The sequence below is a fragment of the Manacus candei genome, unplaced genomic scaffold, assembly GCF_025592945.1.
Source record: "Manacus candei isolate 608988 ecotype Guabito, Panama unplaced genomic scaffold, ASM2559294v1 h1tg000182l, whole genome shotgun sequence".
In the NCBI taxonomy this organism is placed as follows: Eukaryota; Metazoa; Chordata; class Aves; order Passeriformes; family Pipridae; genus Manacus; species Manacus candei.
Window position 1 is genome coordinate 142,817 of NW_026138230.1, and position 136,778 is coordinate 279,594.

The following is a 136,778-nucleotide window of genomic DNA, read 5'->3' on the forward strand; positions in this document are numbered from 1 at the left end:
TCTTTCTTCTGCAAGAAAAATGCCAGACTGTAAAGGCTCATGGGCCCTAGATTTAACACTGACTAAAATTCAAAGTGGTTAGAACAAAACTACAAACAGGAGGTGTATCTCCCCAAAGATTCTGAATAACTGCCATGTGAAAAGGGGAGATTTCCCAAACCCCCAATGTCTGATTGGTCTGTTGGTGCCCCAGGAAAGCCGAGCCCCTTGTGCCCGACCCGTCAGTCAGTGTCCCGTTATGGGGACCCTTCACCGAGCAGTTCACTAGGCCTGGTACTAAATTATAACTAAACCTGAGAGTTAGGGGGGGTTTGACTGACTTGTTTAGGGTCACATGCCAAACACAGAAACCCCCTCTTGGGTCTCCACACCTTCACCCACTTCTGGGGGCTGCCAGCCCCCATGAAGGACTCACATGAAGGGTTGAGAGAATAACCCTCTATTAATAAACTCACATGAATGGTTGACAGAATAACCCTCTTTATTAATAAATTGTAAGGCTTGAAAATTGCCGGTGACAGTATCTAACTTCAAAAATGTAATCAAAGCAATGCTCAGACAAGCTCTAATCCCTAAGAAAAGCTGCCCTGAGCTACTGATTCAGCAGGCACAGGGTGCAGTTCTTACCCAATGGGCCCACATGGCACAGAGACAGGTTCAGCCCTGACTGATCCCAAAGTTACAATGGAGTCTTCCCCCACTTCTTCTGAACTCCCTTCAATAATTTTTATTTATGCTTAGGTGGAGCCTGAGTGACTTTAGTCATCCATCTCACTCAGTGAGGGGTGGTCATACCTTGGGGATGGGCACCTCTGCCCAGTACCTGAGACAACCTTGAGATGGGACACGGGCAGTCGAGGAGAGGGATTTGACCGTGGTTGCCAATTGCACAGCAGGACTTTATCTTCCTTTATCTGCCTTGGCTTCCAGCTGCTGTGCAGCTGATCAGCTACAAGGTACCACCGAGTTCCCTCCTCTGCAAGGTTCTGACAGAGCCACGGGGTCTCCACTCTGCTCCACCCTCCATTTAGTCCCCGTTGGATTGTGCTGTGTGGGAGGTCAGGAATACTGACTGTGTTCCATCCAGAGTTAGCAACTGTATTTCCCCCTATAATTTAGTATCGTTATCTTTTTACCCTCAGGCATCTTCCTACAAACTACTTCAACAAATTACAGAGCAGAAAAATGAAACTTTCATTTATTGAGGTATTCGAATAAAGTCAGGTGCCTTTCTGGAATGGATGGAAATAAACATATGTAAAAGGAGAATGTAGTGAACTAGCAGTGCACTACTGTTTTACAGCAAGGCTCACAACATTTAAAATATTCACGCAGGGTGGGAAGAAGGGCATGACAGGCTGAGAGAGTTGGGGCTGGTCAGCCTGGAGAAGACTCCATGGAGAACTTAGAGCCCCTTCCAGTACCTAAGGGGGGCTTAAAAGAAGGCCAGAGAGGAACTTTGGACAAGAGCATGTAGTGACAGGACAAGGGGGAAATGGCCTTAAGCAGAAGGAGTGCAAATTTAGATCAGATGTTAGGAAGGAATTCTTGGCTGGGAGGGTGGGCAGGCCCTGGCCCAGGTTGCCCAGAGAAGCTGTGGCTGCCCCTGGATCCCTGGAAGTGTCCAAGGCCAGGCTGGACAGGGCTTGGAGCAACCTGGGCCAGTGGAAGGTGTCCCTGCCCATGGCAGGGGTGGCACTGGGTGGTTGTTAAAGTCTCTTCCCACCCAAACCATTCCCTGGCTCTGTGACTCGGTGTCCCTCCCTGCCATGCCCAGCACACGGAACCGGCCCCTCTGTGACATCAGCCCCGGGCCGGGGGCACTGTGGGTGCTGTGGGCACAACGCTGGTGGCTGTGCTGGAGGTGACCCCGGGTCCTGGCACTGCCACGTGTGCTGGCACCGATGGCTTGGCTGTGGCTCCTGGTCCTGCTGGCCCTGGCCGGGCCCGTGGGTGGCACCTGGGATACCTGCGAGTCAGTGCCCCGGGGACGTGGGAGGGAGCTCGGGAACACTGGGGGGGTTCCCAGCAGAACGGGGGCACAGACGTGCCCTCGGGGGTCCCTGGCCCTGCTGCCCCTCAGTGCAGTGTGGGGGGACAACAGGGGACCTGAGCGGCCTCTGGGCAGGGCAGTGATGGCTTTGTGCTTCCAGAGGGACCTGCGGGCTCCGGCCCATGGCTTCCGACCACAACTCCCTGCTGCCCGACTACGATCCTGTGGCTTTGGCCGACGGCACGTCCCGCGTCGTGGGTGGCACCGGTGTCCAGCCGGGGGCCTGGCCCGGCATCGTCAGCATCCAGGCCACCTGGAAGAATGGCACGTGGCACATGTGCTCGGGTGTCCTCCTCAGCTTCCAGTGGGTCCTCACGGTCGCCCACTGCTTCATCAGGGCCGGGTGAGGAGGGGCAGGGACAGGGGTGTCCCCACAGCTCGGCGGGTGCCCAGGTCACAGCACCACGTGCTGCTCCCGTCCGGCTCTTTCCTCTCTGCTTCCCTCTCTCCCTTGGGAAGCAGAAGGCTGGGAAGCTGCCACAGTCCGTGGCTCTGCTCCCTCTCACCCCTCTCTCCATCAGGGACGTCTACCGGTGGGACGTGGTGATCGGGGCCACGGATCTGACTCAGCCGGGCCCCGAGGCCGAGGTGAGGCACATCCAGAGGATCCTGGTGCACCAGCACTATGTGGCTGCCACGGCAAGGAACGACATTGCCCTGCTGGAGCTGGACCGGCCCGTGGAGTGCAATGACTACATCCAGCTGGGCTGTGTGCCCGACACCTCGGTGAGGGTCTCTGAGCTGAAATCCTGCTACATCGCGGGATGGAGTTTCGCCACACCAGGAGGTGAGGCCCTACAAGGACCTGCCCTGAGGGTGCAATGGGCACCCCATGGACATGGGCTGGGCATCCCATGGACACGGGCTGGGCACCCCGGGGACATGGGCTGGACACCCCGGGGACATGGGCTGGACACCCCATGGACATGGGCTGGGCACAACCACAGTCCAGCTGTGGCTGCAGGACATCAGCAGGGCCAGGTCTCGGAGCAGCCTGGGCTGGGGGAAGGGGTCCCTGCCCAGAGTGGGGGGTGGCACTGGATGAGCTTTAAGGTCCCTTCCACCCAAACCATTCTGGGACTCCCTGAAGACTGTGGAGAGATGGGCCTGGCCCCTTCCCCAGAGCCAACAGCAGGGACACAGGGGGACAGTGTTGCTCCAGGGGCAAAGCCAGTTCTGGGGAAGGGGTTCATCACAAGGCAGGGGAGGGGATGGGTGCTGTGGAATGAGCTGCTGGAGGCTCATTGGCCCTCATCTGGAGGCTCATTCCCGTCTGTTCCTACAACTCCTGGACCAGACGTGGTGCTGCAGGAGGCCAAGGTTCACCTCATGGACACAGAGCTCTGTAACAGCAGCCGCTGGTACGGGGGGGCCGTGCACCCCGAAAACCTGTGTGCTGGGTACCCGCAGGGCGGCATCGACACCTGCCAGGTGGGAGCGTGGCACCAGTCCCTCAGCCCCGACAGCACAGGGACCCCTGACCCCAAACATGGCACGGGCTGGGCCTGGGTCCCCTCGGGTCCCCATCACTGCCAGGGCTGCCCTGTCCCATGTCCTCTATCCCAGGGCTGCCCTGTCCCATGTCCCCTATCCCAGGGCTGCCCTGTCCCATGTCCCATATCCCAGGGCTGCCCTGTCCCCTATCCCAGGGCTGCCCTGTCCCCTATCCCAGGGCTGCCCTCCCCTTCCCCATCCATGGGTCCCTGTCCCCTATCCCAGGGCTGTCCTTTCCCATATCCCAGGGCTGCCCTCCCCTTCCCCATCCACAGGCCCCCGCCCTGTGTCCCCTTGTCCCCAAGGCCTGGCTCTGCCCACAAAGCCCATCCAGTGCTCCTGGCAGCCCCGAGCTGCAGATGTGACCCTGGATCATCCATCCTCTGCACATCTGGGACCACTGTGCAGAGATGGGACAGCCCCCAGCCTGCTCCCAGCCGAGGTTCTGGAGGCTCCAGCCCCCAGGCAGAGCCTCCCCATCTGGGAATGTGGCTCTGGCAGGGGCTGGGAGAGAGGAGCCAGCCCTGCTGCTGCAGCAGCCCCCACAAACCCTGAGCCCTCTCTCCTGCCACAGGGGGACAGTGGGGGTCCCCTCATCTGCAAGGACAAGAGAGCTGACTACTTCTGGCTGGTGGGGCTGAGCAGCTGGGGAAGAGGCTGTGACAAAGCCAGGCACCCCGGGATCTACACCTCCACTCAGCACTTCCACAACTGGATCCTGGTCCAGACGGGCCTGAGCCCAGCAGAAAGAGCCGGTCCAGAACCAGAGCCAGCCATCACCTCGACCCCCGAGCAGTATCTGAGGCCAGTGACAGAGCCAGACATCAGCCTGACCCCTGAGCAGCATCTGAGGCCAGCGCCAGAGCCAGACATCAGCCTGACCCCCAAGCACAGCCAGAGACCAGCACCGAGCTCCTCGGCCTCGTTAATGCCCACGGCATTCCCACTCCTCATCCTGGTGCAATTCCTGAACCTGCTGCAGGACTTCCTGCCTTTCCTGAAGGACAAAAAGGCTTAAGCAGCGGGATGAGCGGGATCCAGGGCTACAGTGGGCCACGGCCATTTCCTGCTGGGCCAAAGGTAGCCTTGGGGCCAGAGGCTGCTCTGTCCTGCCCATGCTGCTCCGCTGCACCCACACCGATGCTGACGTGACCGGGGTGTTGAAATAAAGTTTCTGTGCTCCTCATTAACTGTGTTTTCAGCCCTGCTCAGTGCACCCATGGGCTGGGAAAGTCCCTGCTCTGTCAGTCTGCTGGGCTGTTCACATTTGTTCTTTGGCTTGAGTGAGATGTGCAGTGGTGAGGGCCAAGCCAAGGGAGATCCTGCCCAGAAGGGCTCCCACAAGAAGGGAGAGGCCCAGCTGCCCATCATCACAGCTCCAGGGCACAAGAAACATCACTGTTCTCTGTGCAGGTCCCAGAAATGCAATGCCAAGGGAAACCGGACTCAGGGTCCAGTGGCAAAGGAAAACCAGGCTCAGGGTCCAGGCTTAGGCAGATGGGGTTTCCTCTTCAGGGCAGCTCTTCTCTTTATCTGATGAATCCTCGTTCATCTTCTGCAGGTCAAAGCTCTGGAAAAGAGCAGGACAAGGATTTGCTGAGAAGTGACAGAGACTGCAACAGCTTCATCTGCTGTGGCTCTTTCAGACTCGGCCTAGTGCAGCAAGGGCTCCTCTGAGGTCCCAGCCTCGCCCCTCCCAGCCCAGCCCAGCACACCCCCCCGGGGTCACTGGCACGGGGCAAAGCTTCCCGTGCTGCACAGTTCCACCCTCTGCCACGGGGAAAAAGGGCAGAGCTGCTCCTTCCTCAGGCAATGGGGAGAAACAGAGCCTTCCCTACCTCCAGCTCCTGCAGGAAAGAGGGAGCAGGGACAGAGCCTTCCCTACCTCCAGCTCCTGCAGGACCTGGTCCATGAAGTCTCCCGAGTGCTGTTTGTAAGCCACGGCCAGTCTGATGGCATCGTTGAAGAGCTGGGGGAAAGGACAAGGCCCATCACTCCCAGGATGGGGCACATGGGCACCGGGCTTCTGTAGAAGATGGAGACTGTTCCCAAATCCCAAGGGAACCTCTGCAAACTCGGTAGCCACAGCAGCCCCCATGTCCCTGGGCTGCTGAGGGGCCCCAGGGACACCGAGCCCAGCAGTCAACCAGCCCATCTCACCTTCACCACGTTGGTGCCGTCGGCAGCAGACACAAAGTAAAAGGGCAAACTGAACTTCCGGGCAAAGTTGAAGCTTTTCTGGGTCACCTTCATATCCGCTGGGGCAGACAAAGGAGACAGGGTCAGTCAGACAGGGCAGGAGATCCCGAGGGTGGGTGTCCCCTGGGTGCCACACCAGGCACTGCCACAGGACCCAGAGAGCCACAGCCCCAGCAATCTCGAAGGACTGGCTGGCATTCCCAACGGGAGAGAACCTTCCAGCCACCTGCAGAGCCAGGTGAACAGTTGTGCCAGCAGGTACATTGAGGCACTTCAGCACAGAGGAGCCTGTGCAGGCTGAAGGAGGAGCACCAAGGCCATCCCTGAGTGATCTGGGGAAGCCATAAAACAGCTTTTTCTCCTTTTCCTGCCATTTTTGACCAGGTGCTGCTCCAATCACCTTTGGGTTCTTTCTGGTGGTAAGGAAGGAATTGAAAGGACATCACTGGGATAAACCTCGAATGGATCCAATCTGCATTTTTAACTGCTGGTGACATAGGAAAACCACCTGTGAGACAGCAGGTGAGATCAGCAGAGGATCCAGCCCAGGGGACTCAGGAGATCCTCTGGACCCAACAGACATAAGAGTGAATCCCACCACAGCCCTGGGAGGTTGGGTGCAGAAGGTACACTCACCATCAATCTTGTTGGCCACCACAATGCAGGGAATCTCCGGGCGGAACTCCCTCAGCTCCCTGTACCAGCTGTTCAGGTTCTTGTAGGTGACCTTCCGCTGCACATCGAACACCTTCCAAAAGAGAACCAAGCCAGGGCAGCTGTGACTGACCCTGGACAGCTCTGAGCAGCCTGGGACATCTCTGAGCAACACAAGGACAGGATCCAGAATGTTCCCAGGAGCACATGACAAAGGAAACTGGGTGTTGTTAGAAAGGATGGAAGAGAAAGGGAGAGTATACACAAGCCCTAGTATATGCAGCCAGCAGGAAACAGCCCCTCGATGTCCTTTACACTGTGACTGTGTCCTGTGACAAGTTCCTGCCACCAACACAGGGAGCCAGCACCGGGAACAGTCGGTGCCCAGCAGGGTAAGATGTGGCATCCTCTGTTCTCTGTTCATCTCTGTTTAGTTCCTCTGACAACTAAAGCACCAGTGAAGGTGACTCATGCTCCCAGGTGGTGAGGTACAGTGGAAAGTGGGAGTAACAGAAACCAGGAGACATGAGCAGGTGAGGAGCAATGAAACTGGGAACAGGGACAAATGTGAGGACATTGAGAAGACAGCAGAGCCGGGAGATGGAGGACAGTACTGCCAGGAGAGACAGACCAGAGCTAAGCAAGCCCAGCTACAGGGGCTTTATCTGGTGAGAGAACAAAGAACAATCTAGGAAAATTGTTTGAACCACTGGAAGAGACAAGGAATAAATGGTAGCATAACCATAAAAGCAACACAAAGGCCAAGTGTCCCCGGGACCGTTCCGAGCCCAAATCCCACCAGCTCCCGGGCCAGACTCCCTCACCATGATGCAGGCGTGGGCTTGGTGGTAGTAGGAGGCGTGCATGCTCTGGAACCGCTCCTGGCCTGCTGTGTCCCAGAAGTCTGTAACACAGAAACAGTTCAGAGCGACACAGGTCACTCTGTTTTCCTCACAACTCACCCCCCGGAGGCAGAGCCCAGCCCACCTGCTCCGGGTCACAAACTGGGTTTCACCTCACCAATCCAAAACACTCGAGGGGTATGAGATCGTGCCCAATTGGGAACTTTCCTTAGCTGGGCTCAGCTGAGGGCTGTGCTGGCACTGGCCACGAGCAAAGGAGAAGACACCAGTGACACGAGTTGTATGGGACAGCAGGATGAAACCAGGCAGAAGTGCAAAGAACAGCAGCAATGCCTGGCCCTCTGTCACTAGGGATGACAATGGGAAACCAACTAAACCTCCCAAAGCTGCTGGAAACTGCTGATTTCTGACCCAGTGATGGTCAGCCAGGGCCCTGCCAAAGCAATGCTCCATCTCCTCTCGCAGATATCCAGCTCTGCCTCCCCGGGGCAGGACTTGCTCTGAAGTGCTGGAGGTAAGTCAGCCTGAGGCAGACAGGTCCCAGTCCATGAACCTCTGTGCACACCTGGATCCTGCAATGCCTTCTGCAGGTTTGTAGGCTCACATCTGGGTCTAGTTTGCTGTATAAATCTGCACAGCTTCAGCTAAGCACCCCAACGTGGTCACACCTCTGTCAGCTGGACCCAAGCATGCTGCTGCACCCAAATCCAAGTAGGCTGTAAGCCACTTTTCTTAGGGATTCCTCTGCTCTAACATTGGTGTCTGACTGGACACTGGGCCAGACCTGCAGGATGGTGACTTCTTAAAACGCCTAAATACAGACAGGTCCCCATCAGACCACATTTGCATTCACTGTCCCTGTCACAACAAAGATGTTGAACAGTGTTGGCCCCAACCCCGACAGACCCCCGAGGGACCCTCCTCCTCCTGGTCTCCACATGGACAATGAGCCATGACCACGACTCTGCATGCAGCCATCCAGCCCGTTCCTCATCCCCCGAGTGTCCATCCATCCACCCACCCACCTATCCCCCTGTCTCTCCAGCTCAGAGCCCCGGATATCGTGGAGACAGTGCCCAAAGCTTTGCCAAGCCCAGGGGGATGATGGCAGTCGCTTTGCCCCATCCATCACGCTGCAGTCCCGTCACAGAAGGCCACCGGATTCATCAGGATACTGTAGTCTATCTAAAAGCCTAACCAAGATCCAGAGCGAGGAGATCTCCCCCCTCCCCAGCCGTTCCCTCCGCCACGTCCCCGGGCGCACCGCGGGCTGTCCCCACTCACCCACGCGGACCTCCTGCCCGCCCACGCGGGCGCGGTGCTGGTACAGCGTCAGCGCGAACGTGGAGAGCTGCTGCGGGCGGCTGCGGCGCGTTAAGGAGCCGATGGAGAGGCGCCGACCCCGCTCCGCCGCCACCACCGGCGTCGCTCCGCCGGGCCCCCCCTCCGCCGGCCCCGTCCCCCGTCCCCCCGCTCCCAAGGATACAAGCCGTCGAGCAGGAACCGCTCCAGCAGCCTGCGGAGAGAGCGCGCGCCCCGTGAGCCCGCGGGCCCCGCCGCTGACCCCGCGCGCCCCCCGCGCCCCCACGCACTTGGACTTGCCCACGGCGCTGTCGCCCAGGCAGATGATCTTCACCGTCTCCTCAGCGCCGGCCGCGGCCTCGTCCCGCGCCCCGTCCCGGGCTTCCTCCCGCTCCCGCTCCCGCTCCCGCTCCCGCTCCCGCAGCCGCGGCCCCTCCGCCGCCGCCATGGCCGCGCCTGCGCGTCCCCGCTGCCACGCAACGCGCGGGGACCGTTCCTGGCCCCGACCCCGCCCCGACCCCGACCCCGCCCCCCGCGGGCCCCGCCCCCCGCCCGTGCGGCGCGGCCATGGCGGCCCCGCGGCTGCAGCTGACGCTGGCGCTGCTCAAGCCGGACGCGGTCGCGCACCCGCTGGTGCGGGAGGTGAGGGCAGGGCGGGGCAGGGCGGGGCAGGGCGACACCGCACCGGGCACCGCGCCGGGCACCGCGCCGGGCACCGCGCCGGGCACCGCGCCGGCCCGCCCGCCCAGCAACACCCCTGTTTCCTCAGGCCGTGCACGCCGCCATCCTCCGCCACCGATTCCTCATCGTGCGCGCCAAGGAGCTGCGGTGCGGCCCCGAGCAGAGCCGCCGCTTCTACCGGGAGCACGCGGGTACGGGCGGGACTGCGGGGCTGCGGGAGCGGGGCGCTGCCTCGGCCCGGCGCTGACTCGGCCCGTGTCTCCCCGCAGGGCAGTTCTTCTACCAGCGGCTCGTGGAGTTCATGGCCAGGTACCTGCCGCAGGTGTGCGGGGCGGCCCCGCGCTGCAGGTGACCCGCGTGGCAGAGCTGTGCCCCTTCCCGGGGTCCCGGCAGAGCAGCCCTTGGCAGCCGCACTGTGCAGGTTTCCAAGGACGAACGAGCTGTTCCCTTCCTGACCTTTTCTTCTGCTTCTCCTGGGCCCTTCCCGCAGTGGCCCCATGTGGGCTTACATCCTGGCCCATGAGAACGCTGTCCCTCGCTGGAGATCCCTGATGGGACCCACCAAAGTGTTCCGAGCCCGACACAGTGACCCGGACTCCATCCGAGGAGCCTACGGCCTTACGGACACCAGGAACACCACCCATGGCTCAGGTAGGCCTGTCCTGCTTGGCTGGTGCTCAGGGAGGCAGGAACGATGGTGCTTTGTCTGCCTTTGCTTTAGTTCTGGGGCTCCAAGTGGACGATGTGTTCCCTGGTGCAGACTCTGCGCACCAGGTGCCTTTGGAGCCCAGCACGTGTTCGCGGTGCCAGACAGGCATCTCCCATCACCTTTTCCTCTTTTCTGACAGACTCACCCGCCTCAGCCAGCAGAGAAATTGCCTTTTTCTTCCCCGAGTTCGATGAGCAGCGCTGGTACGAGCAGGACGAGCCGCGGCTGCGCCGGGGGCAGGTGTTCTACAGCCCCGAGGAGCGCGTGCACCGCGTGCTCCGGGCAGACGAGGCACAGGGGACCTGAGTTACCTGCGGTAGGGCTTGCTTTGCTGAGCTGGCAGCACCTGTGGGTGCTCTGTTGGGGCACCAGACGGAGAGCTGTGCCACGCTTCAGGGACTGTGGGAGAGGGAGAGCCTCGTGTGCGTGATGTCGTGCTCCCCAGGGTCACGTTGTGGGGCAGCAGGCGGGTGCTGGGGTGCTGTAGGAAGAGCTCCTCCAGCAATGCTCCCGCTGACAGTCCGGCCATGCAGCTCACTGGCCCTCCAGTTTGGTTGGGTGGGAATAACACAGGTGAGTTGGTCCAGGGCCAGGTGGATCAGAGGTTGCTTGTTCCAGTTGGATTGCAACTGCTTTTGCTGGTGGTAGGCCTCAGGTTCTCTGTTGGCTGTTCCCGCTGTGCTTTAGGCTGAAAGCAGGAAAAAGAGCCCAAAAAAGGCATCAGCAGGGCAAGATGAACCGTGCTGTCCTCACTCATGTGCAGCCAGGTTGGAAAGCGAGGCTGTCCTGGGGTTTGTGTCCTGACTTGTGTCAGGTGGAGGCACAGTTGGAGCTGCTCCCGGCAGGAATGCAGCACATCCCATGAGCTCCACTGAGCCTGGGCTGACCTGCTGCAGCACAAAGGTTTGGAAGCACCTGGCAGGAAGGTGTGGAGAAGCCCAGTGCCTTTGAGGATCCTCTCGTTTGTGCTTTTGGTTTGCCTGGGGCACAAGAGCTGCAGATTTGGTGGAATTCAGTAGTGGCTGTGGAGCTCTGGATTTCCTGGATTGACAGTCCAGGGCTGGATAATGAATTTGACTGCAGGTGGCAGGGGCTGAGAAGCTTTGCCAGGGGCTCCTCACGTGAGGCCTCGTGACAAAACACCTGAAGGCAGCTCGGAGCCCTCGGTGTCTGTGGCCTCACTGGGCAGTTCTGTGTCCTTGGGAAAAGGGATGGACAAAGCCATTTAGTTGTCTGGATAAGTGATGGAATGATGACATGGTGGTGCAGGAGGGCTGGGTGTGGAGGTACAGAGCCAGGTCCTGGCAGGCTGATCTATGTTCCCCTGGTCTGTGAGGTCAGTTCCTGTACAGGGGTTTAGTGCATTTACACTGTTCCCCCACAGGCCTTTACGGTGCTGCTGCTCCAGTTCCAGTGCCGTGTTGTAGAGGGAATTCCTTCTGGTAATCCCAAATACACAGGCTGGGGAAGGTGTGATGTGCTGTGCTTGGGGCAGGAAGGCTGAGCCCAACTCCCCTTCCTGCAGGGAGGAGGGACAGGTGTGGATGGTGCTGGTCACTGCAGCTGGTGACAGTCTGAGGTTCACCAGTGCCCTGGTGTGTCACAGACCAAGGCAGGGACTCTGTGTGCTCCCAGAACTCTGTGAGGGGTTGGGCAGTGACTGACAATGCTCTGTTGTGGGAAGTGCTGCCCAGAGCTATCATGGTTGAACACATCTGCAGTGTGTTTCCTCTTCCTCCTGTCTGGGATCAAATGGTCGTTGTTCTGTTCCAGGTACAGATCCAGGGATCTGCGGGACATTGCTGCTGTCCCTGTCCCCAGCAGTGTCCAGGGTGGATCTGCTCAGGATCCTGTGTGCCTTCACACAGGTCTGAGAGCTGCTGTCCTCGATGCTGCTGATACTTTACTGGTATTTTGTAAATTGGTGGTGATTCCTGGAGGATTTACTCAGTTTTGTGTGTTTTTCTTGTAGTTATTAAACTTGACTGTTTTTACCTTTTATGTTGTGCTTCCCTTTTTGGATATTCCTTTGGCACGTCACTGACTGATGATTCCTGGCTCACACTTCTCATTGTTGATGTTCTGGGGTTTTCTCCTACGCACTTGCAGTTATTCCATTTGGGGAAATGGCCCTTTTGAACATGCCTGCACAGACCTCCCATGGTGATGGTGCACTTGGATGCAACTGATTCCAGCAGTGTGAACAAAGTGGCTGCCTTGAACTTTTGACAGCCCACAACTTTTGACAGCCCACAACTTTTGACAGCCCACAACTTTTGACAGCCCACAACTTTTAACAGCTCACAACTTTTGACAGCTCACAACTTTTGACAGCCCACAACTTTTGACAGCTCACAACTTTTGACAGCTCACAACTTTTACAGCTCACAACTTTTACAGCTCACAACTTTTAACAGCCCGCTCTGGGCCTTGTTTGCACATCTCACAGACGTGCCAGATGAGCAGGGGAAGTGCTCTGGGCTTTTGTAATTGGCACTGGCACCCCTGTGAGCTGTTCCCTGCAGAAGAGAGTCTGTGGGGAATGGGACTAAGTGGGCTGAGTGGGAACACAAACTTCTCTCCAACCTCCTGCTTAAAGTGCACTAATTGGCCTCGGGGGCAGAGCTGGTGCTCACACCTGGGTGAGGAGCCTTGGGACTGGCTCCAAGCTAGCCATGGACAGATGGAGGAAGGGATGAGACTGGCAGAAGGTGCCACAGCTGCCCAGGAAGGACCATGAGCAACCATGAAGCAGAAGTGCTACCTGCTGGTGACAGGAGAGACTTTCCTTGCTGCTTTCTGAACACAAGTTGGCCAGGAAGAACCAGTGACTCAGGGCTGGTGCTGGGACCCCACTTTCCATTTCCAGGCTTCTGTAGATGTTGAACCTGCCCCAAACTGCTCTGCAGGAGGAATGGCTTTGGGGACAACAAACAGATGCTTCTCTGCCAGTCCCTATGAGGGGGCTATCCTGAAACCAGTGCCAGGCTCATCACAGTGGGACATGGAGGAAGAGGCAGCAGACAAAATTCAGACAAAATCCACCATTTTCCTTGTCCCTGTCCCCAAAGGAAGTCAAAAAGACTGGGGAAGTCACCTCACAGAAAAAAATAAATAAAAAAACTTCAGCCAAACAAAAAAGTCCAAAGCCAACCAACCAAAAACCCAAATCAGACACCTCCAGAAAACTTACATTAAAACTGACAATTTTTAATCTGAGTCCCAATGAGCCTTTCCTATGATGGGCAGACACACCCTGTGGGTTTTCCCAGGATCAACACTGAACAGGAATGCTGCACTCCCACCCAGGTAGTACAGGCTTGTCAACTGCTGGGTGGTCCAGAACCCGTCCGTGAGCCACTGAACTCTGAAGCTTTAGAGTCACAGTGGGACCCACTGCTGGCAGGTGTGTTCCCACAGCCTCTCAGGTGTTCTCCCACAACCCCCCAGGTGCTGTCCTGCTCAGCTATCCCCAGTTTATTCCTGCTGTGAGGGTACCTGCATCCCCTACAGGAACAACAGCAACTCCCATGGCTGAGCATCCACTTGGGATGTACTGGTTCAGGGGAGGGCTTTGCTTTGCATTCCTGAAAGCTGTCTTAAACGTTAAAAATGAGATGTTTCCTCCTGTCCTGCTTCCCACCTGCTCAGCCTTTTCCCCACACCTGTGATGAAGAGTCAGGGGGCCTTTTCAGGAGCCTCCAAGAGGCACAGGGACACGAGCCATCACAGAAACACCAGGATACAACTTGAGCCAGGCCAGAGCAGAAGCTGTTTATTGCTGCAGCTGTGAGGGAGGGCACAGCCCCCAAGGACAGACACACTGACACATCTGTGCCCAAAAGGGAGAGCACAGCCCTCAAGGACAGACACCCCACTGCTCAAAAGGGGCACACAGACTAAGTTCACGTTCCTCTGCTCCGTCCTGCAAATGTGGGTCATCCTGCAAATGGAAACCCTTCCTGGGAACAAAGGCCAATTTGGCTTTCCCAGTGCTCTTTTCCTTGAACCGTGGTTAGGATGAGATCCAGAGCTACAGCAACTGAAAAAGGTTCCACAGCTCACGTCCCTTCTGCCTTGCTTGGACAAGAGTCAGTGTCTCTGCTTTGCAAATTGCCCCACTGGGAACAGGACACGCTCCTGCAGGTTTGCTAGCTGACAGGTGTGGCAGCCTGGGTAGAAGAGACACCTTACATCACACTCATATGCTCTTAAACCATCCCACCTTTCCCACCTGGAAGTGGACGGGAACCAAAATCCTCTCGGGCACAAGACAAAACATTCCCTCAGACAGTGTCAGTTTGCTCCTTGATATTTCTCTGAACGTGGACACACCAGGCTGAGCCAAATGAAGCTGATAACATGGCAGAGGCTGAAGCAGAGAGAGGCAGCAGTTTGGAAGGGAGCAGCTTGCACAGTGCCTGTTTCACTGTAGAAGTTTGACGTAATTTGCTGGGAAGAGGCCGACCCTGCCGTGGCACTGCCCCCGCCACCAGCCTTCGTCCACCATCTCGATGTGTGTGATTGTGTCGGCTGGGTCAAAGGAAATCTCATCATCTCCCTCTGCAAACATTGTCCAGAAAAGACAGACAGTCACAGTGCAAAGAGAACCCCAGGCATAGCTGGTTCACATCCCTCCTCCCACCTCCCCTGGGCAGGAGAAGATAGAACAAGATAACCCCCAAGAGTTCAACCTCACCCAAACCCCATCAAGCAGCACAGACAAGGCAGATGAGCAAGACCTTGCAGGTGACAGATGAAGTTTCTCTGTTCCTGTCCTGGTTCTGGCCAGGACAGGGTTAATTTTTTGCAGTAGCCTGGTGGGGGCATGGCCAGTACACTGAAGTTATTCTGTACCACATCATTGCTGGGGTGGGATAAGGACTGTCTTCTGGGGAAGAGGGGGTTCCTTCCACTTGAGAAATGGTGGAGGGAGCCCTCCAGTACTGTCTTAGTCCACTACTGTCTATTAGTCCAGTGAGTGTTTTTCCACGTGAATCATTTCTTTTCTTAAACCTTTAGTTACTAATATTGTTGCTGTCACTGTTTGTTTTCTTCTCTCATGGCTGTTTGAAGTAAATTGTTCTTATCTCAGTCCATGATCTTTGCCCTATGGGCCTCCAGTTGGAGGGGGATGGTGTGTGGGTTTTTTAGTGGGACTACAAAATTGGACAATACCATTCCTAAACTACCACAGTTCCCAAATCAGGTCTCATTCTGCTTCCTATGAGGAAGAAATTTAAACCCCCAAGCCACAGTCTTTTCCCCACTGCTGAGGGTGTGACCCCCCACACCCCCTGGCCCCTGCCCTCCCCCAGCCCTGGTGGCAGACCCACCTCCTTGGTAGTCGTAGAGAGCCACTGCGCAGGTCCCGGGGCCCTGCCCCGCACAGACCCCCCCCGTGTTCGCTGCAGAACAAGGATGGACAGGTGAGACAGACACTGAGGCAGCCACACAGCCCGGGCAGTGCCACCCTCCAGCCCAGCTTCGGGGAGCACATCCAAACCCTGCCAGCAGGGAGAGGTGCAGCACAGCCCAAAGCAAGGTGTGACTTCCTTCCCCTCCCACAAAGAGGGAGTGGAGTCCTGATACTTTGTGTTCCTCTCCCAAGAAAAAGTCTGTGCATAACTCCAGCCTCCCCCCTTGCCATCTCCAGTACCAGCAAAGCTGCGACAGAAGCGCTGACAGCAGCCCATGCACTTTGCTCCTGTGCTTGGAGGAAGGTTCCCCACACTCCTCACACCAGGACACCCCACAGCAGGTCTTGGGAACACCAGCCATGTGAGCAATGGGCTGAGCCACAACCCCCAGGCCCCAGCACACCACTGGCAGCCACTTGCCAGGAAACCACGGCAAGAGCACCAGTACACATCCAGCTTCTCCTGAGCCACAGCAACCCCCCCTCCTGCCAGGCACTGCTCCAGCAGTTCAGCAGGTTCAGCAGACATCTGCTGCCTGCCCCAGCACTCTGTGCAGCTCATCTGCACCTTGGGGATGGACAGGGGAGTGGAGACCACCGAGTCTCCATCATCAGGAGCCGTTACCCTGACCACAGGAGACTTCAGGACACAAATTCCCTCTCAACTCTGTGCCATACATCCACTGAACTGAGTGGATGGGTACAAGCTCCCCAAGACATGGGCTATTCTATCAGTACTCACCCAGGTGGGGCTGGCTCTGGCTGTGCTCCTGAGGAAGGATCACCTCATAGTCTTCTCCTCCATCTTCCCCAAGGTCATAGATAGCATCTGGCTTTCCCAGTGGGGCTGGCAGCTCCTCATAGTCAGCACCTCCACTGGTACTGTCACAGTAGTCAGAGGGCTCTGGCAGCTCCTCATAGTCTCCACCAACATCCAAACTTTCACTGTAGATAGGCTGATCCTGGCTGGGGACCTTGCACAGCTCTGTGCCCAGATCTGCTGGCCTTGGTGGCAAAGTGGGTGGTGCTTCCTCATCCTCCCTTTTGGCCTCCTGCCACGAGGTGAGAAGGTGACAAGAGAGTCACTTGTGAAGCACCCAGCACTCTCCCAACTCCCAGCATCTGGCATAAGGCAGCCCCTTCCTGGAGCACCATCCCCTGCACACCAGGGAAACAGCTCAGCCCCTCGGGCCGTGCTGAACTGGCACCTGGCATTGCTCTGGAGACCCTCAGGGCACATGTGTTTGAACCTCTGTTCATACTTCTCTCCAGCCCACGGTGCTACCACTGCACCTCCCACTCCCAGAGCCTGTCCCAAGGGGTGCTGTGCAGTCCCATCCCCATCCCAACACTCCCCCTCGTCCTTCCAAAGCCTCTCACACAAGGGCCCAGCCCCTCTCAGGTGCAATCCCCTCTGCCTGCTCCCCTTCCCGGCTCTCCCACACTGCCTTGGCACCTGCTCTCCTGGTGACACGGGTTGGTCTCCATGGGCACTCCTGGGCACCTGTGCTGGCACAGCAGCAGGGGCTGCCCCAGTGTGCCCCTTCCCTCTCGGTGGGATTTCCTGCTGGAGAAGAGCCATCAGATCCCTCAGTCCCTCTGAATGAGTACAGAGCAATGCCTGTTCACATTCCCAATAGAGCAACTCAGAACATTTTCCTCCACCTAGAATCTGTTCCAGCTCCTACAAACCTGCCCTGGGCCTGGGCACTGGCAGGCTGGTGACAAGGGTGGGGCACCCCTGAAGAGGAACATGTTGGAGGGGCTTCACTGTGAATCCCACTCTGCCCTCTGAGTGCAGGAACAGCAGCAGGTGGGAAGGCAGGTAAGCATTGGGGCTGGGTGCCATCTCCAGTTTGGTGGGGTGCATCCCACATGCAGACTGCTGGGATGGCAGTGCTGGGGAGGGGTGACTGCACTCTTTGACAAGCACCAGAGGCAAAAGGAGCTGAGGCCAAAGCACTGGGGCCACGGCTGGGTGCAGGTACACCCTGATCTCTGTGCTGAAAAGGAAAGTCCGGTGACAACTGTGGAGCTCAGTGGCCATTCGTGGCAGATGCAGGGAGGCAGTTTAGGCAAAAGGTTACTCTAAAGAGATCATCTGGAAGGACGTGGAGCTGCATGGCCATGAGGAAAAGTCTCCTCCACGAGCCTCAGAGGACACAGCAGGACAGGCAGGGCTCACCTGTCCCCGAGGTGCCGGGCACTGCCGGGGCTGTCGCCGCAGCCGCTCCTCCTCCGCCTGCCTCCTGCTCTCCTCCTCCCTGGCCGTGTGTTCAAACTGCCACCGCAGGCTGCTGGTGCTGCTGGAAGCTCCTGCGAGGAGACAGCCAACTGAGCCAGGCCCCAGCTCCCTCCCACCACCCCAAGCATCCGGGAGAAACCCAGACCTCCACCTCTTCAGAGAGACTTGCAGTTCAGCCACCTTTGTCCTGCCCCCAGCACAGGCTGAACCCCCATCCCATCTACCAGCATGCTGACACAGAGGGACCATGAGGCCCACAGCTTCCCAGGTCCAGGGCTGGGACTCATATGTCTCACCTGCCTCCAGGGGTCTTGGTTTCTCGTAGGAGGAGGTGGGAGCTGCCATCTCATCAAAGCCAGCAGCACTCTGCAAGAGGAAGTGAAAGAATTGTCCAGCTTCTTGGGCAAGGCCAGTGCTGGGTTTGGCTACTGGTGATGGCAAGCACTGTTCCTAGGTGTGTCTGTCCTCACCTGTACAGTTACCCTGACCCAGGGGAGGCTGCTGGCTGCAGTCCCCTCTCCTGACACCTCCCTTCCTCTCTGCATCCTGCTTCCCAAAGGACCCACAGCCCTGACTTTTACCAGGTGCTCATCTGATTTCACACGTGATTTTCTGCCATGTACAGGATGCACCTTTCTTTGTCAATGCCCCTCTGCTTGCTGTTGTTAAATTCACAGGTAGTGCTAATGTCTTCTGAGGGCAGGACACCATTCCCTCTCCAGCCCAGCCCAGACATGCAGCATGGACAGGAACATGTGTTTATATCCTCCCCAGCTTCCTCCAGCTCCTGAGTTCGGTGATGTTGGTGCTGTACCAGGCACAACACTGTGCCCCTGCACTGTGCCCCACAACAGGGAATGGAGGGTTCAGGGAAGGCCCCCTCACTGCCTCCTCCAAATGCCCCAAAGCCACAGGATTCCCACCTCTTAGTTTAGCCACATCCATGAGGTTCATCTCCAACTGGCAGGACCAAGACTGCAGGGCAGCCTGACACACAGAGAATTAACTCCAGTGCTTGAATCTGAGTTGTGACTGTAGGTGAGGCTTTGTGGGGTGTCAGCCCAAACAGAAAACCTGAACCAGCCAACTGGGTGACCTTTTCTCATGCACAGCAGATTGAGCTGTGCTAATCCCACCCCTGCCAGGGTTTGTCAAAGTGTGCAGGCAGATTTAGCTACCTGAACAGACCACAAGGCACTCCTTGGTAGGAGAGAAAAACCTGCAGAAGTTAAGAAACAGCAGAGGAGTTACAGACAGTGCCATGAGGAATTCCCTGCATTACAGTCTCCTCTGGCTGCATCCCTCTGCATCCCTCTGCATCCTCTGGTATTTTACACTGAGCCAGTTCCCTCTTGCCACCTCTGTGCCCTGAGCACTCTGAATCTCACCTCCACCTGGGAAATCTCTTCTCTTGCAGGGCAAGGAGTGGTGATTAGTAGGAAGCAATTGAAGGCTGCAGCAGTCTTACCTTATCCACTCTATCCTTCTGGACCCCATACCGGCCTCCAAACCCCTTGGCATAGTCTGTATGGGGAAAAAAAGGAGGCTATTTTACAATATTTTATATTCTGTGTGCACATCTGGCTTCAGTATGCTGTGACCAGTGACATGAGATGAGTTAGCTTTGTCTGCATCTTATCACATATGGAAGTAACTAGAGATAACACATGCAAAGTCCTCTGGACAGTGGCTTTTAGGACTAATTATCCCTCCTTTCAGCCAAGGGCACAGGAATGCAGGGCTGTAGCTGAGTGGAGTGTGGCCTTGTTCACTGAAGTCAACTGTGCAGTAGCCCCCAGATTCCTGGGATCTGTTCTGCCTCATTCCTCTGTGCTTGCCTTTGCAATGAACTTGTGGTCAGGAAGGTCCCTCACAGAGACAGCACAGCAGAGTTTGAGCAGGCTGACTGAGGGACTCTCATCCCATGTCCCCCACTGGTCCAAGCAGCCATCTACCCTGGCAGTTTGCCCTTGTGTTTTGGGGCTCACCACACCCCAGCTGCTCCAGAACATGCTGGACACATTCCATTTTCAGCAGCTGGATCTCTGACTATGAACCACAGGCTCCGGGTCTGTGTGTGCTCCAAGGAAACTGCCACCACCTCTGGCAGCGCTGCCTGACCTGTTTGGGATGCGTGGGGTTGCACTTCCTCCTGATGATCCCAGCCAAGGGCATTCTTGTCCTGACGATCCCTCTGGACCCCAAACTTCCCACCAAAGCCCACAGAATAGTCTTCAGCCACAGGGATCCAGATCACAGCATGGAAGAGAACAGGCAAGGGAGGGAAGGAGACAAGTGGCAGCAGTGTGAGCTCAGGCTGTTCTCACAGGTTTTCCTTGCCCAGGACTTAGAGAAAGACATGGAGCAAGGCCAGATTTCCCCACTGGTGGCTGCAGCAACAGCCTTCCCTCCTCCCTGGGACATGTCACCTGCTATTAGCACCTGCCTGGGCTTCCCCAGCGCCCTTCCTTTGGTGATGTGCTTCCCAGGAGATCCCTGTGCCCACAGAACTCTGCTGAACTCTTTCCAGCAGCCATGCCATGGCTTTCCTCACCTGACCTGTTCCCTTGCTGCAAGCTCCCCATAGCTATTCCACCATTCAAGCAGCAGATTGAAGAAGTGCTGCACAGTGCCCCACAGTCCCAGTGGGCACAGCCCCAGCTCCAGCCCTGGCAGTGCCTGTTCCCTCAGCTGCCCCAGCTCCCCCAGCTCCCCTGGCTGCCCCAGCTCACCTCTCTGAGAGTCGTGCTTCTCTGCCTGGCTCTTGTAGTCAAATCCCACAGCCGCCTTGTCCACCTTGTCCCTCTCCACTCCGTAACGGCCACCAAAGCCCTTGGAGTAATCTGAGGTGGTGCATGGAGTGAAACCCTGCCCCCTGCACGGGGCTGGTGAGGAGAGGACAGGAAGCAGCACTGGGAAGGAGCAGGGGGGAGGAAGGAGAGCAGTGGGGCTGATGGAAAACCCCCTAAAAAGCAAGAGGTTGAAGGGGACAGAGTGGATGGCAGGGAGCATCATGGATGAGAGCCCATGGGAATGGGGCACAGGGCAAGCGTGGGCCAGGGCAATGGCAGGCACAGCCAGCTGGGAGGGAAGGAAGGAAGAACATGGACGTGTCAAGGACAGCGGGGAGGCAGTGGGAGCACAGTCACCCACGAAGGCAAAGCCAAGCAGGATTTGGGCACTGATAGCCAGGGGATCACCCATTCACCCAACTCCAGAGCCAGGATTTCAGTCTGTGGTCTGCCAGCCTCGGGAAAGGGCTGTGAGTAAGGACACTGAGCCTTGGGAGTACAGGAATGGCAGAGGAGCTCATGTTTGCTATAGTGGAACCTCAGCTTCTACAAACACCTGACCCTGGAGCTGCAGCAAAGGCTGAACCCCATTTCTGCAGACACACTCCTGCTCTCCCCACTTGGCCATCGTGTGACAGATGCCTTGTGTCTCTGTTTTCCAGCTCCAAACTAGTGATCCTTTAACAACTTCAGCCATGTTCAGCTGTTCCCTAAGGATCACCTGGTTAATACTGGCTCATTCCTGAGACATTCCAGCCTCCCTCCTGGCTGCTGGCTGTACAGACTCCTCCTTTCAGACACCTGCCAGCTCGGTCTCCAAATCCTGCCCTTAAGGGGTAAATCACAGTCACCTCTCCCTGTTCCCTGATGCTTTTCTACAGGTCTGCATTTCACACTTCAGCTATACCAATCCATGGAGACTGTGTTGTAGAGAAAGCTGCATCAGGATATTTTTTATTCCAGAATGGATCTCTGTTTCACAGAAGCTCAGTCACCTAACCTGTAAGTATGAACAATTCTTAAACTTACCTTGACTAAACTATTATCTATCTATTAGGCTGTTATGAAATGGATCTTTAATGGAGCTGTTTTCAGCAAATGCAGATTTTATGACTGTTATCTTGCTGCTGAAGCTTCTAGTATAGACACATTTTTATGAAAAGCAACCCAAACACCCTACTTCTTACAGTTCCATTTTGTCCTTAGCAACTTCTGTAGTTTCACACAGCCTGATGAATTTCTATGTCTACAAGAATATGTTAATGTAGCATAACTGCATGGAATTAATTATTTTAAGATCAACCAAGAATGCCTCAAACTATGTTCCTTCTTTTATAGATTCCTCTTAAATGAATCCCATTCAGTTATTTCCTTGGTAATGCAGTATTCCTCACATTTACCTGAAACAGCAACAGACCTTGCCCTTTCATCTTCTTTTGGGTGCAGAATACTTAAAATATCTTTAGTTTCACTTCTTGCACTATTTGTTGAATCTGCAGAATTCTGCAGCAGTTTGAGTGCTCTACAGGCTTGTGTTTCCATACCCATTGCTGTGCCTTTTCCTACAAGTTGTTCCTCCAGCAGTCACTCCATGTCCTGAATGGCTCTTCTGGAGCTGTTCTCAGAAGGGCTTTGGGAGGACAGGGAGCACAAGCCATCCACTGGAGGGGGGTGGCAGTGTCTCCTCTACTCAGCCAGGACGTGGCTTTCACCAAAGCAAAGCACAGAGACAGGGGGATGTACACCAGAAGGATGGTGACAGGACAGCATGGAATGGGGCCATGAGGGTGACAGACTGGGAACAGGAATCTGAAACAAGTGACAGGAGGGGGATAATGAAGGAGATTGTGCCACAGCCAACAGCATGGGATAGTGGGAGCAAAAGAGCAGCTGGGCAAAGTGTCAAGGGGTCACACATGCCCAAGGACTTGCCTGTCTGGGACGAGTGTTTCTCCACCTCACCCTTGTATTCAAAGCCCACTGCTGACTGGAACAAGAAGGGGAGGGCTCACAGTCAGCCAGGTTTCAGCCACCCTCCTCTGGGGCCAGGCTGGAAGCCTGCTCTCTGCCTTGTGCCACAGAATGCTGGGCAAAGAGCACAGCCCCTGGATGGACAGCACAGCCCCAGGATGGACAGCACAGCCCCTGGACAAACAGCACAGCCCCTGGATGGACAGCACAGCCCCTGGATGGACAGCACAGCCCCTGGACAAACAGCACAGCCCCTGGATGGACAGCACAGCCCCAGGATGGACAGCACAGCCCCAGGATGGACAGCACAGCCCCTGGACAAACAGCACAGCCCCTGGACAAACAGCACAGCCCCTGGACAAATAGCACAGCCCCTGGACGGACAGCACAGCCCCTGGACAAACAGCACAGCCCCTGGACAAACAGCACAGCCCCTGGACAAACAGCACAGCCCCTGGATGGACAGCACAGTCCCTGGACGGACAGCACAGCCCCAGCATGAACAGAACAGCCCCAGGATGGACAGCACAGCCCCTGGACAAACAGCACAGCCCCAGGATGAACAGAACAGCCCCTGGACAAACAGCACAGCCCCAGGATGAACAGCACAGCCCCAGGATGGACAGCACAGCCCCTGGATGGACAGCATAGCCCCTGGACGGACAACACAGCCCCAGGATGAACAGCACAGCCCCAGGATGGACAGCACAGCCCCTGGATGGACAGCACAGCCCCTGGACAAACAGCACAGCCCCAGGATGAACAGCACAGCCCCAGGATGAACAGCACAGCCCCTGGATGGACAGCACAGCCCCTGGACGGACAACACAGCCCCAGGATGAACAGCACAGCCCCTGGACGGACAGCACAGCCCCTGGATGGACAGCACAGCCCCTGGATGGACAGCACAGCCCCTGGACAAACAGCACAGCCCCTGGACAAACAGCACAGCCCCAGGATGAACACCACAGCCCCAGGATGAACAGCACAGCCCCTGGACAAACAGCACAGCCCTTGAACAAACAGTACAGCTCCAAGATGAACAGCACAGCCTCAGGACAAACACCACAGCCCCCAGGACGAGCAGCACAGCCCCTTGGCAAACTGTGCTGCCTGGATGGGACACGCCCAGCAGAGTTACCTCCACAGTGCCCCACAGTGTGTCACTGGCCACTGCCCTGCACACAGGCGAGCTGTGCTTCAGTGAGACTATGGTACATGGCACACCTCCACCGGCACCCCGAGCCTGGAGAACTGAGCCACAATCCGGCGGCAGCAGTGTTTTAGGGGCAGCACAGGCAGCAGTGTTTCAGGGGCAGCACAGGCAGCAGTGTTTTAGGGGCAGCACAGGCAGCAGTGTTTCAGGGGCAGCACAGGCAGCAGCGTTTCAGGGGCAGCACAGGCAGCAGTGTTTCAGGGGCAGCACAGGCAGCAGTGTTTCAGGGGCAGCACAGGCAGCAGTGTTTTAGGGGCAGCACAGGCAGCAGCGTTTCAGGGGCAGCACAGGCAGCAGTGTTTCAGGGGCAGCACAGGCAGCAGTGTTTCAGGGGCAGCACCAGCCACAGTGACACATTTTAACTGCACTGTCCAACACACCTTGTCGGCTCGGTCCCGCTGGACTCCAAACTTTCCCCCAAAGCCCTGGGCTGCATCCGTCTGCGAGGAGTGCTTCCCAACATCAGCAATGTACTCGTGTCCCACTGCACACTGGAGGAGAGACAGCGTGACATGAACACCCCCAGCCAGGCTGGGGCAGGCACAGCCACCGTGGCTGCACCAACGTGCTGCTGGGACACTCGCAGACACGAGTGACGGTCCAAGCTGACCGTGCGGTGGTGGCCATGCCCTCCACATGGCCTTTGCCAGCACCAGCTCTGCTCTGAGGCCTGGGAGTGGCCTGAAGGGCTGCTATGCCACAAACTGGCCTCCCTGCCAGCTCACCAGAAAAAGTGTGGGATGCCAAATACCGGCTGCTCCCAAGTCCAGTGGAGTAGTGTGGTGGATAATCACATGGGACGTACAGCTGAGAACTCCAGGCAGCAGGTCTGGCAGCACTCCCTATTTGTGTATCTGAGAGTGAGGGTGAGCAGACCTGGCTGGGATCACCCTTCCTGCCTGCCACAGGCCAGGCCAGGGTCCTGCTCTCCCTGCCAGAGGTGCTGTGGCCAGGAACCATACACACTCCACACCAACATGGAGCAGCTGTGGTCAGACTCTGCCAGAGCAGAGTGAGGGTGGTTCTGTTGAGCAACTTCTTGGCCTTTGTCTAGTTTTACCAGGATGCTGCAAGCATTCAGCCTCTGGCCCTTCTCCTGAGGAGAGCATGTGGTTCCTGACCACAGCACCTCTGGCAGGGAGAGCAGGGAGTTTGTCAGGGCAGCCTGTTTCTCACTCTGCCATCCTGATATCCTGCAATCCCACAGTGACCACACCTACTGAACATTACTGCAATTTAACACTCTCACTTCTGAAAAAAGAAGTATTAAATGCTGAAAGGTGAAGGAAGAAGTGTGATTATGATTGTCACAAAACATAAACCAGATCTGGTGTGAGAACAGAGAATACAAAATAGGGATTCATACCAGGGAGCTACGAGGTCTGTAATGCAAAATATAAGAGAATCATTATTTATTAGTTGTCCAAGCACAAGTAGGGAGGCACCTGATTTAACTGTTATGCAGCAGGTTTGAACAGCCACAGAATTTCCTTCTTCACAGCTAAAGGGAGAATTGCCAGGAAGTTGTAGAGAGGAGTTACACAAATGGAATCAAACAGATCCTGGAGACAGAGTATGGTCTAGCTGGACATGTGTGAATCTCTGCAGTTATGCCAGCTCTCCATTCTCTCCCTTCAGGGTCCAGCCAGAAAACATGGATAGCCCTTTCTTTATGAGAAAACCCTTTTCCACTGGGGCTCCAAGAAACCCTCCACAGCTGTTACCTTATCCATTCGGTCCCGCTCTGTTCCAAATTTGCCTCCATAGCCATAGGAAGCCTTGGGGCCAGTCTCCATCTCCTTCTTCTTGATGACCTCATGTTCCTCTGACACCTTGTTCCTCAGCTGATGGATACTGGTGAGACAGAGACAGGGCAGGTCAGTGTGGGATGGAGCAGAGCTGTGCAGCCAGCTGGAGCATCCCTGTGCCCCTGCCCCAGCCAGAGGCCAGCACAGAGCAGGACATACACCCACTGCCAGCTGCCATCGTGGGCCCGCTCTGGGTTCCCCGGGGTGCCAGCCACACACGCAGCCACTGTGCTGTGGCAGAGAGGGTGGTACCCCGGGGCTGCCGAGGGACCAGAGCAGTGGCCTCTGGGGGACAACCAGCCCCCCTCCTGCAGCCCTGTTCAGGGTCACACCCCGGCTTCCTCAGGATCCCGCACCTCCCTTTCTCTGTGTGCTGCACTGGCCGCACTGCAGGGCAGCGCGGGGCTGTCCCCGGGGTCACTGTGGCCGCACTGCAGGGCAGCGCGGGGCTGTCCCCGGGGTCACTGTGGCCGCACTGCGGGGCAGCGCTGGGCTGTCCCCGGGGTCACTGTGGCCGCACTGCGGGGCAGCGCTGGGCTGTCCCCGGGGTCACTGTGGCCGCACTGCGGGGCAGCGCTGGGCTGTCCCCGGGGTCACTGTGGCCGCACTGCGGGGCAGCGCTGGGCTGTCCCCGGGGTCACTCTGGCCGCACTGCAGGGCAGCGCGGGGCTGTCCCGAGGGAGCTGCTGCCGCGGGTCAGTCCCGGGCAGGGAAGGAGCGGGAAGCCTTTGCCCCGGGACTCGCCCGCCGACGCCCCGCAGCAGCAGGGGTGGCGTGGATCGCACTCCGCAGACCAGCCCCTACGTGGCTGGTTCGAGCGGCCGCCGCCGCCCCCCGCGATGTGCCCGCGGTCCCGCCCCGGTCCCGTCCCGCACCCCCGGCAGGGCCGTTCTCCGCCCGCCCGGGCCCGGGCCCCCCGCACTCACTCGATGTGCCCGGCGCGGCCGGAGCCCTCGATGGTTTTGGCTCCCCAGCGCTGCTCCCGCTCGGAGATGTCGTTCTGCGGGCGAGCCGTGGCCGTCAGTCCCGGCCCCGCACCGGGCTCGGGGCCGCCGGGCCGGGCACGGACCGGGCAGGGAGCGGGGGTCCCAGCGCCCCATCCTCGCCCCAGCCCCGCCGGCCCCCAGCTCCGCAGGGCCAGGAGCAACAGGAATGCTGAGGAATCCACTGTCGGGAAAACACTGGAGAAGCCGCAGTGACCGCAGCCCGTGGGCCGTTCGCCCAAGCTTGGCTGTCACAGCCTTGTTTTGTGGCTTTGTGGAAGGTCTGAGCGTGCATTCGATAAAATGAAGCATGAACAAAGTCTTTCCTAATATACAGCAAAGTTGAAAATATGTATATATAAAAGAATTAAAAAATACATAAAAAGTCTCATCCCATTCAGGCTTAGTTTGAAGGCTTCCACAAATAGAAGAGATGAAGTAAAAACAAGCAAAAAAATTGACAGCATAGATTTTTCCTAAGACATTAATAATTTGGAACTTTGAGGAAGGGAATTGCTTTTCTGTCCCAAACTAGGATTTCTAACTGGAAATAACTAGGCAAGACTGGACCTCAAAAACACAGGGCTCTTGTGTAACAGGAGAGACTTATTGGGAAGGGCATAGAGAACCAAAAGGAAAATGAAAATCGTGACCCTGTAAGAATGCAGGGAGTTCCCCAGGCTGAGCCCTTCTGCTCTCTCACCAGCTCACCCAGAGCTAGACTAGATAGAAAATAAACATATGAGAGGCACAGAGCTGCACCTGCACAAGCTGACTACATACAACAGGATTTTCCATCTGGAAAAAAAGACAAATGAGGGAAATACTGGATCCTCTACAGTTACAAACACTGTGGGACAGAGAAAATATAAGTGTTCACTATGTCTTGTAACATAGGTTGTGGGGAGGACAAGGGAAGCTACCAAGGAGCAGGTTTAAAAAAAAAACAATATTCTGTACTCCTCAAGTGCCTTACTTGTGGTCAGACACAGAGTGCACTGATGTAGGAAGTTCTGGAGACTAAACATGGAGATGGGGCAGAAGTGGCCCAGAGAGGTGACTGACGGTTCCCCGTGCTGAGCCCCGAGCCCTGGCCCCGCTGAGCAGCAAGTGCCCAGGGCCAGGAACCCTTCACACCACCAGTATAACAGTTACCATGCCAGACACTCACCACAAAATCAGGGTCTGTGTCCCAGTCGTCTCCCTGAGGCTCCACCTTCACTGACACGTCATGTCCCACAACCGCCTTCCACATCTGCACAGCGAGGACACGGTGTCACCAGCTGTCACCCAGGGCCCAGCACGTGGGCAGAGCTGGCTCACAGCCAACTACCGGATTCTGCTTTTCCAACACCATTAATTTTCTGTGCTGTGAGATGCTGTTCCCCACGTTACCCCCCCCAGTAGCACGGTCACACCACTGCCACACGCTCCAATGTGCTGCTGGACCTGAGGTGGACTCTTCAAGCCTCTTGTCTGTTTTCCAACCTTTTAACCCCTGCCCAGTAGCCTATAGAAGGGTCGGGGCAGGACTGGACACTGGAGTGACAGGGCTGGTGCCGTGTGGTGTTTGTCTGTCATATGGAGAAAACGGGAAGGGACTAAAAGCCCCGAGGCTGCAGGGCTGGATGGGCTGAGGCTGTGGTGGAACAGCTCCCACAGGCCTGGAGGAAGTGATGGGCCCAGGAAGAGGAAGTTAAAAGTAACGTGAAATCTAAAACTCCTATGTGTCATTTTCAAGGTGACTGTGAAAAAAGATGATGAAAAAGCCCCTCCCAAAAGTTTTCACAAAACGAGAGAGAGGGAAGATGACATGAGCTGCCTACACCCCAGAGCAATCATTCTCAGCAGAGCTCTCATATTCCAGCCCTTTACTGTCTGCAGTGTTGAGGAGCCCCGAATTGTTCTCAGTGTTGCCCAAAGCAGCTTTTCCCTGGGGCAGAGAGAAAGACAGAACAGAATGTGCAGGAAAGACTGAGCTGAGCCCTGTTCCCCATCACACCAGACTGTGACCAGAGCAATGGGAGGGAGGAGACCTCCTGTGTGCTGGACCCTCAGTTAACAGCAGCTTTTACCGTGTGCTGCTCAAGGGCACTAACCCCTCCCTCCAGGGCGTGTGGGAGCCTCAGGCAGCCCTGAGTGCTCGGGGACTTGCCCTCCGTGCATGCTGAGTAACTACATAATTCTCTATTTATGCTAAGTAATTAACTGTACCACATCAAAGCTGTTTAGGTGAATAACCTTCCAGTTTAGTGCAGCACACTGCTTGCTTTCAAGCTGTCCTTTCCAGTTGTCTAGAGAACCAGCACTGTAAAGCCAGGGAGCAAAGAGAACAGAAACTAAACCAGCAGGGACGAGGCTTTCTTTTGTTAAGCAAAAGCCAGGTGGTCAGCTAAGGGAGAGGATGTAGGGTCAAGGCAGATTCACAGTTTTAAGCCTTCTGCAGGTGCCTCGGGACCATGGAATTTCTGTGCCATTCCCCACTCACAGCAATCCTGGGCCCAGCTGAATCCAGCCAATTGCACTTAGAAGCAGGGAAAGCAGGAAGGCTCACGTGGGCTACACAGCACAATCTAGCAACACCTTTCATCTCTCACATCAAAGATTTTTAAAGGTTCTTGCTCATTTTTGTAAAGGATAAACCAGCAGCAATAACCAGCTAGCACAGGGCTTTTCATCAGGGCAGCTGATCTGAGCTCAAATAAAGTGGTTCAGGGTTTTAAATGCTGCTGTAAGTGGTTCTTGAGCACTCATTCTCCAGTCACCTGCCCTGCATGGTGGGAACCATGACAAACCACAGACTGTAATTGCACTATGATGCTCCAGACACCCCCATAGTGAGAAATATCAGCCAGCATCTCAACCCCTTAGTTTGTCTTATTTTCCCCCGTGAAAACATCCACTACAGCACAAATATAGGGCTACCACACAGCACAGTCATGCTGGTAGATTTGGAAATGTGGTTCTTTAGAGGCTCAGACACAAGAGCAACAACAATGACAGGACAACAGCCCGAGAAGCAAATGCCGAGCATTATCCACTCAAACATGCTGGGTCAGGAAAGAGTTCTCTGCCCACCAAACCCCACTTTTTTGGTAGTCATTTCTCACTTTCCACTCCCAAAACACACTCAAGCTTTCTTACCTTTAAAGGCTCCTGCTGGCAAACTTGCTGCTCTTTGCTCAGAAACCTGCTGCCTGCAACAGCTTTGGGCCTGTCTGCTCCGAGTTCCTGTTTTAACTTCAGCTCTCTTCACTTCCTGCACCCCAGCCCCCAGCTCTGCTCAAGTCATGAGTCCCCAGACGTGCCCCAGTGCTGCAGTTCCCTCGCTGCCTGTGCTCCAAGATGCTGACACAGCACACAGCCAGCGCTTCCCCATCGGCACAGAGGATCCCATCAGGTCCCAGCACACCTTGTGTTCAAAAGAAGACTCTCCCATGGTTATAAAAAACAGTTCTGGTGGAGACAGCAGTCCTGGAGCCAGCATTCATGTCTTGGGCATGCCTGTTTCTTCTGGTATCTCTCCCCATTGCTGGGAGGATTGAGGAAAACACTAACTGTCCTCCTGAACCTTTTCCTGTTCTTCCCAGCGCCTTGAAAACCCCTTTGATCAACCTTGGGCTTCTTGTTGCAACATCACCAGTACCCACATGAAAGAACCACAGTCTGAAGGCTGCACTGAGCTCAGTCAGTCGTCTGGTGACATCCCTGATTCAGGCCCCAGGGAGGCAGCAAACTGCCCTGAAATTAGGGTCTGGTCTGCACATGGGGGCCTCTGTTCTGCTCAGGAGTGACTGTGACCATCCCTCCCTGTTTCTGCTAAGCACTGGCCTTAATGCAGCTCTTTTGAGAGGGGGTTATCTGACCTCAGTGAGGGCACCTGCAGAGGTTCCTCCTCTGCTACCTCATCATGTGCACTGTCTGCCATTCCCAGAGCCTCACATCTGTCCTGGAACAGGAGCAGAGGGTTGGGAGCTTCCCTTTACAGCTCCATGCAGTAACCTGCAGCCACTCCTCCCTATCCCGTGACACCACCTTTCTCCTGGCACAGGACCAGACCCTGGCCCAGCTCCAGCAGTGGTGCTGAACTGGCCTGTGGGTCTCAGGGATGGCAGAACACAGCTCTGTTGGTCGACCTCCTTCTCAGGCTCTCTTGCAGATCAAAACCAAGGCAGGACAGGTCTACCAGAGAAGAAACAAAATGTTGAAATGTTTGAGACAGGAAACATCAGCAAAAAGGCCCAGTCTTTCATCAGGTCAAACCACAAAGCTGTTCAGTCAGACTATGATTATCAGACCATGATTATCAGACCAGGAGTTTCTTCTGAGGTTTTGTTTTACTTCTGTATTTAATCTAAGCGGCAATTGTTCTATCTCCAGGAATAAAACATTTAAATGTTTCTAATCCTGCAGAATTGTGCCTTTCTTCAGTTCAGGAAAACCTGCATGGGCTTTAAGGAAACATTGCTTATAATCCTTACTCCCGTTAAACACAGTGGAAACATTACCTACAGCCCTATAACCCCCCAGTGCTGGCTTTTGTTCCAGCAGTGTGGGGGACTGTAGCAGTGACTGTGAACAAGGGTACCCACCTTTGGCTACACAAAGTTGAAAGGGGACAGTTTAACTGTCCCATCTGAGTTAGGAGCACATTCCAGCTCCCTGGTGCCAACTCCTGTGTCTGGCCCGGGGTTGCACAACTCTGACTGGGTGCAGTGTTTAGGCAAATGTGGAAAAGTAAACCCAAGCAGATCTTGTTTTACTGGAATTGCTTTCACTGTTCATAAAATGGCTTGGGTTGGAAGGGACCTTAAAACCATTAGTTCCACCCCTCACCCTGCCACAGGACATTGCCTGTTCCTTCTTTTGTTATCTGAAAAAGGCTGAGCAAGAGGTGAGATGAGGAAAAAGGCATCCCATAGGTGTTCACACTGTATGAAAAAACAATGCTTTTACAACCATCACACAAGGCAGCACACACCGAGGGGACCTGAAGTCCCAGTGTCCCCTACAAGGTGTGATACAGCAGCACTACACCCTCAAGAAACCTTTGACAGTTACATGACATGACCCAAATTCCATCTGAAAAATAAACTTTATTATATATACAGGAGCTCATGCCCCAGGAAGTCACAGGCAAAATATTTGGTCACTGAATTTCATGTAGTTGGAGGAAGTCCACACTGATAACCATGGGCAGTGCACAAGTGGGTATGTAGTGCCAGTGCTCTGGACCTGCCAGAGATCCAGCTGCTTGAGCTACTGATGAAATCAATCCATCCTCAAAAAGGCTTTGTGCACTGGCTAGAGCAGCTTAGTTTACCAGCAATATCAAAAGAACTACCTCTTTCCCATGGGAAAAACATGATTGTTAATACTCTACTAAGAGGCAGATATGACCCTCCTGGCCAGAACTGGGAATGGAACAACCACTCGGTCTCCGACAGGGAATGTGACTGGAGCTTCCTTTGCATTTGGCATTCTGCTCTTGGAAGAGGGCAGTCTCAAATTCAGGAGGTCTTTAGAAAACACAGCTTTCCATACATCCTGAAAGATCCAGTCCATTTGCATCATTTGCTTTGGGTCCAAACATGCCCAGTGACCAGCACCAGCTATCTACACCAGAAGGTTTCAGAACTCTGGTTCCTTCCTCAGCACAGGGGAGACACTTTATTTTTGGAGCTTCTGCCTTTGATTTGGGCCCACACAGCACATCAGGGACCCCTTCAACACACCAGGGACCCCTTCAACACACCAGGGACCCCTTCAACACATCAGGGACCCCTTCAACACATCAGGGACCCCTTCAACACATCAGGGACCCCTTCAACACATCAGGGACCCCTTCAACACAGCCTGTGCGGGGTCAGTCTCCTGACAAGGGGCCAGTGGATGAGAATGCAGGAGCAGGGCTGCTCTTGTTTCTAGAGGTAACCCAGCACCTTCCATTGTAAGAGGTGCACAGATGCCACAAATAGCAAGGTTTTTAACTTAAGAGTTAAAAAGTTTCTTGCTTCCTATTCCTTTTAAATAACTAAATCCCTGGCATTATTTTACAGGCTTGCCAGGGCAGACATGACTTTTTAAATGGAATGCTCTGCAGGGCCAGATAGACTAATTTTGGCATTTCTTCAACAGGAGATGCAACTGAGCAGGAAACACAATTTTAAGATTCACTTTACTTAAAGTGCCCACAATTTCCTTAGGATATGCATTTCAGACAGCACTGAGCCATGGAGCAAATTTAAGGGATGGAAGAAAGGGAAGACAATTCCTTGTCTTACATCCAGCTACAGGGTTTCCCCAACCCCACTCATGGATTCAGCCTAAGAGGGGGAAGATTCTGCAGTTCTAGGAAGTGCTGAAGTACTGCAGCAACTCAAGAATATTTTTCTTACTCCTACCACAGCACAATACTATCTAAAATGACTGGTTCTACTTCCAGGTACAGGAGCAGATGCTGTCCTTGAAAGTTTGCAGCATGACCCTGGCTCAGAAAACAAACCACTCCTGCAGAGACACCGAGGGAATGGCCAGTGTCCCGGGAGCAGTTCCCAGCAGCAGCACTGACTCTGACAGCAGCACCCAGTGCTCCAGGGCTGGCTTGGGAAAGCAGGCAGCTGGGAGAAGTGCTGCCCCTCGACAGGGAATGCAGGCCCCAGTGCACATGGGGCTGGGCTCTGTAGAGCCTGTCACTCTGCTCACAGGTGGCCTGTAAAGCACAGGAGGAGCAGGACATGGAGAGCCAGCAGATACATGGCCACCAGCAGGGGCAAGCGGGTCCGGGAACGGAAGAGAGAGCGGAACAGGCGGCGCAGTCCAAGGGTATTCCGAGCCTGGGAGAGTCAAGAGAGACCAGTCAGTACAAGGAATGGTTGGGTCCCCAGCTGCCTTCACCCAGAGCTCTCTGACCACGAAGATAAATTTAAGCTAACAAGCATAAACCTTCCCAAAGTCATTTCACTGCCAGATCCCACCTCTAGGGCAATCCTCATGAAACACTCTCCTTCCCCTGCTCTCTGCAGGTTTTCCATGAACCACCTCTATCCAATTCTGTCTCCAGCATGGAAGACAGAGCAAGGCAAGAGCAGAAACCTACACAGCCCCTGACAGATCTTTGTGTGTACCCTACAGAGGGCTTTAGCTGCTGTAGGTTCACAGTTTCTTGGATTAGTCAGGGCTTACATAATTGACAGCTGTGAATGTTAAGTTCTTACTCTGCTGGAATTATTATCCATGGAGTCGATCAGCAAGGACTGTTCATGACCTGGAGTCATATCAATGCTGGCACTTAAGGAAGATGCCCACTCGCTTGGCTGCAACCTGCCACGACAAACAGGAAATTAAGTTCAGTTTCTTATGATGCCACAAACCAAGACTGTAATCAAGCTTAGGAAAGGAGGTGTTTCTCCAAAAAGGAGTCAACCCCCACAGGCAAGCCCTGGCCTCATTGGACAACAGCTGGTGCCATTTGTACAGTTGTGGTGCCTTGGTGCCTCCTGAGCTCACGTTGAGCAAAAGGACTGGACAACCCAACCAGCAGGAATCCTTCAAGTGACATTTCAGTGTGACTTGAAAGGAGCCAGGGCAGATGATACAACTGTGTGGTTCAAATTCTGTGAAATTCTTTTGGAAGCCAGCTCTGGTTGCAATAGTGCTGGTTCTTGATAAGTATTTTCTAGGGACAGAGGCAGCACAGGCACATCCTGGGGCTACCAGTTTTTAGTGAGATCAGTTACAGGAGGCTTTCAGAGACTTCAATGCCAGAAGGAGCTACACTTGTCCAAGTTGTGCAGCAATTACCAGGGAACTGCATCCAGAATTCCTCCATACAGATCACTATTTTTTGGCCAAATCAGCAAGTGTGCCAGAAAGGAAGCCATTGTTTTCTTGTAAAAGACTCCACTAGTGAGGCTTATTTGGACTACAAGGAAATGCAGAGCTCAAGTGCCTACAATCAGGTCAGGTGAAAAACCCACCTCCATAGTCAATGAGGAGAAACAAGCATTTTGAACTTGCCCCTCAGGCAAGTTTATCAGGGCATCTGTCCAGTGCCCCAAGTGCCCTGTGCAGTGCAGACAACGGTGCTGGGTGCTGCAGAGGGGGAGGAGAGGGGTCTAGGCTGAAGTCGAGCCTGGTAGAGGGGGGGGAAAGTGTTTTTTCCTCATTGTGTAACTGTTTCTTAATAACCAAATTAATAAAAAGTTTATGTTAATCGGCAATACATTAAAATTGAGTGACAATTCTTCAAGTCAAGACTGTTTTCTGCATAACACACAGGTGCTTACTGAGGAGACAAATTCCTTGGAAGCATGAGAACTCTTCTGCTGGTGCCCAATTCCCAGTCTCCAAATTATATTTTCCAGTAGTTGATTTAACTGAGATAGCTAGCATCTCATTTCCAGACAGAATTTATCTTAATGTCTAGTAATTTATCTGATTCTATCTGCCTACAATTGAACTCAATTTCCTGAACTCCACAGAACACTTTTTTACAGTACAGGTGACTGAGCACCACATGAGTTGCCCAGGGAGGTTGTGAAGTCTTCCTCCTTGGAGATATTCAACTGCCATCTGGACATGGTCCTGGGCAACTGGCTCTAGGGAGCCCTATTTGAGCAGGGGGTTGAACCAGATGGTCTCTGGAGACCCCTTCCAACCTCAGCCTTTCTGTGATTCAGTGACACAGTACAGTTGTTTCTGTGCCCCCATTTGACAGAAGGATGTGATGAAATGCAGGTGAAGAACAGAGCTGGAACCATCACACTTCTCTGGTGAGGGTGCTTGTTTGTTCAAGCTGCCTCACCTCCTGATCTGATCCTGTGCTGCAGAAAGTGCCTCCTCTGCAGCAAGACGACGGTCCCGTTCCTCCTCCAGCTGCTCCTCCAAATACCTCAGATCCTGCTTTGTGCTGCTATGTAAATGTTCTGTTTCGGACAGCCTGGAAGAAAATAACCAAGCATATGCCAAAAAAGGCCTAATTTGTGCACTATTCTGTTTCTGTTGCATACACTGATGTGAACAGACTCAAATTACCTCCCACCTCTCACAGAAGACTTAGTTGTCTTTAATACATTTAAATTTTTTGGAAAGCATGAGAAGACAAATTTCTTAAAGCTTCTGTTTCACATCAGGAAGGGGTTCCTTGGCTCTGTCATCCATGGCCCCACCTTCTGAAAATTATTTTGAAAGGATATGAGGAATCATGTGCTAGAACTTAGTTCCAGAAGGTTATGAGGAATCATGTGCTAGGTCTCAATTCCAGACACTCTCAGGCTACAGCCTTGAGACCAGAACCCTGGATATACTTCAGCAGATACTGAGGATGCAGCCTACCAGACCCAGGTCTGGCTGGCATTGCTGCTGCATGTTGTCACTGTGGTTTTTGAAGCTCTATCCAGAGATAACTAACGACAGCTGCCAAGCGCACACAAAGTTCTTCCAAATTCCCAAGATCCAAGGGTCCCACAGAGTTTTCCCAACACACTGATACTAAGTACCAGCAATTACTCATCACTAGCCCCAAGACCTCCATCAGGATAACAACCCCACCCCTGTTTTCTCAGGCTTTCTTTACCTCAGCTGCAGCTCCTGCAGTTCAGGTGTGTAACTGCCTCTCTGCGGCTCATTCTTTTCTTGGGGTGCTCCTGGAGCTGCATCTGTTGCAAACAGCTCCTGAAAGAAGGCAGGAGTGTGCTGCAGACTGCACTGAGCACAGAGGACAGACACAGCTGCAGTGCTGCACCGTTAGCAGAGCCACATGCAATGAACATTTCCCTGCCATGCCCCGAGCCCACCCCCCTTACCACGCCCTTGTCTGCAGCCTGCAGCTCCTGCAGCTCCTGCAGCTGCCTCTCCAGCACCAGGCAGCGGTTCAGGACCTCGCTGTAGTGCTGGGGGCTCTCACAGTGGTTCAGGACCTCGCTGTAGTGCTGGGGGCTCTCACAGTGGTTCAGGACCTCGCTGTAGTGCTGGGGGCTCTCCCAGATGCCCCGGCTGCTCCCGCGCAGCTGCAGGGACAGGGCGTTCTTCTCCTCAAAGACCTGAGACAGCTGAGAACACAACACAGACGCCAAGTGAAGAACTCAGTTTTCTGAAAGCAAAATTCTTCTGTGTAACTGGGGGTAAGAATTCTGTTGAGAACATGGAGCTGCCACATGATTCAGACCCTGCTGGATGGGATCTACACCGGGCCTGGAATATCCCTCTGGTCCATCCAGGACAGCTGTCCCAGCCACGGCCTCTCTCTCCCATGCTCTGACCACTCCCCCAGTTACTCTCTGAGGGAGAGCAGTGTGGGAGAGGGAGGATGGGCCCCAGTGCTGTGCAAGCCCCGTTCAGCAACAGCAAACACATCAGTGTGGTTCCACCACTGCTTTGTTGAGAGACATATTTCTGATTTTGTGCTACTTCATTGAATGCCAACAAGGACAGATTCATTCCTGCTCCCTGAACCCTATTCCAGCCTTCCCACATTCCTCATCCCAGACTGCAAGCACGTATAGGATATGATCAGTACCTTGCTGTTTAACTGCTGAATTCTGAGCTCTTTTTGGTGCAGTTCTTTCAGGCTGTCACTTAGCTGGGTCTGGAGATGTTTCATCTCTGTTTCTAGGCTTGAAAAGTCCCCTTTCAGGACTTCTGGAGAAATCTGCCAAGGAAAGAACAATGAAAAATATATTGCATGTGTGACAACTCACTCTTGTGTTAGTCCTCTGTTCAGTATTCCGAGGTCAAACCCAATATTACTCCCAGACCTGGAACTTGATCTGCTCAGGCAAAAGAGCAAATGGGGAATAAACAGAAATATCCTAAGAGCCATCTGAAAATCCAATTAGGAAAGATCACTGAGCTTGCACATGTGATGGGGTCCTTCTCAAAAGTTGTCTTAAAGCTGTTTACAATAGAGGAAGGAAAAAAAAGGGCACGTGAATGAGAAAACAAAAAACGAAAGAAATGTTCACACTGTTCTCATTCAACAAAGACCAGAAGGCCAGCACTGAAGAATCCTCCTGGAAAGCATCACACAAGCATTGTTTTAGCTTTTTCTTGGCATATATTCATGGGTGTGCCAAAGAGATAAGGGGAGATTTCCTCTCCCCCTCCACTGACACGAACCCCTGGAACAGTACAGACATGGGCAGGAGAGTTGTGTCCCAGCCCTAACACAATGCACTGTGCATGGAGCCTTCCCTAGACAGGCAAAATATCAAACATATTCCACTCCACTTCTAGGACTGTATACAGGGGGAAGAAGAGAAAAGGTGCAGTGTTCAAGCCTCAGCCTCTCTGGGCTTGAGCCCAGAGGTTGTAGATCCCTGTTACAGTAAAAACAGCAAGAAAAATTCAATAGGAAACTTAGAAATTGTAATGTGACATTAAAACGAGAGCTAAATCAGAAGATCTTAGATTTAAAAACAGTGCAAGAAGCAACTCTGAAACAACCAGAAAGACACCCCTGAGAAGTTCCTGCTGCTCCAGGTGCCTGGGAAGCCCTGCTCTTTCACCCGCTTCCTTGAAATATTGTGAACAATGAACTTAGAGAAGAGCACATAAGGGTAGTCACAATTTCTAAAACTTTCAGTGATCCAAGGTAGATTGTTGGTACTGTCTTCAGAGGCTCCACAACCACATCCAACAGTGAGTCTGTAGGAGCTGGATACAAGTAACACACCCTCCTCTGGCTGAATTTCAAGCCTCGCATTTCCATGCGGCAAAGAATCTGTCTTTCCACCCACCTTGGTTTGGTGCTGCTCCTCTACAGTTTGAGACTTGCTGAAGGGCAGCCTCATTTCCTGTGTGATCCTTTGTAAGTGGCTCAGCTGCTTGTCCTTCTCTGCTATGGCCATCAGGTACTGCTCCTTCATGCTGCTGCTCTGCTTCTCCCAGGTGGTCTTCTCCTGTCTGCCCAGCACAACACCATGGAAATTATCAGGAGGTGACCAGCACCACTTATGATGTCCAGGTACCCAGCTGACAATGAGCTGAGGATGATTCTATCATCATCCCATACTAGAAATGAAGTTTTATAACTAAACCAAACCAACCCATCAAGTACAGGAACCTTAAACCCAGGAAGTTTTCTGTATTTGGCTCAACCCTGCAGAATGTTCCATGCTCACACTTTTGGTGTTCCTAGACACTGTTTTGATCTTTCTGTACAGAGTTTGGTCAGGCAAGTCATGGCAATGCCACTTGTCCCCAGCACATTGTCCCTGTGTGGTCACATGTGCACCAGACCCACAGCACTGATCCCACCACACCCACCTGGAGCCTTCGCTTCGTGTACAGTGTAAAAGCTACACAGGAAATCTTCTGTCAGGAGATAAGTAAAATTTGTGAGACCTGCAGTGTTTGAGGGTCAGACTGGAGGCAGGGGGAAGAGAAAGGAGAACTACAAATTTTTATATCACTCCGGACAAAGATAAGTCATAGATCTTTCCAGAAAAAAAATCCCGTCCCTTTCATTCCAGCCTCAGGCATCCTTAGATGTATCTCTGAGGTAGTTGAAAGGATTCTTCCCTATTTTTAGACAGAGTATATTTGTCTAACTAGTTTTACTCCAGTTGGAGAAGACAATTTTACTAGACTTGAATTACAGACTTTTTTAAATAAAAAGAAGACCGAGCAAGTGAAACAAAGGATTGGACAGTCATACAAAATGAGTATTTTCTAAACTATGATATCAGTGGGATAATAAAGAGTGTTCAGCAGCAGCTTGGAATGGAGAGTTCTGTGATTAAATACATGAGTTCCAATAGAAGAAACAGCCCAAGTTTCCTCTCCAATAGATGACACTGACCACCACTGGATAAAGGAAATCAAAACTAAAAGGTCATTATCTATTTCACACAGGCATTACCCTCCAAGCTGCTGGGTTGGAATCCAGAGGCAGAAGCTGGGGGAGGGAGATGTGTGCCCAGTCCTGGCCAGGGCAGGAGTGACCCAGTGGCACTTGGCACAGGCCAGGCTGAGGCTCTCAGCACTCCCTTTGCTCTCTGAGTGAAGCAAACATCTGGGGCAGGGAGCAGACAAACGCACCTGAGCTGCTGGAGCTCCTGCTGGCAGACAACTCCTTCTTGCCTCAGCTGCTCCTGCAGCCGGAGCTGTTTGTCTGCCTCCTGCTGCCACTCCTGCAGTTGTGCCTTTAGGCGAGAATTCTCAGCGGCCTCCACTCCCACCAGGATGTACTGCTGCTGCAGGTTCTTCAGCTCCCTCACCTGGAATTGGAGGCAGACATCAGTGTGTGACAGCTGAGCCAGCAGCTGGCTTTATTCCTTAGAAGTGTTTAAGAGCATTTCTCACTGTGGCATTTGGAGGAAAAAAAAGTCACATTCAGATAACAGAGAAACTAGAAACTGAATCAGCAAGTACAGCAGTGTACCAAAAACAGCTCAGAAAAAAACAACCCTCAGAGAATTCTATTGTTCATGAGACTAGTGAGTTTTGAGCCCTCCCATGAAGATCTGATGTGCATTAACAAACACTCCAGGCTACAATATTAATTCTCTTATTTAGAGGAAAACACAGTGAGACAGATGGAGTGGGTTAAGCATAACTCCTGAAGTTGGTATTTACTGTAAACCAGGGAACTGACAAACTAAAATCCTTTTGGTTCTCCAATTCCAGTCAGTCTGGAATTAGAAATAAGTTGTCATTACACATCCATCACTGCAATTGGTTTTTGAAGATGAGATGTGATGGACTCTGGAGACAGGGAAGTACTTAATGAGTGGCAGTGGGAAGTGACAGTCAAAGTCTGTTTTCTGATCAGCAAAGAGAATTCAAACTTGCTGGGCTGCACTGTGCCAGAGACTACACAGACACATCCAGTGTGCAGGCAAGGATGTCTGAAGGAAGCTGCAATGTCTTGTACCTGCCTTGAAACTCAGCTGCCAAGTGGAAGAGGAGACCCAAGTCTCTGCTCTAGTCTCTTTTAAAAATCCAAGGCAAATCAAATGCATAAGCTGACACAGGTGTGAACTAAGCAGGTTAACAGGGACCTTATTTCCATGATTTCATGTTTTCAACCAAGCTAACAAGAGAAACCACTCTGTGAAGTTCACAATGAAATCACAGCTTTCATATGTCAGCGAAAATAACACAGATGGCTCATACCAAACCCATGGGATCTGATGGAGCATGCCCACAAATGCTAAGGTCATTGGGAGGCAATTCCATCACCTCTGAAAAGTCATGGTGACTGGAATAGGTTCCTGAAGACTGGAAGAGAGTAAATGCCATCCCTATGTACTAGAAGGGCAAAGAGGAGGAACTGTGGAACTGCAGTCTGGTCAGCCTCATCTCCATTCCTGTGAAGGTAAGGGAGCAACTAATTCTGGAAACCATTTCCAGACACATGAAAAAACAGGTTGGCCAGAGAGGTTGTGGAATATCCACCAATAGAGATACTCAAAATTGTCTAGCTGGACAGCTGACTTTGTTTGTGCAGGGGGGTCAGACTAGAAGATCTACAGAAGACCCTTTCAACCTCAACTATTCAGTGATTTCATGAAGCCAATGATCTCTGTGTCACACCCCAATTACCAGATCTAAGTGTGCTGAATTCAAAGATCTGAAGACCCAAATCTCCCATGGTGCTTTAAGTAAGAGCAGGAAGAGAGAACTTACTACTCTGTCTCTGTCATTCTGCAAAGAGGACAGTGCCTTCTTCAGACTCTGCACTTCTGAGGGAGTGGTGGAAGTGCTCCCCCCTGTTTGTTGTTTCACTTCTTCAACCTTTTGTGTTTTGTCCAGTTCATTCAGCAGACGGTCTCGCTCATTCTGCAGACTGGCCATAGCCTTGGAGAAAGATCTGACCTGGTTGGAAGAGCCTTCCAGTTCCGAAGACAAACGGAGAAGCTCATCATCTTTGGCTCTGAGCTGCTGATTAAGTCTCTCAATCTGGGCCAAGAAACCTCTTTCATCAATGGCTTTCTGCAGTTCTATCAGTTCAGACCTCACTGTATCTCGTTCCCTGGCAGTGGAATGTTGCTCCTCTTGTAGCTGAGCCACCTGTTCCTGAAGATTCTGCACTAGACTCTTTTGTTCCTCTAAGTCTGCAGAGTATTTCTGCTTCAAAACACGAAGCTCTTCATTGGCCTGGTCCCGGCTATCCTGAAGGGAGCTCATGGACCTCCCGAAAGACTGAATTTGAGCTCTGAGATCTTTGTTTTCATCTGTGACTGCAAGCAACTTCTGTTCCATTTCCATTAAGTCCCGTGCCAACTCTGCTACTCTTTCCTCTGCTGTCTCTGTCTCATTCCTCATTATCCCTGCATCATGATGCAGGTGCTTCAGTTCCTTCCGAAGCCTGTCCTCAGCCTCTCCCACTCTCTTGGCTGCCTCCCTTTGAACACATCCTAGTTCCCCCTCAAGTTCAGTTATTCTTTTCTGGGAGAGGGAAAGCTTATGACTCAGTTCTAGTGCCTCTTCCTCTCGGGCCTTCAGTTCTGCCTGACACTCCACGATGGGACTCCCCTCACGTAACGCTGCCATCTCACTCTGCAGCCGGGACAGAGAGGACCTAAGGGTTTCAATCTCTTGAGACATACTGACTTTATCCTCTCTCAAGCCTTCCATGCACTTCCTGAGATCGTCCTGAGTACGCTCAGACTCTTTCAGCTGTGTTTCTATGGCTGCCTTCTCATTTTCCAGAGTCTGGATCCGCTGAAATTGTGTTTTGAGAAGTTGCTTCTGCTGGGAGTCCTTTATTGAAATTACTTGGTTCAGGTCTTCTCTGTACCGCACCAGCTCTGCATTCAGCTTGGCATTCTCAGAGTTGAGGTCATCCATCCGGCTATGGAAACTTCTCATTTCTTCCTTGAGATTGTTGTTTTCAGCAGCAGCCTCTTGAATTAGCTGGTCTTTTTCCAAGATTACAGCAAGATGACGTTCCTCAAGCTGCTTGTAGTCCCTCAGGATGCGGTCTCGGTCATCCTGCAGAGATGACATGGACTTGGTGAAGGAGTCCAGTTGTGCCTTCTGCTGCTTACTTTCTTCTCTGCTTATCTTCATCTTTTCAGTGAGATGATCAAGTTTGCCAAGAAATTTGTTCTTCTCATTTTCCAAGGCTTTTTTATCTTCTTCCTCCTTACTTAGCCTACGCTCCAACTCTTTAATCTCTTCAGCCTGTTGCTGCTGCAATTCAGACAGAGCAGCCATCACTGCTTCTTCTTTGGCGGACAACAAACTCATGATCTTTTGATCTTTCGCACTAGTTTCTTCATGCAACTTATTTGTTAGCTCCTTGGAAGCCTGCAGATCAGCTTCAAGCTGTTCACAGCTGAATTTATAATTCTGGATACTGGTCTCCTGTTGCTTGACCATGCTCCCCAGCTCTTCCCTGGCCAGCTCACATTGGGTGAAGGAGTTCTGTAAGTCAGCCAGCTGGTCTCTCAGGCTGCTGATTTCTGACTCCAGTTCCTGCTGTTCTTTCTGAGACTTGCTGTACAGTTCCTGAGACCCTTCAAGCTGAGTCAAAAGCTCTCTTTTTTCCTCCTGCAAGATTTCACATGTCTTTTGATGATGCTGAATCTCCTTCCTGCAGTCAGACTCCAAGTCTTTCTTGCTGCATTCCAGCCTGAAAACACAAAAGATAAAGTTGGTAAAAAATTCATGACGTATCTCAGTATCCAAATGCACAGCAATATTGGCTTTATACTAATTTAGAAAAGCCAAAAAAGTAGTTTTACTTTAAGAAAGCAAGATGGAAATATCCCTTGATGTAAAATTCAAGGCATCTTTTAAAGTTCTGACTGCACTACTGTCTGAAGGGGGTAGTGCCAGGGGAATATATTTTTTTAAAGTTGTTCATGTCAATATTGAAAAAAATGGAGGGGCTTAAACATTGAACGTTATCACCTCCTTTTCATTACAATCCTTATCCATTCTAGGTAACAATAAAAAACAACACCCCCCCAATGAAATTGCTGTTTTCACACCTTTGATGTCCATTTCATATTCCAGCATGCAAGGATACAGCATATAAACTTTACAGAACAATTTTACTCATGTAAGAAAGGTTTGGTTTTGAATTTTGGAAATTCACAGATGTACATTTTGGTATGTTTCCATAGCTCCATCTATCTCTCAAAATTTATTTTGAGATTAAATTGAAATTATGTATCTTAATGCTCTCTTGACCTCTCAATGCAACAACTCCATGCAAAAGAAACTCTTTCAAATTTCAGATTATTAAAGACTCTAGATAGTACTCAGATGGTGAGTGCTTGTCACAGAGAATAGATTTAAGACCTCAAAGATGAGAAGAAGGAATATTTCAGGGTGCTAATCCCCTTGTGCAGACAACAAATACACAGTAACCTTTTCCTGATCTCCAGCCTAAACCTCCCCTGACACAGCTTCTTTACCTGGATATATGAGTCTGGAGCTCTTCCACACGTATGGTCATCTGCTTCATCTGCTCCTTTAGCCCAACACAAGTTTCCTCTTTGGAACGTATTTCTTCCTCCTTCTTTTGAATAGTTTCAGTGAATTTCTTTTCCCATGTTTTTGATTCATCTATCACTCTATCCCTGTCATCCTGAAGGGAAGACATGCTCCTAGTGAAGGCTGCAAGCTGGGCTAGTGCTTTGTTTAGACTGCCTTCCAGTTCTTTGGCCTCCTGATCCTTTGTCTTCAAGGAGTCTTGCAGATCACCAAGAGCTGTTTCCACATGGTCTTTCTCCCTCTGCAAAGTTGCCAGCTTTTCTTCCATGTTTTTGATTTCCTTTGAGTGCTTGTCTTTTTCCTGTTCCAGCCTTCTCTCAAAGTCCTCATCCTTTTTCTTCATTTGAATTTTAATATTCTCTTTGTTTGCCTGCAACTCTTCTTTCACTTTGACACTTTCTGCCAGAACCCTTGCTGCCTCACTCTGCGTGTCATCCAGCACTACTCTGCAGAGAGCAAGCTCTGCCTGGGCTTTCTTGGTGTCTTCAACTGCTTTTGCTGAAGTCTCTTTGGCTACTTGTACCTCTTTCTGAGTCTCACTCTGCAGAAATTCCAGAGCTTTAACAGTTCTTTCTAAACTACTGTTCTTTTCCTGGCTTTTAATACAGTCCTTCTGCAGCTGCTTAATCTCCTGCTGCTTCTGTTTCAGCAGTTCTTGAAGCTCCTTTACGTGTGTGCTGCTCTCTCCCCTCCAATTGCACTTTAGCTTTTCTACAAATTCCTTTTGCTTTTCTGAACTTGCTTTGCTTTTCTCCTTTGCCATCAGACTTTTCTCCTCCTCCAGTTCACGTACCATTCTCTGCAAACTCTGAAGCTCGTGTTTCAGTTGATCATTTTTGATCTGGAAGTCTGTTGCATCTTGCTGATAGTTTCCAATACTTCCATTAAGTTCTGCCAGCTGATTCATGAGCCTTTCTTCCAAGTCATCCTTCTCAGCCTCTAGCGTATCCTTCAGCTCTGTCATCCTGACAAGGTCATCTGTGGCTTTTTGGACCATTTGCTCCATCTTTGCTACTGTAGCCTGCAGAGCATTCACTTCACGGACTTTCTCTTCCACCTGGTGCTCTAAAGTCCTTTTCTCACCTGCTAAGGTCTCCACACACAGCTGGATGTCACCCAGCTGTTGCTCTGAAGCTCTTCTGTTATCCTCCAGCTCTGCGATTCGCTGGCTGAGCTCAGCAATGTGCTGTCTGTAGGTGCCAGGATCCTCACAAGGGCTGCCACCTTCAAACGCCTCCTGTCCCAGCTCTGCAGGAGGAGACTCTGCTTTAAAAGTTATTTCCACTTGATTTTCAGACCTTTCCGTTGTTGGTGGTGTGGCAACTGCCTCATTTGTTTCTTTGCCTGTTGTCTGCTGAGCAACATACCTGTCTACAAGTTCTCTGCTTTCCTTCAGTTTAGATTCTGTTAACTGCAAGAGACACTTTAAGTCTGCGATCTCTTGATTAAGAGACTCCTTTTCAGCCATTACTGTCTCAAGCTGAGTAGAAAGAGACTGGTATTCCCTCCTACAGCACTCCAGATCTTCTTTCAGGCCAGTGTTTGTAAAGACCTCTCCAGTCCTGGGTAGCTCCCCACCTGTAAAATGCATCTCTGCTCTAAGCTTCTCATTCTCCTCCTCTAGTTCCAGGATCTTTTGTTGCTTTGATTTTGCAAATTTCCTCATTTTCTCCTTCATTTCATCCATTTCCTGTCCAGCTTCCTGTAGCTGCTTCTCTGTTTCCTCTTTTTTTGCTTCAGAACTTTTCAGCTTAATGAAAATTTCCTGCTTTTCCTGCCTAACAGTTTCCAACACACGCTGAATCCTCTCAGCCTCGTTACTCACATTCTCATAGGACTGGAGTAGAGTTTCATACTCTCCCTGAAGCTCCTTGTATTTCTCCTGCCACTCAGAACTCTCAGTGGCTTGAGAGCATTTCAGTGATTCCATCTCCTTCTCCAGCTTCTCCTTCTCTAGAACAACTCTATCCAGAGTCAGTGTTAGGTTTTTACAGCATCCATCAAGATTCTGATTTTCTATGAGTACTTTATCAACTTCTGCAATAAGTTTTTCTCTCTCTTCAGTGAGGCACGCTAACTTTTCTGTTAAAGTATCTGTTTCTTTAACATGGCCACATATTTGGCTTTCCATATTTATCAGCTTGACAGAAAGACTGTCAATAGTAGTTTTAGCATTAGCCAGCTCCTCTTTTAGAGATTTGGTCTCCTTTAGTGCTTCTTTTCTAGAGATAAGTGCAGCTTGAAGCTTTCTCTGCATTTGATTCTTCTGTTTAGCTGCTTCTTCACTGTCCCCTTGCTTCTGAATTTCCAGCAACTCCGTTTGCAGTCGCTTGCTCTGTTCCTCATGCACCTGAGCCTGAGCTTCCAACTGACTACTCAGGCTTCTGACTGAATCCTCTTTTTCCAGCAGCTGCGCCTGCACATTACTGAGAGCTTTGCTTTTCTCCTCTAACTGCAAGTTAAGAAATTCCATTTCTTTATCCTTCTGGTGCACAAGAGCTTTCAAGTTTTCCAGACTGGCCTCTCTGGAAATTTTTGCTTCACTCTCCTCCAGTTTCATCTGAAGACTTGCTGCCTTAGCCTCAGCTTGGTCAGAGGTTCTCTGCAGCCCTTCTATCTCCAGAAACAATTGTCCTATGTGCTGTTGCAAATCAAATACTAATTCTGATTTGCAAGCAAGTTCACTTTGCATACGGCTGACGTTACATTCCAATTCCTCTTTCTCCATCTGCAATTTTTCAAGGTGTTTTTTAAACTCTTCCTCAGAAACATCTGCAACTTGTACAAGCTTGCTATTTGTTGTATTTTTTGCTTCCATGCATGAAGAATCCAATCCACCTTGATTCCCAAGAACACCCTCTGCTGATCCTTTCTGTTCTTGGAGTTGTCTGAGCTGAGTTTGGATGCTCTCCTTCTCTTTGCTTTGTTGATCAAATTGTTCTTGAAGGATGTTGTAATCATCTTTCTGCTGTTTCAGCTGTTCTCTGTGATGCCTGTCTTTTTCTTGAGCCTTTTTTATAGTGTCTTTGCGAGATGCCAGGGCTTCCTGAAGCTTTTTTTGGAGTTGTTCTTTTTCTTGTTCAAGAACTGAAATTCTTTCTTTCAGGGCAGACTTTTGGTTTTCTTCTGGATTTGTAGCTGCTGAGCTCTGTTTTCCATTTTCTTCATAATCTTCTGGGCTTTCATTGGTTTCAGTTACTTTGTCAGCAATTGTCTGATGCTCCATGATTTCCTCTTTAATTGAAATAATGTTTGCCTTACCTTGCAAGCTTTGTCTCATTTCCTCAATCACTGCCTGCAGCTGTGCTTCTGTAGTTTCTTTATCCTGCAGGTCCTTCCGGATGCTCTGCAACTCTGATTCCTTTTCAGAAAGCAGTTGAATTAGATACTCCTCACTGGGCTGGTTTTCAAGACTCACTTCTCTGCTGATCATGCTTCTCATATTTTCTTCCCCTGCAGCTGCCTGAGCCACTGAGGTTTCTGATTCTTGTTCTCTGCTCCTTTGTGCTAATTCACTCTCCAATGTGCTGACCTTCTTCAGAAGCTCCTTTCTGTTCACAAGTGCTGCTTGCAGTTTCCGCTTTACCTGCTCATTTTCTTTTCTTAGAAGTTCAACTTGATTTACTAATTCTTCACTTTCTTTACTCGCTGCTTCTGTCTCATTGTGCTGCTCAGATGCCCCACATTTCAGACATGTATCTTTTGCTCCTGTATGTTGGTCTTTTTCTTCCTGGGCTTTTAATAACAGACTTGTCTGTTCTTTAAGATTCTTCAGCTCATTTCCTAGAGAAAATTTCTCTTCATTCAGCAGGACCATTTTCTCAGACATGCTGACACTGAGCTCCGTCATCTGTTGGTCCTTCTCCAGCAAGGCTTGTTGCAGGCGCTCTATAGACCTGGTGTGCTCAGCAACAAGCTGTTCTAGGCTTGCTGCTTCATGCCCCTTTGAGGCTAACTCGTGGGAAAGCTCTTCCATCTCTGCTGTATTCTTCCTCAAAAGTTGTTCTAGATTAAGTACTTCATGTTCCTTCACCTCGATCTGGCTTCTCAGATCCTTTAGTTGTGTGTCCTGGTCAGAAAGCTGAAGTTGTGCTTCATCCAAGTCTTTTTGCAAAGCTTCAATTTTTATATCCTTGGATTTAAATTCATTTTTAAGGCTCTGAATTTGTTCTCTTAGAAGACTGCTTTGAGTGTCAGACAGTCTCTGCTTTTCTGAAAGAGCTAGATCTTCCTCAAGCCGCTTCACTTGCTCCTTCAGTTCTGTTATGGTAGAAAGTTCCTTCACCTGACACAGGAGTCGATCTCGTTCTTCAGCCAAAACACAAAATGTAGTGTCAGAATCCTCTATTTTTTTCCTGTATTCCTCTGCCAACTGGTTTAGCCTATTTATTTCTGCACTTTTTTCTCCTAGATCTTTCTTAAAGGATTCTTCTGATTTCTGAAGAATTATTTGCAGTTCTGTAATTTGGTTTTGTAACTTTATCAGTTCTTGAGACTGAGAGGCTCCAGGCTCTGGATCTGCCGTAGAGATTCCTTGCATTGCCTCTACCTCATCCCTGCAGGAGACAGGACTCCCCTGGGGCTCTTCTTGGACACTGAGTCTGTTTTCCTGAAACAGGCCAATTTGCTGCATTTCTGTTTCTCTCTGTAACGAGCTACTGCCCAACTCATTCTGTGTATCTGAAGCCTTCTGCTCTTCCCTCTCCAGACACTGTACCTGGGAATTCTCTTCCAGCTGGTTAGCATCTTCTCCTGTTTGGCTGCCTGTAGAAATTTGGCCAGAGGGGCCCTTGAGCTGGCTTTTCAGAAAATTTATTTCTTCTTGGGCTTCTTTCAGTTCCAGCAGCAAAACTGACAGTTCTTTCTGTTTCTCTGCAGCAATATATTCTAGAATTCCAGGTGAACAACTTTCCTCAGTAAGCTGCTTGCTTCCATTAGGAAAGCTATCTGTTCTTGCCTGAAAGAAAATAGCAGGTATCAATTTTCCTTTGAATCTTGTGAAAGGGTCACTCTTGGAAGCATCTGCTTTCCACATTTTGTAGCTTAAGGATGCCCTCTCTTGACTGGTTTCTCCAATAACAGGGGGCAGAGGGATGGACTAGATGATGTCCAGAGGTCCCTTCCAATCCCAACTGTTCTGTGATTCTGTGACTCCCCAGGTCACTTCTGCTCATTTCAGTTTCTGAAGTTGCAGCACGAAAGATTTTGGCTTTAGGATCAGACCGTAAGGGCAACATCCTATTCCCTTTTTTCCCCTTTCTCTCTTGATTACAAGACAGTATGACTGAAGTGTTTAAGTTCTCCTGTGATTCTCACAAGCCCTCTAGTGTACTTATCCAGCCACATTTTCTTGGTATCCTATCCACAGTCTTTGAAAAAGAGGTTTTGTCCCCTATTCTATCTGTGCATTTAACACAGCAAATAATCAGGAGAGAAGCCCATATTCCAACCTGTGTTCATGTCCTAAGTGAAAGCACTAGACAAAGCAACTCGAACAAAGCACTTGGCTTTTTCCAAATAATTATTTTAAGGTTTTCTCCCATCCCCAAAAACAGATTGCAAAAGAAAAGCAGTCACAAATCCTCCCCAGAAAGTGTGGGTCAGCAGCCCACCAATAAGGCAGCACATTATGTTGTAAAGGCTGTTCAGCAGTCTGGAGGGAAACCACCAAAGAAGAGCAGCTCTTAAAGTCTGCTGCAGTGGTGCAACAACCCCTTTAGGTTGCAGGATGTTAAAAAAAAATAAAAATCAACTCTTTGGGGCTTTTAAACTAAATTAAAAGTTTTCATGTGTCTGTCAGTGTTTGCCTCATTGCTTCAGCAGATAAAGAACCAGGAGCCTTCCCAAGAAAGTTACACCAGGCTCCACCACACAGACAAACCAACCACTCCACACTTCTGTGCCAAATGGATCAGAACTTGACAGGCTGGGAGAGGAGATTTTGCTATTTCATACACATGGACTCTCTTTTTGCCCAAAGATGTTAATAAAGCCCGGGAATTTGGTTAATTTGCTGCTGATGGCCATACAAGAACTAAGACCTTGTCAACTAATTTCTTCATTATGAAAAGTCCATTTATAAATTACACATAAAATTCACAATATTTCACCACAGCAAACAACTGGCACCATTACTGCCACTTCTGTGGGAAAAGGTCTGAACTAGAGAACAAAGAAATGAGTCAGAACTAAGTAAAGGATCTCTGAAAAAAAAAAAAAACCTACTCCCTTCCACCCCAAAAAAATGCAAGTAAAAAACCCCCAGTCCAACAATGGAAAGACTGAAAACAAACTTAAGTGCTCAGAATTAACATTTACTGTAAAAACAGGGCACTAACAGTCACAGGATCTCCAGCCCCCAGTTTTGGAGCACTTTGCAAGCAGAGCTGGCTGCACAGAGCCCAGACCTTGCTCCCAGCTGACAACCCATTTCCCAGCACAGTGACATAGGGGCTGTCCTCTCCCTCCCCTGGCTGAATGGAAGCCAAGCAGCAGGTCCCTGTGCTTTTCTAAACAACAGCCTGACTGCAGCTCTGTCTCCAGCTGTACCTGCAGCTGTCCACAGTGGGAGAAGATGAGGACAGTATCAACCTGGCTCCCACCCCACAAGCACACAGCTACTTCCAGTCACTCTGCCAGATGCCCATCAGGGCAGTGGGAATGGACAAGGCCTTTGGAATTGTGTTTCCAGAGACCTGTCTCAGTTTAGCCTATGGTTTTGCTGAAGAAATAACTCACAAGAGGTAGAAAATAGCACAAATATGGATTGGGTGGGTGAAGGACAAGAATTCCACACAGCCAGCAAAGGGAAACAGTCTGACACAAACACAGTGCAAGCAGTATTTGGAACCTATATCTGCCTTCCACCATTAATCCAGTTAATAATAACTTTCCAAAGAGGATTGATAAAAAAAGGCCATCACAGCTTAGCTGTTTTTAAGGCCAGTCCTTGACCTATTTTAGTTTTAGCTTATTTCAGCCGCTTAATCCTTACCTGTTTTGCATCTTCTGTGATGATCACAGCTTCCTGCTGAGGCTCCTGGAGAACAAGCTGGAAATGTGGTATTTCTGAAACATTCAAACACAAGAAATTTATTTGAAAACTAAGACTCTGCTTAATGATATTAATGATGATAGGATATTCTTCCAGGAGCTTTAGAGAAAGGACATGTGGCTGTTGGTACACACTTATGTAGTGGATATATAAAACACTGTCATTGGATAATGTGTTTGGTTCTTTTTAGAGGCAAATCACCAAAATAGCATGCTGTTTTAAACATCTGTTAGAAAAGAACAATTGTCATACAGACAGAGTAGAAAAAGATAAACCCCATGTTGTCCTATGCAGCAGGAAGGGAGACCTTCCATCACTCAAAGAGCTGCCTCAAGACAAGTTCAAAGAATCCATATGGGTGTAAAGAGAGTGACAGATATTCTGGTATAATGCACTGTTAAACCCATGGAAATTAAAAGACTGCACAAGGATCTCAAGAACCTTTAAATTTCAAACAACGACAGTTATTTGAAAGCATTTGTTGAGGTCTGCTTGAAAATCATCAGAAATTGCAAAATATAAGGTTACTATAATTCCTTATTAGAATATAAATATAAATCCTTATTTCATACTATTCAAGTTAGGAATGGAGTACTGTGAGCAGTTTTAGGCATCCCACTTTAAATAAGACTAACAAAAAGTTGTCACAAGATGAAGAGGAGTAATAAAGTATTGAGAACCTACAGAGCAGGCCTGAAAGATGATGACTTTTTATATGTTTCATTAATATTTTGGTAGGGGTTTTTAAAGGAATTACATCTCCCCATGTTTAAAATCTGAAAAAAATGTCAGTAACCAAGTGTTCAGCACACCCTCTGAAAACAATTACAACAAAAAACCCTTGTTTTGAAGTAAATATGCAGCTAAACATGCATTGGGAAAGATGTTTTAAGCAACACGATGACGACGTTCTGAGTCACTGCATTTTTCAGGTGGAATGCCTTTCAGCAGAGGAAGGAGCTGCTTTTTAAGAAAGCTGATGAAAGTTTTCCAGATGCATTTTGGATATACTCAATCATAACTGAGGGCATGGTATCAGATTAAAAGCTGGATTTCTGTGTCGTGTGCTCAATGGTCACAAGGAAACCAGCAGTAAGGGGTGTCCTGCAAAGGGCAGTACTGGGACCAGCACTGCTCAGAGCCTCAGCCAGTGACACAGACGGGGTGGAGGGCACCCCCGGCACACCTGGGTGACACCGAGCTGGGCGGGACAGTTTGCTCACCATGGGGACAGGATGACATCCACAGGGACCTGGAGAAGCCTGAGGAGCAGGGCCAGGCAGCCCTTGTGCAGGGCAAGGCTTAACAAGGCCAAGTGCAAGGGCTGGGGCAATGCCCAGGACCAGCACAGACTGCGGGGTGAATGGATTGGGAGCAGAGAAGGACCTGGGGATACTGGTGAGCTAGAAACTGGACAGGAGCTGGCAATGTCTGCCTGCAGCCCAGAAAGCCAACCACACCCTGGGCTGCACCAGAAGAGGTGTGGGCAGCAGGTCGAGGGAGACGATTCTCACTCTCCTTTTTGCTTTTGTGAGACCCCACCCAGAGCACTGTGCCCAGTTCTGGGATCTGGATCTGTTGGGGTGAGTCCAGAGAAAGCCACAAAAATGATCAGAGGGCGGGAACTATCTCTCATGAAGAAAGGCTGAGAGAATTGGGGTTGTTCAGCGCAGAGAAGGCTCCAGGGAGGCCTTACTGCAGCCTTTCAAGAGGGCCTGCTTCTCTCTGGGTGCTCAGAGAAGCTGTCAGTTGCCCATCAATGGACATGTTCAAGGTCAAGTTGGACAGGGCTCTGAGCACCCTGACCCAGTGAAGGATGTCCCTGCCCAGCACAGGAGGGGTGATCTTTATGAGTTCCTTCCAACCCAAACCATTCCATGATTCTAAATGATGTCTTGAAGTCCACTGAAGACCTGCATCTCTGAGATCATGGAACAAAAAGAGGAAAGGAGATGTTGCAGAACTGCAGCAATCTGGGTTATTGCTGATTATTCTCCACTGGGACTCTTACGAAGAGGTTCTAGCTTTGAATGACAGAAAAAAAGGAATCTATGTCTGTAAAAATCAAGACACTCTACTGTCATAGTGCACCAGACCCTAAAGGAAACACCTGAGGGAATCCACTGCTTTACAGAATAATTCTGACAGAGTGGTGATATTGCTGCTATCAGTCCACATGCACAGACACTCAAAACCAATTTCATTGTCTGAGGTTTTTTTATATGTGGCATATGTATGGGCCCTTTACTATTTCAGCAAAAGCCATCAAAAATAACCCCCCCTAGAAGTACCACCTGCAGACTGTCACCATTTTGTACAAGGGGGAAACTACTACTTCAGTTAGATCTTATTTTGTACAATCTAATTTCAGAATAATTTTTAAATATTTTAAGAATATTAAAATAGGTAAGGTAATCATACGACCTTCAGTCTTCTGTCTTTCCAAGTTTTCTGTGGGTAGGAATGAAGTCTCATTCTGATCTTCCTGATCTATTATTTTTTCCTGTGAAGTTGATTTATCCTGTTAAAACACAGGATGGGTGGAGAAAGATAAACTTCAATACAGTTTATAAAAACACATTAGTCTTCAATGTTTTGGTTAATCTCAAAAAAAAGAAAAAAATCAATTGGCAACTTTTAAATTGCTCAAATTAACTCCTACTTCTCCTTAGGCTTCCACAGTCATAACATGTCTGTCCATCAGCTGAGAGAACCAAGAAGAGCCTTTCTCAAGCAATGCATGATAAAAAAGGAGTTCTAGACACTTCATTTGGTTTCAGTTCCTCAACATATGGGAAAATTTCATGAGAATCATATGAAAATATCATACCTGCTGCTTCAGTTCAGAGACTTGCACTTGTGACTGGGATTTCAGCTCATTCTGACAGCAGACAAATTCTTCAGATTTCTGTACATGTTCATCTGATGGAGGGGAAAAAGGGGAGTTAAGGTGTGTTCTCATCTTTTTTGCTGAATTACATCCAAGTTACACACATGCACAGTAGTTTATGAGATCCATTATCTCTTAGTCACTGCTTCAGTTTCAGGCCATAAAGCAGCTGGAAGAAAATCAATTTGAAATAAGAGCTTGAAGCAAGATCAATGTTATTAGTTTTAATCCAGGTTTATGGAGAAAATGGTATAGTTTGCTTTTCTTGGTTGTTTTACTTAAAATTTCAGTAGAAATTCAGACTCTGAAGAATGTAGCACATCTAAAAAGGACTTCTATAAGTTGATGGAAAAAATCCAACAAGTTAATATAATCAACTAAAAAATACATCTGGCTTAAGAAATCCTTAAGTCCCAAGAGACAAGAGGCTGAGACAGTTTCCAAGGAAGGCACCATATTTGCTGCCCTGCTCTTCTGCTCCTCCTCTTGCAGATGCCAGGGACAGAATGGTGGGATTGCACCAGATCCCCTTGGTTTGGGACAGCACCACCAGTCCTATACCCCTGTGCAATTAGGAATTGTTACACCAAGCCATTCCTACGAGCAATTACAAAAACAAAGCCAAAGAGAAGGCAAGCCAGTGAAGCTCAGGGCTCTGAGAGCCTGCTCACCCCGTGCTCTGGGTGCTGTAGCTCCGTGTTCCGCAGGCAGCTGCAGGAGCCGGCCACGGTCCTGCTTCAGCTGCTCGTTCTCAGCCAAGAGGGCAGCACGGCCACGCTGCAGCTCCTGCTCAGCCACCAGGAGACAACTGATCTGCTGCTTTTTCTCTTCCACCTCCAGCCTGTGTTCCTGCTCCAGATCTTTACACTTTGCCTCTAGTTCAGCTTGTGCTCTTCTTGCCTCCTGCAGCTGTTCTGAGAGATGCTGCACCTCCTCCTGCAGGCGATGGGAAGACAGCTTCCTCTCAGCTAGTTCCAGCTCCATCTTCTCCCTGAGATCACGAGACTCTTGTCTCTCCGCATCCAGCACACTCTTCACAGAGCTTAGATCCACTTCCATCTTCTGGCACTGATCTAGGAGTGTCTGTAAAGTGACACAAATTAATTTATCTCTCAACTCGCTCAATATCTTGAAAAAGCACAGTACCTGAATTATATTTTAAGATTTCCATTGAATCCTTTTAAAATATCTGAGTAGCAGAAAGGAGGAAACAAACATGTCATAAATTTCTATTTGTTAGAAAGAAACTGCCCTACTATTTGCAAATTGCAAGAAAGCAATGCTGGGAGGAAGAACTCCTCATCATTTTGGTAAAGAAAAGATAAGTCTTGATTTAGTGGAAGGCAATTCAGAGGAAAGAAGCAAGAGAATAGTGGCCATGAGTTCTCTTTTAGAAGAAAGCAAGCCTCCCAAAAGAGGGAGAACTCAACAACTAAAAAACCAGAACAAAAGTGTGTATGAACCTGGAGGTAACAAACTGAGTGCTCCACAGTGCTCACTGCTTTAAGAAAGATCTCAGAAGGCTGGTTGACACTGACCAGAGATTTAAGATGACCAAGAAACAGAAACAGACTTTACACTTGCCTAAACTCCTTTTGTCAAACTTCCTCATCCTGGACCTGTGGACAGTCAGCATAGCTAATTTCCAGAGGACTCTGCTGAGGAGCTCCTCTTAACTCCTTGGTAGGAAGAGAAGCTTCAGCTGCATGGACTCAGGTTGGTATGTATACCAGGCCTCCTTCTGGCCACAGAATGTGTATGAGGGAAGTCAAAAACACTGAGGAGGAGTCAGGGGACCCCAACAACCAGTGTCATGAAGATATCCATGCCACCACCCCATGAAACACCCTGCTGAGCAGTGCAATCAGTGGTGAGTACAAGTCAGCTCACTGAGGGTCTTCACCTCTTCCTGGTGGTAAGAGGACCCACTGCTGTGCCTGGCTGGGACACAAGGGGGAAAAAATACATGGGGCCTAACTGTGTAAAAATGATCCAAGTGAGGTCGAGCACTAGACTGGCTGGAGATCATGCAGCCAGGAACATGAGACTGATTCAGTGTAAGTCTCTTCTAAAGAGAGTTTTCAGAAGTTCAGATGTTGGGAAAACGAAAAAACCACTCATCCTCTATCTGCAAACCAACCTTTTAAGAGGTTGTGTACTAAACCCTATCTCAAGGAGCTCATATATGCAGACTTGATCTCATCCTCTTCATTCTCTAAAATGACACAGTGAGAGCCAATCCCACTCCAGAAATTGTGTCACCAGATCAGCAAGACCTACTGAAGAATATCTGTTTCTGCTCTAATCTGGCCTGGATACTGCAGTCCAGGAACACTGAGGCTTCAGCAGCACTGTGTTTGGCACTTCTGCCTTTGGCAAAGGTTTGTGTATTTGGTGGCTTTGAAAGTCCAGTGAGTGGGTATGGATAGATGCAGACCCCATCCACCTGCCCAGAACCTGGGTCACTAGAGGTGGCAGCTGCAGCACCCCATTGACAAGCTGTGCACACACAACTGCAGGCTCTAACACCTGACCTGAGGGAGGCCCCAGCTGATTTCAAGATGGGAACCCGGCACCAGAAACAAGCTAATCTGGTAACCTCCAAGCTGCTGACAAAGGCACCATCCACCACACACACATGAGAGCAAAGCAATGAAAAGCATGACCAGGTACCCTGTTTTGTTGTTCAGCAGAGTGTAACTCCTTCTGCAGCAGTTCCACCACCTGAGTCCGCCCCAGCAGAGCTGCTTCCTGCTCCTCCAGCTTTCTCTGCAGTGTGCGCAGGTTCTGTGAGAGAAAAGGCTATTCCAGAACTGGGGGGGCTCACACAAGACAGGCACATAGATTCCTGGTTTCATCCAGACACCTAGTTTTCGTAACACAGTCACTTTAATAGCCTAAATCACTTCATCTTTGTAGACACCAATTCTGGAGCCCTGGTGCAGTAGGAAGAGCTCACCACTGCTTCACAAATAGGGAACTGGAGCACAACGATTTAATACATTTTTTTTAACTGTTCTTTCTTTTCAACTGATAGCAAACCAGCAGATCAAAGCCAGGACTCAAAGTCCGAACTAGCATTCCAAAAAACTCCAAACAATCAAATCATCTCTCTTCTCATCCCTTCTGAGTTACTTTAATGTGAACTGCTCTCTCAGGGTGTCTTCTGGTAAAATTCCTTTTCCTTCCTCCTCTCATAAAAAGATTATTGTATCAAATATACCTGTTGCATCTCTACTTCCAGATCTGACTGGGCCACCACCTTGAGCAATTCAGCTTGATGCTGGTGCATCTGCTCTTCCAGAAGAGCTTCCTTCTCCTGAATCACCTCCTGCAGAGAGCTCAGCTGAAAACATAAGCCATAAAATAAAAACAAGCCAACAAGGTTAGCTGACAGACACATAGGCTTGCTTTCAACATGCACTGGTGTACTGTGTGTGTGACAAAGTTTTCAGCTTGACAATCCTATGTGGCACCCTGATCAAATGGTATCTTTATCATACTAATATATGTATAAAAAAAATAACTGATAATATTTCAGGTCCCAGCAAGCAAAAAGCATAGAATTTAATCTTCAAATACGCAGAACAATAAAACGTATGATTACTGTGTAATTAACAGTTCATAAAACTTCTGGGGTTTTACTTGTGTAGGATGCAGCCCAATTCACAGTTCAAAAGCTAAACCTGCAATTTAGAGTATTAACCAAACTCTTTCCATAAATAACTACAATATACAATAGCAGCTGTTACACCCTGTGATGAGCAGCTGCCCTGCACACCCCCAGCAGAATGGACAGTCTGGCAGCTGGAAGAACACTGCAGTGCTCCCCAGTTACTGCAAAGCCATCACAGAACAGCAAGGGCAGGCAGGGAAGAATCAAAATTCCAACTCTGAGGAAGGGACAACCTGCCCAGGCCCTTCCAGGGACTGTTTTCCCCTCCTCAGAGAGCCATCAGTCCCACTGTCCAAGGGTGAAACCCATCTCTTACCTGTGGAGCACCTTTTGCACCAAGGGTGGTTCTGGCCTGGGGGTAGAGGATGTACTATGGGGGGCAGGTGAAGAGCACTTGGGGATTGGGAAAGACTTGTTGAATATTTAGAGGAGGAACCAAAGGCATGGAAATTGATGGACCTAGGTGATTTGAGGAGGAACAAAACTGAAAAAATAGAGGGTAAGGGAATTAAAGACCAGTTGTGTAAGCACTGTTCTGTTCTATCACACTAGTGTAAGTGGTGGGGTGGGAAACACACAGACTGATGAATAGAAAAAACTTCTGTACCTGTGTTGCATACTTGATTTCAGCATCTTTCAGATTCACTTTGGCTAGAGCCAGCTGTTCCTTCAGGTCCTGAACAGTCTCCTCTCGCTCCCTGAGCTGCTCTTTCAGTACTTCCACTTCCTCTCTGTGCCCTTCACTCGTATTTTCATTATTCTGACATTGCAAGAGGAAAGAATTGGGAAGAAGATAAACAGAAGTAAATTTGTCAGTATTACTGGTTAATTTAAAAAACAAACAAACTAGAATGCTACTGCACTCTTGGCTCCTGACCAGATGCTTATTTCTACTACATTGCTTCATTCCTTAACTTTACGTTTCCTTTGTTTCTTTAAATGAAGTTGTCCTATGCTGAGTAACTATTTTCCCTATTTCTGTGCAGATATGCACAAAATGCACAAGATACCTTTAACTGGGAAGCATCAAATCACTTGGAACAGCTAATCATCTGTGACTGCTTACCATATAAACTAAGGTAAATCAGATTATTAAACACAATTTAATACATAATTTACAGTATGACCACCTTGATTTGTGGGGCTTTTTACCATCATAGATTTCTTTAATACCAGAAATAAAACTATTTTTTAATTCGATATAGAAGAATATTCTCCATGTGACAAAGGAACAAACACTAAACATTCTAGGACACCACAGCTGTGCTTCACACCTGAGAGGGGTCCCTGAACCCACAGCTGTGCTTCACACCTGTGTGAGGGCAGGTCCAGCACATCACCTATCATGAGCAGGACAAACACCCTCTACATTCTCATCTCAGCACTCCCAGTTTCTGCGCTCAGTGTTGGGTATTTCATACTGAATAAATACAAAATGCATCTCTTTCCTTTTCCTTCTGACAGGTATTGGGTCAAAGACCACCAATAACACAGGGGCTCTACACAGTATTTATGTCCCTGAAGCCATTCTGAAAAATTTATGAAGGCTTTTAGAAGGACTTATAAGTCAGTGTAATAAGTAAGAGGTTACTGTTCCTCAGAAGATGCTTCAGCTACAGAGATGGTTTTTGGCAGTAGGTAGAACAGACAGACAGACAAGAAAGCTTTAATTGTATTTAAGTTTAGAAATAGAACAGGACAGAAAAGAAAGAACAGAAATGCAGGAAGCTCTAAGAAGCCAGGGATATACATAACTTATAATGCTGGGACAGAGCAGTTGCCAGGGGGCAAGATGAGTGGATTAGTTTGCTTACTTGTAATTAGCTTTCAGGATTGACTTTTATGGTCGAATTTGGAAAAGCTTCTTATAAAGTCCTTGCACACTGGTGACTACACAGAGTGCCACAACTGAGGAGAGTAGCACAGCCACAAAGTTTCCACAGCTCAAGCTTTCGAATATGATGTTTTTCCAAAATGTATAAGCTCTTATACCTGAACATAATTTATCTTTACCCACTTTTAAAGTTTAAGAGGTGCCTCAGTTGTTCTGTATACAAATACTATCTCATAGAATGATACAAACTGATATTTCCATTCTTCTCAAAATGAGGCACTCCGCTAAAAGCCCAGAAAGTAATAGTACTAATTAGATATTTAAAATACAGCCTTCCCATAGGGCCCACACCACGGACAGGAAAAAAACCAGCCCTTTGCTAATGTTCTATGCTTCAGCACAACATGCAAACCTAATCTAAATTTTTCATCTTCAAATGACAGGGTATCTGTCTAGGAAATACCACTATTACTCAAGACAGCATCTACTTGGGACAATAAGTGTGAATAAAGGACTCTGTAGGTTCTAACCTTACAAGAAAGAATCTAGAAAATGCTTTCTGGGTCAAATACATAATATTGCAGGTAACTGCCCTAATATAATTTCACTCAAACTATGTTCTAACTCAAACCAAATAAGGCTCTGGCCCATACCACGTCCACTGGAGACTGTCTCAAGACCTCATTCCTCTAATTAAAAGGCCATTTATCTTAATGGCTAATTTACATTCATCCATTGACCTGCACTATCCTTTCACTTTAACAGTTCTCCCACTTTCTTGGTGCTCACCTTCCTCATACAATTGTAGAATGAAATGTTTCCTCTCTGACACTAGCTGATTAAATAACCAAGATATTCGAATGTCTCGTAAGTGCAGCTCCCAACATCACAGGAGAACAGAAAGTCTTTTGCTGCTCTCGGAATTTCTCTCCTGATTTCAAGTGAGCAGAACATACAACATGTTCTTCCACTGATAAATTTGAATTTTGAAGCGAGAGCACTCGCCAGTCCTCAACAGCAAGTCTGCACAAAGTAACGTAGACACACAGCTGTAACACACACACTGCTCATGGATAAGCTAAAAAAGAGCCCCAGCAGCAGGAGAGCAATGCCAAGTGACACAGCTGAACAGCCCCCACGGCCTCCACTGGCCTCTGCAGCCAGGAAATGTGGCTCGTGGCCTCGCAGGATACAGCGGCAGGACATCGCAAGTGCTTGACCGGGCACTTGTTAAATTGTGCTTTATTTTTATATTATGACAATCCTCAAGATCCTCCAATTCTTCATGCTTTGCATTAAGAAAGATTCTCAATGGTGCTTTGCATTAAGAAAGATTCTCAAGATGGCATTGTGAAATGAATTACAGTAGCACATTTCTATGATTTTTATGATGCTCTCAATCAAAAATAGGCATCACAAGTCATAGAACCAATCTTCACTCCACTGGTAGTCACCTCTCACCTGACAGCTCTCACAATCACCTTTTAATGTTTCCTATAATACTTTAATTTTTTTTTCAGTGTCTGAAATAACCTTTATCTTCTCTTGTTTAATGAACATCATCTGATGTCTTGCATTCTCTTTGGACTTCTATCCCATTTCCATTGCTTAATATTACTAACTTTTTAAAGAAAACTATGTGGTCAGCAGACAGTTAAGTTTTCAAAAACTACCAGCTCCAATGGGAGCTTCTAGCTAGTAGCTTACAGCTTCTTTAATGTCTCAGTTCTCCTCAGTTTTTATCTAGGATTACACAATCATGGTTTGTCAACCATAAAACTTTGTGGTGGCTGAGGAAGTTACATGGCTGGAAAATATATTCATATGTATTTTTTTAATATTTAAGTTATTGCCTTTTAGTTTTAAAGACCTCCTTGTTCTTGTACTCCTTTGCTATGCTCACATAACAGGTAACACTGGAACTCACAGCTCAGACAGACACACAATTCCTGCAGGAAAGACCTTGGCTACAATGGATTACCAAAGTTATGCAAGGGAAACTGGCCCATGTCCTTAAGGAGATCAAACTGAGCATTCCAAGGGCATCTGCAGTACAAGGAAGCTGGACAGATCAGCTTCCTACAGCATAGGCACAGACATCCCTGCTGGAACCATGAACATCTTACTAACAAGACAAATAGGACCTGCTGGCTCACTGGGACCTGAAACATCAGCAGCACCAGGTTATCAGTAGAAGCTCCTGCTTTTAAGTGGCCCTATTTTCCTGACCTTGGGATGCTCCTGCTCTTCTGCTAAGGCCTGTGTAGGCACTGGTGATCCTTTCCCTGTCAGCTCCTCGATGCGTTTGTTCAGAGTGGCCAGTTTGGCTTTGGCCTGAAGTTTCAGTTTCATCAGCTTCGCATCCGCAGCCTCTCGCTCTTCCTGTAAGAGAAGGACACAGAGTGACTGCACCTCAGCCTCCTGCTGTCACCCAGGATGCACCACTTTGAGAAGTTACACACCTTGCAAGTCTGTCATTCTCCATCCAGCCCTACCTCCGCAGTAACAGCACCATTTAAAACACATCCACAAAACAAATTTGTTCTGAAACACTACACAGATCAAAATCATAGCTTCTACCCCAGCACTTCTTCTCAAGGACAGAGCACCCAGGGGACAGAGTTCAAAAGAAACCAGAGACTGGCTTGCAAAGAAAGCTGAAGCAGCATCTTACTCTTGGTCCCCAGAGGAGGGGATGATACCTTGAGTACAGTTTCTTTTTGCTGGAGCAGAGCATCCTTTTCTCGGATCAAGTCCTTCAGCTGAACAACCAGCTTTTCTGTTTGGGCCAGGCGCTCCAACAGCTCCTCGGGTGCCTCCTCCATGTTTTCTGCTTCTGGCTCCAAAGCTTCTACCTGAAACAGTGAAACAAGTGCTCTGAAGGAAAAAACTATGAACAGCTTGCAGCACAGCATCCAAATGATACCTTCAGCTCCACTCCTGAACACTGCACTCTGATCCCTGCAGGCATTTCATGGAGCCCGGAGGACTATACAGTCAGGTGAAACCAGGAGGAAAGCTCAGGGTACCATGAACCAATACACAAAAACAAAGAGTACCTTGCTGAACACCACAGTTTGGAGCAGATCTGAAATGAGGGCACCCTCACACACTGTCCACTGTCTCAAAACCAAAGGGCAGCATAGACATAAGGCCTTCTACTGTCACCCAGTCATGCAGAGCTCCCCTTTCTGCTACACACAATCACTAGTACTCTTAAAAGTCTTTCTTCACCATAATTCTAGGTTGTTTTCTAGGATCACCTTGAGATATGGAAACTGGAGAGGTTATGGTCTGCCTCACAAAAGTGCTGACTTAAGAGCTGAGGAATATAGGAAAAGCAGTGGAAATGACAGCTCAGTCTAGCCAGCAAGGAAGAAGCAGAAGGCAGTTCTCACCGCAGTCTAATGAATCACACTCCCCAAACTGTCAGTTAAAACTGAAAGTCTTTAGATAACACTGTACTTACAGCACTGGAGGGTTCAGTAACTGCATCTCCATCCTCCCCTGACAGCTCTTGTAAAACAGTACTTGCTAAACCTGACAAACGGCTCAGCATCTTCAGCCTAAAACAAAACCAAGAGTCAGAATACAGTTACAGGTAGTCAAAATTGCTATAAAGAATAAGCTCTCTCCACACTGGTCTCTAATGTTACAGCAGTGACCAGGCTTGCAGGGAATATGTCTCCATTGCCAAGAGACAAAAGCCAAAGTGAAACCTCAGGAACAAAGAAACAATTCCATTAACAAAAGCAGCCAGACTCTCTGAACATAAAAGAAGAGGATGTGCTGGTGTCAGGATACATAAGGATACATAACTCTCTACATGTATGATTGAAAAATACATTTTTATACCAGATGTCAAGTCATCCTCATAGTTCATTTTGATCTTTCTTATCAATGACATTATAGAACCTTGATCTGTCCCGTTTACTCAAAAGAAGGGTGATTCTTAAATGAAGTCGCTTCTTTACAGGCCAAACGTGGCCTGTAAGTACCCAGAAGCAGCTTTCTGCTAATAAGTAGTGGGAATGATGAACTCAGCCCTGATGTTTGCTAAGCAGATGCAAGTGTGTCGCATTAGAGAGATGATGAGACCTCTGCACATCACATATGTGACAGGACAGGACCTTGACACGGGGAAACAGTCTGGAGAGAGCATACATTCCCTGGCTGTGTATGCTCAGCATACCTTCTTTCCTTTCCTTGAAATTCAGGAGCCAAACTGATGCAGCAAGTGGACGTGAAGAATGAAAAAATATGCAGCAGTACCAGCCAGCAACACATAACTTGTCATTTTGGGGAGAACAACAGATTAAATTCTCCATTATTAACCAAGACAGTGGGATGCAAACCACCTCAATAAATTCACCAAGTTCTAAGGAGCAGTTGATAAGTCAAAGTATAGACCTGTCAATCAGAAGGATCTTGACAGGCTGGAGAAACAGCTGGATAGAAACACAGTGAAGTTCAGAAAAGGCAAGTACAGAGCCCTACACCTGGGATGGGAGAAGTGTGTGAGCTGTACAGGCTGTGGAGCAGCTGGCTGCACAACTGTGTTGCAGAAGACAAGCTCGAGGTGCTGGTGGCCAAGCTGGGCACGAGCCAGCAGCACACTCACAGCAAAGCTCAGCTGTGCCCTGAGCTGCATTGGTGGGACTGCAGGCAGCAGGTTCAGGAAAGCAACTACTCCTTTCTATTCAGCACCTGTAAGACTACATTTCAAGCACAGGGCTCACTTTCAAGCTCCCTGATACACAAAAATGACAGGGACAAACTGAATCAAGGACAGCAGAAAGCCCCCAGGATGATTGGGAGTTGGGTGTAGCAGGCACAGGGAGTCTCAGAATGCTGGGCTTGCTCAGCCCTGAGAATGGCAGATGAGGAGTGGATACAGCTCCTCCTTCCCCATAGCCACCTCTGAGGTACCTAAAGACAGGGTCATACACTTCTTACGAGGCCCACAGCAGATGGACATGAGGCAGAGGACACAAGCTGCAGCATAAGCAACTTCAATCAGGAAAAAAATGCACAGGAACATGTTAAAAATACTGGATTAGACTCATAGCAACCCAATCTGACTGACATTAGACATGCTAAGAGCAAAGGATTTGACCAACTGAACTCCCAAAGTCCCTTAAGAATCACAGAATCATCATTCTAGTGTTCTATGAGAAAAGGTCACATGTGACACTTGACATCTCTTAACAGAAAGACTACAGATTCTGTTCATGCCTGTAAATGGCAAAATCATTTGCACAAATACAGAAGCTCCAGTAGTGCAAGCTGATGCCAGGCAAGCTCACATTAGCCATAAGATCAAGTTTACATTATTACAATTACCTCCATCAAACGGAATCTTTTAATATGACAAGATGTCTGTGTCTCACTAGAGGCAGCTTCCAAAGCTGGCTACACTGATCTGCACATTCCTGACCCCCTTTGTCTCAGTAAGCAAATCTTTACTCTTAGACTGCAACTCAAAAGTGGGAAATACTGACAATGGAGAGGAGCAGAGCATTACTTTTCTGTAGCAGTCACGCCTTCTAACCACCTGATTTTGCAGAAGCAGAAAATGCCACAATGCACATAAGAGCATCAATAGCACAAAAGGACATGTGAACACCTATGACAACACCAACCTGCTTTAGGCTCCCAGGAGCTCCCAGGTCTGCTGACTCAGTAGTAAGGAGGTATCCAAAGCAGAGTAGTCACACACAGGTCCTTCATGCCATTCTTTTTTATCTCCTGGATACTGACAGTTTGCACGAACTAAGACCCTTGATGGAGAGAGAAGAGAAAAAGAACAAAAAAAAGGGAAATAAATTATCCAATAGTAAAGAAATAAGCCCATCCTTCACCCTACACAGTACACTCCAGGATTGCTACAGTCGGTCACTTGCAATAGGCACAAAAAGTGAAAAGTCTGCTCTGTTTGGGAACCTGGATTTCTCCTGTTCTTGCAGAGACATGCCCTGGTTTCTCACACTGAATGGCATGAGCTGTGTCTCTTTAGCTGATGGAATGAAATGCTCAAGCAGCAGTTAGTGAAGCAAAAAGATGTGCAGCAAGAAACCAAGCTCAGACAGACTCCTGCAAAGAGCTCTAGGGGATGCAACTCCTCCAGAAGCACAGTCAGAACACCAGGATTGTCCATATTTTGCACCAACACAACAGCCAGTGAAACAAGTACTGGTGCTTTGCTCACTTCTCAGCCGGCCCTGGGCAAGACTGAGGCATGGAATTCCAGAATAATACATCTTTACAGTTCCTGCCAGGGAGATTTCTTCTGTCAACATCAACTGCTCACCAACCTGGTAATACCAGAGACTCATTTAGAGACCTGGAATGTCTGGTTCATTATAAGAATAATAAAGTATTTACAGTTTTGTAAACCATCACTCCCCCGATGCCCCAACAAGGAACTGAACCTGCTGTCTTGGCCGTGGTGTATTTTAGAAAACAACCACCCAAATGCAAAAATGCCTCTTTCTGACTGTCACCCACATCTGAATAGGATGGATTTGATCTTCCAACTGCATATTAGGCCACAGCTTCTTAAAGTTACAAATTAACAATATGCAGTTGGGACTGAGAGAACCACCTGATGAATGATAAGAAGTGATATTAGAAATATGGAAAAAGAAAAACAGAATCTAGGCATCTGCAAACATCCACTGTAACCAGGAATAGGGATGGGGCTCAGCACCTGTCCACATGCTGCAGGCATCACAATGTCAAGCATGCACATCTGGATTATGTTGAGAAAATACTCCTTGGCCTTTGTCCAGGTTGGCTGCATTAACCTGATACTGCACTCAAGCTAATAAGCCTTGCTGGGTCTGGCTCATAGATGGCCTCCTCAAAATGCAAACAGAGGAACTGAGGCCTGCCTGCAGCTATTTGCACAGACCTGGACTTTAATAACCTGAACTCAAGTCTTAGAGATTCACGTCTTTTGAACTAATTTTTAAATTATATTCTCAGCTCAGCTGAATATGACAAGGAATGTGAATGGGGAACAAAAATTGATTCTACAATTCTATGAACAGCAACAGGTTTGCTGTTTATAGCAAACAGGGAAAACATGGGCATACATGGGCCACTGCTCTGGATCCCTCAGAAACATCCCTGGAAAGCAACTCTGCAGAGAAGGGCAACTGACCCTAAGCCATCAATGCACCCTCATGGCAAAGGCCAGCAGCATCCTGGGCTGCATATCAGGAGGAACCTGATCCTTCCTCTCTCCTGAGCACTGGTGAGGCCATGTCTGGAGTACTGTGTGCAGTCCTGGGCCCCCCAGAACAAAAGAGGGGGGAACCTGTTGGAGAAAATTCAGTGAAGGACAACAAATAAAAGGCTCATGGAGGATCTTATCACAGAACCCCAGAATGGGTGAAGTTAGGAGGTCATCTGGTACCAGCTCCCTGCTCAAAGAGGCTGCCCAGAGCCAGCTGCCCAAGACCTGCTGGCAGCTTCTGAATACCTCCAAGGACAAAGGCTCCACAAGAGAGGCTCCCTGGACAACCTGTGCCAGAGCTCAGCGACCCACACAGTGAAAAAGCATCTCCTGACAATCGGGGAACATCCTGTGTCTCAGCTCACACTCTCTCATCCTGACACCACACACCACTGTAAAGAGCTTGGCTCAGCCTTCTTCAAACCCTTCCTGAGAACAAATCCAGGAACAAGCATAACACAGCTTTAAATTCTGTCCCAAAGCCAACAGTCTGCACACAGGGTGGTGGCTGTCCTATGCATTAGCCTCAAGGACTTGTGGCAGGAATATCCTGGTGTTATATAATGCTGGCCAGTTTCCCCACAAACACAAGTAGACAAACACAGAAAGACAGAGGTTAGTCAGAGTTCCACTGCCTCACCCCAATAAAGCAAACAGTGCAGCTCTCAGACACAAGACTGGGGCTCTCCCAGGCTCTCACTGGGTGTGGATTCCCATCCCTGCAGTGAACAGCAGAGCACAGGGACCCCCACTATGCTCAAGATGTGAACCAGGATCCTCTGCATTCTGGCTGTAATTGAAAATAACCTTTTGCTCACCATTCCTATGACTAATGAACTTTCCCTGGGGCGACTTTACTTTGAACACTGGGACTACCAGCAGTGATCTGGAAGAGGTTCCTTTCCTCTGAAATACATTTCTCGTCCTGCCCCAAACAGCCTCAGCCCACTGGAAGTGTCAGCACAGCCCACAGTAAGCTGGGCATAAATCAAGCCCTTCTATCCCCAGGTACCAGCAACAGCAGGGAAAGACTTGAAGTGTTTTTCCCTAATTTATTCTATTCTAAGGTTATTACACATAAATGAAGTTAATTCCTTGCATTTCCTTATTCTGAACAAATCAAACAGGCATTGAAGGCAGTGCTGCTGTACACAAGCCCTGGACCAAACGTCTCACACTGTGCACAGGGGCTCCGGCAGAGCCCAGGACGGGCGGGGAGCTCTGGAGCGCCGTGCGTGGCCCCGGCAGCCCCGCAGACGTACCGGACAAGCCTCCGGCGGGCCTCGTGAGGCGAGAACCTGCCCCGGCCGGGCTGCGCTCCCGGTACCGGCGGGCACCGCCGGCGCTGTCCCAGCGGCGGGGGGGCCGGGCCGGCCCGCAAAGCCCGGAGGGAGAGGACAGGCCCGGCCCGCTGCTCTTCACGGCCCGGGCCCCAGGGAGCTGCGGACCCGCCCCGGCCCCGCAAGGCCACGGAAGGAGCGCGGCCCGAGAACGCCGCCGAGAGCCGGGCGGCAGAGCCCGCGGGCCGCACACGGCAGGGGGACGGCACCGAAGGGAGGCACTGACCTGCCGCACGGCGGAGAGGCAGCGCCGAGAGGCAGCTCGGAGCCACCACCGGCCCCGCCGCCGCCACTCCGCTCCCGCCGCCACCTCAGCACCGGAACACGCCGCCGCTTCCGCCCCGGAGGGACAGTGACCAATCACCTGCGGAACTTGAAAGATGGACGTGACCGTCAGCCAATCGCGACGGAGCAGCAGCCCCGATGCCATCGTTGTCCTGCAACATGGCACAAAGTCACCAATCCGAGGAGGCCTTGGGGCCCCGCCCAATAGCAAAGCAGCGGCCAATCAGCCGCGGGCTCCGGTCGGGGGCGGGGCCCGGCAGGTTCGGGGCCCGCCCGTTCGGTGCTGGGAGCGCCCGAGGCGGGGCCCAGTCCCGGACTGGTCTGGGCGGAACAGACCCTAAAGGATCGTCCAGTCCCACCCCCTGCCATTGGCGGGGGCGTGTCCCACTACACTAGGTAGCTCCAAGCCTCGTGCAGCCTGCCTTGGGCACTTGTGAATGTACCCAGTGCAAAGCTGCCCTCGTGCACAGTTGTCCCTTGTAGGGCATTACAGCCCTTGGCAGAAAAAGATTTTTGTCTTTCTTCTAAGCTCCCTCTCCGTACGGAAAGGCTGCAGTAAGGTCTCCGTGGAGCCTTCTCTTCTCCAGGGGAACCCCCCCAGCTCTCCCAGCCTGGCTCCAGAGCAGAGGGGCTCCAGCCCTGGCAGCAGCTCCGGGGCCTCCTCTGGACTCTCTCCAGCAGCTCCACGTCCTCCTGCTGTTGTTCCCCAGGGCTGGAGCAGCTCTGCAGGGGAGGTCTTACAAGAGTAGAGCAGAGGGACAGAATCCCCCCTCCCCTGCTGCCCACACTGGTGGGGATGTACACACTGCCAGCACCTGTCCAGTTTTTTGTTTTCTTTGAGTCACTCTTCAGAACTCTCCATCCATTTATCTCCTGGCCTGCACTGGTCCCAGAGGGTGCCCCCAGCCAGGTGTAAGGCAAGAGTTCATGAAGCCTGAGCAGCCCAGTTCCCTCTCCTCTGACCATCCCCATCACGTGTTGGTGTGTGCATTTGGATACACCCGTATTCCTGAATGGCCACAGGCTCTGTTCTGAGTTCACAAGGCCTCAGGACAAGGCTTGACAGGCGTGTCTGAATTTTTCACACCCTTCCTGCAGTTTTGTTCACTTGGTTCAGCTGTGAGAGCAATTCCTCTAATGTCAAAATAAACTATGGCTACTTTATTTTGCTTATTTATCTCTGTGTAGTACAACCGTGGTCCTAGATAGCTAGTCATAACAAGCAGTTATTCTAGGTAGAATATTTCCAACTCTAACACGTGCGTACATGAGTCTAAGTGGAAGGAAAGAGAAGAAAGGGAAAAAAGACAAAAAGAAGAGAGGATGAGGAAACCATTAACAAGAACATCACATTCCTCCAGTGAAGGACTCTGGATGCTAACAACTTGCCATGACATTCCCATCCCCCCTGCAAGCATCCGAGGGAACCACAGATCTTAATACCCAGAGGAGCAGCAGGCAGGTGAGTGTAACACCAGAAAAAGCACAGAAACAAGGCAGGTGTGTTGCAATTTTAATTTGATTATTGCTACTAGTGCAACTTTTTTCTTGTATATAAGTACTTGGCCTACATTATTTTTTTTGCTTACTGTAATTAATAATGACTCATGAACTAGACTGTTAAAATTTCTATTATACTAAAAACAAATTTTGGCTTTAAGTGTATATTTAAAGTAGTGTGGTTGATACTGTGGAGGGAAGGGATGGGGCACCCAGAAGGACCTGGACAGGGTAGAGAGAAGGGCTCGTGCCAACCTCATGAAGTTCAACAAGGCCAAGTGCAAGGTCCTGCACCTGGACTGGGGCAATCCCAAACACAGGTACAGGCTGGGTGACGAGTGGATCGAAAGCAGTCCTCTCCAGTGGAGAAGGACTTGGGGTCTTGGTGAATGCAAAACTGAATATGGACCAGCAAAGTGTGCTCACAGCCCAGGGAGCCCACTGTATCCTGGGCTCCATCAAAAGAAACACGGCAGCAGGTCAAGGAAGGGGATTCTCCCCCTCTACTACTTGACTCTGCCTGCTTCAGTGGAAGGTGCCCCTGCCCATGGCAGGGAGTGGAATCAGACGACCTTTAAGGTCTCTTGCAACCCAGACCATTCTGTGATTCTGTGAAGATCTATCAGTGGCAAATACACACGGTAGGTGGGCTTAGATATCCAGCCTGCCCAGCAGCTGGCTCTCGATGCCTGGTCTCTCCAGCTGCTGGCACATGGACATGCCAGACACTCAAGGTGCACATCCCCACCTCAGTCGCTGGTACATGTTCCCTTGCACACGCCAACATACCAACAGACATGCACACTGTGGGTCCCTCTCTGTCTCCTGCACAGAGAAACACACAGACAAGTGGATCTCCCTCAACCCCACACCTTCAGTCTCTCCAGCTGTTGGGCTGGACCCCTGGTCCTTCCAATAGTCAGCTACTCCAGTGGTCTCACTAACAAAGACATACACACACCTGATTCCCAAAACAATCTACGGGCTGGCTAGTCTGGCTTGATGTCACTGGTGATCATAGACTGACATAGTCTCACTCAGTCCAGTTGTGGGCACTCAAATCCCCATGCACACATCTGTCCAGAGCACAGCCCTGTGCAGACAGAAAAAAAGAGGTAGAAATGTTAGAAGACAGGAAAGACTGTGCTGATCCAGCACAGGGTATGGCTAGACATTTGTACTGACCAACACCATTCTACATACAACAAACCTCTTGTATCCACTTTCCCTCCATTTTCCTGTGCTTGTTCATCCCCAAACTGCCTAGACCCATTCCTTTTCCCACCTTTCCTTCCTCCCCTAAACATCCCATTGTGAGTCTTGTGCAATAAATCCACAGATGCTCTTCCCCTGCACCATGTTTTCCATGCCCCAGGCAGTACCCACTTGGTCTGTAAGGTATTCTGACAACTTCTGTTCACTCACCATGACGGTGTCATCTCTAGGCCCATGGGGCTGATGGCTCCCCTGTGACAGACTTAGAAGGAGCTGGGACAGGGCCTTCATTTCTCCTACGGGGTTATTTGGTCCCCAGCCTGTGGTTGTCTCTCTTTGTTCCTACTGCTTTGTGCAGATGAACCTTTCCTGGGTTGACTGCAGGTCTGTGGTGATTCTGGGATTAGCCAGGCTAGGGCATTACTAGGATTCCCCCACCTGCCACTGTTCCTCTGTGCCACTTTGTGTGCGTGGAGGTGAGGTTTTCCCCACATAGCCTCACTCTTGTACTGGGCCACTTCTGTAACACCTTCTGGTCCTACTCACCCAGTTATTCAACATGTCTGTTTGAGAAAACACACTATCAAATCCAGTTAGAGGAGTAGATCCTTACTTAACCTCACATCCCACATCTCATAGCCATTTCCTCTTATCTTCATGTATAATTATATCAAGGTTAAAACCAGGGTAGTCTACCAAACCAGTATAGCTCCCGATGCCAGTGTCTGATTAACCTTCTCACCCTTTCTGGTTTAGCTCCTGAAATAGCAGTGATTTACTAGATTATCTTGCATCCATTCTAAGAAGACTGTTTGTATCATTGAAACTTTCTGATTTGTAGACCAGCCTCTAAGAGGATTAATGTTTATAATTGGCTTGCAGAAAGTTAGATCCCTCCCATAACTGTTGAACGTGGACAGGAGCAGACAGGCAGTGCTGTGAGAGCCACGGGAGGAAGAGGATCACTCCCGTAGCATCATTCTTCTGACCACAGACACTCATGGGAAACAACAGCAGCTCCACAGTGGATGACCTACAGGCTGTTGAGATCCACCACTGGTACAAGAAGTTCATGACGGAGTGTCCTTCTGGACAGCTGACAGAGCACGAATTTAAGCAGTTCTTTGGGCTTCGAGGGCTCGATCCGGAGGCCAACAGGTACATTGAGCAGATGTTCCGCACGTTTGATATGAACAAGGTGAGTTCTCCTGCAAGGAATTAACTGTCTCGTGCTGCTTGAAAGTGAACCAACTCCTGCACTTTTAGAGTCCTCACTTCTCTCTCAGAAACATTGGTGTGGAAAGCTGCTGAGGGATGCTAATTAAAGTAGCTAAATGCAAGGAGCAAATGAATGTGCGTAGATAATGACATAGATAACATAACCATAGGTAATAATACCTGATTACTACTTACCTTTTGCAAGTTCATCTTTGAATTTTGAGAATTTCTTATTGCGTATTATTTGACTTGGCCTTGTTTGACTATCAAAGTGCTAATTTCATTATACTTTTTCTTACATGTTCTTATTATTCAAAAATATATCTGTATGAGATTGTAGAGACCACAGGAATCAGACAGAATAGAAGTCATTATAGCATTGACAGAGAAGTAATTTCCGGGCATTTGGCAGCCAAACGAGCAGTGCATGGGCAGACAACCTCTGTGGCTCTGCTGGGTGCCAGCTGTGCTGTGTGGAACAGCAGTGAGGGGTGGGTAGTGTTCCTCTCTGTGATAGGTGACCACTGGTAACAAGCAGTAGCCCCCATAATTCCTTTAAGCATGCAATGGCCCTCACTTTTGCATGCTTTTTATCTGTATATACCTCAGCCTATGCTTGCAGGCCTGTAATCTCAATAACAAAGAAATCTGTCTTTGGGAAAATTCAGCTTTGCTCTCTGCTCCACGGTTCTGGAATGGAGCCAAGGAGGATCCAGTCACGAGGCATGTGAGCCAGGTGGGAAATCACGGGATCAGTCTTGAAGAAGGAAAGCCCAGGCACTGAGCAAAGAATGTTAGTTTGGACATGTGAGACAGCATAAGGAGTTAAGGAATGCTAAGGAATATTACAAAATTAAAGAGAGGAGCAGCCAGGCTCCATTAGGATAGCTGAGGTCTTGTAGTGAGCATAATGACTGGAAATGACTACAGATCTCAAAGAATATCCTTTCTCATCCCAAAGTCCTCTGTGCCCAGGATAGTGATTGTGATAAGAAGCAGTTTCATAAACAAAAGTAAAATCTTTACAGATTTTGCACAAGTCTTTCTTTCACTTTACCTCTCTTATTTCTTTAAATCTTTAAGGACTTGAAAATTTGTTCAAGAATTGTTGTGCATTCCAGAGTTCTCCTGTGAGCCCTGCATTATGTGGTAAACAATGTTTTAAGAAGACTCTTGGTCAGAAAAGATAAAAGGCTATCATCTAAATAAAGTGATAGTGATCTCAAGAGGAATGAAGAAAGAGCATGGCAGCTAGTGGGGATGGACCTACATCAGTCAGTTAACCTTAGTCTGTTATTAGTCATTTAATCTAAGCTCCTTTAGCTTCTTTTATGAACAAGAACACCCAGAGGAAGATCCAGCCTGTAGTAATACAGACATGATGGATGGAATCATCTGCCCTCTGGACCTTCAGATTCTGAGAACTGTGCTGAAGACAGAGGATAAATTTTCAATAGACTGATTTTATAAATTGCAACCATAGAATTATAGAACAGTTTGAGTTGGAAGGGACCTTAAAGATCATCTCATTCTAACCTCCCTGCCATGGGCAGGGACATTTTCCACTAAACCAGGTTGCTCCAAGCCCCATCCAATCTGGCCTTGGACACTTCCAGGGATGGGGCAGCTACAGCTTCTCTGGGCAACCTGTGCCAGGGCCTCCCCCCTCACCGAGTAACAACTCCTTCCCAAAATGTATTCCAAATCTCCCCTCTGTTAGATTAAAAACATTCCTTCTTGTCCTATCATGACCTGTTCATGTAAAAAGCCATTCTTCCCCTTTATTAAACCCCCTTAGGCCCCAGAAGGGGCACTGAGCTCTCCCTGGAGCCTTCTCCAGGCTGAAGAACGAATGTGAACAGCCCAGCAGACTGACAGAGCAGGGACTTTCCCAGCCCATGGGTGCACTGAGCAGGGCTGAAAACACAGTTAATGAGGAGCACAGAAACTTTATTTCAACACCCCGGTCACGTCAGCATCGGTGTGGGTGCAGCGGAGCAGCGTGGGCAGGACAGAGCAGCCTCTGGCCCCAAGGCTACCTTTGGCCCAGCAGGAAATGGCCGTGGCCCACTGTAGCCCTGGATCCCGCTCATCCCGCTGCTTAAGCCTTTTTGTCCTTCAGGAAAGGCAGGAAGTCCTGCAGCAGGTTCAGGAATTGCACCAGGATGAGGAGTGGGAATGCCGTGGGCATTAACGAGGCCGAGGAGCTCGGTGCCGGTCTCTGGCTGTGCTTGGGGGTCAGGCTGATGTCTGGCGCTGGCCTCAGATGCTGCTCAGGGGTCAGGCTGATGTCTGGCTCTGTCACTGGCCTCAGATACTGCTCGGGGGTCGAGGTGATGGCTGGCTCTGGTTCTGGACCGGCTCTTTCTGCTGGGCTCAGGCCCGTCTGGACCAGGATCCAGTTGTGGAAGTGCTGAGTGGAGGTGTAGATCCCGGGGTGCCTGGCTTTGTCACAGCCTCTTCCCCAGCTGCTCAGCCCCACCAGCCAGAAGTAGTCGACTCTGTTGTCCTTGCAGACGAGGGGACCCCCACTGTCCCCCTGTGGCAGGAGAGAGGGCTCAGGGTTTGTGGGGGCTGCTGCAGCAGCAGGGCTGGCTCCTCTCTCCCAGCCCCTGCCAGAGCCACATTCCCAGCACGGAAGGCTCTGCCTGGGGGCTGGAGCCTCCAGAGCCTTGGCTGGGAGCCGGTTGGGGGCTGTCTCATCTCTGCACAGTGGTCCCAGATGTGCAGAGGATGGATGATCCAGGGTCACATCTGCAGCTCGGGGCTGCCAGGAGCACTGGATGGGCTTTGTGGGCAGAGCCAGGCCTTGGGGACAAGGGGACACAGGGCAGGGACCCGTGGATGGGGAAGGGGAGGGCAGCCTTGGGATAGGGGACATGGGACAGGGCAGCCCTGGGATAGGGGATATGGGACAGGGCAGCCCTGGGATAGGGGCATGGGACAGGGCAGCCCTGGGATAGGGGATATGGGACAGGGCAGCCCTGGGATAGGGGCATGGGACAGGGCAGCCCTGGGATAGGGGACATGGGACAGGACAGCCCTGGCAGTGATGGGGACCCGAGGGGACCCAGGCCCAGCCCGTGCCATGTTTGGGGTCAGGGTCCCTGTGCTGTCAGGGCTGAGGGACTGGTGCCACACTCCCACCTGGCAGGTGTCGATGCCGCCCTGCGGGTACCCAGCGCACAGGTTTTCGGGGTGCACGGCCCCCCCGTACCAGCGGCTGCTGTTGCAGAGCTCTGTGTCCATGAGGTGAACCTTGGCCTCCTGCAGCACCACATCTGGTCCAGGAGTTGTAGGAAAAGAGGGGAATGAGCCCCCATCGGCTCAGTGCCAGTCCCCTCCCCTGCCTGGGAGTGCCTTCACAGAGTCACAGAATGGTTTGGGTGGAAGGGACCTTAAAGCTCATCCAGTGCCACCCCCCACTCTGGGCAGGGACCCCTTCCCCCAGCCCAGGCTGCTCCGAGACCTGGCCCTGCTGATGTCCTGCAGCCACAGCTGGACTGTGGTTGTGCCCAGCCCGTGTCCATGGGATGCCCAGCCCATGTCTCTGGGGTGCCCAGCCCATGTCCATGGGGTGCCCATTGCACCCTCAGGGCACATGTCCTTGTAGGGCCTCACCTCCTGGTGTGGCGAAACTCCATCCCGCGATGTAGCAGGATTTCAGGTCTGAGACCCTCACCGAGGTGTCGGGCACACAGCCCAGCTGGATGTAGTCACTGCACTCCACGGGCCGGTCCAGCTCCAGCAGGGCAATGTCGTTCCTTGCCGTGGCAGCCACGTAGTGCTGGTGCACCAGGATCCTCTGGATGTGCCTCACCTGGGCCTCGGGGCCCGGCTGAGTCAGATCCGTGGCCCCGATCACCACGTCCCACCGGTAGACGTCCCTGATGGAGAGAGGGGTGAGAGGGAGCAGAGCCACGGACTGTGGCAGCTTCCCAGCCTTCTGCTTCCCAAGGGAGAGAGGGAAGCAGAGAGGAAAGAGCCGGACGGGAGCAGCACGTGGTGCTGTGACCTGGGCACCCGCCGAGCTGTGGGGACACCCCTGTCCCTGCCCCTCCTTACCCGGCCCTGATGAAGCAGTGGGCGACCGTGAGGACCCACTGGAAGCTGAGGAGGACACCCGAGCACATGTGCCACGTGCCATTCTTCCAGGTGGCCTGGATGCTGACGATGCCGGGCCAGGCCCCCGGCTGGACACCGGTGCCACCCACGACGCGGGACGTGCCGTCGGCCAAAGCCATCGAGTTGTGGTCGGAAGCCATGGGCCGGAGCCCGCAGGTCCTTCTGAAAGCACAAAGCCATCACTGCCCTGCTCGTTATAGCTCCCTGCTTGGTGCTGAGGGGCAGCAGGGCCAGGGACCCCCGAGGGCACATCTGTCCCCCTGGATCTAGTGGAGCCCTGCAGATGAGCTGTGCCAGCACGTGGCTGCTGGCCAGGGACTGAGGCTTCTCCATGGGGATCAGGACACTGGGGTGTGGCTGTGGGGAACAAACAGGGCCCCTCTGTGGAACCCCTAAATGGGGCCACTGACCTGCATGCGTCCCCAGTGCCATGCACCGGCCCGGCCAGGGCCAGCAGGACCAGGAGCCACAGCCAAGCCATCGGTGCCAGCACACGTGGCAGTGCCAGGACCCGGGGTCACCTCCAGCACAGCCACCAGCGTTGTGCCCACAGCACCCACAGTGCCCCCGGCCCGGGGCTGATGTCACAGAGGGGCCGGTTCCGTGTGCTGGGCATGGCAGGGAGGGACACCGAGTCACAGAGCCAGGGAATGGTTTGGGTGGGAAGGGACTTTAACAACCACCCAGTGCCACCCCTGCCATGGGCAGGGACACCTTCCACTGGCCCAGGTTGCTCCAAGCCCTGTCCAGCCTGGCCTTGGACACTTCCAGGGATCCAGGGGCAGCCACAGCTTCTCTGGGCAACCTGGGCCAGGGCCTGCCCACCCTCCCAGCCAAGAATTCCTTCCTAACATCTGATCTAAATTTGCACTCCTTCTGCTTAAGGCCATTTCCCCCTTGTCCTGTCACTACATGCTCTTGTCCAGAGTTCCTCTCTGGCCTTCTTTTAAGCCCCCCTTAGGTACTGGAAGGGGCTCTAAGTTCTCCATGGAGTCTTCTCCAGGCTGACCAGCCCCAACTCTCTCAGCCTGTCATGCCCTTCTTCCCACCCTGCGTGAATATTTTAAATGTTGTGAGCCTTGCTGTAAAACAGTAGTGCACTGCTAGTTCACTACATTCTCCTTTTACATATGTTTATTTCCATCCATTCCAGAAAGGCATCTGACCTTATTCCAGTACCTCAATAAATGAAAGTTTCATTTTTCTGCTCTGTAATTTGTTGAAGTAGTTATTTGGAATCTTTGATGGAGATAAGTGTTTTATTTGTAGTTTGTTTTTAACCACTTCAAATTTTAGTGTTAAATCTAAGGCTTACAAACCTTTACTGTCTGGCATTTTTCCTTACAGAAGAAATAAGGGCTTTTTGAGATCCTTTGTACAATCAAGAAATGGAGTGTTGAAAACCTAAATACAGACAATTTTTCCACTGATCAAATCATATTCTATGTATTTTAAAAAACATCCCTAATCATTTTATTTCCCAGAGGATGGAGAAGAGATCTATGGCTTAGTGAAATAGCATAGTTTCCCATAAAGGCAGAGCAGACTAGCAGAGGAAACTTGCAGCCAGGGCTCAGTGTTCTCTCCCAGCAGACCAAAGGCAGTCAGCTTTAGTGGACAGAGGGGGGTTTGTTCACACTGGCCATGAGGAGTGGTAGGTTCCTCCACTGCAGGTGGTGAGAAGAGAGGAGCCTAGATATGCAATAAGTCATAACTTTAGGAATCCAGGTATTTATTGGCTGGAGGAATTGAATATATGTGTGTGTGCACTAAAGGTTTTTCCTAAGTCCAAGTCTGTGTGCCATTTGTTTGCCCTTCTCTTTCAGTTGTGAACCTAAGGAGCAATAAACAGTAAAACAGTTCCAGAGCTGTAACTCCCTCAGTTTATTCCTGTCACAGTTCAGTTTTTGTTTTCTCCCAGGATGGGTATATTGACTTCATGGAATATGTGGCTGCCCTCAGCCTCGTTCTCCGAGGGAAGATGGAGCAGAAGTTGCGGTGGTATTTCAAGCTCTATGATGTAGATGGCAATGGCTGCATTGATCGCCATGAACTGCTCAACATTATTAAGGTGAATCTCTAGGGGGCTGTGTTCTTTCCTCTTTCCTTAAAGACAAAATCACACAAGTAACACTTTTCTGTTCCCCATATGGATCATCATGGGTGAGATCTTTACATCATCCTTTCTTTGAGCAGAATTCCCCACCGTCCCGTAATGCAATAAGCAGACTTGACAGACTCTGCCACCACAGCATATGTTGCAGCATAGCTAAGCATAAAATTGTTTTAGCTGTCTAGCACCTAAATTGGACTTTCCAAGGTTTCAGACTCCAGCTGTCAGTTGCCATCTCTGCAATGTGTCCTTCACGTGTCCTTTTACCCATGAGAAGTCGGAGAGTTACTCCCAGTTTGTTTTTTAGAACCAGCTCCTAAATATAAATGCAAAACCCCATATCTGACACCAGCAAACAACTTGAAGAAGAATGATTGTGAATGGAAAGGATTGTATACGAATAGCTACTCTGGACAGAGTTGGAACTACTGGTATTAAGATCACTATGAATATCTCAGAATTAATTATGCTGCAAGTTCAGATTATTTTGTGGACAGTGGGAAATTACCAAGATGCAGGAAAGATTCAAATAAATTACAGACCCCAAATAAATTACATTTCTGAATATGAAAGGTCAGGAAATTGATTCGATAAAGATTTGAAGCCTAAGCTGTCCACAAATAAAGGCACTAAGATGTTAGCAATGCATTCTCATCTGGATATGCATTTTAGTGCTGAGTATCAAAGAGACCAAACCAAAATCAATGATTAATAATATACAGCCTCCTAGTAATAACTTGCAATAGAAATACTCAGACATTACAGTGAAGCAACAGATAGCAATAGTTAACATAGAGCTCTTAAGAAACAAGTCCCATAGGCAACAATTGGTGGCAAGCAATTTATTGCCCTTTGAATTTTGTAAGTGTAGTTCAGTGTCTTTTTTGGCAGCCTTAGGAAGTTGCTGAGGTGATTCTTGATTTTAGTAAAATAGCATTTGAAAAAGAATGAAGAAAATTATCAAATATCAAAATTAGAAAATGAATAGTCTTAGAAATCAGTATAAAGGCTCTGGAATCACATATTTCATTGACATCCTTAAACAAACGAGATAATTAGGCATGGAAAGCAAAGAGAACTGTGTTCTATGTAGTTGTAAAATAAGAAGAATTGTAGTAAACAGTAGTGGATAATGCTTTACCTTTCTCAAGCCAAAAATTAATTTCTACTGAGCTTTCAGGAGAAGCCAGACACACAGGAAGCAGTATATAAATGGAAATTGGGAAAGCAAGAGTAGAAATAAATGACCACAGCATAACAAAGGAATTTCATAATGTCAAATGCAGAGGGTGTTTGACAGTGTTCCTGGGGTTTGGTGGGCCACAGGGTCACCGACTGGGCCAAAGTGGATCAATCAGGTGGATCCTGATTCTGCCATTTCTGTAGTACCTAAACTGTACCTAAGCAGACTTAGGGTGATCCTCTGGGTTTTGCTGCTCATTCCATGCTCCAGAACCATCCTCCCTTTGCACCATTAAGTGCCAGCCATAAGGCCTGATGATTTGTATTGTGTTTTCCTCTGATTCTGGTTCATTTGTACAGGGAAAGTGCTAGGTATGACTGTCTTATTCTGAATCTATGCTGACCTGCTGCAATGGAATCATCACTATCACTCTTGGAGCCATTAGGCACACTCTTCTTCTTGCTCTTTCATTTTAGGCTATTCGAGCTATTAATGGTGGTGACCATGAAACTAGTGCAGAAGAGTTCACCAACCGAGTCTTTGACAGGATTGATGTGAATGGAGATGGTAAGATTCCTGCCTTTGCCATCCAGCTCAGATAGTCTGTTCTACAGAGAAACAAACATGTCTTCCTTTCTTGGTTGAACTTTATGCCTCTTCATTTCATATTTTCTTTTTATATGCATTCTCAGCCAGTAATCCATTCTCCATTAATCAAAAGGCATTTTTCTCCTTGCATCATACATAATCAATATGTCCAGATTTGTTCCCTGTGCTGAGTGTCATCTGTGTTCTGTTCACATGAGTTTGGTACTGGGGTTTTGGAGTGGTGTTTTGTTTTGTTTTGTTTTGTTTTGTTTCCTTTTTATATGTTGCTGTGTAGCTTATACCAGTTAGAAGTGGGAAATATTAACAAATGGCCCCAGCTGTTCCTACGTATTTCAGCAGGGAAAGGAAGAACTGGAATTTAATGTTGAAGTTCAGAGTTTCTTCACTGGGTCTATTGCAGGCAGTACAGCAATCACATGAGGTGCTCAGTCAAAAGGTGATCAACACCACTGTAGTCACTGTACGTCCCTGAGAGATATTTCTTTCCTTACTACTTCAGGTACTCATGACCTCCTAACAGGCTCTTTTGTTATTCCAGAATAACTCTGCTGAGCTGCTTCCCTGCACAAGGGCTTTTTGGCCTAGGACAGAAAATATATTTCTGCCCGTCATAGCCTCCCTCTATCACTTCTTTTATCCATGAAAACCAGCAAGTATAGGACAGGTTATGACTATGACAGGTTGGGCCAAAAAGGAGGTGGATAATCCAGCCTTATTTATAGGATGCTACGATCCCACTCCTTAGCCACACACTTCCTCTGTTCTTTCTTATGTATCCCTTCCTTTCTACAGGAAAAAAGGAAGGTTATGTTTCACAAAAATTAAGACTCTCTGAGGCCTCAGTGCTTTAGAACAGTGCCTGTATAGTAAGTGGTGTCTAAGGTTAGATTGCTGTACTCCTTTTCCTGTCAAATGTGGATTCTGATGCCTTTTGTTTGTGTCTGACACAGGTGAACTTTCTCTGGATGAATTTGTGGAGGGAGCAAGGAAAGACGAGGAGTTCATGCAGGTTATGATGAAAAGTTTGGACCTGTCTCACATTGTGGCCATGATCAACAACCGTCGGCATAGTATATAAATCCAGCTGAGAGAAAATGCTGTGCCTATAGACAGAAGGGTATAGAAACACAAGGAAGGAGAGACACCATTTTTTAAAACAAAATTTCCATAAACATGAATATGGAAGTAGGAACAGAAAGACACTGCTAAATTTTTATCTGAGTGCACGTTCCTGTACAAATACTGAAGCTTAGCCACGTAAATGCAGGACAGGTTCAGAAAACTGGATCTGCGTGTCAGTATTTGACTTGACTTCCTAAAATTTAAAGACCAAATTTCAGGGCACAAATTTCCTCCTTATTCTGTGTCCCAGATTGTCACTTTGCAATGGACTGAAGGTAATGCCAGGTTTGTGAAGAACACTAGCAGAACTGGATGATGACATGTACAAAAGAAGAGCTTCAAACTGTTATCAACGTAGAGAACTGTCAAAAGAATGTAACTTGTGCTGCTCTTGTCATGACATTGGTTCATAAACACCAGCATGGTTGTCCATACCAGATGTGCTTCTATTTGTTAGTCTCTACAGGAGTAGTTTTAGTCATAAGATCACAGGAACTGGAAGAAAAACCAGTCTGATAGTGACAAATCTGTCCCAGCTGCACTGTCAGCAATGCAGATGTTTGAGCTTTCTGTGATCAAAGAACTCTACCAAACAACTCAACAGTCTGGAGCAGCTTCTGTAACCAGAGAAAATATGCTGCTCAGTTTCCCAAAGCATTACTTGAGAGATCAAATCTTTTATACACTTGTTGCCCTGCTTATTCTCTTCTCATACAAGTGAATCCCTGAAAGTGTTCAAGGCCAGGTTGAACAGGGCTTGGAGCAACCTGAACTAGTGAGTGGCATCCCTGCCAATGGCATAGGGTTGGAACTAGATGATCTTTGAGGTCCCTTCCAACCCAAACCGTTCTGTGACTCTATGATAAATGAAGTATGTGAAGATGATCTTGTTGCTTCACATGTTCTTCATTGGTGTTTTATTTTGGTCTTGAGGAGACAACCTAATCAAAACAAACATCTCAGCAAGGTGACTTGTGAATCCTGCTGTTCATGTGAATGCCAGAGTGAAGTTAATACTCTGTGCTGCCACAAAGGGCTCTCTGTACAGGGTGGGAAGAGTGATGTAGCATGGATAGAACCTCAGCAAAGTGTCTTGTTCACTGACATTAGATAAGGTCATGATCAGAAGCTCCTTTGACTTCAGAGAGAGAACCAGAAGGAAAGAAGAATGCAGGAAAAGTTCAGCTGAGTGCCTATGCCATAGCTGGCATGTTTTTCCTGTGCAGGAGGAAGAACTTGCAGACTTTAGACTGGACTTATTCTTGTTCATATTTAAGCTTCTGTGATGTTCACATGTGTGTTGGGTTTGCGTGGCCACCTTTTGGCTGCGGGGGGGTGGGGTGGGCACCTACAGGAGTGGCTTCTGTGAGAAGCTGCCAGAAGTTTCCCCCTTGTCCAGCAGAGCCAATGGCAGCTGTCTCCAGGATGGACCCACCGCTGGCCAAGGCTGAGCCCAGCAGAGATGGCAGTGACACCCTGGGGATAAGGTATTCAAGAAGGAAAAAGTTATTGGGCAGAAGCAATTGCAGCCAGAGAAGAGAGGAGTGAGAATATGTGAGAGGAATAGCTCTGCAGACACAAAAGTCGGTGAAGAAGGAAGGGGAAGAGATGCTGTCAAATGTGCTGGAGCTGAGATTCCCCTGCAGCCAATGGTGCAGCCCATGGAGGTCCACAGGGGAGCAGAAATCCACCTGCAGCCCATGGAAGAGCCCCATGTCGGAGCAGGTGGATGCTGAAGGAGGCTGTGATCCAGTGGTTACGCCAGGATCCTGGGAGGGTCCTGGCAGGGCCTGTGGAGAGAAACACATGCTGGAACAGTTCCTGAAGGACTGACCCCATGGAAGGGCCCACACTGGAGCTGTTCCTGAAGGACTCACCCTGTGGAAGGACTCATGCTGTGGAAGGACCCACACTGGAGCAGTTCCTGAAGGACTGAACTTGCAAGAAGGACCCACACTGGAGCAGTTCTTGAAGGATGGAACCTGCAGGAAAGACCCTGCACTGGAGCAGCTCATGAAGAACCACAGCCCATGGGAAGGACTCATGTTGGGCAAGTTCATGGAGGACTGTGTCCTCTGAGAGGGACTCCATGCTGCAGCAGGGCAAGGACTCCCCTCCCTGAGGGGGAAGCAGCGACATGAACTGACCATAACCTCCATTTCCATATCCCTGCACTGCTGGCGGGGAGGAGGGAGAGAATCAGGAATAAAGTTAAGCCTGGGAAGGAGGAAGAGGTGGGGGGGAAGGTGTTTTTAAGATTTGTTTTGCTTCTCATTATCCTAGTGTGATTTTGATTGGTAATAAATTCCTTTAATTTCTCCAAGTCAGGTCTGTTTTGTCTGTGATGGTAATGGGTGAATGACCTCTTCCAGTCCTTATCTCAACTCATGAGCTTTTGTTGTATTTCCTCTCGCCTGTCCAGCTGAGGCCCATCCAGCCTGGCCTGGAACACTTGCAGGGATCCAGGGGCAGCCTCGGGTTCCCTGTGCAGCGTGCTCTAATATCTCTCCACTGGCATCATGAAAAATGTTGTCAGCACGTTTTGTGTGACGATGGTAAGCAGGACCCGGGTGAAAATTGCGTTCTCTGAGGTGCAGAGGAAAATAATTATCCTTTGAAGTCAAATGTATTCAGTTTTGCACGAGTCTTGTCTGCCTTATGTTTGAATTGCTTTCTATTGTAGGCAGTTGTTTTAAATTAAACTTTTATTTTGTGTCTCCCCCCTCAGCATCCTGTACGAGACAAAGCTACCTTTCTTTCCTCGTAGGAATGGACCGGCCGGGCTTTGGCAATGTGGCCCCTCGAAAGACTAAAGTGACCTCTTCCAGCAGGGGAAGACTGAAGCAAGGGGTGCCAGGAAGAACTGGAGTCTCCGGAGAATAAAAGCTGGAAACGTGCCCCCGAAAGTCCCTAGCCCCGGGTGGTCAGTGGTCTGACTTGCACAGACCAGTGGCCTTGGCCAGGAGCGGTCCTGCCGGCCTGTAATTTGAATTTCCTGCCCAGGCTGTAATTTGAATTTCCACTGGGTGCTGGCAAAGCCCCCCTGGGGGTGAGCCCCGGTGCCTGGCAGGAGCGGAGCGGGCTTGCGGGGTCCTCCTGGCAGGCGTTGTGTTTAAGGGAAGGGCAGGGGAGCCTTTCTCTGTCCCAGGGGAGCTTCAGTGTTCTTTCTTCCTCTCTGGAGGACTAAGAACTAAAAAAATAAAAAATAAACGAGAAAGAAAAGAAAATGAAAAATAAAGAGAATAAAAAATTAAGGCAATAAAGAAGGCAATAGAAAATACAAGAGAAAATTAAAGAAAAAAAATAAAAGCGGGCAAACTAAAAAGGCCCTAATAAAATGCCAAGTGAAATGAAAGGGAAAAACAAGGCTTCTTGGGCACCCCGGGGTTTACTCCCCGCTCCGCTCCGCTCCGTCACTTGGGGGTCCCCCCTAAAGTGTGAGAAGGGGACCCCAAAAGGTGGGCGGGGGAAGGCCGGGGAGCCGAAAAGGCAGCGGAGGGGGTGCCGCGAAATGTGAGGGAGGGGCCCCGGCAAAGCGGGCGAGGCGCGCGCAGTGAGAGAGAAGGAAAGCGGGCGGGGGGGGGGGCAGGCAAGGTGGCGACCGCGGCGCATGCGCAGTCGTAAGCGAGACGCAGGCGATCACGTGGTAACTAAGGGCGGGTGGGTCGGCGGGGAAGCGGCGACGCATGCGCAGTAGCTCATGTGCCGCTGCAGCTCTCCCCGCTCGACTTGAGGGTCGGTTCCGGCGGCACGGTGGGAGCTGCGGTCTCCCGTCTCTCCCGGGGTGTGTGCGGGGGGAATAACATGAAGATTTTTGGGGCGAAAGCGCAGAAATTAGCGAGGGTCGTTCTCCGGGTAAACCGGAGCACCGGAAGTAGAGAGCGACCGGACTATTTTCGAGGGCGCACCATCAAAGATGGCGCCCTCCCGGACCGGAAGTCCTACGAGGACGTACAGAAAGATGGCGGCGCTCTGATCGGAAGTCCTCGAAGTCCGTACACAAAGATGGCGGCCCCGGTCCTGCAGTCCGCCAAGCCCACACTCAAGATGGCGCCGCCAGGACCGGAACTTAGCCCAGACCACACTAATGATGGCAGCGAGAGGCCCCCTTGCCTCAGAGAGGCGTCTGTCCTGTTGCCTGACCTCCGCCCCGACCCGGACCCCCGCCCCGCGCCCGCAGCGCCGTCTCGCCGCGCCGCTTCCCGCTCTGGGGACAGGGCGGGGCGCTCGGCGGTGCCGGGCCCGGGCGGCAGGTTCGTGGGCGGCGGCAGGCGCTGGCAGCCCCCTCTCGGCGTCGCGGCGTGCGGCGCAGGCGCGAGGACCCCAGGCAGACACGGCGCGCCGGTCCGCTCCGCTCCGCTCCCGCTCGCACCCCCGTCCCCGCCCCGCTCGATCCCGCCGTGCCCTGGAGATGCTGTCGGAGCTGCGTCGCCGCCTTCCCCCATCAGAAGCGACCCACGTCGGCAGATCCGACGTCGGACTCTCCAGGAGATCGTCCCCGGGGTGAGCGGGACCCGGCGGGGGCGCGGCCGCTCTTCTGCCTCTCCCGCGGCCATCGGGGGACTGCAGGCAGGGGAAGCTACAGGCAAGTTTCTCGCCTCTGCGAAGAAACTTGCACCTGCGTGCCGCCGCCAGGAGAAGGGGCGGCGAGAGCGGCAGGCGGCAGGGCCGGGTTTTGATGTGCCCTGGCATTGCAGTTCCCCGGGGAGGGTCTGTGCTGCCTCAGGGCCCCTGTCTGTGCTGCCGGGAGAGGGAAATCCTTTGGGGAGCTGGGATGGAAACGGAAACTCTGTGAATTGCTCAGCTTTTCCTAGGGAAGGGCAGGTTTTAGGGAAGAAAGGCCCGTCCTCGCGAAAGGCGCCGCGGGTCTCGCAAGGGGGGGGGGCGCGGCTGCAGTGCCGTTCCCGGCCGTGTCCGCCAGGCGGCGACCGCGAGGCAGCGCCCGGCGGTCGGGGCGGGCCGGGAAGCGGCGCCTGCGCAGAGCGAGGCGTGGGCCGGGAAGCGGCGCCTGCGCAGAGCGAGGCGTTGGCCGGGCCGGGCCTGAAGCGCTCGGGGCCGCCGGGCAGGGCAGTGGCGGCGACCGGCCGGGGCGGGGGGTGGGGGGTAAGAGCAGGTTTTAGGGAAGAAACGCCTGTGGTGAGTAATCAGAAGAGAAGGGTGAAAGCCAAGAGCCTTTGACTTCCCCGGTCCACCTAATTTTCTTGTTCTCCTCTCTTTCAGGACAGGGAAAATCGTTGACTTGGGTCCAGCAATGCCGAATGTGTTGGGGTGTGAGCAGCCAAAGGCAACAGGCTCCAGCCCCACCGACCGGCGCTGGGGGCTCCTGGTGCAGCCCGTGGGGTGGGATAAGTCAGAGGGACATGTTTCTCTCCTCCTGCCTGTTGGCATTTGCTCCCTGGGCACTGGCTCTGTTTCCACTGCAGGTTGGTCCTTGCCGTGCTGGGAAGGGTGGAGAGGAAGGGGTGAAGGGCTGGGTGAGCGTGGGGTCCCCGAGCTGTGGGGTTGGGCTGTGCTGAGAGGGGCAGGTGGGTCCCCGTTGGTGAGCCCGAGCCTTGGCTTGGGGGTTCAGGAGCCCGGGGGGCCGAGCTGGGGGCTGTTTGCAGCTCTGCCAGGGCTGGGGCTGACACAGTGCTGGGGGAGAGCCTGGAGCTGGGCTGGGCCGGGGGACAGACGCAGGGGAGCTGGGGGAGGGTTTGGGACTCCCTGGGGGAAAGGAGGGATGGATGGGCTGGATGGAGCCACAGGCACGTGCTCGTGGGAACACACTTGTCCAGGGTGCTGGGATCCGGGTCAAACTCCAGTTCCCCTCGTGTCCAGGGATGCAGGGTCTGAGGGATTGGATTTCCCGGGGGGGTTGCAGGAGACCAGGAGTGAGAGGAAACACAGTGCCAGAGCAGGCTGTGCTTGCCTCTGAGGACAGAGAGCCTGTGGGCTGAGGTGAGATTGCTGTGAGTGTTGGGATGAGCATTCCAGTGAACAGGGAGCTTGGAATTCCAGGTGCTGATGGAACCATCACCTTAGGTGTGTTTAGTTTGTGTCTGTGGGAGCTGGGATTCGGGCTGGAGAGCTGTTGCTGGGAACAAAGGGTGGAGAAAACCTGCTCCACGCATGTGTAAGGAAGGATGGAGTAGCAGGGAAGGGGAGTATTTCTATACAGTATCAATATTCTCCATGTGGGATGGAGCAGCAATGGGGGTGGTTGGGTTTGGCCTGGGCCGGTCAGGATCTGCCATAAACAACCCACCAGACCCTGAACCCTCACTGGACATGTCCAGCCCCTCAGCAGAAACCCAAGTTGTTCATTTGTTACAGAGGACAAATGATTGGTAATTGCTTCTGAGCTGTGGAGAATTCCCTTTGGAATGATCAAGCAGAGGGTGTAACAAGGCAGGCAGAGCATTTCTTTTGGCTCTTTTTTTTTTTCTGGTTTGTCATTTTCTTTGGCTTCAATGCATTTTGTGTGCTCCTGTTCAGGAAGCAGCGTATTTTTACCTTGAAATTTGGGGTGGTTTTGTTTGTTTGTTTAGGATTTTTTTCTTTCCCAGTTGAATCAGGCCTAGTCCAGTGTTGTCCTACAGGACTGCTTTGGTGCTGGGTCAGAGAGAGAGAAGGGGAATGACTTTTCATTCTCTTCCAAGCACAAGTGGAAGGTTGTCTTGTCCCTCCCCAAAGCACTGCAGGCACATGGGAGTAGCTCAGTGCTGGCCCAGTTCTCTGAGAAACACCCGTGGGGGAGAGGTTTAAGTCTTAATGACAACGCTCTGGTCTCTTGATGGCAAAGACTGGGTCCTCCAGTCCCAGCCTGATGAGGGAGAACAGGAACCTCTGTTCTTCATGGCAAACCTTCTGTTACTCCTTGTGCAGTCTTTTCTTTCCGTTGTATGTGTTACTTTCCAGAATCTCTCCGAGGAAAGCTGTTACAAATTTAGAGGTAGGACTGGAATTTGGGGCTGTTCCCTACAAACTCCTGCAAAGCCTGAAGGACCGGGCTGATGACTGCTCTTAACAAAGGTGGTTTATTAATATTCCGTCAGATTTCCCTCAGCTCTGGGCAGGACAGGCAAGGGTTAGGGTGGGGAATTGTGCAAGCAAGACTTGTTATTTCTCCTGTGTGTGTGTCAGTTTGGCAGGGCTGGGAGAAGGAGGACTCGTGCGGGCACCTCCAGAGACAGCGGGAACGGGAGCGTGCTGCGGAGGAGGGAAATTCCAGGGGGTGGGTGCTGAGAAATTTGTCCTTCCCTCGCCCTGTGCTCTGCACTTAGCAGTGGGTCAAGTGCAGAAGTTTCCTGGGGACCCTGGGAAATGATGCCGGGTCTGCCAAGAAAAGTGGGGCCAAAGGAGCAGGACCTGGGTCTGCCAGCGTGGGAGAAACAAGGGACGGGTCATCCTCTGCCTCCAGGAGGGAGGGCAGCAGGAAAGGCCACGGACTAAAGCACTCAAGTGCCGTTCCCCAGGGAGCCCCTGCCCAGACCTGAACTTGCTTCTGCACTTGCTGTCCCTTTCCCAGCGGAGCCGAAGCGTCGGGTGCGGCTGCCGGGGGGATGGAGCTGCCAAGGACAAGCTGGGAGGGTGTTTGCGAGGGAAGGGGGTAGAAGGAGCTCTTGATGTGCTTTTTATACTTCTTCATCCCACAGAATTGCCACGAGAGGAAATACTTCAGAGGGGCTTCCCTCCAGATAAGCCCTGAAGATGCCAGGAGGTTTCAGCCGGGAGGAAAGGAGCTGTGGAAGAAAAGCAGCCTAAAAACAGCCAGTGGGGATCATCAGGTTTTCCAACCAAGAAGAACAGGGAGAGAGATGAGGGAATCGGGTTCCAATTCCTAATGATTTGGTGGGTGCAGGAATGATTTCTGTGTGTTTTCCAGTCCCTTTGGATTCCTGAGATGATTTTAAAATGATGGCTTTAGCAATCAACTAAATCGCAGATGTTGTTTTTGAGAGGAAATGATGCCAAATAAATGCAGAGAGAGAGCATGGAATCATCCTGGGGTCCTGGAGTGGTTTGGGTTGGAAAGGATCTCAGGGATCATCTGCTTCCACCCCCTGCCACAGGCAGGGACACTTAATAGACATCCAGCCTGGCCTTGGCCACTTGCAGGGATGGGGCAGGCACAACTTCTCTGTGCCAGGCCACCTCCCCACCCTCCCAGGGAAGAATGTCTCCCTTCTGTGCAATCTTTCCCTTTCTTCTCTGCAGGAAGTGGGCTGGGACAAGGGAATTGGCTCCCACGAGGCCGAGGATCAGAGCGGGCTGTGCACAGGGGACAACTTCCACTTCCGAATGGGGAAGGGCCCCTTCGTGCCCACCCCTGGCAAACTGGGACAGAGTAACATCTGCCTGCAGCTGGCTGGAGTTCCCGTTGGCTCTGGGCTTTCTGCCCACGGGCCAGGGATCATGGCTAGAGTCCTTCAAACCTGGGGCACAGTGGCCTTCACACCATCCCTGCAGCCCGTCCAGGGCAGGCTGCTGCCCATCGGCCCCTGATCGCAGGTGGGTGTAGAAGTGATGGTGTTTAGGGAATGCTGATTGTATTTCCCTGACTTTAGCCATGTGGTCATTAAAAAGAGAAAAATAACAAGTCTGTGGAAATGCCCTGCACGTGGGAGCTTGCGGCGCTCTGGGTTAAATCTTGGCTCTCTAACGTTAAAACTGTGGGCGAGGGGCGGTGGCCGAGCAGGGCCAGCGGCGGGGCCGGACGGGGCCGGCCCGGGGGTCCCTTCCCCGCGGGGTCGCAGCCGCGGGACCCGCCCCCGCCCCGCGCGGCCCCTCCCGGCGCGCCCCGCCCGTCCTTGGGGGCTGCGGCCGCTCCCGGCGCTGCCGAGGCTGCCGGGGAGGGACCGGCCTGTGCTGGGGGCACGGGGTTCGTTCCTTGGGGTCGAGGGCGGCAGCGGGAGCGGCGCTGCGGGGCGGGACGGGCGGGAGGGGCCGGGGGAGGGCGGGGAAGCCGCGGCGGGGCCCGGGGGCTGCAGCTCTCTGGCTTCCGACTGGCTTTGCAGACATTTGCAGGCACGAACCCCCATACGCACATAACTCCTCTCGCATCCCCTGGTTGTTCCCATACAGGATGTCCCCCACACAGTGCCCAAGTCACTGGTGAAGTGCCTGAGCTGCTTCCAGTCAGAGCCGTTCGGGAAGTGACACTCGGCTTTTCCCAGAAACTGAAACACCCCTCTGTTGTCCAGGGGAACCCCCGCCTCCTCCAGGAGCCCCCACCATCCCACAGCAGGTTGGGAGCTCAGGGTGGGGAAGGCAAGGCAAGGCAAGGGAGTGATAGGCAAGGCAAGGAATGGCAAGGAAGAAGTGGACAGTGAAGGTGAGTTTAGGGTAATCAAGGCAATGTATGTCAAGGGATAGGCAGGGCAAGGCAAGGCAGGGGACTGGTTTGCAAGGCAATTCAAGGCAAGGAGAGGGAGCGGAAGGTAAGGCAAGTCATGAGAGGGGCAAGTAAGGCAAGGCAACATGCAGGCAGGTAAGGCAAGTCTGGGAAAGTGTATACAAAGCAAGGAAGGGTTAGTCAAAGCAAAGGAAGGCACGGCAGGTGAGAGAAAGGCAAGGCAAGTTATGGGTAGGACAAGCAAGGAGAGGTAGTGGTAGGCAACACAAAGAAGTCAGTGGGCAGGTGTTGGAGGTGGACAGATGAAGGAGATATCGCCTCTCAAGAAGGACTATGCTATGGAAGCAAAGAGGGACTTTTATGAACTGTTGCAGAGTGTGTTTTGTGTTTAGTATTGTGTTTTCTTTATTGTAATATTCCCCTCATTGTTATACCCTACTTTTCCAGCACTTTCCCTCATCCCTCATGGCCCTAAGCCACGTCCTCTTATTGGTTAATTTTTGGTGCAGTGCCATGTATATTTATGTTTCTCCTTATATGGTGCTTGTTTGAATGCTCCGCCTTAACTCCACCCTCTGTTCCAGTGCCTTCCCTGCCCTGCATTAGAAAAGGTGGGAGCCATGTTGTGTTGATGCATTCTAGTAAAACCTTTTCAGCTGGATGCCAGAAGCCTGTCTGCCTGCTTCCTTCGGAGCTAACTGCGACAAGCGACACCCTGCGCGTGGCACGACCGACAAGACTTCTAACAGCTAAAGAATAACAAGGTAAAAAGCTCGAATTTCATAACATCAAAGCATAACATAAAAATGGGAGCCCGTTTAAGTAAAAATGAAATGGAACTATACAAGCGCATAAAGGAGTTTATTGAGGAAGGAGGGCATCCCATAGATAAAGACTCTTTAAGATCTCTTGTGATATGGATGAACAAAAGCAAAGAGACCACCCCAATAGACCTGAACTATAAAGAATGGGACAAATTAAAAGATCCCTTAAGGGAAGCTGTCCTTAGAGGAGACAAAGAAGCTGCCAAGGCAGTGCCCACTTGGAAACTGGTTTTTCGGATCTTAAAAAGGGCTGCAAAACCAGAAGAGTTTCTGGCTCGGTATCAGGGGGTGGAAAATTTGCCTACTGCACTATCGCAGATAGAACTCAATAAACTCTACGGCTTCGACTATCTTAACAACGCTGCCTGTGCCCCAGTCCAAAGTGATGAACACAAACCCTCAACATCTTACCAGCCTTACACCACCGATGAACCCCAGTGGAAAACCTTCTACAGGAGCGATTGAGATGTCATAGTGACAACAAGTGGTTTTACAAACAAATCGAATTAGAAAGAGGAGAAATGATCTAATATAATTTCTGATTTAATTTTGTGTATTAAGTTGTTTTTTCTTATTATTTAATAATATTTAAAGTATACCTCACAAAATTACCTAACCGTTTTCTAAATTTGCTTAAATCTTGATGTTTTTTAATAATTTTTTGAGGTTTTATAATAATCGTCTTTATTAACATAGAGAAGTTCATATATGTTTTGGAAATGAAGAAAGGTACAATTTATCTTTGAATTATAAAAGTGTTTATATGGTTTTGAATTTTAAGTTGAATAAGAAAAAACTCGGAAACTATGCTTGTGTGAATGAAAATGGTGCACCATGTTAAGGTACCTTGAATTATGATATAATTAGCACCAGATCAGATTTCAAGATGTTAAATTGTTATGGTTAAATAAGGTTCTTTCACAAGTTCAGAAATAGTTTGTAGTTCAGGTTTATTTGTTCCTGTGCGTTCATAAGCTCGAGCTAAAGTTCGGATTTCAATAAGATTTACATTTCTGTTTGCCTGAGTTGGAAATCTCCACCACCTCGATTTGCACCGTGGGAACATCAGTTGTTAGTGCAGGGAGGAGGTTCAAAGGTGACTGTTCCCAGCCATGAAGGCTCGAGAGGGATGCTCGGGGTAGGAGCCACCCAATGGTTCCCCAGCAATATCCGGATCCAGACAGATCCGGAAAGCTGGTTGTGCTAAGGCAGAATTCAGCCTAGCACTCTACAGTGCAAATTGGAACCACAGAGCCTTAAGCCCAAGTGGTTCCAGCGAGGGACTGGTCTCCTGACACGACCAAGGACTAGCCTAGTTGGTAGAGCGGGAGACGCTGGTCCTCGGGGCGGAGGCATCCCACATTGCCTCGGAGTTAGCCACCCTAAGGGCTAGGGCTAAGCTACCCACACAGGCTCAGGTATCATTTATTTTGGAGATTTCTCTTTTTATAATTTCTATATAGGGCTTAAAAATTCTTTAATGTAGTAACATATGTTTTAAAACAAATCTATAAAAGGTTTCACAGTTCTACAAGTTTTAGACAGTTCCATTTCAAGTTATAAAGTCCTGTTGCTGTCACTAAAATTATCAAGACAAAAATCAATCGAAAGAAAGACAAATTAGAAAAAAATGATATACTGGAAAAGGTACATAATGACCCCTCAGCCAAGCCACCTATGCCTTTGAGGCCTCACTGCCTCCAGCTGTCTCAGCCCAGTTCCTGCTCCCTGTCCTTGGTGTCCACAGGACCACTGCAGCCGTGGGAACAACAGCATGCAGCCAGAACATCCCTGAGATCGCACCCAGCCTTATCTTTTCGTTTGCTTGCAACTCAAGACTCTCCATTTCACTTCCCAAACTTCTTGTTTTCTTGCTTCAAGGAAATTTGCATTTACAAACTGCAGCTTTAAAATTAGTGTTCTCTGAGACAGAGTGACTGTAGTCATCTAACGGCAAGAATTCGGTCGAGATCCCCGTGTGCCAGTGCACCAGCACTGGGAGCAACACTACATCTTTCTTCAAGCTGACAACAGGAAACAACTAAACTCTCCCTGTCATAGACCACTGCAAAACCAGAACAGATCCAAAACCCGTTTTCATTTTTTTCTTTTCCCTTACAGCAAATCCTAACGTAGTTTTCTATTTAATGTCATGTGTTTAAAAAAGTAATTAAGTTGTTATTTCTTCTTATTTAATAATTTAACATCTGAATAATTTAAGGCTTTATTTGAAATGAAAATTTGCATTTTTGTTGACATATTTGTTGAGTTTATTTCTAAAGGTAGAGGCTAACTTCCAAGGATGAACAAGTTGGTAGGAGACCTGCTGTTGCACTAACATGGAGTTATACACCAGTAAAGAGAATGAGTTCTGATGGGGAGAGCTACTGTTGTCTGTAGATAGTGAAATCTGAAAAGATGCTGTCAGCCACGTGATATGATTCTGCTCCCTAAGATTGTAGTCCCTTTGCTCTGCTGAACCATCCCCTTCCGTCTTTGCCTGGTAGGCTGATGACAATGCAGGAGTGAAAAACCTCTCACACGCTAATATGTAAAGCAGAGGTTTTGAGGAAGACACGTGTACAAGTTGTAGAAGGCATGTGGAAGTTGTAGAAGGTATGTGATAGTTGTAGAAAATCCATTAAAGTTAAGTGTGATATAGAAGGATCAAAGAGTGGTTAACTAATAATAGTGGATATTGAATGTGAAGTAGAAAAGTGAAGCGATCCCAACGCTTTACCTCTTGGGGAAAAGTGATAGAAAAGGATATGTGAAAAGAAAGTTTTGTGTAAGTCGACAGATGGTAAGAGAGGGGAGACAACTGGCAAGAAGTTGTTCTACAAAGAAAAAGAGTAAGTTCTAGGAAGAATGTGGAAGTGGTAAGAAGAAAAGCATCTCCGTGGCAGTAGAGAGTGGAGAGTGCTGAGGCCAGAAGGAAAACGGCACCTCGAACCCTGGAAATAGTTCCAGCTGATTGCTGATTGCTGTTGCACTGAGTTTCAGACTGTGTTAGTAAATTATGGTGGTAACTTGCTTATATTTTTGAGTTCATACCTTTTATTTCATGTAATACCTGACCTCACAGTTTAATTTCGGCGTGTGCAACCCTTCGTCCCCCTGCAATCCATCTACTAATAAAAACAAGAAAGGGGGAACAGAGGGAGACAGAGCCAAATGATGGCCTTGCGAATTGTTTGGTAACAAAAATCGGTTTTTATGTGAAATTTTGTATTTTTGAATAGCTGTCTTATCCCTGAGTAATAGAAAAGTTTATATGGCTCTGAGTTTTGAATTGAAAATTTATGTTTTACAAGAAATATGTTTGCTAAAACAAACATTTATTTTATAAAGAGCGACATGATAAAATAAACTTAAAAGTGTGTTCGCATGAGTGATGGTGGCCACCGTGAGAGTTTGTGTGAATGTGTGTGTGTGTGTGTGTGTGAGCTTAAAAAACGCAACAAGAGCTACCTCAAATGCATTATCCTGACAAACTAGGAGAAATGCTTTAGTAACTGACCTTTGCTTAACTTCATAAATTCTGTTTGTCCTTCTTCTTGAATTAATGACTAATCTCTATTTTCTTTACTTTGGTACCTCAAATCACAGCTGAAAAGTTATGCCAGCAAATTTCCACGGGTTGTTAAATTGCTTGTGGTTTAAAAGTTCATTGTCGTTGAAAGTTTTGCTATTCAAGGTTGCATATCAAAGTTTGTTTGGTTGTTGCAATTAAATAAAATAAGTAAAAATCCAGTTATGGAAAGGTCAAAAACAATCTAGTAACATCAAAATTAAAAAGAATAAGATTGTCATTTTACATATATCCCTTGATGTACTTTTATGTATCTTAACATCATTGTTTACTTCTTTTTATACATTCAAGATAGATTCATAGAAGTGTTTCCAGATTTGCTTTTTTTTAGTAAACAAAAAAGGGGAGGTGTTGGAGGTGGACAGATGAAGGAGATATCGCCTCTCAAGAAGGACTACGCTATGGAGGCAAAGAGGGACTTTTATGAACTGTTGCAGAGTGTGTTTTGTGTTTAGTATTGTGTTTTCTTTATTGTAATATTCCCCTCATTGTTATACCCTACTTTTCCAGCACTTTCCCTCATCCCTCATGGCCCTAAGCCACGTCCTCTTATTGGTTAATTTTTGGTGCAGTGCCATGTATATTTATGTTTCTCCTTATATGGTGCTTGTTTGAATGCTCTGCTTTAACTCCACCCTTTGTTCTGGCACCTTTCCTACCCCGCACTATAAAAGGTGGGAGCCATGTTGTGTTGAAGCATTCTAATAAACCCTTTTCAGCTGGATGCCAGAAGCCTGTCTGCCTGCTTCCTTCGGAGCTAACCACGTCAGGCAGGCAAGATAAGGCGAAGGGAGGGCTTCTTTGGGGAGCTGTGACCAAATCCCATCCAGGGCCAGAGCTGGACTTGGAGCCTTGTTGGGGATGGGGTCCCTCCGTGGTGGGGCAGCTGTGCAGAGTGGGACCCGGGTGATGCGGGTGGCCCCAGGTGTGACAAAGGGAGGGTCAGGGCAGGGGATCTTCCCCTCTGTGCTCTGCTCTGGGGTTGGAGACTAGACCCGTTACGGGCCTACAGTGCTGGGAAATGGGGTGGGCTGGATCTGGGAACTGCCACACCTGAGCAATTCCCCAAGCCTAACCCTTGTCTTCGGGTGCCCAACGTTCCCCAGTGTTCCCCAGTGCCTCCAGTGACTGGAGATCCCAGTCGTGTGGGGGTTCCCACTGCCCATGTCCCCCACTGTTCTCCCACCTAAGGAGGTGGGATTTTCCCAAATCATGTTCAGTGGCAGCCGCCTTCTTTCCCCACGAGGCTTGAGTGGGAGCAGGGGCAACTGTGGACAGACATGCTGGTCTGGGGCTTGGGTGCGTTCTGGGGTGTCCCAGAGGGAGAGCTCTGCGATGGGAGGGGCACCAGGACATGGGGGAATCTGGCTTTGGGGGCTCTTGGAGGATGGTTTGTGTCAGGGTGAGGGGTTGTCCCTTAAGTTTCTCCCAGGGTCATGTAATCTCAGTTCCCTACAGGTGATCCCATACTGGGAGCACTGGGAGTACTGGTGCTCATATTGGGAGCACTGGTGACCCCAAGTGACAGTCTGAAAAATAAAAGCTAGACACGATCCCAGTATGGGGGAACTGGAATAATTTATTGGACACGAGAACACTATTTTAAAGGCATCTGGGGCTGGACATATTAATGAAGAGGACGAGCTATGTTAATTAGGGAATTACACAAGTTTTTACTACCGTTGCCCAAGGGGTTAAATATTTCCCTCAACCAAGATGACACAGGGGGAAAGGGATTAAAGGGGTTTTAGACATGGTCTGATCCCATCATCTCAAGAGTCCTTTCTGATTTCTGCTGGAGCCAGGCTTAATCCATAAGGTAGAACTTTAACAGGTCTTGTGAGAAGGGTCCAGCTCCTTCAGATCACGAGGTTTTTGTCAGCCTTGTTTTCTTTTGCTGAAAGCTGGGTTTGGGCTCCACAACTGCCCCTTTGTTTATTTTTCTAAAAAACAAAAAACTCGGAAAAAACTTTGATCAAACGTTTGCTAATGCAAGACAAAATACAAAGGAATACAAATACAACCATAAATGTTTTCTTTAACTAGAGTATTAAATTTATCATGCTAACTAAACATGTAATCTAAGTTTTGATTATACTATTTTTTTCTTCAACTATCAATGCTTTGATACATTAGTTCAGAGCGAGTAATAACAAATTCTATAGCTGCATTTTAGAAGCAAATGTATTCTTAAATGGATCTAACAAGAAATATTGCAGTCTTACTTTTAATACCACAAGTGAAATTAATGTGAGCAAGGAGGCTCCTTTTTCAAGGCAATGTACAGCCTTTTATATAACTGAAATGGAAAGTATGATTATGCAAAGGCATTGTGTGTCAGAATAGTTTGGGCCACAAGGTTTGGCATTATAAAGGCATGTGAAGGAATCATAGCTGTTTTAAGGCATTCTGCATATTGCTACGAAAATTATTTTCTTAAACTTAGCACTAACATTAAAAGCATTAAACCAATCAGAAAGACTATCAGACATTTTTGGATATAGAAAAGTAAACAAGGAACAAAATGCAAGAAGGAAAAATTCCCAACAATGCTAAACTAAATAACTCTGGATTAATATAAAACTTGTTTAAACAACTTAACTTATTTCCATTATTTCTTATTAGAAATTACTCATAAAATCTTAAGTTATCCTCTAAAGATCCTATTGACTTATAAGCAATTGATTTTGAACCAAACTTAATAACTTGATGACTTCAGGGTTCGTGTGCTCCTGACTTTTACCTGAAAGTTTTTTAGTGTTTGCTTTTGAAAACTTTTATTTAACTTAAAACATCTCTGTAAATGAAATTCTATTCAACTTGGGGTGATATGTTTTCTGTTTTTTATCTAAGGGTGTTTGTGCATATGTGAGGTAATGTGCATTTGTGTATAAATCAGAACATATTAATTATTATATATTCACACGCATGCATACATTTACACATTCATACTCGATGGCCATCGAACACACATCATACAAACATACCTTTGGGTTTCATTTTACAGTTTCTTTTGGTTATGAACTGAGAAATTGGCGTTTTTTGTTTCTCACCCTTAGATTAGTAATATATGTTTTCTGTTTTTTATGATAGTATAACCTGTAAAAACATATTTTACTTCATGTTCAATTTAAATTTCAAATACATATAAACATTCCTATAGTTCAAGGATAAAATATATACTTCTATTTTTAAGGCAAATATATGTCTTTCTGTGTTAATTTGGCTTTTGGACTTAAGGAGAATTGTTATTGTGAAAACTTTAAAATTTTCAAAAATACAGCTATGCATACATTTAAAAACAATTCTGGCTATTAGCTATGGAAGGGTGTCTTCATTCAGCAAAGGGACTTTGCTTCCCTCGCTTCCCCCTTTTTTTTCTTTCTGTTTTTTTTTTTTGTTTGTTTGTTTTGCGGAGGACAGTCTCTCCATTGGTAGCGTTTTGTTCGCCTTACTCACACTGTGAAACTGAAACAGGTTGATAAACAAAAGGGTTTGCAAAAAAAGACCAGTTCTTAGTTTAGGCTGCAAAGAAAAAGGAAAAAAGTCAAGGAAGGGGGTTTTTGCTGCTGTGACTACTGCCGAAGTCGGCAGCTTTGTGTCTGCCCACCCCGTTTGTCTCCGGGGTCCCTGTTCCCGGCTTTCTCTCCTGCTGTTGCCGCCGGGCTTCCGCTCGCTCCCTCCTTCGCCGCTGGTCCCGCTCGGGCTCTTTCCTCCCTCGGGCCTTTCCCGGAGCCCCCCGGGGATTCTGTGGGATCCTCTCCTCCGCCCACGCTCCATAGCCCCGGTTTTTGCACACCTCGTGCTCTGCTTGTGTTTGTTTTTCGCGGTGCCTCTGTCGTTTGTGTGTTTCTGGGTTCCGGGTCCCTCCTGCCCTCTGAGCGGTTCCCGCTCGGGTCCCGCTGCTGCCTCCACCGGCGCGGGGCTCTCGATGTCGTTGTTTGCGGGGGCGCCGGAGGTGGCGGCCCTTCCTCAGGGCCCTGCTCCAGGGTCTTGACCTCGCGCCTCTGGCCGCTGCTTGGGCCCTCGCCGGCAACAGGTCTACCCGCCGCTAAGGCCAGCTCCGGAGATCCAGCTCTAAGTCCCCCCGCCGACAACAGGTCTACCTTCCCCGCCCAGGCGCCGCCCCGTCCGCCCGGGGCCGCCGACGCCGGCAGTTAGTTTTACCTTACCGATGGTGTGTTGTTGCAATAGTAATCCCGCTCAGTACGAGAGGAACCGCAGGTTCAGACCCCTGGTGCGTGCGCTTGGCTGAGGAGCCACTGGCGCGAGGCTACCATCTGCGGGCTTATGACTGAACGCCTCTAAGTCAGAATCCCGCCTAGACGTAGCGATACCGCAGCGCCGCCGGCGCCTCGGTGGGCTCGCGATAGCCGGCCGCCCGCCCCCCGGGGCGGGCCCGGTGCGGAGCGCCGCTCGTGGTCGGGAGCGGAGGGGCGGACGGACGCGGCGCCGCCTCTCCCCCGTCGCGTACCGCATGATCGTGGGGCACCCGGCGCTAAATCAGTCGTAGACAATCTGATACTGGGTCAGGGTTTCGTACGCAGCAAAGCAGCTCCCTCGCTGCGATCTACTGAGAACCAGCCCTCGACACAAGCTTTTGTGCACCGATCGCTCGCTGACAGACAGCGGGCCGGGTGCTGACAGGGGGCCCCTGCGCCGCGCTCGGCCCAGCTTCCCTCCGCGCGGGTCCAAAGCCCGAGACGCGGGGTCCCGGGGGCCGGGCCTGAGGGCGAGAGAGAGAAGGGGGACGCGCGCGCTTGGGACGCCGCCGGCCCGTCCTTCCCTCCGCGCGGGTCCCGGGCCCGGTACGCGGGGCGGGGGGCTCGGGGGCGCTCCGGTGCTGAGGGGCGGCAGCAAAGGGGGGCCCTCGCCGCAGGGCGTTGGGGCCCCGCTGCCGCCATCTCCCCGCTAGGGTTAGACCTGGTGACCCCCGGCACAGCAGGAAGCGGCCGAGCCTCGGCGCCCCCGGGCGCGCCGGGGCGGTGCGGGCTGGAGGGGGCTCCGTCCCCACCCCGCGCCTGCGGGTGTGGCGCTGAGGGGCGGCTCTCCCCATTGCCAGGTGAGGGGGGCAGACCTATTGCCAGGTGAGGGGCGGCTCTCCCCATTGCCAGGTGAGGGGGGCAGACCTATTGCCAGGTGAGGGGCGGCTCTCCCCATTGCCAGGTGAGGGGGGCAGACCTGGTGCCGGCGAGGGGACTTTGAGCCCGAGCGCTGCGGCTGGCCCCGGCGGCGGGGAGACCTGAACTGGAATATTATTCCTGACTTGTGTGCTGCCAAGTTGTTCTGGCAGCAGTGGTAAAGGTAAAGGCTAGAGCTAAGCCCTGGCTTCAGGATGTGAAGGAAATATGTGATGCTGGGTGCAAGGTGTCTGCAATTGTGCTTGGTTTTGCCTCCTGGGATGGGGCAGACGTGTCACTAAAGGGGGAAAGAAGACAATGGAAAACTATAGAACAAAATACTTTGTATTTTTCAAATGTCTCATATTTCAAAATTAGACACACATATACCCCCATACACATCCAAAGAATATTTAAGGCATATGACACCTTTCAACCATTTGAAAGTAGAATAATCTTGTTTCCAAAAAAGAAAAAGCCTGGAAATGGAAATCCAGACAGAAAGCTCTCTCTTCTCTTTTCCCCTCTCGTGCTGAAGAAGTTCTGCCTTGAAGAGAGGTGTTTATACCTCTGGAAATCTTAGAAATTGTCAGTCCTGTGCAGCCATTCAGCTCACAACAGATGTTGTCTGAGAGAAGACAGAACTTTGGCATCTATTTTACTGACTTCTAAGTCCCCCTTTCTATGAACAGATGAATCTAAGAACCAGGTACAAGATAACGGGACCAGCCTCGGATGGCAGACCAGAAAAAAGGAAGTTCCATTCCCATTCATGCCACAGTTTTGATCCTGCATTCATAGGAGCTACTGCTGTCTTGGAATTCTTTCCTTTTCTCCCCAAAAAAAGAATCAGCTGGCCTTTCAGTTACCAACAGTGGTGTCTCCTTTTTTGTTACAACACTCTACATCATCTCTCTTTCAGCGAGCCATGGCCATGCCAACTCTGGCTCTGTTTGGTGGCTCTGGTTTGAACTCTGGTCTGGTGTGACTCCCTTTTGCTTTCCAGCCTGTGACATGGATCCCAGTGCTGTTCCACTGGGCACTTGAAGAAGAGATGGCTCTGGGAAGTTCTGTCCTTCTGCTGTGCTAAAAAATGGCATTTGGGAGTGCAGCTGATTTGAGAACTGAGCTTCCTGCATGTAGAAATCACTCCAAGGGACAGCCTGATAGGCAGTGGTGTCTGCTGAGGGAAAAGCAACAAAGGAAAGAGAATAATGAAAATAACAGCAGCATGTCTACGCTCAGTGCAAACAGCATTGCAGCCATGCTCTGGTGGTCACTGCAGTAGAGCAGACACCACATATAGATAAAGGATCACTTTGCTGTTTACGCTGCAGTGTTTTTATCCAAAAGGTAGTTCTTAGGAGGAAAAATCTTGGAAATTCATAGCATTGTTATAATGTAAAAAGAAATCATGATGTCACTCAGCACTGATCCTGAGAGTATGTAACAATATTAGAGACACCCACCCCCCAATTTTTTTTCTCCACTCCTATTTTCCAAGAGGTTCCAACTCTGTCAAGCATAACCTGAATGTTTAATCTTCACTTTCATTTATGGAAGCTGGAAGCAGGAATGTATTGTTAAGTAATAGCTATAATCCAACTAAGCTGTCCACTTGCTTACTCGGTGAAGTAAGACTCACGGGTGTGTCTGCACTGACAGACTGGTTCCCTGCCCACTGCACTTTGGGAACCTGGAACCTTTTTAGGAAGAAATTCTTCCCTGTGAGAGTAGTGAGGCAGGTTGCCCAGAGAAGCTGTGGCTGCCCCATCCCTGGAAGTGTCCAAGGCCAGGTTGGATGGGGCTCTGAACAACCTGGGATAGTGGAAGGTGTTCCTGCCCATGGCAAGGGGTTGGAACTGGATGATCCTTAAAGTCTCTTCCTACCTAAACCATTCCATGATTCTGTGAACTTGGTCAAAACAGTTGTAGGAATCCCTTCCTCGAACAGAACAGCCACGCACTGCTGATTGTGCTCTGGACAGAGTAAGAGAATATCAACTCTGCCTCTGTTCCTTCAACAATCTTTCAACTTTATCAGCCTGCACCTTTACACACCCCTTATGCTCACACAATGTGCCCCAAAGAATGCAACACACACTTTGGCATCACGCTATAAAAATGTTAATTTGGTGCACTGGGGCACAGCCCTCTCATTATTTCTGACACTTCAGACTGAAAAACCACTGAGAAAAATATTATGCCTTGAAACCAGAGAGGGGAGACAGGCCAAGTGTGGTAGATAGCACAGGTGCTGCCAACCTGGCCTGGACAATGTCAGCAGGAATAATGGGAACAAGAGCCAGTTTGCAGCCTGCTGTGAGTCAGACTCTGAGTCAGACTTCCCCCCCTAACAAGGTCCACAAGACTGGTACAAAACCAGCAGCAGCATCTCTGCTCTGAAACTATTCTCTTATGTGATAAGACAAGACATGTAGTCTTTGGACTGTGAGCTTAATTCAACAAACCTGACAGTCCAAATAAACTAACTGCAATGGTTTATCATTTGATTATACTTGGGCTTGAATAACTTCAAAATACAAAGCCTGGACACAAAACAAGGAGACCAACAGTGCCAGTTTCACCTAGTTACTTTTCAGAAAATTATGCAGAAGTGCCTTAATCTGTTGCAAATTCAAACCAGAGGAAGAAAAAGAAAGACTCTATATGCATACTCTACTGGCTTCTGTCTCTCTCTTCTTTTGCACTACCCCAAGATATGAAACTTCAAACTGGTTTCTGCAGGAGCCCAACAGAGTGAGAAGCCGGTTTTTCTTTCTACCTCCAACTATTCCACTTGCTGTGGCACCTTTTCCATTTTGCACCCTTGATTCCCACCCACATATACCAAAGGCATGTTCACTTGCACAACAGTACACTCCTGCAAAAGTTAGTTCTTCAGTCCAGAGAAAAACTACTGCACTACCTGACACATTCACATTTAATGCTCTTTCTGACATGTGCAACCTGTGTAGTAACTTTTGATTCAAATGAATGGGTCACTCAGCACTTTAAAAAAAAACAACAAGCATACAAGGAAATTAGAAAAAAAGATGGGCCCATATATATATATATATATACACACATACATATATATCTATATATCTGTGCATGCATGTGCACATTTCTACTTTCTCACAGCCACCAGTAAAACCACTGATCATCCTGAGTGTTTCAGGGTATGGTTTAGTTACTCCAGAGATGCAGGATGACAAAATATTTCAGAAATTTACCTGAGATTCCACTTGACTGCTGCGGCACAAGCTGTCCCTCCATGTGGTTTTGTTCATAGCCTTGTGTGGCTCCATAGGTTACTGCTCCAGTGTTACCAGGTAAGGCCAGGAAAGTTGAATGGGACTCAGGGGGTGTTGGAGGAGGGAGGTGGTCACTGGAGAGCAAATTGGTGGCCAGGTGATCTGGCAGTTGGCAGAACTGGGAGAGCTGGTGCTGCTGGGAATATTGGGACAGCTGGTAAATTCCCCCCTGGCTGCTGTACTGGCAGTACGTGGTCTCCAAGTTCCCTGCAGTCTCCAGCTGCTCAGGGTAATGGCAGGAGGGTGGTGGACTAAAGCTGCAGAGAGCAAGGAGAGGCAATCCAGAGATTAAAGCAGGGTCAACAGCTACAGCAACCCATCCAGTAAACAACTGTGTTATTGCCAACCCTGATCTGACTCCAACCCCTCCTCCCAGATGCCAGGACAAGGGCAACAGAAACCACTTGAGCCAAGTGGTATCACAGGAGGATTCTTCACCAATGGGCATTAGTGGGGATTATCTTCCCACTCTCCAAAGCACACCCCAAAGTTTGAAACATCCTCTCTTTTGCTTGACAGGTATGCAATTCTGGAAGCATTCTGACCAGAGGTATCACTTGTCTCACAGCAGGTGCCCTGTCCCACTATGCACATCATGCAGCTTTTCATGCTTCATTTAAAAGATACTGTCACTCCTGCACCTCACTTTTCACTTATGCTCCCACCTAATTCCTTGTCCCATGTCCCACATTCACCCTCGCAAGGCTTCTCCCAGGCTTTGCTTTTTCCATTTCCCTTCTCATCTTTCCTACCCTTGATTCTGGATGTTGTAAGTGAAGGCCTCCCTGGAGCCATTTTCCTGACTGGACAACCAGCATTCACTGTTGGGAGTGTCCAGCGCCATGGACACAGCAGGGCTGTGGGGGTTGAAGGACAGGTTGGTGGCCCTGTGGACGGGAGGAGGGCCGGGAAGGCTTGGGAAGCACTCCACTCTGCTGGAGTTGAAGCTGTCCACTCTGCTGGAGTTGAAGCCGTCCACTCTGCTGGAGTTGAAGCCGTCCACTCTGCTGGAGCTGAAGCTGTCCACTCTGCTGGAGTTGAAGCTGTCCACTCTGCTGGAGTTGAAGCTGTCCACTCTGCTGGAGTTGAAGCTGTCCACTCTGCTGGAGTTGAAGCTGTCCACTCTGCTGGAGTTGAAGCTGTCCACTCTGCTGGAGTTGAAGCTGTCCACTCTGCTGGAGTTGAAGCCGAGCTGTAGCGACATCTTCGCCTGAACTTCTTCACAAGATGCCACCGTTCCTGCCACCGAGGAGGCTGTGAATGAAAAGAGAGACTGTCACGCCGGGCTGTCATAGCAGGAATGAACAGGAGCAAGCAGAGGGAAGGAGGAGCAGAACAAAAAAGCAAGAAGCCAGACATTAACTGGTGGGAATAAAATTGAGCAAGTACCGGCATTGCTGTAGAGAAGCACAAGGAAGTACTAGCAAGTTCTCTGGAGCACAGGATGGTGTTTATTGGCTAAATAAAATTACCTTCATGATTTCAGCCTCTGCATATTATATTTATTCAGCTCTCAAGAAGGCAGCCAAGTGAAGCAAAGTACTTCCTGGAAAAAAGCCAGGAATTATCCCCCAGTCATCTTCCATCACTACTGTCCTCTGGGAGGAGTGTGCTGCACTCAACTCAAAAGATTACCCTTTTGAAAAATTTAACTGTGGCTTGAAAGAAACAAAAATGTGCACGTGCACATCCACATCCTCAGTCATTGTTTTGACCATATTTTCACTCAGATGAGTCGTGCCAGAAACAAAAATTAAAAGAGCAGAGATGTCAGCTGAAGATCTTCTGGAAAAAGAAGCTGGGACACAGAAAAAGAAACCAACACCTTTTGGTTCCTAGAATCTTGTTTGGTGACCTCTCTCCTCAGTCACTGCTGGAAAATGAGAGAGGAAGAGTTTCTTACAGAAGAGCCTCTGTGGAAACAGGACAATAGAGGACATTAAAGGTCAGAATCACATATGCTGGTGATCCAGAGTAACAACCATACACAGAAGTTCAAGGAGCTTGCACATGGGGCAAGAGAACCAGATTTTCTTTCATTATGGCAATTAGCAAATGATTTCTCTCTTCACAAGTTTAAATGATTTTTTGAGTCTAGCTGAGCTGAACCAGCCGACTGTTCAGGTAAAGCTGGTCTACTCCCACTCCTAGGAAAGCTTTATGGAGAGTTTACAGTTGTACTTCACCCTTGCAGGCATACAGGGTAACATCAAATGCACTCCACCAGGTACGAATGAAAGGCCTCAAGCATAAAACCTAAAGATGCCACAGCAAGCATTAGCAACCTTCGGAGAATTTTGGAATGCAAGCCCAGAGAGCTGATGAGGAGATTCCACTTCAACACCTCATAGCACTGTTTCTCAGATTCCCCATCACACTGTGCATTTCTGTCTCTCTTATTGCATCTTCCCACATGCAGTTTTTTCCAACTCTCTGCAACCATGGAGAGAGGGAATCATGGTGTTTCAATGAAAACTTTTCAAGTTTCAATAACCTCGATTTTGGGCTCATTTAGAAAACTGGAGCAAGAGCTAGGATGGCATCTCTCAAGCATTCACATGCCCATGCAATTCTCAGTGGTTTATTTTTTCTGTTTGAACATACTATTTATCCACATCAGGCAGCATCTGTGAAATACCTGTCCCACTCCTGGTGTTTGACATAGCACAGATCTACTCCCACACAACAAAGCACAAGGAAGCCAATATTTAGTGTCCTCAAAATCAAAATGGCTTAGCCAGAAATGAAACTGAAGATCTCTCCTGATTTTTTTTTTAAAACCTTCATTTGCACAGGTTCTCCTAACCATCGTGTCCCAGAATGTTCACACAAACATTATGAAACATACCTGAAAACCAGTCTACATCCAGGTAAAGCTTCAGTTCAATAATGACATTAGGATGAGCTGTTCTGCAGATGGCACTAATCTTCCTCAGGATGAATACAAGCAGCCCAGGAAGTCACTTCTAATCCCACTTTCACATCTACTAAAAATTAAGTTGTTTTTTGAAATATTTGCAATACTTAGGTGTAGATAATCTTTGTGGGTCATGGCAATAGGACCCCCAGGCAAAGAGATTGTGAAGGGACACCCATGGCCTCCAAAGAGCTGGTTTAGCCTTTTCTCAAGACTCCTCTGCTTCTCAGTCCTTTCAAAGACAGATGGCTTTATTCAGATGCCTTCTGAATAAAGTCACAAATGCAGTGGGAATAAACAATTCCCAGAGGAGCAATATCTGCTAAATCTGACATATTTACAGAAGATTCCAGAATTGTTTGATGGAGAATTCTGATCACTGGTTTGAGATAATACCTACATTTTACTATTCTGTTGCTTTTCCTGACACTGATATAGGGATAAATAACCTCAGAAGGCTTTCCAGTGAACATGGGAATGTAACAGCAGGATTTTTGTTTATCACTTCCATTATTTCTGGATTTTCAGTCCATGAGACAGTCTTGGGAATTTTTGGAGAGCAATTTAATAATTTGCAGCTTCAGATCTCTGAACCAGCCCTGGTTAAGACATGTGCCTTAACTCAAGAATGTCTATTCTAAGCCTCCACCCACACACCTGCCTTACCCCTACTATAGCTGCTTCCTCAACATCCTGGCAGAGTTCAGAGATCCATTCTTTAGTGCAAACAGCTTCCAATGAGCGGGACAGAGTCTTAAAGTAACAGAAACGATGTGTGTTTTTCTGTTGGCATGACTGGGATGTCTGTCTTTCACGAGTCATGAAGGAGACTGAGGCTTGTCCTAGAGATGTATCCATGAACTTACAGCAGGGCCTGGTTTCACAAGCCTGTGTCACACACTGATGTCACAAACAGTTTCTTTTAATGCTGAGTAACTACAGCCTTTCGTGCAAATGACATCTTGAAAGCAGAAAAAAAATATTACTCAAACTTAGGAGCAATGGCCTCTTCATTTAATTGGAGTGATGGTCAATGAACCAATTCAGTTTCTAACTGCATTGCTTTGAGAAGCCTGTCAGTCTGATCCTCTTCTGGATTTTCAGTAGGCCAGAACCTACCACTTGTTCAAAAGATATGATTCCTGCTTGCCATGTCAGCTACACATCATCAGCTTTAAAGTAATTTGTTCAAAAGCCAGAATCCCGTGAGTGAAATTCCGAGAAATAAAAATATGGGGTTTTTTATAAATAGACGTATCATGAAGTTGTAAGATATCCAAGTTCCAAGAGCTGAACTTGGGTATCAGGGTCTCTTTCGGCAGGATAAGGGAAATGAGAAAATTCTTAAAAATTCAATCTTTTAGGGCCATTTTGTACACGAGGTTCCTTTTCTCTTTGGGCTAAGAACAAAGGAATTTCCATCACCTTTGACAGGGGATGGCTTGCAGCCAACTGGGAAAAAGGGAAAGCCCCTTTTCAGAGAAAAGAAACCTTTTTAGGTAAAGATGAACACATTAAAACTTATCTGAAAAGGGTGGGATTTTGCAAAACTATAAAATGTATGGAATTTAAACCGAAGGTGTCTTTTTCCCTGGAAACTCGGTGTGAGAAAGACCCAATGTGTTGAATAAATTCTTCCTTGTTTCTTTGTTCCCTAAGTTTATGCCATCTTTCTAAATTTAAAGAGAGGGATATTTCCCACAAAATCATTAGAGCTTGTCATTTATTCACTCTTCTCTTACAGATCATATCCAGCTTCATCCAATTGCTCTCAAGACTTCCACAGCCATTCCACCTCTGACAGTTATCTGCACAGATTGGGCTCCTGACAGGTGTCCTCACAATACAGCCACATGAAACAAAGGATTTCCTGCAAAATCACCAGTGGGGCAGAAAAATCTCCTCCCACAAACCAGAGGAACTTTTCTTTCTAAAGGGTTAACTCAAAAAAAATCATAAGCCAATGCTTTAAGTCAATGAATCACAGATATATTTATATCAGTAAGGAATCTCAGGAAAAAAAAGAACAACTTTAAAGAACTGCCAGTGTCAAAAAAATCTATTAATCTCAAGCATGCTGTCTGTCCAGCAAAAGTAGTAAAAAACAATTCTAAGACCAAAGCAAGCTCAAAATGGAAGTTTTGAGGCGCAAAAGGCTCTCATAGCAAGCAGTGTGCCCAATACCCAAATCAGAAGCCATAACTGCCATCAAGGTAAGATACATCTCAAATAGAACATGCTGACATTTTTAATCAGCTTGTTTGGCAAACTGGAAAAAACAGTGGGACATTAGAAAAAAAAGAACCCACAAATCAACAGTCAGAAGTACTGGCCAGAGCAAAGAAAAACAGTGGAAAAGGCAGCACAGAACACTCTCCAAAGGTCTCAGGTAACAGATTATACTGTCCTCATCATTTTCTTGTCCTGCTGAAAGTGGTTAAATACACTGGTACCAAGGAAAGCACCTGAACAGCCACTCCAGCAGGCCAAAATCTATGGGCACAACTGCACCAGAATGCACAGGTCACAAATTATTTTGCTGAAATCTAACATTACTAATCAATTGGTTTTGCCTTGTAAACTGATAGCTTTTTTTTCTAATTTGTTTCCTCTTTTATTTTTGCTTCAGCTAGTTTGGATTTTATCCTATTCAAGTTTTCCCTCCTTCATGTTCTGAGATATTCTAATAAAGCTAACAGGTGAACCCTGGATGGCTCTATTTCTTGGCAAGTTTTTTTTTATGAATGAATTCAGGTCACATTGTCTTTCATTTTCCCTGTTTCAGTTTTTGCTTTCTTAAAGAGAAAAGTCTGCCTATGCAATGCTAGATAACAAGCAAACAAACAAAAAGCAAATTTTATTGTTTTATTCCCCATAGCTGTGTTACCCTGCATCTAGTTAAGGCAAAACTGCAACTGCAGCTTTCCATGCCACTGTGCCCTGCAGATCTCTCTTCTATGAGGACTCTCTACACCAAATATCAGTCTTCTTCCTCAAAGAGTGCACCAACTTAGGTCTCTACTCTGCCCAAGCACCAGTTCTCCCATGACTTGTAGGAATGTAATTTTTAGGACTTCTAACTTCCATCTGATTAGAGTAGAACAAATTTGGAGGGCAGGGTAGGTTTCATAAATAAAGAGAGCAGAATGTGGCTCATTACACAAACCTTATTCCTCCCTTCCCTCAGGCAACCGGGTCCAAAACCACTCACCAAACCTCACAGTTCGTGTGCACTACCAAAGCAAGCCTCTTTTCTGAACAGTGACTTAGAGAAGGTACTTTTTTTAATCCCCTCAAACAGATCTGTATCTGGAAAGTATTTACCAGCCTTAGCTGACACAAATAGATTTCATTACCTCTTGCCCAGTCTGATTTAAAGAGAACAAGGGGAGGCTTGTTCCCTCACACAGATCTAGTGGAACAAAGTAAACTCTCGTTTTCACACATCCCTGTCACTGAAGACACAGGGGTTTCAGACAAGCAGAGGAAGCCTGTGTTTCCTGAAAGCTGGATGCACACACAGCAAATGCAATAGGAGGCAGTCAGCAGCAAGATGAAAGGATTCCAGCAGTAAAAACCCAGCTCTCTTTATCACTCATTTCCCACATACTCATTTCACCCTCAGGGACATTCACTTGCCCTTTTTCTTCCTTACACACTGCACCAAGAATTCAGATGGAACCTTTCTCTCCTATCAGGAGGATTGCTTGTCTTTTCCACATGGAGAATTGCATCCCAGCGTGCAGATTCTCCAGAAAGAAACGGCTCATTGAAAACAGAGGACAAGATCACATCCCTGAATGAAACTTCTATTTCTCTAACAGAGGAAATGGATTCAAACTAAAAATTTAGAGTAGATATCAGGAAGAAATTCTTTGCTGTGATGGTGGTGAGGCCCTGGCACAGGTTGCCCAGAGAAGCTGTGGCTGCCTCATCCCTGGAAGTGTCCAAGGCCAGGTTGGATGGGGCTCTGAGCAACCTGGGCTAGTGGAAGGTGTCCCTGCCCATGGCAGGGGGTTGGAACTGGATGGTCTTTAAGGTCCCTTCCAACCCAAACCATTCTATGATTCTATTACATTCTCTCTTGACTAAATAGCACATCTGCAGATGTATTTTAGGAACCAGCAGAGGTTCCTACAGCATAGAAATCTGAGGATAATTGGTTTGTTTCCTTTAAATGAATTATTTTGCAAAACCTTAGTCTTTATCTAATTATATCTAAATACAGGGCTCAACAGACAACACTGCTTCAGCACTCTGGGAAGCAGGGAATTATTCAAACACTTTGACTATATTTACCCTGCTGTAAGGAGTGGAAAAACCAGAACTAACTGAATTACAGTCCTATTGATTAAATAGGTCATAGGATTGACTAAAGTAGTCCTTGCCTTGAGAGGATGACAGGCAAATTTAAATGACAGAAATACTAAATTAGGTATCTCAATTACGTACTTTTAGCACACATAAGTATTTATTAGCATTCTAAGCTTACTGATACAATCTTACAGGTGCTTTCTACAGTGCCAAAGTACTTTTAAGGTATCAGCACTATTAAAAAATATTATTAGAAAATGAGTGGCAAGAACTGGCCTTAATACTGATAACTAAATACTGGCACATTTAGAATAAAATGAGGGAGCAGAAATTCCAATGAATGAGTTACACTGGGAAGCAGAAAAATGCACACAGTAGTATCATATGTCAGCACATATATTGCTTGGGATATCCCTCCCAAGGAAGTGATAAAGTCCTCATCACTTTGGAAATCTTTTCAAATTGTGCCAACTTGGAAATATAAACATACATAGGAAACACTTTAGGGAGCATTCCTGACTCCAGGGAATGCTCTGGTACTCCACACACGAATAAACAATTGAACAGTCTTTAGCTGCCATCAATCTTTAAGCACAGCACAGGTAGAGCCCTGGTCGAACAGCACACCCCACTGACCTCCAGCTCCACTGCAACTGAGAGTAAATTCAGCGTCAGCTCTGGAACTCAACTAGTCTCCCTCCCTCGAGGTCTTGCACAAAATGGAAACTTGCACTGCCTGGGGAAGCCGAGGAACCCTCTTGGACATTTAAAGGTATGGAGTACCTGAGGGAGCCTCTACAACACCAACAGTTTGTACAGTGCACCTTCCTCACACAGCTCACCCGACTCTGGTTGTAGCCAGAATGTTTCCATCTAAACCAGAGTATGGGATGTGTGTATCTGCCATGAAGAACATCATAACCAGAGTAATACTTTCATCATCATTTAGAGCAGCAGGACCAGTGTCAAACAGCTATTATGGAAGAATGCCCCTATCACTTGGACATGAACAAGGACTGCAAGTTTGGCTCCAGCATCAGCACAGAAGCACCACCGTGCTGGTACATAGCTGGGACAGACTCAATTAGCAGAGAGTTGCTATACCTCCAATCATAGAATGGTTTGGGTTGGAAGGGACCTTAAAGACCATCCAGTTCCAACCCCCTGCCATGGGCAGGGACACCGTCCACTATCCCAGGTTACTCCAACCTCCATCCAGCCTGTCCTTGGACACTTCCAGGGATGAGGCAGCCACAGCTTCTCTGGGCAACCTGTGCCAGAGCCTCCCCACCCTCACAGAGAAGAATTTCTTCTGCATATCTAACCTAAATTTTCCCTCTTTCAGTTTGAAGCCATTCTCCCTCGTCCTGTCACTGAGGAAAAGTCCCTCTCCAGCTTCTCTGTAGCCCCTTCAGATACTGGAAGGTGCTGTGAGGTCTCCACACAACCTTCTCTTCTCCAGGCTGATCAATCCCAACTTTCTCAGCCTGTCCAGTGACCTGGTGTCACATTTTGCACTGATGGTGTGGGGCATTCACATGACCTTCCCTAAAGTGCCTGGGAACATCCTAGCTCCACCAGCCAACGCTGTAGTTATGGAAAACACTCATGCTGGTCGGGGTCTCACCTGAGGCAGAGGAGAGTGGTGCAAGCTGTGCTCTGAGCAGGCTGGAGCAGTTTCCAGCTGCAGGGTTTCCTCCCAGCACGGCAGATTGGTCACGAGCAACATCAGGCAACGGAGGCACAGGCAGAGGAGGTGCCCTGGAGGCAGCAAAAAGGGTGTGAGGATGAACCAGAAGACAAGGCAAGGTATTATGACCAAATACATACTCTTCTACCCTACAATGGGCAGATCCTACATCACTAGCTGGTGGAAAAAGAAAGCAGTGGCTGATTTAGGTGTGCAAGGAATGCTGTCTTGACAGTATTTGGGGAAGCAGCCTCAAGTCCCCGGTGTAGGACAGGCAGCAGGGACAATGCAATGAAATAAGTCAGGTGGTCTCCAATCTTTAACTTAATTTTTCCTCTTTGCATTCTGTTTTCTCACTCCAGATTGCCACAAATATATCCCTGTGGAAACTAATTTCTTCCCTCACACATTCACTCACTACCCCTTGAAAGACTATCTATCCCCTCACATACTCCCTTCCCCCCCCCAGCAAATGTCCCCTGCTCACCTAGGAAAGGTGCTACCTTATATTTGTTCAAAGAAGCCCGTGACTTTGTAAGACTGATCTAAGCAAGCAGCACTTCCATCACCAAGTGAAAATCCATGGAAATGGAAAGCAATGGTGGGAAATGCAATGGGCTCCTGACCATTCACAAAAACATAAAATGAAGGGGTGATCCATAGACCTTTCTGTCTCATCCCTTGTGCTCCACATGACTTTAGCCACAGCAATCTCAACAGATTTATTTCAAACCCTCTTTTAAGAGGGTCTACTACAATTTGCCAAGAAATCTGACGAGCTACCAAGGTCCAACTCGATTGTCAGCTCTCCACAGTTTAAATGTAAAGGGGGAATGGCAAAGGAAAACATTTAATTCATTAGGTACCTGTTGTGGAAAGATGAGAAAACAGAGTAGGTCCCCCACCCATAATCATGTGACAGAGGTGACGATGTTGGATGTTTTCTGTTGCCTTTCGCTTTCAGCTTCTCCGATTTTCGCCACTTTGCCCTGCGATTCTGAAACCAGACCTGATGAATGGAAAGAAAGGATGCATTCAGGAAGGAAAACATCTACACATGGGGACACTGGCAACGAATCAGCAGTGACTGCTTCCACACATCACCAGGTGAGCCCAAAAACCTTTCTTTGACAGAAAGGAACCTCAAGAAACCTTTCTTCCCAAGAACCTGCACAATTCATTGCAGACAGAAAAATAATAGCAGAAAGACACCCCCAAACATCAATTTCCTTTGCTGCCCATGATTTTCAAGACAAAAGAGATTAACTCTGATCTTCTTAGCCTCATTTATCTAGCCATTATATGAGTCATCTTATGAAATGGGAAGATATGCAACCCCAGACTCCATGGCCATTTTGGGTGGGGTTGAGCAGTGTCCATCCCTGTGAGCTCTCTTCCTTGTCACCAGTGGCAGGTGTAGTCGTCACCTCCTCCCTGCCCCAGTCCCTGTCCATCCCTTTTCTGCACAGAACCCACTGTCCCTCACGCAGGCGTTACCAGGATTCGCTTTGGCATCACACCAAACGCAGCTGCAAGCTCCATCTTCTTCTCAGTGTCGGGATAGGGGTCTTCCTGGAACACCTTCTCCAACTCTTCTAGCTGCTCTAGAAAACATGCATTGTTCAAAGAGAGTGAGAGATGGGGAGTATGTGATAAACAAGAAAAAAAAACCAGAAGAGGGAAGCAGAAAAAAAACAGAACATTTTTACTATATTTAGAAACACATGAAAAACATAAAAGATTTTTTTTTAAAGTAAACCACAAAACCAAACAAAACTCTTCTTTTGCAGTAGAAACAAAGAGCACTGCTAGCGGTGCTTCAAACATAAGACACTTTATTTGAAGATCTTCTCTATTTGAAGATCCTCACACATCTGATGGTGTGGAATGCAGTGCAGCACCAGTTAGGGCAGCTCAGCACCTCCATGGGCCTCCGGCATGGGGAAAGGAACACCAGTGCCACTGGCACTCCAAGTGCCCCTGTCTGCCAGTGGGTGCCCCAGTATCTACCTGCACTATAGAAGGTGCGGGACGTCTTCCTGACCGATGGTAGGATGTCTGGATTCTCAAGTAAGGTATTTTTCTCCTTTTCCTCTTTTCCCTCCTCCTTGGTTGCATCGTGGCTACTTCTGGATTCCAAGACTGAAGACACCTTGTAGGATTGCTGGGCTTCAGCACATTTGGATGACTGGCAAGTAGCTGGGCCACCCTCATCCTGCCTGCAGGGACCTCCAGGGATTCCACTTGGTGCTTTCTCGGCGGACATTCCACTTCTGTTGGTACTTTTTTTCTCCTCTGCCTCCTTTTCAGTCCCATCAAGGTAATGACTCTCACAGTGTTCAGGGGACCCTGACTGACCTGGGCGCTCATGATCCACCACAAAGTGCTCCTTACACTGCAGCACGTTGTCCTCCTCATCCTGGCACTCTGTAAGGAAAAAATGGGAAAAAAAACACCCCAAAACCAACCCATACCCCACCTCACATGCACTGTGCCTGGATCAGGAGTTTCAGTTATGGAAGAAGGAAAACACCACACAACAAAACCCAACAGTGACAAGAATTGGAGAGCTCAAAATAAAAACTGTCACCAGGACAGAGCCTGCCAGGGAAGCAAGAGCAAAGAAACTGAAATGATCAATAGGGAGATAGTCAAACTTCTGTGATGAGAAATGGTTCATATTGAGAGTGAAGATGTCTGCAAAAACATTACCAACTGTAAACTACAGGGAGAGGTAATTCCAGGCACAGAGAATAAAGGGAAGGTTGCATATTACAAATACAGTAGTGGGAAAACAGCACTGGGGACAGCAAAGGTCTCTGGAATAATGGACAGAATAAAAATTAATGATTTACGAGCAAAAGAAAGACACAAGTGAAATTCTGGTCTATTGTGTCAACAGGGATTATCTAACAAATGGCAGACAATTTTTTATGTATTTCTGTCTTACCAAAGCTGACCAAGCAAAAACCATTAATTGTATAAGCTTCTGATAACTGCCTTGAATTATTTTTCTGCAGCTTCAGCCACACTTACAAATAACAGACTTACAAACCAGCAAATTAAATAGCTGGATGAGGACAAAAACAGGTGCAGAAGTGTGATCAAGTTTAACAAAAAGCACAAACTGCATTATAGTAAGGAAGACTAAATAGTAGAAGACAGGTCAGAGAGAACACAGCAAGAGAAATAATTAAAATAAGCAACATAACAATAAAGAAGCGTTATACTTTTCCAGTTGGCATATACTTTTCCAAAAAACAATGTCCCAAAAACCTGCTGGTTGTCTTAGAATGTCTGAGTCTGTGTGATTCCTGCTAGCTAAACAAAACAATCAATCAATCAAACAAACAAACAAATAAATGCTTAAGAATAGAAAGTAGAATAACAAACCCAAACCCATGTATCTACCTCTGTCTGGAGGGGGGAAAGTTTGAGCAGACTGTTGGCAGCATTTCAGTTGTATATGCTTACAGAGAAACTTGGTCGTTTAATTTGGGGATCTAGAATAATTCTCTTTCTAACACTTCCCTCTGGTTTACTTTTGATATATATTAGTGCAATATCAAAATAAGGGATTTGCTTTCTGCCTCAATGTTTCTTTCTGAAACAACTGTTAGTCAAGAAGGAGTCCCATAACATCCGTCAGATGGGAGAATCTGCATGGAAGTATGAGGGGATGCCAGGCTGTTCCAAGACCTTCCAGTTTGCTTTTTACAGGATTAAGAGAACTAAATTAGCTGCAGGGGAAAGAAACAGAAGCAGGAAGCTATGCAACTATAATAATTTGATCTTGTTAAGCAACAACAGTTTCCACTGCTATTGACATGAAATATTCTGATGGGGAGGGTCAAGAAACAGTGAGGCACGGTCTGGCTCTGTTCTGTATAATTCCTTTTTCCATCACCCTCCTTGTTGCCTCTTAGCTCATCTCACTCATCATGTGAAAAAACCAGTATTTTCTGTCACTCACCCAACACCTCAAATAGGCAATGGCATTTTCAGCTTAGTGCTTTGATTTGAGCAGGGGTTTCACTTGTTTCTGTGCAAACACCAGTATGTGTTTACACCACAAAATAAATTTCCAAGTCTTGTGTAGGTACTTTCTACCTGTTTTATATCACCCACAGAAATACTCTTGCAAGAGAAAGTAAATTGCTCTTATTTCTAAAATACATAGCAAAGGCCTCACAACAACTTGGGATTGACAAGGAAGAGCTGTAATAAAAATAGTTTGGAGAGAAAGATAGGCCTTCATGGTAATAAAGAGGGACTTACCAAACCACTCCTTTCTCCCATATGGCAAGAGACCAGACTGAACATCACTTTGTCCCACTTTTAGATAAACATAACCTTAAGCAGCGGAGATTTTAACTGACTGGGAACATCAGACGTTCAGTCTGGAACACCTGAGCTGCTGAAGGCGCACGAGCAGGAAGCCAAGCTCTCTTTTCCTTCTCACAACCACCTCCTTAGACATTTCTTGGAGCAAGCCAACCACTTGCACTGTGACAGCAAGACTTCTGAGGGTTTTTGGGGCATTTATTACAAAGCCACCTGAAGGCACGCACACGGACAGATGTCAGAGGTCCATCTACACAAGGAGGAGGAAAACCGGACAGCGGGGGGAAGGTACGACAGAGAAAACCGGAGGCAGCGGGAGCCCCTCAGCGCGACAGGAGGGGAAAGGCACCTGCCCCCAACCCTCGCTCAGGTGCTTTTACAAGCCAAGGCACACGAGGGCCCCGCAGCCCTTCGTCCCCAAACTCCGCCATGGAGCCCCAGACACCAGGATGAGTCTGTGCGGGGTCAGGACTCTGCGGGGATGAGGGAGGCGGGGGGAATGTTGGCCGGAGCGCCCAGATAACATCCCGGAGGAGCCATTACCCTTCCCCTGGTGCCACTCATTAAGCTCATCGCCGACTGCCTCCCTCCGGTCATTAAGGCGAGCCGGCACCACCCTTACCCAAACCCTTGTAAGAACCCTTATAATAAACCTTAAATTAACCCCCATAACAACCCTTACCATCACCCTTACTCAGCTTTCCGGCCGCCCGCTCCTTGTTTTCTCCGTCCGCGCCTGTCCCGTCCATCCCGGCTCGGCTGTGCTCCCGGCCTCGCCCAGCCCGGTCCGGTTAATGCCCCGCCCGAGGTCAGTCCTGCCCCGGCCCCGCCGGCTCATCAAGGAGACCCGGGACAGCGGGGGAGGCTGCCCGACCCCCGCACCCGCAGGGAACGGGGCAGCGTCCCCGCTCGGCCTCGGCGGGGATGCTGTTCCCCCACGGACGGTACGGGAATGCTTCAAGCTCGGCTCAGGATACCTGGGAGACTGCTTCCCGCGAAGAGCTGGTGGAAATGCCGCCCACAGCACGCCGCCGAAGCCTAGATGTTGCAAAGCTCGCGTTATCTAGAGTGGTGTGTCCAGTCCGGGCTCCTCAGTGCAAGAAAGACAAGGAGCTGCTGGAGGGGGTCCAGCGGAGGCCACAAAGGTGATGAGGGGGTTGGAGCATCTCTCTGAGGAGAGGCTGTGGGAGCTGGGTCTATTTTGTCTGGAGAAGAGAATGCTGAGACAGGATCTCATTAATGCATATAAATATTTCCAAGGCAGGTGCCAAGAGGATGGTGCCAGACTCCCTTCAGTTGCGCCCAGCAACAGGAGGGCAGCAACGGCCATAAACTAAAGCACAAAAAGCTCCACTTCAGCATAAATAACTGAAACAGGCTGCCCAGGGAGGTCGTGGATCTCCCTCTCTGGAGACATTCCAAACCCACCTGACCTGCTACCCTGTCACTTGCTCCAGGTGACCCTGCATTGGCAGGGGGTTGGACTGGATGCTCTCTGGAGGTCCCTTCCAACCCTAAGGACTCTGTGATTCTGTAGTCTTTTCCAGTGGGCTGGCAGGAAGATATTACTTTTTTAACGTGCTCTGGCTGTAGTTATTTAGCAGTGCTTCTGGTTCTCCATCAATGGGGGTGCACTGTCTGCAAAGACAGTGCTGGCATGAAGAATGAGCCTTGCTTCACTGCATTCTGATGCACCAAAATAGAATATCCTTCATCCTCCTCATGGTTACTGGCTTACCATCTTGTTGCTCTCACGGCACCATTCTCCTACTGTGTGTTTCCCTAATACCTTCTGTCTTTGTTTCAAGGTTCACTAGAGCTTGGAAGGTCCTGCTTCTACAGATACTTTCACCTGAAAGCAGTTTCACCATGTTAAATGAGTGTAAGCTGAAACAGGTGCCAGCATTTTGCAGACAGTATAATCGGTCTAACTGTGCACCTGGTTCAGCCACCAGCTGCAAGACATGCTGGCTGCAGTGTCATTGTGGCTAAAATGGCATTTAGTTTGCTAACAGCATTCAGCTGACAAAACATAACTCAGAAGGGATGGGACCTCTTCAATATTAGATAAAAGTGCAAATTATAAAAATCACTAACTGCTTCAGAGGTTCCTGTTTCTGAGCAAGGTTGTATTTATTTACTGAACTCTGGTCCTAATATCAGCTTTTTCTTTTGAAGGGAGTAAGAACTGTGGAGAATACTTTCTTTTATTTTCCTTGAGGAGGGACCAACTCAGGTTCCCAGGGCTGTGAGCTTTTTTTTTTCCTCTCTTTAGAGCCACATATATCTATATGTATATATATTTTATACTTCTTTATATGAAAAATGACAGGAGTCATAACATTAACTTTCAGATGTAAACAGTTACTTTCTCAGACTCTCAACAAAGCTGTTTAGATGTAGTTTATACTTGTGCTCCATTGCTGTTCTTCTCACAAGAATAAATTAGTGTAACTGCCCTCTGAGGTTTTTTTTTTCAGTATAGAAATACTGAATTTCTTTTGTCTGGATACACTATGTATCAGTCTCCACAGGTTCCTGGGGAAGATACACTGGCACCTCTCACACAGCGTTCCTATGCCCTGCCTTCTTTGTGGATCTTCCTAGATAAGTATTGGGACCTGTTTGACAAACCCTATGCTTCTGTTTAACACTAATTTTTTGGGAAATCAGGTTATCCTCATTAGATAATGTAGGGAGAAATCCTGACTCATAAAGAAGACTGTGATAGGACACAGCAGATACTCTGTTAAACTTGATTCCTGTAACCTGAATGCGCAGTTGGAAGGGGTATTGTACTAGTTTGATTAAGTTTGTACAAATCAAAGAGATGTTAATCAACTTCAGAAAGCATTTCAGTGCAGATATGGATTTCGGTGGCAGGATGGTGCTAGAGTTAAAAATTGAAATAAATAGTGAGAAGTTGAGGCCTATCTGAAATGCAAGAAATCAAAGTAAACCAGGGCATGAGCGCTTAGAAGCATAAGCTGACCTTTAAATGTTCCTAAACATACTCATTCATGGCTGGGCTTTGCGAACGAAGATTTGGGAAGGGCTCTACCCACATTTGCTACAAGCACACTGCTGGCTAAAGAGGCCAATACGAGATAGACACGTCCGGTTGCAAAAGGCACAGCAGAAAGACTCCTTGGATGGGATGGACAGGACACGGTTCTTTCTGCGTTGTCTTTTTCTCTTCGATGGTGATCCTGCTGCGTTCTCAAAGGCAGCAGCAGTGTTATAGATGGTGTGTCTCCAGACCCCCCGATTGGAGGCCAGAGTAGACCAGTGATGAAGATCAGTGTGGCCAAGGCTGAGATGTTGTTTCAGGGAGTCCTTGTATCTCCTCTTCGGGGCTCCTCTCATGCAGCAGCCGGTGGCAAGTTCACCATAAAGCAGGATCTTAGGGAGGGGGTGGTTGGTCCTTCATCCTTGAGACATGTCCTGCCCAGCACAGCTGTGTTCTCAGCAACATGGCCTCAATGCTCGTAACTGCTGCCTGTTCTAGAACAGACGTATTGGTCACATCATCTGACCAGGGGATGTTTAGGATTGTTCGGAGGCAGCGTTGATGGAAGCGTTCCAGGAGTCGCAGGTGGTGGCTGTAGATGACCCGTGATTTGGACCCATACAAGAGAGTAGACAGCACTATGGCTCTGTAAACACTGATCTTGGTACTTTTCTTCAAGTGTTTATTTCACCAAACTCTTTTATGGAGTTTTTTAAAAGCACTATATGCCTTTGCTAACCTGTTGTCTATCTCTCCGTCGATCTTACCATCCGAGGAGATGAGGCTGCCAAGGTAATTAAACTGCTGGACTGATTTGAGCTCTGATTGGCCAATGGTAATATGGGGATGATGGAAGACTTCCTGAGGTGCAGACTGATAGAGAACTTCTGTCTTCTTCAAGCTGACTTCCAGCCCAAAGAGCTCAGCAGTCTCAGCAAAGCAGGATGTTAAACGCTGCAGAGCTGCTTCTGTGTGAGCGACGAGGGCGGCGTCATCAGCATAAAGCAGCTCCTGGACAAGATGGTTTAAGGTCTTGGTGTGGGCCTTCAGTCGCCTCAGGTTGAAAGGGCTTCCATCGGTATGATATCGAATGTAGATCCCGTCCTGATCATCGAGATCTGCCGTGGCCCTTTGGAGCATCCTGCTGAAAAAGATGGTGAATGGGGTAGGAGCGAGAACGCAGCCTTGTTTCACACCATTGGTTATTAGAAAGGGCTCAAAAACTGCATTGCCATATCTGACTTGGCCGTGCTGATCCTCATGGAGTGAGATGATCATTTTAAGGAACTTGGGGGGACAGCCTAAACGTTCCAAAATCTGCCACAGACCTTTTCTGCTCACAGTATCGAAAGCCTTGGTGAGGTCAACAAAGGTTACATAAAGACCTTTGTTCTGTTCCCTACACTTCTCTTGCAGTTGCCTGAGAACAAATACCATGTCTGTGGTACTCCTGTTGGCTCTGAAACCACATTGGCTTTCAGGTAGAATTCCTTCTGCTATAGTGGGTATTAGTCTGTTCAAGAGTATTCTTGCCAGGATTTTGCCAGCAATGGAGAGCAGAGTAATACCTCAGTAGTTAGAGCAGTCTGATTTATCTCCCTTCTTCTTATATGAGGTGATAATGACTGCGTCATGAAGGTCTGATGGTAGTTGGCCTAGTTCCCAACAGCACACCACAAACTCGTGGAATTTAGCATGGAGTGCAAGGCCCCCATGTTTCCAGACTTCAGGTGGAATTCCATCAACCCCAGCTGCCTTGCCAGTTTTCACCTGCTGTATGGCCTTAAGAGTTTCTCCCCTAGTAGGGGCAATATCCAGTTCATCCTTCACTGGCTGTTGTGTAATGTGTTGAATTGCTGAGTCTTGAGCTACATGATTGGTACTGAAAAGAGTCTGAAAGTGTTCAGACCATCGATTCAGAATGGAGGTTTTATCTGTCAGAAACGTTTGACCACCTTCACTGAGTAGAGGACTTTGTGCCTGGTATGTAGGCCCATATGCTGTTTTCAGGGCCTCATAGAATCCTCTGTGATCACCCGTATCTGCACATAATTGAGTTTTTCCTGCTAGACTGATCCACCACTTGTTCTGGATGTCACGAAGTTGCTGTTGGAGCCTGCTGCATGCAAGATGAAAGGCTGCTTTTCTTACGTGACGAGACGGCAGTGCAAGGTGTACTTGGTGAGCAGTTCTCTTCTTCCTCAACAATTCCTGGATCTCTTGATTGTTTTCATCAAACCAGTCCTTGTTCTTCTTGAAGGAGAACCCTAAGGATTCCTCAGAGGACTGCAGGATGCTGTTTTTAATATGCTGCCAAAGTGATTCAGGAGAGGGATCTATGGAATGATCCTCGAGCCTAGTTTGAAGGTTTGCCTGAAAGTTGTCTCTCACTTTAGCTGATTTAAGATCGTTAACTTGGAGTCTCCTCCTTGGAATACCACCCCTTTTAGGTTTGAACTTAAGGTTGAAGTCAAGTTTACAGCGCACAAGTCGATGGTCTGTTTGGCATTCTGCACTGGGCATCACGTGGGTGTGATGGACATCGCGGACATCTCTCCGTCGCACCAAGATGTCATCAACGAGGTGCCAATGCTTGGATCTAGGATGCATCCAGGTTGTCTTCAGTCTATTTTTCTGCTGAAAGATAGTGTTGGTGATGGTGAGCTGCTGGTGCCTTTAAGTTCCCAGCAGATCCAAGTCCCCATATTCCATAGCAAAGGGTCCAGCTGAGCCCCCAGCACTGGCAGCCAGACACAGAAGTGATTGATGTGCCCACATCAGCCCTGTTGTCACCTTCCACCCTCGGTGTCAGCTTGCCCACAGTGCTTTTCCTGGCCCTTCTGGTGACACAGGAGGAGGAGGACATTGACCTGGATTTTGGATGTGCTCCTCTTCCTCCCCTCTTTATTCCTCCCCAGGGCTGGGAGCAGGGCCGGGCATGGTGGGGATTGTGTGGCTAGGTGTTTTTTCTGGGTAAGGGCTTTTTGACAGCGCAAGTGGCTCCTTTCTATGCCCCCTCAGGACTCCCACAAGCGAACAAAAGCCCTTTCCCCTAGGAAAGAAATTGCTTACCCACTGGTTCTCAGGTGCAGTTGTTGGGACAGCCGGGGAACTCTGTGGGCAGCAAGAGCTTTCTGTCCTGGCGCCTTTTGTCTGGGAGGAAGATTCGTCCGTATTCAGTTTTGGCAGTAGGAGATAAGCGATTCCATGCTCCTTAAACAATAGCTTCTGTTCTTGAGGTGTAGTTTAGGGGCAGAAGAACAGTAGTTGCACTCTGAGTTGTTGATGTATTGAACAGTAGACCAAATAGCCTCAGAAAGTTTGCAAACTGCTTCCAGCTGAACTTTGCAGGCTGCTGCTCTGCCAGTACTTCAAAGCACGTTTAGCTGAATAAGTTTATTTTCATCATTACAGCAGGCTGGAATCACTTCTTCCAACCTGCACCTTATGGGCGCTTTAGTACAGAAAGGTGCAAAGTTATACGAGGGGAAAACCAGGCATAAATAAATGCAAAACTAAAAAGTCTGTAGAACATTTTCCACACGCTCTGAGGACTTGGCCGTGCCCACCTCTCTGCTGAGGCTCAGCAGGATACCCGGGGCTGCCAGCGGGATACAGGGAAAACCTGTGTCACTATGTGAATGTCACAGGGCCACAGGTCCCATCTCCTCCCCAGTCAAAGGCCTTGTTCCTCAGGCTTGAGATGGACTCAGGATTTGCGTTGGACTAGGCTGGGCTGGGCTAGTTACATTTCTTCCCAGTAGCTGGTAGGGGCTGTGCTTTGGATTTGTGCTGGATCAGTGCTGGTAACACAGGGATGTTTTAGTTATTGCTGAGCAGGGCCTGCACAGAGCCAATAGTGAGGCCCCAATTAATTTCAGTTTATACAAGATGCTTCCTTCAAGGACGCGTAAAGCCTTTATGGGGTACAAAGACGCCCCTGCAGCAACAGGCTCATGGTGCCCGGGGTGGGGAAGCAGCCCCGTTTGCTCCCAGCCCTGTCCCAGTCGGGGAGGGCACTGTGGTGAGGGGGCAGTGTGGCCCCTGGTGCTCTGTGGTGCTGTGGGTTGGGTGGCCCTACAGAGCCACCTTATGCAGGGTGACATGTGCCACATGCCTTGGGGACAGGGTCACACATCCCCCACACCTGCCCTGGGGAACACCCATCCTGGAGGGGACGGGTGCCACGAGCCTGTCCTGGGGTTTTCCCTTTTTCCCAGTTGGCTGCAAGCCATCCCCTGTCAAAGGTGATGGAAATTCCTTTGTTCTTAGCCCAAAGAGAAAAGGAACCTCGTGTACAAAATGGCCCTAAAAGACTGAATTTTTTAAGAATTTTCTCATTTCCCTTATCCTACCAAAAGAGACCCTGATACCCAAGTTCAGCTCTTGTAACTTGGATATCTTACAACTTCATGATACGTCTATTTATATAAAAACCGTATTTTTGTTTCTCATACAAGGACATGGGGAGAGCCACCTTTTAGCCACTCATACATCCCACAGATCCGGGCAGTTACAGCTCCTTTGGGAACCATGGTTCCCTGGGACTGCAGCTCTGTTTATGTACCAGAGTAAACAGTCTCACCACTGGAGTCCTCTGCTCTTGCCCCTGACAGCTGATTTCAGAGACATATTTTGTTTCCCAGGCTGATAGTCCCAGGTAAACCAGGAGCTGAGACAATCAAACCAAGATCAAATGGATCAATTCAAATGGGATGCTAAACCAATTAATAACTGAGAGGGATCTGCTTACACTGCCAGCATTTACAGTCACAGTTCTGCAGCTGTTTATTGTTACAGTTTTACAGTGGAAATACTTTTTAAAAGTAATTCAAGGCTAGAAAACACCAAACTAATGGTGGACTTCCAAAGACACTTCTTTCTCTGTCTGGATTCCCTAAAATGAGGTAGTTGGTGGAGTTCCTCCCCCTGTTTTGCATACATCCTCCTGTGCTCTCTTGCCATGTATTCCAGGACAGCAGCCACAACCTTCTGACTCTTGCATGATCTGGAATTTCCACCCATGGGACTCTGGTGCCTGTATAATCTCTCTATCCTGTCTGTGGGCTCCTCAAGATTAGAATTCAGGATTAAAGTCGGGAGACTCACAAAAAACAAACAAAAAACCCCACCACAGACCAGAAGCTTTTATTGACTGAAATTTCCCTGCTTCTTTCCTCAGCAGGAAAATAATTATGGCAACAAGGAAAAAAAAACACAACCAAGAAAAAAAGAAATAAAAAAGTGCTTCTGTTGCCAATTTCAAAAGGGATTGTAGTGGTCCCATATACAGAACTAACATACTTCCTGTTCCTTATTTGCTGATCAGGTCATATTTATCTGCCTGTCAGGACTGTTGGAGCACTGGATGGAGAGCAGGTCATATGAAGAGGATTACGGAGTAAAAGGCAGCTTGTACTGAAGTGCAGGAAAAGTATAAATATTTATATATATTGGCACAGTGCCTGGCCTTAATGCTTAAAATCCTTTGGAGAGCTGTCTGCATATTTACTGTATTAATGATCAAATGCAAGGCTGTGTAGGATTCTGGCTGGTAATAGTCTTAATTCAAGGTATTTTTAGAGAATTGATTTAATACAAGCAGAACAAATAGCCAGAAGTGTAATGAGAGACAAGTTGAAATTAGAAAGTAGATGTGCATTTTGAATGTATTGTCATAGCAACTGATTAAATTCTCCCTCTCTTGCTGTTCTGGGGACCTTTTAAATGTGCTTTGGCTAAATAAAAAGTATTAGACTATTTCAGAGCCAAAAGGTCAGTTCTTCTTGTCTCTTTTGCACTTTAATTCTAGTACACTGACACTTGCTAACCACTTACAACCCTAGATGCAGAATGAGAACTTGGGTTATTAACAATAAACAAGTAAACAGCAGAAAGACTTGACCTTTCTTTTGAATTGCCCTACAGTGATAAAAAATACCAAACAAACCTCCTTCCCCAAAGAAACACCCCCCAAAACACCCCAACAACTCACCAAACAGAAAATCACCGACAACCAAAAAGCAGAAGTAACTAACATGAACAGTGGAGGAAGAGTTTGAAAGCGGGCTGGACAGAAGCAGAAGTGTTACTGCCCGCTCTTAGGCCACTGTGCTGATTAAATGGGTGTTGTTAGGTTTAGATTAGTAGTTCATTGTTGTTGGGTTTTTCGGTGGTGTTGATTTTTTGGTTGTCGTTGTGGGGGATTGTTTGTTTGTTTGTTTTTATTTTGGTTTTTTTTTCTGTATTAAAAATCTGGCTCAGTTACTCTCTAGTTCTGGTGTGTTTTCTTTTCCAGGTGGTTGGTGTTTCTGCAGTGCTTGGCACAGGACTGGGGGAGATTTTTACCCAGCTTTCTAAAGCTGTAGATGAATAGGAGAGGTAAGGGGATAACTTTTGGTCTGTGACCCAGTGACCACTTCCTGAAGGTCCTGATTCATGAGTCTGCTCCTTTGATTTGAAGGAGTGTACAGCTGCCATAGCCAAGGTAGCTTAGGGTGTCCAGTATCAGCATAAAAAGCAGCAGTAAAAAGGAACTATTCAGAGATGAATTTTTGTGCTGTTCTGTGAAAAAGTAAAAGCTATCTGTGCCAGCAAGCCTGTGAAGTAATTTTTTTCTTGTAATTCCATACCAAGTTTTGAATTGTTGCTGTTTTAATGAAGTATGTTCATTGATTTTGCATCCATTGGTTTCAGAATCCAGATCTGGGGAAAAAAGTACTGTTGGTCTTTCTGAAATGTCTCTCAAACATGAAAGCCTAGAGAAAATTTTTTTGGGGGTAAAAAGAAGCCTCCAGGATGATCCTTATGCAATACAAATCATGTGTTTTTCAGACTGAATGCACTCCCTTTGTTCACCTTTTCAGAGAGTATCGGCCAGAATACGAGTGCCTGAGAAAAACACTGGTAAGTGTTTTTAGCTGTTTTACACCTGAACAGTGTATCTTGGGTCACTTTTATGCACACAATTGCCTTTATGTTGAGAGGGTCTAACATTTCATTTACTAGTCGTACTCACTGTGGGAAAACTCCTGTCCTGAAGGAGTCCACCGTTTGCCTTTTTTTTCCTAGATGTGGTGGAGCATATCTTTACAAAACTAAAGATTTTGTAAAACAGATGTTGCTCACTGGTTTAGTGCTGATATTTGAGCTAATTGTGTGAAAATGATTGGGAAATAAGATTGTGTCTTCCATTCAGATGGAAATTTCCAAAGGGATTTGTTGAGACTATCCCTGTATCTTCCTGCACCAGTGAAGAGCACTAGTTTGACTTAGTACAAAAGACTGAATTGCAGTGCCAAAATCAGTAGCTCTGCTCACCTTGAGTTCTGGCTGTCCAAAGGACAGTTCTCTGCAGGCACAGCTACACAGAGTTTGGCTTCCCGGTGCTGCTGAAAATCCCACCTAGATGTCCTAGAAAATGTCCTAGAATCCCACCTGACTGGAGGTTGCTTTCCCTGCTTAGTCAGAAGTTCTGTGTAACCTTAGTTGAAATGTAAGACCTGCATAGTGACTTCTGCTCTCTGACTGGGGGACAGGCTGCTGGGTTTGGGTGAGGTTTCTCTTCTCCTGATGTTTTAAATGTTCTCAGAATCCACATGTAAATCTTTATCTATGGGAGAAAGCTCAAAATAAACAAAAGAGAGAGCAGCTGGAACACTTGTGGAAGGACATGGGCAGCATGTGTGTGCAGGGCAGCACATTGGCAGGTACCTCCCCAGGAAGATAAAGGTTACTGCAGAAGTTTTCTGAAGAGTTTGCCTTGTGAAGTAGTACAGTGCTTCTTTGTCCTCACAGCAGAAGTGTGAAAGCAGCTCCATGTTAGAGGAGCGGGGCTTTAGTTCCTGTGGGATCGGTCACACTCAGCTCTTCTGTGTCAGTCACAGGTTTGGAAGAAACCCCGCTGTGTAGCTAAAGCAGTGGACCTACTAGAAATAATGAAATACTTTAGAAAAGGTGAAACAGTCAGATCAGAATGTGAGAAAGCTCTGCTGTTGGCTGCACTGTTCCTTAGATGAGGCGAGTAGGTGCTGATGGAGTCTGTCCTGTGTCTGGGATCCACAAGCAGCTTTCTGTCCCCTTAGAGCAGGTGTTCATTGCTGGGTTTCTGTGCAGACAGAAACCTTACCTTTAGCAAGCTGGTTTGTGTACAGCCGTTTCTGTTCCCTTCAAGGACCTGATGCTTCTGCAATGGGTCCCTCTGAGCTAATACTAACACGAGGAACTCTCGATGAAGAGCAAGAAGAGAGGGAGAGTGACGCTGATGGCATTGACCATGAAGGTAAGGGAATGAGGTCTAAAAGCTGCCTCTCAAGAAATCCCCTCTGTATTTCATGACCTGGATGGACTGTAAGGAGAGCCTAGAAAACAAGCAAACATTCAGTCACCTGACGTGTCAGAATCTGTAGCAGAAGCTCAGCTGCAATGGTCAGTGCAGGGATATCACTCTGTAACCTTTGTGAAAGTTCAATTGTAAATTTTCTATTCAAGTAATTAATAGGTGTATAACACACATAAACCAGAGAACTTGTTAGGCTTGGGGCATGCAGTGACCTCTGAACCTGATTGATGCACAGATGTGTCCATCATCTTTTTGGCCTTACAGTTTCTGCCCCTGGCTCTCTTCCCTTTTCCTGTGACTGTGGTCTTGGAGCAATGTTCTAAGTTGTTACAGTGTGATTTTTCTCTTCTATAGCTCACAGACTTAATCTTCATTCTTCCCCTGTTCCACTGATGGGTAGGATCACTTATTTCCTTTGCCCTGTAATGTAGTTGAAGATGGAATAGACTTTCTATGTTGCTTTGGCTATCCTGATTATAGCTTTTTTTCAGAAGCACAAGTTGAACAAGTACTGAAATAGCGCTGAACTTCAGCAGCAGCGGGGACTGCGCAGGAGAAGGAGGGTGGGCAGCGGGCCTGGGGCGGGCAGGGGGATGGGGGTGGGGGCGGGCACTTAAAAGATTTCGGCCAGGGAGCTGATCTCAGCCAGCACCCAGTCGGGGCAGTTTAAGTCCCCGCAGAAGCAGAACTGCTGCGTGAGGAGAGGCGGTCAGAGGCGCACTGCCGCTCTGCGTCCTCCCCGCTCCCCGCCGCCGACTCCCGGCCCACCACATCGCCGCTGCTCCCCGGTCCCCCATGCCGCACAGTCCGCCTTCGCGACCCGGAACCGCCCCGTGTGCCGGTGGGGGGCTCCCCGAGGGGCTCTGCAGGGGCCTTGGGGCCGGGACCCCGGGGGTGCAGCCCGACCAAGGGGCGGGGCAGGGGACGGGGTCCCGGGGGCGGGACCCGGGGCGGCCACGGAGCCGCGGGAAGGGCCCCTCCGACACGGCCCTCGTCCGTCCGCCCGACCACCCGAGCACCTCCCGCCACCCGCGGCCGCGGCCCCGCGGGCTCCAAGCCCCGCCAATCCGGGCCCGAGGCAGCGTCTGGCCCGCCAATCCCGGCCCGCCTTTCTCGGCGCCGTCCAATCACAGCCCGCCTTTTCAATCCGGCCGCGGTCCCGCAAGCTCTGCCCGCTCAGCCGCGGCGCGGCCCCTCCGCGCGGCACCGTCTCCCCGTTCCCCACAGGCGCTGCTGGGACCACGGAAGGGCGGTGGGAGCTCCGCGGTCACGTCCCGTCCGGGAGCTCTCCCAGGAGAAGGGGAGGGAGGCGGGGAGCGGGCGGGAGGGGCTCCGGGAGCGGGGCCTGCGGGGCCAGCGGCGTTCTCGGGAACGGGCGGGCGGGGATTGGCGGGGCTGGCACGGGGGGGCGGGGCTATGCGGGCCGCGGTCTATAAATAGCGGGGGAGGGGGCGCGGGGGGGGCAGTTCGGCGGCGGAGGTGGAAGCGGCGCTGGAGCGGCGGGAGCCGGGGCGAGATCGGCGGTGAGCTGGGGCGGGACTCCCGCGGCTGCCGCTCCAGGCACGTGGCCTGTCTTGGGCAGAGGGGCCGCTCTCTCCGGGAGGTTGTGGCTCCCGACGTGCAGGTCCGATCCCGGCCCGCCACTCCCAGCCCGCTTTTCTCCGCTCCGTCCAATCGTAGCCCGCCCTTTCAATGGGGCCGCGGTCCCGTAAGCTGTGCCCGCTCAGCCGCGTCGCGGCGCCGCCCCCCTTCCCCACGTTCCCCTCAGGCGCTGTAGGTGCCGGAGCCGCGCCTGCGCTGCCGCAGCCCCCGACAGGCCCTGTTGGGACCAGGGAGGGCGGGTGGCACAGCTCCGCGCTCACGTCCCGTCTGGGAGTTCTTCCGGGAGGCGGGGAGGGGGCGGGAGCGGCGGCGGCCCTTTCAATGGGGCCGCGGTCGAGCAAGCTCTGCCCGCTTAGCCGCGGCGCGGAGCCCCCCCCTCTCCACCTCGCCCCCCGCGTTCCCCTCAGGCGCCGCTCTCGGCGCCTTTGCTTCGGGATCCGGCGGAGCCGCGCCTGCGCTGCCGCGGCACCCGCAGGCGCTGTTGGAAGGGCGGGCGGGAGGTCCGCGGTCCCGTCCCGTCCCGTAGTTCTCCCGGGAGAAGGGGAGGGAGGCGGGCAGCGGGCGGGAGCGGAGCAGCCCCTGGGAGCGGGGCCTGAGGGGACAGCGGCGTTCTTGGGGACGGGCAGGGCGGGAACGGGCAGGCGGGGATTGGCGGGGCCGGACGCTGCCGGACGCTGGGATTGGCTGGGCTGGCACGAGGGGGGCGGGGCTGTGCGGACCGCTGGCTATAAAGGGCGTGGGCGGGGGGCGCTGGGGGCAGTTCGGCGGCGGGGCTGGGGCGGCGCTGGAGCGGCGGGAGCGGCCCGGGATCGGCGCGGCCGCTGGGCCGAGGAGCGGCGGTGAGCCAGGGGGGGACCCTCGCGGCTGCCGCTCCAGGGAGCGGTGGGGAGCCATGGGGCAGCACCCCCTCGGCTGCCGATCCAGGGGGAGCCGGGGTCGGTCCCCCACAGCTGCCGAGGCAGGGCGTTGGGCAGGCGGTGTCCCGGGCAGCTGTGCCGGCCAGCTTTGGTCAGTGCTCAGTGGGGGAGCGACCCGTGCTCAGGGGTGCTCCCCCGAACCAGAAGGACTAGGATGCAGCCTCTCAGTGCGGCTGGTATTGAAAGTATTATTACAAAGAAAAGTAATAAAAGATGTTTCATTCTATTATAATTTTATTTTACTTTTATTTTCATCTTTGACTATTTGATTGTTTATTCTATTGTTTTGTTGCTCTTCCCGTTGGGATGGGTGGGACAGCTCCTAGAGATATTTAAGTGAACGACAAAGACTGATTTGTGACCTTGTCAACAGCCCCGGGCTGCAGAGACACCCAGGAGAAGATTTAGGCAGAGGCAGCAGAAAGCTGAGGCAGAGGCAGCAGAAAGCTGAGGCAGAGGCAGCAGAAAGCTGAGGCAGAGGCAGCAGAAAGCTGAGGCAGAACCTGGAGCTGAGGCAGCAGAACTGGTGGAGACATAAAGACGGTAGGACTGTGGGCAGAACAAGAGTGGGGCTGGCTTAGGGAGCATGGACCTGGCATAAGTGCTGCAGGGATGGAGCTGGGATAAAAATAGTCAGGCCTGGCCTGGAATGTGGGCTTGAGAGCTGGGGTGGAAAACTCAGACCTTTAACAAAAGAAAGATGCTAGGATTGGAATGTGCGGCAGCTTTACCGGGAGGTGACAGCAGGGCTGGCAGAGAAATAAAGGTTGTGGGTCTGGGTATGGGATAGGGAGAGTGGTGCTCGGAAAGGGACTGTGGAGTACGGAGAGGCACTGAGGCACTGCAGCAGATATCACTGTAGGATTGAGACAGGGACTGGCACCGTCGCTGAAACATCTGTGTGTCTGTGGAATAGGGATTGATGGGTGGAAACGTGCACTAAGGGGAAAGAGCTGAAATCAATCTAGGGCAGGGATCTGGACTTTGGAGTTGGGATCGGGTTTCTGGGGCTGGAGGAGCACCTGGGGAACTGGGATTGGGAATGTGAAGTTGGAGATGGAAAGTCACAGAGCTGGAGCCAAGCTGAAGATCCTGCAGCGAGAACCTGGAGCAGCTTCCCGTGGCGGCGCTGGCAAGATGCAGAGCTACTGCTGAGAGAGCAGAGCTGGCAGTGCAATAAAGCTTGTGGGTCTCGAGCTGAAATCACTGAGGGGCTGGGATCGGGACAGGGTTTGGGCTTGGGACTGTAACACTTGGGGCAGGAATGACAGCAATCCCTGTGAGATAGGGCCTGTGGCACTGTCGCTGAAATCTGTGTGTGGCTGTAGAATAAGGATTGTTGGGCTGGAACGTGAGTTGGATGGGTAGAGCTGAAATCAGTATAGAGCTGGGTTTGTGATTTTGGAATTGGGATAGGAATTATGGGTCTGGAGGAGCAGCTGGGGGACTGGGATTGGGCGTGTGAGGGTGGAGCTGGAAAGTGGCAGAGCTGGAGCCAAGCTGAAGATCCTGCAGCGAGAACCTGGAGCAGCTTCCCGTGGCGGCGCTGGCAAGATGCAGAGCTACTGCTGAGAGAGCAGAGCTAGCAGTGCAATAAAGCTTGTGGGTCTCGAGCTGAAATCACTGAGGGGCTGGGGTAGGGACAGGGTTTGGGCTTGGGACTGTAACACTTGGGGCAGGAATGACAGCAATCCCTGTGAGATAGGGCCTGTGGCACTGTCGCTGAAATCTCTGTGTGTTTGGACTCGGGATTCTAATTGGGAATGTGGAGTGAGAGGCTGTGGCTGAAATCCATATAGGGCTGGGATTGTGTCTCTGGAGCTGGGAGGGTGTCTGGAGCTCAGATGAGGACTGTGGCAGCGTCACTGAAATCCCTGTGTTTCTGTGGAATAAGGATTGATGAGCAGGAACGTGGGCTGGGTGGGTAGGGCTGAAATGAATCTGGAGCTGTGGTTTTGACTTTGGAGTTGGGCTAGGAGTTCTGGGGTAGGAGGAGTACCTGGTGGACGGGAATTGGGAGGGTGAGGAATTGGGAAGTGGGAGACTGGGATTGGAATGTGAGGGTGGAGCTGGAAAGTGGCAGAACTGGAGCCAAACTGAAGATCCTGCAGCGAGAACCTGGAGCAGCTTCCCGTGGCGGCGCTGGCAAGATGCAGAGCTACTGCTGAGAGAGCAGAGCTGGCAGTGCAATAAAGCTTGTGGGTCTCGAGCTGAAATCACTGAGGGGCTGGGGTAGGGCTGGGTTCTGGGCTTGGGACTGTAACACTTGGGGCAGGAATGACAGCAATCCCTGTGAGATAGGGCCTGTGGCACCGTTGCTGAAATCTGTGTGTGGCTGTGGAATAAGGATTGTTGGGCAGGAACGTGAGTTGGATGGGTAGAGCTGAAATCAGTATAGAGCTGGGTTTGTGATTTTGGAATTGGGATAGGAATTATGGGTCTGGAGGAGCAGCTGGGGGAGTGGGATTGGGAGTGTGAGGGTGGAGCTGGAAAATCCCAGAGCTGGAGCCAAGCTGAAGATCCTGCAGCGAGAACCTGGAGCAGCTTCCCGTGGCGGCGCTGGCAAGATGCAGAGCTACTGCTGAGAGAGCAGAGCTGGCAGTGCAATAAAGCTTGTGGGTCTCGAGCTGAAATCACTGAGGGGCTGGGGTAGGGCTGGGTTCTGGGCTCGGGACTGTAACACCTGGGCAGGAATCAGTGTGGGGCAGAGATAGGGCCTGTGGCACCGTCGCTGAAATCCCTGTGTGTCTGTGGAATTGGGATTCTAATTGGGAATGTGGAGTGAGAGGCTGGGGCTGAAATCAGTATAGGGCTGGGATTGAGAGTTAGCAGTTGGGCTAGGAGTTCTGGGGTAAGAGGAGTAGCTGGGGGAGTGGGATTGGGAGTGTGAGGGTGGAGCTGGAAAATCCCAGAGCTGGAGCCAAGCTGAAGATCCTGCAGCGAGAACCTGGAGCAGCTTCCCGTGGCGGCGCTGGCAAGATGCAGAGCTACTGCTGAGAGAGCAGAGCTGGCAGTGCAATAAAGCTTGTGGGTCTCGAGCTGAAATCACTGAGGGGCTGGGGTAGGGCTGGGTTCTGGGCTTGGGACTGTAACACTTGGGGCAGGAATGACAGCAATCCCTGTGAGATAGGGCCTGTGGCAGCGTTGCTGAAATCTGTGTGTGGCTGTGGAATAGGGATTGTTGGGCAGGAACGTGAGTTGGATGGGTAGAGCTGAAATCAGTATAGAGCTGGGTTTGTGATTTTGGAATTGGGATAGGAATTATGGGTCTGGAGGAGCAGCTGGGGGAGTGGGATTGGGAGTGTGAGGGTGGAGCTGGAAAATCCCAGAGCTGGAGCCAAGCTGAAGATCCTGCAGCGAGAACCTGGAGCAGCTTCCCGTGGCGGCGCTGGCAAGATGCAGAGCTACTGCTGAGAGAGCAGAGCTGGCAGTGCAATAAAGCTTGTGGGTCTCGAGCTGAAATCACTGAGGGGCTGGGGTAGGGCTGGGTTCTGGGCTTGGGACTGTAACACTTGGGGCAGGAATGACAGCAATCCCTGTGAGATAGGGCCTGTGGCACCGTCGCTGAAATCTGTGTGTGTTTGGACTCGGGATTCTACTTGGGAATGTGGAGTGAGAGGCTGGGGCTGAAATCCATATAGGGCTGGGATTGCGTCTCTGGAGCTGGGAGGGTGTCTGGAGCTCAGATGAGGACTGTGGCAGCGTCACTGAAATCCCTGTGTGTCTGTGGAATAAGGATTGATGAGCAGGAACATGGGCTGGGTGGGTAGGGCTGAAATGAGTCTAGAGCTGGGGTTTTGACTTTGGAGTTGGGCTAGGAGTTCTGGGGTAGGAGGAGTACCTGGTGGACGGGAATTGGAATTGGGAAGTGGGAGACTGGGATTGGAATGTGAGGGTGGAGCTGGAAAGTGGCAGAGCTGGAGCCAAGCTGAAGATCCTGCAGCGAGAACCTGGAGCAGCTTCCCGTGGCGGCGCTGGCAAGATGCAGAGCTACTGCTGAGAGAGCAGAGCTGGCAGTGCAATAAAGCTTGTGGGTCTCGAGCTGAAATCACTGAGGGGCTGGGGTAGGGCTGGGTTCTGGGCTTGGGACTGTAACACTTGGGGCAGGAATGACAGCAATCCCTGTGAGATAGGGCCTGTGGCACCGTCGCTGAAATCTGTGTGTGTTTGGACTCGGGATTCTAATTGGGAATGTGGAGTGAGAGGCTGTGGCTGAAATCCATATAGGGCTGGGATTGGGTCTCTGGAGCTGGGAGGGTGTCTGGAGCTCAGATGAGGACTGTGGCAGCGTCACTGAAATCCCTGTGTGTCTGTGGAATAAGGATTGATGAGCAGGAACATGGGCTGGGTGGGTAGGGCTGAAATGAGTCTAGAGCTGGGGTTTTGACTTTGGAGTTGGGCTAGGAGTTCTGGGGTAGGAGGAGTACCTGGTGGACGGGAATTGGGAGGGTGAGGAATTGGGAAGTGGGAGACTGGGATTGGAATGTGAGGGTGGAGCTGGAAAGTGGCAGAGCTGGAGCCAAGCTGAAGATCCTGCAGGAGAACCTGGAGCAGCTTCCCGTGGCGGCGCTGGCAAGATGCAGAGCTACTGCTGAGAGAGCAGAGCTGGCAGTGCAATAAAGCTTGTGGGTCTCGAGCTGAAATCACTGAGGGGCTGGGGTAGGGCTGGGTTCTGGGCTTGGGACTGTAACACTTGGGGCAGGAATGACAGCAATCCCTGTGAGATAGGGCCTGTGGCACCGTTGCTGAAATCTGTGTGTGGCTGTGGAATAGGGATTGTTGGGCAGGAACGTGAGTTGGATGGGTAGAGCTGAAATCAGTATAGAGCTGGGTTTGTGATTTTGGAATTGGGATAGGAATTATGGGTCTGGAGGAGCAGCTGGGGGAGTGGGATTGGGAGTGTGAGGGTGGAGCTGGAAAATCCCAGAGCTGGAGCCAAGCTGAAGATCCTGCAGCGAGAACCTGGAGCAGCTTCCCGTGGCAGCGCTGGCAAGATGCAGAGCTACTGCTGAGAGAGCAGAGCTGGCAGTGCAATAAAGCTTGTGGGTCTCGAGCTGAAATCACTGAGGGGCTGGGGTAGGGCTGGGTTCTGGGCTCGGGACTGTAACACCTGGGCAGGAATCAGTGTGGGGCGGAGATAGGGCCTGTGGCACCGTCGCTGAAATCCCTGTGTGTCTGTGGAATTGGGATTCTAATTGGGAATGTGGAGTGAGAGGCTGGGGCTGAAATCAGTATAGGGCTGGGATTGAGAGTTTGCAGTTGGGCTAGGAGTTATGGGGTAAGAGGAGTAGCTGGGGGAGTGGGATTGGGAGTGTGAGGTTGGAGCTGGAAAATCCCAGAGCTGGAGCCAAGCTGAAGATCCTGCAGGAGAACCTGGAGCAGCTTCCCGTGGCGGCGCTGGCAAGATGCAGAGCTACTGCTGAGAGAGCAGAGCTGGCAGTGCAATAAAGCTTGTGGGTCTCGAGCTGAAATCACTGAGGGGCTGGGGTAGGGCTGGGTTCTGGGCTTGGGACTGTAACACTTGGGGCAGGAATGACAGCAATCCCTGTGAGATAGGGCCTGTGGCAGCGTTGCTGAAATCTGTGTGTGGCTGTGGAATAAGGATTGTTGGGCAGGAACGTGAGTTGGATGGGTAGAGCTGAAATCAGTATAGAGCTGGGTTTGTGATTTTGGAATTGGGATAGGAATTATGGGTCTGGAGGAGCAGCTGGGGGACTGGGATTGGGAGTGTGAGGGTGGAGCTGGAAAATCCCAGAGCTGGAGCCAAGCTGAAGATCCTGCAGCGAGAACCTGGAGCAGCTTCCCGTGGCGGCGCTGGCAAGATGCAGAGCTACTGCTGAGAGAGCAGAGCTGGCAGTGCAATAAAGCTTGTGGGTCTCGAGCTGAAATCACTGAGGGGCTGGGGTAGGGCTGGGTTCTGGGCTCGGGACTGTAACACCTGGGCAGGAATCAGTGTGGGGCGGAGATAGGGCCTGTGGCACCGTCGCTGAAATCCCTGTGTGTCTGTGGAATTGGGATTCTAATTGGGAATGTGGAGTGAGAGGCTGGGGCTGAAATCAGTATAGGGCTGGGATTGAGAGTTTGCAGTTGGGCTAGGAGTTCTGGGGTAAGAGGAGTAGCTGGGGGAGTGGGATTGGGAGTGTGAGGTTGGAGCTGGAAAATCCCAGAGCTGGAGCCAAGCTGAAGATCCTGCAGCGAGAACCTGGAGCAGC

At 49.6% G+C, this 136,778-nt stretch overlaps 9 protein-coding genes across 20 annotated transcripts; 4 read left to right on the forward strand and 5 right to left on the reverse strand.

The window, feature by feature from the left end:
* Positions 1-1,850: 1,850 nt before the first annotated feature.
* On the forward strand, positions 1,851-4,575 carry LOC127463957 (acrosin-like). Its single transcript, XM_051773993.1, has 6 exons — positions 1,851-1,975; positions 2,154-2,396; positions 2,575-2,840; positions 3,351-3,484; positions 4,122-4,355; positions 4,389-4,575. Exons 1-6 carry the CDS (start codon positions 1,905-1,907, stop codon positions 4,563-4,565), a joined length of 1,125 nt encoding a protein of 374 aa, XP_051629953.1. The 5' UTR covers positions 1,851-1,904; the 3' UTR covers positions 4,566-4,575.
* Positions 4,576-4,754: 179 nt separating this feature from the next.
* Positions 4,755-9,041, reverse strand: LOC127463955 (rab-like protein 2A). Of its 3 annotated transcripts, XM_051773988.1 has the most exons (8): positions 8,856-9,041; positions 8,750-8,779; positions 8,548-8,627; positions 7,225-7,304; positions 6,383-6,494; positions 5,708-5,805; positions 5,433-5,516; positions 4,755-5,117 (listed from the first exon to the last, which is right to left on the reverse strand). In XM_051773988.1, the coding sequence occupies exons 1-8, from the start codon at positions 9,011-9,013 to the stop codon at positions 5,037-5,039; spliced, it is 723 nt and encodes a 240-aa protein (XP_051629948.1). In that variant the 5' UTR covers positions 9,014-9,041; the 3' UTR covers positions 4,755-5,036. The 3 variants fall into 3 exon arrangements, with proteins under 3 accessions (XP_051629948.1, XP_051629951.1, XP_051629950.1); XM_051773991.1 differs by lacking the exons at positions 8,548-8,627; positions 8,750-8,779 and having other exon boundaries at positions 8,856-8,919; XM_051773990.1 differs by lacking the exons at positions 8,548-8,627; positions 8,750-8,779; positions 8,856-9,041 and adding an exon at positions 8,289-8,524.
* Positions 9,042-9,082: 41 nt separating this feature from the next.
* NME6 (NME/NM23 nucleoside diphosphate kinase 6) lies at positions 9,083-11,954 on the forward strand. The gene is made up of 5 exons (XM_051773992.1): positions 9,083-9,207; positions 9,335-9,437; positions 9,516-9,555; positions 9,737-9,897; positions 10,095-11,954. Exons 1-5 carry the CDS (start codon positions 9,133-9,135, stop codon positions 10,259-10,261), a joined length of 546 nt encoding a protein of 181 aa, XP_051629952.1. The 5' UTR covers positions 9,083-9,132; the 3' UTR covers positions 10,262-11,954.
* Positions 11,955-13,704: 1,750 nt separating this feature from the next.
* On the reverse strand, positions 13,705-30,705 carry HCLS1 (hematopoietic cell-specific Lyn substrate 1). Of its 2 annotated transcripts, none has more exons than XM_051773987.1 (15): positions 29,534-30,705; positions 27,561-27,644; positions 26,333-26,406; positions 25,323-25,452; positions 23,979-24,089; positions 22,344-22,398; positions 20,352-20,462; positions 19,741-19,851; positions 19,088-19,143; positions 17,916-17,985; positions 17,560-17,690; positions 16,831-16,938; positions 16,117-16,426; positions 15,292-15,363; positions 13,705-14,518 (listed from the first exon to the last, which is right to left on the reverse strand). In XM_051773987.1, exons 2-15 carry the CDS (start codon positions 27,642-27,644, stop codon positions 14,382-14,384), a joined length of 1,560 nt encoding a protein of 519 aa, XP_051629947.1. In that variant the 5' UTR covers positions 29,534-30,705; the 3' UTR covers positions 13,705-14,381. The 2 variants fall into 2 exon arrangements, with proteins under 2 accessions (XP_051629947.1, XP_051629946.1); XM_051773986.1 differs by having other exon boundaries at positions 16,831-16,941.
* A 787-nt stretch (positions 30,706-31,492) lies between these two features.
* On the reverse strand, positions 31,493-68,190 carry GOLGB1 (golgin B1). 5 transcript variants are annotated; one of them, XM_051773984.1, is made up of 23 exons: positions 68,101-68,190; positions 64,937-65,074; positions 62,764-62,860; positions 61,997-62,149; positions 61,524-61,676; positions 58,068-58,220; positions 57,008-57,130; positions 56,458-56,571; positions 54,456-54,867; positions 53,725-53,816; positions 53,319-53,415; positions 50,835-50,908; positions 43,762-48,797; positions 41,021-42,971; positions 39,431-39,609; positions 38,128-38,293; positions 36,909-37,040; positions 36,310-36,441; positions 36,196-36,270; positions 35,967-36,064; positions 35,196-35,330; positions 33,607-33,712; positions 31,493-33,225 (listed from the first exon to the last, which is right to left on the reverse strand). In XM_051773984.1, exons 3-23 carry the CDS (start codon positions 62,851-62,853, stop codon positions 33,091-33,093), a joined length of 9,606 nt encoding a protein of 3,201 aa, XP_051629944.1. In that variant the 5' UTR covers positions 62,854-62,860; positions 64,937-65,074; positions 68,101-68,190; the 3' UTR covers positions 31,493-33,090. The 5 variants fall into 5 exon arrangements, with proteins under 5 accessions (XP_051629944.1, XP_051629941.1, XP_051629943.1 ...); XM_051773981.1 differs by having other exon boundaries at positions 36,196-36,441; XM_051773983.1 differs by having other exon boundaries at positions 36,196-36,441; positions 61,997-62,145; positions 62,760-62,860.
* Positions 68,191-71,874: 3,684 nt separating this feature from the next.
* On the forward strand, positions 71,875-84,808 carry LOC127463940 (guanylyl cyclase-activating protein 1-like). Its single transcript, XM_051773968.1, has 4 exons — positions 71,875-72,072; positions 78,139-78,288; positions 79,990-80,080; positions 81,073-84,808. The coding sequence occupies exons 1-4, from the start codon at positions 71,875-71,877 to the stop codon at positions 81,198-81,200; spliced, it is 567 nt and encodes a 188-aa protein (XP_051629928.1). The 3' UTR covers positions 81,201-84,808.
* LOC127463939 (acrosin-like) lies at positions 74,648-76,782 on the reverse strand. The gene is made up of 5 exons (XM_051773967.1): positions 76,628-76,782; positions 76,158-76,379; positions 75,714-75,979; positions 75,240-75,373; positions 74,648-74,900 (listed from the first exon to the last, which is right to left on the reverse strand). Exons 1-5 carry the CDS (start codon positions 76,696-76,698, stop codon positions 74,841-74,843), a joined length of 753 nt encoding a protein of 250 aa, XP_051629927.1. The 5' UTR covers positions 76,699-76,782; the 3' UTR covers positions 74,648-74,840.
* A 206-nt stretch (positions 84,809-85,014) lies between the features above and the next one.
* LOC127463938 (uncharacterized) lies at positions 85,015-90,296 on the forward strand. 5 transcript variants are annotated; one of them, XM_051773965.1, is made up of 5 exons: positions 85,320-85,747; positions 86,465-86,667; positions 88,367-88,457; positions 88,879-89,074; positions 89,441-90,296. In XM_051773965.1, the coding sequence occupies exons 1-4, from the start codon at positions 85,332-85,334 to the stop codon at positions 88,922-88,924; spliced, it is 756 nt and encodes a 251-aa protein (XP_051629925.1). In that variant the 5' UTR covers positions 85,320-85,331; the 3' UTR covers positions 88,925-89,074; positions 89,441-90,296. The 5 variants fall into 5 exon arrangements, 4 of the variants coding, with proteins under 4 accessions (XP_051629926.1, XP_051629923.1, XP_051629924.1 ...); XR_007901095.1 differs by lacking the exon at positions 85,320-85,747 and adding an exon at positions 86,347-86,380; XM_051773966.1 differs by lacking the exon at positions 88,367-88,457 and having other exon boundaries at positions 85,015-85,747.
* Positions 90,297-100,628: 10,332 nt separating this feature from the next.
* On the reverse strand, positions 100,629-117,445 carry LOC127463937 (homeobox protein NOBOX-like). The gene is made up of 9 exons (XM_051773961.1): positions 117,379-117,445; positions 114,363-114,779; positions 113,850-113,956; positions 113,258-113,361; positions 112,290-112,423; positions 104,620-104,685; positions 104,184-104,385; positions 103,351-103,688; positions 100,629-101,297 (listed from the first exon to the last, which is right to left on the reverse strand). The coding sequence occupies exons 1-9, from the start codon at positions 117,443-117,445 to the stop codon at positions 101,017-101,019; spliced, it is 1,716 nt and encodes a 571-aa protein (XP_051629921.1). The 3' UTR covers positions 100,629-101,016.
* Between the last annotated feature and the right edge of the window lie 19,333 nt (positions 117,446-136,778).

What these genes read in the sequence shown, in the direction of transcription:
- LOC127463957 (XM_051773993.1), top strand. Translation starts at nt 1,905, where the DNA reads ATGGCTTGGCTGTGGCTCCTGGTCCTGCTGGCCCTGGCCGGGCCCGTG. An exon ending in CACTGCTTCATCAGGGCCGG is followed by an intron (nt 2,397 to 2,574) that starts GTGAGGAGGGGC and finishes TCTCTCCATCAG; the next exon opens with GGACGTCTACCGGTGGGACG. An exon ending in GCGGCATCGACACCTGCCAG is followed by an intron (nt 3,485 to 4,121) that starts GTGGGAGCGTGG and finishes CTCCTGCCACAG; the next exon opens with GGGGACAGTGGGGGTCCCCT.
- LOC127463955 (XM_051773988.1), bottom strand. Translation starts at nt 9,013, where the DNA reads ATGGCGGCGGCGGAGGGGCCGCGGCTGCGGGAGCGGGAGCGGGAGCGG. An exon ending in AGCGCCGTGGGCAAGTCCAA is followed by an intron (nt 8,780 to 8,855) that starts GTGCGTGGGGGC and finishes CTCTCTCCGCAG; the next exon opens with GCTGCTGGAGCGGTTCCTGC. An exon ending in AGGTCCTGCAGGAGCTGGAG is followed by an intron (nt 5,118 to 5,432) that starts GTAGGGAAGGCT and finishes GCTCTTTTCCAG; the next exon opens with AGCTTTGACCTGCAGAAGAT.
- NME6 (XM_051773992.1), top strand. Translation starts at nt 9,133, where the DNA reads ATGGCGGCCCCGCGGCTGCAGCTGACGCTGGCGCTGCTCAAGCCGGAC. An exon ending in CGCACCCGCTGGTGCGGGAG is followed by an intron (nt 9,208 to 9,334) that starts GTGAGGGCAGGG and finishes CTGTTTCCTCAG; the next exon opens with GCCGTGCACGCCGCCATCCT. An exon ending in GAACACCACCCATGGCTCAG is followed by an intron (nt 9,898 to 10,094) that starts GTAGGCCTGTCC and finishes CTTTTCTGACAG; the next exon opens with ACTCACCCGCCTCAGCCAGC.
- HCLS1 (XM_051773986.1), bottom strand. Translation starts at nt 27,644, where the DNA reads ATGTGGAAGGCGGTTGTGGGACATGACGTGTCAGTGAAGGTGGAGCCT. An exon ending in AGAAGGATAGAGTGGATAAG is followed by an intron (nt 17,986 to 19,087) that starts GTAAGACTGCTG and finishes TTCCTCTTGCAG; the next exon opens with AGTGCTGCTGGCTTTGATGA. An exon ending in ACCAAGACCCCTGGAGGCAG is followed by an intron (nt 17,691 to 17,915) that starts GTGAGACATATG and finishes GTCTCCTCGCAG; the next exon opens with GAGCTTCCAGCAGCACCAGC.
- GOLGB1 (XM_051773981.1), bottom strand. Translation starts at nt 62,853, where the DNA reads ATGCTGAGCCGTTTGTCAGGTTTAGCAAGTACTGTTTTACAAGAGCTG. An exon ending in TACAGCACCCAGAGCACGGG is followed by an intron (nt 53,817 to 54,455) that starts GTGAGCAGGCTC and finishes CCCCTCCATCAG; the next exon opens with ATGAACATGTACAGAAATCT. An exon ending in TCTCTGAACTGAAGCAGCAG is followed by an intron (nt 53,416 to 53,724) that starts GTATGATATTTT and finishes GTGTTTTAACAG; the next exon opens with GATAAATCAACTTCACAGGA.
- LOC127463940 (XM_051773968.1), top strand. Translation starts at nt 71,875, where the DNA reads ATGGGAAACAACAGCAGCTCCACAGTGGATGACCTACAGGCTGTTGAG. An exon ending in AACTGCTCAACATTATTAAG is followed by an intron (nt 78,289 to 79,989) that starts GTGAATCTCTAG and finishes CTTTCATTTTAG; the next exon opens with GCTATTCGAGCTATTAATGG. An exon ending in GATTGATGTGAATGGAGATG is followed by an intron (nt 80,081 to 81,072) that starts GTAAGATTCCTG and finishes TGTCTGACACAG; the next exon opens with GTGAACTTTCTCTGGATGAA.
- LOC127463939 (XM_051773967.1), bottom strand. Translation starts at nt 76,698, where the DNA reads ATGGCTTGGCTGTGGCTCCTGGTCCTGCTGGCCCTGGCCGGGCCGGTG. An exon ending in GGCACTGGGGACGCATGCAG is followed by an intron (nt 76,380 to 76,627) that starts GTCAGTGGCCCC and finishes TTGTGCTTTCAG; the next exon opens with AAGGACCTGCGGGCTCCGGC. An exon ending in CACTGCTTCATCAGGGCCGG is followed by an intron (nt 75,980 to 76,157) that starts GTAAGGAGGGGC and finishes TCTCTCCATCAG; the next exon opens with GGACGTCTACCGGTGGGACG.
- LOC127463938 (XM_051773963.1), top strand. Translation starts at nt 85,049, where the DNA reads ATGAAGATTTTTGGGGCGAAAGCGCAGAAATTAGCGAGGGTCGTTCTC. An exon ending in TCCAGGAGATCGTCCCCGGG is followed by an intron (nt 85,748 to 88,878) that starts GTGAGCGGGACC and finishes TTCATCCCACAG; the next exon opens with AATTGCCACGAGAGGAAATA.
- LOC127463937 (XM_051773961.1), bottom strand. Translation starts at nt 117,445, where the DNA reads ATGGACGGGACAGGCGCGGACGGAGAAAACAAGGAGCGGGCGGCCGGA. An exon ending in AAAGCTGAGTAAGGGTGATG is followed by an intron (nt 114,780 to 117,378) that starts GTAAGGGTTGTT and finishes TTTTCCTTACAG; the next exon opens with AGTGCCAGGATGAGGAGGAC. An exon ending in ACCACTCTCCTCTGCCTCAG is followed by an intron (nt 104,686 to 112,289) that starts GTGAGACCCCGA and finishes TTTCATTCACAG; the next exon opens with CCTCCTCGGTGGCAGGAACG.